At 39.0% G+C, this 144,179-nt stretch overlaps 1 long non-coding RNA gene across 6 annotated transcripts; it reads left to right on the forward strand.

The window, feature by feature from the left end:
- Positions 1–23,652: 23,652 nt before the first annotated feature.
- LOC119241252 (uncharacterized) lies at positions 23,653–120,395 on the forward strand. 6 transcript variants are annotated; one of them, XR_008551158.1, is made up of 6 exons: positions 23,653–23,788; positions 78,683–78,805; positions 86,533–86,703; positions 87,294–87,345; positions 113,833–113,941; positions 120,327–120,395. It is a non-coding gene; the product is annotated as an uncharacterized LOC119241252 (long non-coding RNA). The 6 variants fall into 6 exon arrangements; XR_005124284.2 differs by lacking the exons at positions 113,833–113,941; positions 120,327–120,395 and adding an exon at positions 94,495–95,002; XR_008551157.1 differs by lacking the exons at positions 23,653–23,788; positions 113,833–113,941; positions 120,327–120,395 and adding exons at positions 23,944–23,963; positions 94,495–95,002.
- The last annotated feature ends 23,784 nt before the right edge of the window (positions 120,396–144,179 follow it).

Consider the following 144,179-nt stretch of genomic DNA (forward strand, 5'->3'; position numbering starts at 1 on the left):
AAAAGCGTTTGATGTATGAATCGCTCATCATGAAGCATATCCCACTGGTTTGATAAGGCATGGGGGTTAATTAAAGCTGTGTAAAGAGATGGGCTGTTTGGCTTTTCCTTACAGCTGGACTGAGAAGTCACAGTCTGGCTGGTTGAGCACAAACTTGGAGGGCCTCCCAACTGGAATGGAATCAAAGACTTCTGTGGCCTCAGGTTTGTTTATTTTTGGCGTTATCTAAAGTTTTCTGGCCCTCTGGTTGTTAGAGAGGCAAGAGACTGAGTGGTTCTGACCCAGAGTTTAGTTTAGCACTGAGAGGAATTAAAGTAATGTAACTGAGTTTACCCTGAAATACACAGGGGGTGTGGGCTGGTCCAGCTGTCTGAGTCTTCCCTGAAGCCCCCAGTACAGCTGAATTTTCCCCTCCCTTGTGCCAAGCAGGCCTATCATTATTAGATCACAAGGCTCTGGACCATGTGACAAGCATACTATGGTGCAAATAATACAGTAAAGGAGAATGGAAGAAGACTGCATTTTCTTTTTTAAATTCTCTTTGCAGAAATCCTGCAGTGTTATGCTAAAATCTGTCTATTGATTTGGGTATAAATAGCCCCCATTTTCTAATCCAGATGCAGCCATGTGCCCCTCTGTACAGGGTTGTGATTCTCTGTTGTGTCTTGGAAGTAATAAGAAGATTCCACTGGAAAGAATGCTGGTAAATCAGCCCAGCTGAGATTACATAAAAGAAGAAGTAAATTTGGAGAAAGTATGTAATAAACCTCAATATCTAGTTGAGTGTGATTTTTAACAAAAGGCTCTTGCATTTAGCTCAGTGACTTAAGATTGTTAGATAGTAGCTAAATGCATTTTATTCAGACTTTTCTAGCCCTGGGCAGGAGCCATTTCAGAAGGCAAGGTAATTCTTCTGGAAAGGCATAAGCTGCTAAAATCACAGGTTTAAGGATTGATTTCAGCTCCTTGGTGATATGTATTTAGAACTTCAGAGACTTGGCTCTGCTAATGAAGGACTTCGTCTTCTGGGAAAATTCCACTTCCCAGATCTAGGAGCCCTTTTTCTGGAAGGACCTAATGATACCTTGATTCATCTTTATATTTTTACTATTCCACAACTCCATTAATTTTTGGGTTATAATGCCTGCCAATTTATTTTGTATTTATTTGAGTTCCTGCTTTGCTATAGGTAGTACTGGAGAAAATATCATCATGATGATACTTTGAGAAGCATTTTCCAAGGATGTTCTCCTCACATCTGTGAGATGCTACACAATAAAATGCTTCATGGTCAATTTAGATAGAGAAATAACGCATACTACACACTTCTTTCAAAAATTTGTTAATGCACATTTTAATGGGCACTAAAGGAAAGTTATTTTCATTTACTTATATGAATATACATATGCATATGTATATTTAGATAACATCAAATTGTTTATTAGCATCCTAAGAATCAGTTACTAGTTTTCAGAATTTGCAAATCCCCATAGACTGAAATTCTGTCTAGAGTTCTAGACAGGCAAGTTACCAAGAAATGGTCATGGACCATCAAACCCTCTGAAAAAGCTTAATTTTTAAGGCAAAGGATGAGCACTGGCTAATCTTGTATATAGAAGAAAAGGAATCAAATGTTCAGTAAAGTATGCAGGGGCTAGAATAAACTGCATTGGCTGCTGTCCATATGTAGTGGTGCTGAAACAGAGTGGTCTTGGTCCTGTTAAAAGTGGATCCCTGATAGAATCCTTTCAAAAGAACTGTTTAGAGTGTGCATTCTTGGTAATACATGCAATGCCTAGGTAAAAACCACTTGTATCATAACTACATAAGAAACATTGTGGAGAAAATAAGTACATGTGGATATGGAATGAGCAAACATGGGTTTTTGTCTTACTGCTCTAACTAATTGGATGTGTGAGCCTGGGCAAGCCATTTAATCTCCCTGTGCCTTATTTGTCAAAAAAGATGATAGGAAAGCTTGAAATTTCATTCCAACTCCTAAAATTCATAATAATGGTTTTCCAAGTTAGTCTTTATGTGAGCACAGGAGAAATCGAACCATTGATATTTGCCCCAGGTTCTTGGGATTCTCTGTTCTCTTTTATTCTTGGGAGATGATATGCTTCCAAACCATATGTGTTGCACTAATTGGTAAGAATATTCTATCTTGAGCCAGTAAAAATAACTAGAGAGTGCAGAGACAGGAATATTACAAGCATTTTGGAAATTTTAGACCCCCTATTGAGAAGAAAGTTCTTCAGAGAAAGAATTTAGCATCTAAATTTTTTAATCATGTGTTATCAAACATATAATTAATATATAATTATTATCAGACTCTGTTCTAGTCATTTGGGGTTCTGTATATATGTTTGTGTGCCTGGGGGAGATAGCAAAGACATTATCTTGTACACTCAAGGAATTTGTTTTAGCAGAGGAAGACAGACAAAAAACAATATGCCCAATAAAATATAAATTATATTGCAAAAAGTTAGTTGTATAGTATATTAAAATATGCTAAATTTTATGCACAAGGGTAAAAGGGCATGGAAGATTGTAATTATAAATAAGGTAGTTAGGGGTAAGTCTCATTGAGAGAGGGATCTTTGAGCAAAGACCTGAAGCAGATACAGAAGAAAAATGCATGCTTACTGGAGGGTGAAGGGTGCAAGCAGAAGGAAAAGGTCAGAATAATAGGGTGTTTGGCAATTTCCAGGAAGGCAGCCTTGAAGCTGGCATGGTGTGAGCAGGCAGGTACGAGCAGAGGGTAGTCTGGGTTGCTTTGTCTGCTTGGAATAAAGACCACTGAACCTACTGGAATAACTTATGTCCAACAGCAGTGTAGCCTGGCCTCAGAATCCTTTTCTGGTAAGAAGACTTGTAAGAGTTCCAGAGGAAAAGACCTCTCTGTTTAGTCCAGGATACTCAGCACCTGCAAATCAGAACATCCTCTCCCCCAGCAATAAAGTATCCAGCCTCTGCATCTGTAACAGCCTCCCCTGTAATTTATGCATTTTGTGGTGAGTTTAAATGCTGACTCTATCATTATCTGAGTTTATTACCATTGCCATCTGCATATGTTTGATGGGGGTGGGGTGGGGTGGGCAGGAAACCTCTGGACAGATTCCAAGTTGGAAGTCTGCATGTCTCTCTCTGTCCTTCTCCCCCAGTTCTCTGCTTTCCTCAGAACTTGGGACAAGGCCAGTGGCACATAATGCTTCAAAATAGGTGAATATTCTCAGTAGCCTTATTGCCCTTTTCTGTGACTGCTTCTTTTCTTGTCCCTACAGTGCCTCTCCCTGCTTTCCTGACTCTAAGTACCAGTGTGGTACAGTAAGCTTACCTCCCTCCCTACCCCCTTGAACCAGCATACTCACTGTCAACCAGGAACAGACAAATATGCCAAAATTTAGCAAATGGTTATCTTTTGGAGCGTAGGGTTCTGCTTTTCAAAAATAGAATTTCTCTTTCATTTTGCAGCTTCATGTGTCATCATGTTGGAATGGAGAGGGTGTGGGGCTTTGGGACAGGCTTCTCAATATCCTAGAACCCTGAAACTTATTACCCAATGCTAGGCAGCCATGTACTCAGAGAGCAACCTTGGTCTCAGCTGCCCAATTATCCCTAAGCCTAGTTCTCTCCTGCTTTCCGGAAATCACCCTCTTACAAAGGTGTTAACTGCCTTTCCCCCCTCTTCTCTACACTCTGTTCCCTGTTCCCTCTCACCCCCTCCCCTTCCTCCATTTCTTTCCTTTTTGGCTAACAAACCTTCTTTAGATAATAGGGTATATAGTGAATGGTTTCTATGAGTCCATGAATTGCTCTTGGGAACCTGGAAGTGTCTCTAGCCCAAAGGGAGGGGTGGAGGAAATTGTTGCCCAGTGACTAGCAACTTGGTTTATTTTATAAGATTGTGTTTTCCACATTACTTTGTATTATGAAATTATGCCCCATTTCATCAAATTTCAACCTGCATTATGATTGATAGTCCCGTGTGGTCACAGCCAGCTCACTGTGCTGTTCACCTGTCTGCTAGGCCACCCTCTACGACTGAGAAGCCAGAGCTAGACATTTTAAGGTCTCAGAATGAACAAAAGTGTTTGTTTCTCCCTTATCTCACAGTTTTCACCCTCTTAGACTTTTATGCAATCACAATAAGTCTAATCTACATTTCTTTGAAAAGACACAATGGCAGCCTACAGAGAATGTCAACTGAATGGAGGGATTACAATTATTAGAGGTGCAAAACCCTTGGAAGAACTAACAGATGAAGTAGGCCTTTAATGACACATTTAGGGTGTTGTGTCCCCATGTTCATCCCATCACTGGCATCACTACCTTCATCACCATCATCCTAAGCTAATACAGTAACTGTCAGTTAGTGGGTATTTATTATTTTGGCACTCTGACAAGTATTTTATAAGAAGAGTCTCTTTAAATTATTTCAACCACCTAAAAAAAGGCACTGTTATTATCCCCAGATGAAAAAAAAATGAGGTCTTGAGCAGTTTAGTAACTTGCCCCAGGTCTAAATCACCCAAGTAGGCAAAAATCTCTATAATCAAATAAAGACAAATAGTGAAAATATGTATGTATAAATATAGATTTTTACATAATAATTCACCTTAGGCAAGATTCTCAAGAACTTCTTTACATAGGAAGCTTTCCTGGTTCTTTATGCTTGGATCCTGTCACATGTTGATGGCTCAGGAACACATCTGCTCAGATATGCCACCTCCGCATCACACTTAGCCTGACCTCTCCTCTCTTTGTTGGGTCCCTTGCTCTGTCTTCTGTATACCAGCAGTGATGTTTGGCTGGCTTCTGGGGAGGTGCAATGAACAAAGGATGCAAAGACTTCTTTGTTAGTGAGTCTAAATACCATCCTCTGAAAGGCCTCCTATCTCCAAGTGCAGAGCTCTTTCCTCTGTGCTTGCAAGGCACATTGTTTCTAGTTCAATCTCTCATTCGTATTATTAATAGTATCTTCTATGTGGTGCTTTCACAGCCCTTCCTTACAAGTACTGGGCTTTGTTCTAAGACTTTAATATCTACTAATTCGTCTAATCCTTCCAACAACCTCTCAAGGTGGGTACTATGCTGTCCCCATGATATATGCAAGTAAATGAGACTCAGAGATGGAGGACTGGCTCAAAGTTATCTAGCTGGTGTTTTCCCTGTTCACATGGCTGTTTTTTTAATTAGTCTGCAACATCGAAGGCTAAGTGTGCATCATGTGTGTCTTTGTCCATACTCTGGGCAAATTACCTGGCACCTAGCAGCAACTCAGGACTTATTTGTTAAGTGAGTGAGAGACAGAAGGGGAAGGACTGAGGCATCCAGGGTGGACCACCAGAATTGTCTCTTTACTTTAAAGACATCGAATTGCTGCCTGGGCCTTTTGTTTTGGGACACAGAGGGAAAGAAAGGAGGTATCGAAGAACAAGCCTTGTTCTTGACTTAGATGTTCTCTGACACCATCTCTTTTCACTTCTATTTGCTTCTATATCCTGTCCAGATTTTGCCCTACTTTTCTTGCATTTCTCTCACCCTCTCAGTGAGCTCTCCAATGGGGTCACTGCCCCTCTACAAGTGTCTGTCGCATCTCCCTCCCCCACTGACCTTGACCTCTTTGATGGAGTGAGCTTGTCTTAATCACCTAGTGTCCAGTGTCTGGTGCAGGGCCTGACCCTCCAGGGGCCCTCAAGACCTGACCTGTTAAATGAAAGGATGCTTAGCCATGACTAGACCTGTGGAAGGAAGGAATTGTTCAGTGTTAAAAAATAAAGACTAATCTCTGGCCCAAGGACCTGAAATCATTTAGAACTTGTTTCTCATCTTCTTTACTCTCTTTCCCTCTAGCTCTTGTCATTTGTTAAGTGATGCAGATATATTCTCTCAGGATTGGTTGAGAGAAGCTGAAAAGGTGGTTACGCTGGGGGCTGGAGGAGGGCATGGAGTTAGAGGAAACATAAAACAATAAAGATGATTTAATTTATATCTGATCACAGCAACCAGCTGGCTATGCCATCAATTATTACACCCGCAGAGTTATTAAAGAGCACCTCTGTCATAAGTACCTTATTAGCTAGGGATTTATGGAGCATAGAGTCACAACAGGAAATATTGATATTTCACTCACACCACCACCCATGGATGTCTGGGTTGTCTGTCTCTCAGCCCTTTTGTTTCTCTTACATTCTCATTCTTAAGCCCTGTAGCCCCAGGCTTAACTTGAGAGTGTTTTGCTCCCAAAGTATGTGTGGAGGTATACTATATACTCACTTGTGCTTCCACCCATTTTGTGTCTGTTTCATACCTATGGCTATAATATTCCTACTTTCCAAGCAGAATGTGTTCTGGACTCATCAAATATTTCTAGAGTTTTCTGTGTCTTTAATCGAATCTCTAGTTTTAATCTTTTTAGGAGGAACAGCTAGACATTGGACTTAATTTTATCCAAATCTCTTGTGACATGTGTTCTAGAACCTAAGCCCCTAGTTTCTTTGGCCAGTGCTCTATCCCCCCTCTCAGAAGCCCTCAGGTAAATGGGTCTATACCCTCACCTAAAGAAATTCCCAGGTTCCTTACTTAGGTCTCCGGAATTAATGTAAATAGGTAAGTTGCCTTGACATTAAAGGCACATTTCCTTTTAATACAATTTAATGCTTTACTCATCCCTAGAAGCAATTTATTCCTAATTATAACTAATTATTATGTGTGATATCAGAAAAAAACCCATCAAATTGCATTTTAAAATTTGAAACCTGTGTAGGGAGAGTAATGATATGGAGCCATTCATGTCAACTCTAGTCAGTTGTAGAATTTGCCTTTGAAGGTAACATTTTTTAAGAACTAAAAGAGTTTCCACATTTTGATCTCTTGAAGTACAAAAGTGACAACACAGACTGGAAGAGATGACACAAGAAAAGTGGCAATTTAGTTATTTACTCAGAAATGCAGAGTTAGGTGTTATTAATGAGTGTCTGGGTCACACTTGATATTTTACAAAGTGACTTAAAAATCGCACCGTGTGCGTGGGTACATACACACACACACACACACACACACACACACACACACACACTGTTTATATGTTACATGTGGAGTAAAATGAAAACTGACAACAGAGCTGTATCTCTTCCCCAGAGGCAGACTGTTCGGCCTTTGGTGCCTGTCTTGTTAAGGTGGACTAAGAAAAGTACAAGAATGGAAGAAGAGATCAGGAATTAAATCCATGAATGATGAGCATTAGGGACTAGGGTTATATGCATATGCATATATCGCTCTATTTACAAATGGATATGCCTTTATACCTTCCTAGAACTCCTCAATGGGCTTAAATTGTTATTGCTGCTCTGCTCTTAAGGTTGAGGGAATCAAGTTGTCTAAGGGAATAAAATCCAAAGCATCATTAGACTTCGGAGCTCCAGAGATTTATGTTTTCACTTGACTGCTGAGCTGAAATAACAGCTAGGTGAGGTGGGTGGTGGGTTTGGCCTTTTATTTATTTTTTTTTCCAATTTATTGAGGTATAATTGACACATAAATTTATATCTCTTTGTGGTGTTAACCAGGATGATTTAATATTTGTATACCTTGTGAAATGATAACACAAACTCATCAGTATATCCATCATCTCATAAAGTTACATTTTTTGGTGAGAGAACACTTAAGATTTACTCTTAGCAAATATCAAGTATACAATACAATAGTTTGCTATGCTGTATAGTACATCCCTAGAACTTACTAATTTTGTTCCATTTGACCAATACTTCCTGTTTCCCCCATCCCTGCTAACTGCCATTCTACTCGCGGGTTCTGTGAGTTTGACTTTTTCATATTCCACATCTAAGTGAGATCATATAGAACAGCAAGTCTTCACTTAACATCATTGATAAGTTCTTGGAAACTGTGACTTTAAATGAACTGGTATATAATGAAAATATAACATTTTGTTCACCATCAACTGTGATTGCTTTTTTCTTTGTTCTTATTGAGTTATAGCTAAAGAACACTGAATGAAATGACATTATTCAAGGAACTATACTTGTCTTTCTGTGTTTGGCTTATTCAACTAGTAAAATGTCCATAAGTTCCATCCATTTTGTCTCAAATGGCAGAATTTCCTTCCTTTTTTTAAATTTGTTTTTTATTTTTTATATGTTTCTTACATCATTTTTCATTTTTGCACAATGTATGCATTTTCATCTTGGTTATATTCCCCATACAATTGCACCCCCCTTATTTTGACCCCAATTCCTCCTCTTCCCAGTGCCCCCCCCCCAGTGTGTCTCTGGTTTATAGTTGCTTGGTGATTTTGATATTTTCTTTATTATAGTTATTCTTTTTCCTGAAGAAAAATTTCCTTCCTTTTTATGATTGAATAATATTCTAATGTATAAAAGGACATTACTCATTTTTAAAAAGTTTTATTTTTATTTATTTATGAATGCAAGAACTGGGGTATAGGCCAGAGGTGCAGGGGGTGAAAGGATTCACCAGAGAAATGTATGAAAGCAGGGAGCAGAAATACACCACTGAGGGGAGCAGCAGGTGAGACACAAGAAGTCTGCTACATCATGTAGGTTGGCTCCCTGGCTGGGGATCAAACTCATGTCTCAGTATCTAGCTACAGCTTGATATCATTGATGCTTTAACCACTGCACCACCTGGGAAGCCTTTTCATTCATATGTTAATGGACATGTAGGTTGTCTCCATATCTTGGCTATTGTGAATAATGCTGCAGTGAACATGGAATTAGAGATATCTCTTTCAGATACTAATTTCATTTGTATATATACATAAAAGTGGGATTGCTGGGTCATATAGTCATTTTATTTTTAGTTTTTTGAGAATCTTCCAAACTAATTTCCACAATAACTGTAACTATTTATATTCTCTTCAACAATGCACAAATGTTCCCTTTTTTTTATTGCCAACATTTGTTATTTCTTTGATGATAGACTTCCTAACAGGTATGAAGTGATACCTCATTATGGCTTTGATTTGTATGTCCCTGATTATTATCAGTATTGAATATCTGCTGGCCATTTGTATGTCTAATTTGGAAAAAAAAATGTTTATTTTGTTTCATTGTCCATTTTTAAATAGAGGTCTTTGTTTAGTTTTTGTTTTACTATTGAGATGTATGAGGTCATTAAATATTTTGGCTATTAAATGCTTGCCAGATTGTAAATTGTAAATATTTTCTCCCATTCCTAGGTTGCTTTTTTATTTTGCTGATTTTTTTTTTAAAGATTGATTTATTTATACAAAAACTGGGGTATAGGCCAGAGGTGCGGGAGGGTGAGAGAATTCACCAGAGTCAGAGTAGGGAGTAGAACAGGCAGACAGACTGAAAGCACTGCTGAGGGGAGCAGGGGGTGAGACAGGAGAGGTCTGCCGTGCCATGTGGGTATTTTCCTGGCTGGCCAGGAATTGAACTGGCACTGCAGAAGCTGCGGACTCAACCCGCTGCATTAAAAAGAGGTCCATTTATTTTGTTGATTGTTTGCTGAGTGGAAGCTTTCTAGTTTTATGTAGTTCCACTTGCTTACCTTTGAGTTGGTTACCTGTGCTTCTGGTGTCATATTAACTGGACATCCAGTTTTCCGATCATCACTTACTGAAGAGTCTATACTTTCCTCATTATGTATTCTTAGCTCCTTTGTTGTAAGTTACTTGACCATATATGCATGGGTTATTGTGTTCCATTGATTTATGAATCTGTTATTTTTAAATAAAATTTATTTTCTTACATTGTTGTTCATTTTTGTACCGTATTTGTTTTCTCCCCTCAGGTGTAGTCCCTGTAATTCTTCTACCACTGTAGCACCTGTGTTCCATCACCACCGTACTTTATGCTCTTCCCTCCCACTCCCCTGCCGTGTGACTCAGATCTGTAGTCACCTTGCAAGTTTTGTCTTTTTCCCATGACCATTTGTTCAGTTTCTCTATATTCCACATATAAGTGAAAGCTTATAATATTTATCTTTTTCCTTCTGACTTATGTTGCTGAGCAGAATTCCTTCCCACTCCACTTATGTTGCCACAAACGGCATGAGTTTATCTCTTTTTCATCACTGAGTAGCATTCCATTGTGTATCTATACCACATCTTTTTGATCCATTCATCTGTTTTGGGACTTTTGGTTGTTTCCGTATCTTAGCTCTTATAAATAATGTAGTAAATATAGGAGTACAAATTTCCTTTTGAATTAGTGTTTTGGGGTTTTTGGGGGTATATGCTCAGGAGTGGAATTACTGGATAATATGTCGATCTATTTTTAGTGTTTTGAGGAATCTCCATACAGCTTCCCATAGTGACTGAACAATGTGTGTCTGTTTTTAATATATTGAACTCTTTTGATTAATATAGCTTTGCAATATAGTTTGTATTCAAGAAGTATAGCACCTTCAGCTTTCTTCTTTATCACGATGCTTTGGCTATTGTGGTGCATACAAATTTTAAGGATTGTTTTTTCTATTTCTTCGAAAAATGCCATTAGAAATTTGACAGGTTGCATTGTATCTGTAGATTACTTAGAGTAGTATGAAAATTTTAACGTTATTAATTTTCTAATCTTTGTGAACACAGTATATCTTTTCATTTGTGTCTTCTTTATTTACTTTCAGCAGTTTCTTATAGTTTCAGTGTGTACAACTTTACCTCCTTGGTTAAATTTCTTCATGAGTGTTTTATTCTTTTGGATACTGGTATAAATGGGAATTTTCCTTTATATCTTTTTTTGATGATTTGTTATACTGTGATTCAACTGACTTTTGTATATGATTTATTTTCCAGTGGCAAAAAATCTCAAGTCCATGATGTTCAATCATTAATTCATGTTTTCTTTTTATATTTATTGAAGTAACATTGGTTTACAATACTGTATATGTTTTGGCATAAAGGTTCATTACTTTACTAATGTATGTTACCATACCATGCCCACCTCCAAAATTCCAAGTTTGTTTATTTATCCCATTGGGCCTTCTCCCCTGTTTATGCTCCCTCCCTACGCTTGCATTCTGATAACTTTAGTTATGCAGTCATATTTCCTTTTTAAATTATTTTTTCTAATATTTTCCTATTTATTTATTTTTAATTATTTTATATATTTTTACATCATTTTTGTACCATGCATGCATTTTCATCTTGGTTACAGTCCCCGTAAAATTCCCACCACCCGTTCACCTGTGAATTCTCACCATGGTCCCTTGTGCTCTTCCCACCCTTGTTTTTATCCTGTTCCCTTCTCCCCCCTGGTAGTATGTCTATGCAGTCAGATTTCAAAGATTTGTTCTGGCTTTTTTAGAGATCTGTTCCTTTGCTTCTTTATATTCCACATATAAATGAAATAAGCCAGTATTTGTTTTTCTCATTTTGACTCATTTTGCTTACCATAACCCCCTCTAGTTCCATCCATATTTCCACAAATGACAAGATTTCATCTTTTTTTAATAAATGAACAATATTCCATTTTGAATATAGACCACATTTTCTTGATCTACTCATTAGTTCTTGGTTACCGAGGCGCTGCCCTAACTTCACTGTTGTAAATAGTGCTACAGTGAACATAGGAATATATATATCCTTTTGTATAAGTATTTAGCATCTTTCAGGTAGATACTTAGGAGCTGGACTGTAAGAGAGATCTATTTTTCATCTTTTGAGGAACCTCCATACTATTAGTCTGAACTAATCTACATTCCCATCAAGAGTCTGTACATATTTCCATTTCTCTACACCCTCACCAACACTTGTTTCTGTTCTTTTTGATATGTGCCATTATCAGAGGTATGAGGTTGTATCTCAATGTGGTTTTGATTTGTACTTCACTACTATTCTTCCCATTTGTTCATTAGGTTATTTGTTTTCTTCTTGTTGAGTTGTATGAGATTTTGTAGATCAGTTTTTAATGTTTTCAAAAACCGTACTTTTTCCCATAGAGGCTAGACTAGCCTGTGTTCCCACCAATAATGTAAGAGGGTTCCTTTTTATCCACACCCTTGCTAATGCTTGTTTCTAATGTTTTTGAGATGGGCCATTCTCACAGGTAAGAGTTGATACCTTACTGTGGTTTTGATTTACCTTTCCCTGATAATAAATGAGGTTGACCATTCTTACATATGCCTATTGGACATCTTATGTTTTCTTTGGCGAAGTGTCTATTTCTGTGCCCATTTTTTAATTGGGTTATTTGCTTATTGTTGAATTGAGTTCTTTGAAGATTTTTAAAAAAGATTTATTAATTTATACACACAAGACTTGGGGTACAGGCCAGAGGTGTGGGGGTGAGAGGATTCACCAGAGAAAGAATGGGGAACAGAACAAGCAGATTGACTGAAATACACTGCTGAGGGGAGAAGTGGATGAGATAGGAGAGGTCCGCTCTGCCATATGGCTTAGCTCCCTGACCAGGGATCGAACTCATGTTGTAGTAGCTGCTGCTAGCTTCACGGTGCTGAGATTTTACCCCTTGTGCCACCAGGGAGGACCTCTTTGAAGATTTTTTTATATTAATCCTTTGTTAAATGTATGGTGTGCAAATATTTTCTTCCATTTGATAAAGCATTTATTTATTTATTTATGAATTGTGAACATTTTTAATGCTCAATTAATTAATTATTTTATTTTATTTTTTAAAAATTTTATTTTTATATTTCCCATACAATTGTAACCCCTAAAGCATTTTGTTTTAAAAAGTTTCTTTCATTTGCAGGCAGACTGACTGAAATATACTGCTGAGGGGTGCAGTGGGCATGGCAGGAAAGGTCTGCTATACTATGTGGGTAGCTCCCTGGCTGGCCTGGGATCAAACTCATGCTGCAAAGGCTGTGCATAGCTTAATAGTGCTGTGCTTAACCCCTTGCGCCAGAGGGAGGAACTTTTAAATTCTGTGTAATTTTACATTTCATTTTTACTTTTGTTTCTCTTGACTTTGTTGTCAAGTACTCTCAAACCAGTATTATAGAGTTTTGTCTATGTTTTCTTCTTTGTATCTTGTGGACTTATGTCCAAGTCTTTGATCCATTTTTAATTAATTTTTGTATATGGTATAATATACTTACTGGTCTGAGGGAGGGAGGTGCAGAGGGGACTGTGGTGATGGTGCATGGGTGCGTTGGTGAAGGAAATTCTATGGGGATTACACCTGATGGGGGGGAAATCAAATATTGTTGAAAAATGAACAATTATATAAAAAAATTCTAGTCCAAGACTAGGATGCCCACTTTCACCACTACAGTTCAACATAGTGCTGCAATTTTTTCTAGAACAATTAGTGAAGTGTAATGAGATTCTTTTCCAAATAGAGAGAGAGAGAAAGAAAGAATTTTACTTCCTTTTTTCTGATTTGGATGCCTTGTATTTCTTTTTTTTTTTTTTTTGCCTTATTGTTCTGACTAGGACCTCCAGTATTGTGTTCAATAGAAGTGCTAAGAGTAGACATCTTTGCCTCATTCTTCACCTTAGAGGGAAAGCTTTCAGGTTTTCACAATTAACTGTGACACTAGCTGTGCATTTTTCTCATATGACTTTTATTATATTGAGGTATGTTCCTTCTATAGCTAATTTGTATCATGAAAGGGTGTTGAATTTTTGTCAAATGCTTTTTTTGTATCTACTATGATGATAACATGATTTTCATCCTTTATTCTTACAGTGTGGCATATCACATTTATTGACTTGTATATATGTTGCCATGCTTACATTCTAGAGAAAAATACACCTTTGCCATGGTGTATGATCTGTTTAATATGCTGTTGAATGTAATTGGCTAGTACTTTATTGAGATTTTTGCATCTGTATTAATCAGGGATATTGGCCTCTAATTTTCCTTTCTTGTAGTGTCCTTATCTGACTTTGGTATGAGGGTAATACTGGCTTCATAAAATGAGTTTGGAAGTGTTCCCTCCTCTTCAACTTTTGAAAGAGTTGGAAGAATTGGAATTAATTCTTTAAATGTTTGGTAACATTCTCCAATGAAACTATTTTGTCCAACTTCTTTGTTGGGGAAATTTTGATTACTGCTTCAATCTCCTTCCTTTTTATAAGCCTGTTTAGATTTTCTATTTCTTTATGTATCAGTGCTGGTAGACTGCATGTTTCTTGGTATTTATCTTTCTTCTAGTTATCCAGTATGTTAGCATGTAATAGTTCCTAATAGTCCCTTATTATCCTCTATATTTCTCTGGCATCAGTTGACTATTGATGACTCAATTGAAAGGAACTCTGGTGTGTCCCTTTCATAAAACAAGTGGAAAAGCCTATTAAAATCTAAAAGAACCGAGATAGAGGCCTTTAGTATCATTTCCTCCTTTTGAAAAGAAGGAACAAAGAGGCTCCAGGTCTGCTTAAGGTCCTATAACTTCTCACAACCTGAAGTCATACTGTTCCGCTGAGAACTCTTCCCACTACCACATGATACTTTCTAGGGTTGCCGGGTACCCAGCTGGTAGCACTGATATTGGTAATAAATGTGATGAATCGTGTGCCCTTCTCCATTGCTCTCTGCATCCTGGAAGTGACTCTCAGTTATGACCTGAAGTGCCCTGTGGTTGAAATTAACATGCCTTAATAGTTCCCCTGGCTCCAGAGCAATCAGATGTACTATGTACTGCTACTCTCTAATAGGTTGGCGACTGCATCTGCTTGTGCGCTAGGTACTGAATACACTGTAGAGATCCTCAACTGGAAGTCTCATTCATTCAGAAAATATTTATTTATTTTGCATAGAAGAACTGGGGTGTGGGTCAGAGGTACAGAGGGTGAGAGGATTCACGAGAGACAGAGTGGGGAGCAGGACAGGCAGATCCACTGAAATACACTGCTGAGGGGAGCAGTGGGTGAGACAGGAGAGGTCTGCGCCATGTGAGTTAGCTCCCTGACTGGGGAATGAACTCAGGTCTTAGCTGCGATAGCACTGAGACTTAACCCCTAGACCACCAGGGAGTCCCCCTGGAAACTATTAAGTGCCCACTTTGTGCCAGGCTCCCTTCACACATTGAAAATGTAACAGGGTATGAGACAAAGTTCCTACTCTAAGGCCTCCCTGGTGGCACAGCCATTGAGCACTGGGTTGCAAAGCTGCCCGCAGCCTCCACGGTGCCAGTTTGATCCCTGGCTGCTCTCCGGCCACTGGAGGAGGGTCCCACATGGCGCGCAGACCTCTCCTGCCGCCCGCTGCTCCCCTCAGCAGTGTACTTCGGTCCTTCTGCCTGCTCTGCTCCCTGCTCTGGCTCTGGTGAATTCTCTCACCCTCCCGCGCTTCTGACTGTACACAGTGTTTGTATGAATAAATAAATAAATCTTTAAAAAAAAAATAACAAAGTTCCCACTCTAGTGAACCTATCTTATCATATGGAGGCAGAATTCACAGTAACCACTGACTAGAGATGAGGAGCAGTTGCTCCTTTTAAGGAGGTGTCTGGCCCCCATGCCCCACAGTTCCTGGCGTTCACTTCAAAATTAGTATGTCCTAATACCTACTGAGTTTTCTTGTTTCAGTCCTTTTCCTGGCCTCTGAGGTTTTAAGTTTATACCTCTGAGTCATAGCTTTATCATCACAGAGTAAGAACCTGCTAGTTTCCAGTAGTTAGAAAAAGCATGATTTCAGTCCCCGCCTTCCCACCCCCATGCAGTCAAGACACAGACTGTGGTTATTAGAGGATGAAATATATCCAGTTTTGTGATTAGGACAGATGTGCAAGGAGGCAAATTTAGATTAAGTGGGATACTGCAAGTCACAACTGAGGGACGTCAGAGGTGTGGAAGTTGGGGGAGGAGGGAGGACAACTTTAATCGGAGAGAGTGATTATGGAATCTAATTAGCCTCTCATTTCATTTGCATAAGGAACATTCAATTCACTTAACATCACTCCACATATCCTTCTACTCTTATCTGTACCCGGGGGAAACACTTTATGGTGTAATAGAGCATTTGGACAGCAGTAAAGTGAGGAGAGCATGTAGCAGAAAATAAGGAGGCCAGGGGTCCAGCCTTGGCTCTCCCACTACTCTTCAGTGACCTGGGTATGGCCCTACAGTACAAGGGCCCATTTGCTAAGTATGGAGATTGGATTAAGTCATTCAGAGGTCCAAATTCAACTCCAGAATGCTGTATTGTCAATGCCTATCTCCATATTATGGTAAAGTACAGTTATAATTTTGGAATTGCCATGACTTGATAATACAGTGTAAATATAATATGTATGTAATATAAACTCAACAAGAGATTGAACTTTCAAATTAGACAAACAGACAAATTAGACAAATTAGACCCTACTCACTCAAGCTCTCTAATTCTCAAGATATAAAATGAGGAAAATCATGATAGTATTTCTTATACAGAATTGTTTTATGTATTAAATGGACTAGTGTAGCCACAGAATTTTGTGTTGCATTCAGGATATATCAAGATTTAATAAATGTCTAACTGTTATGATCTAGTTGTCCTATTAACTATAAAGTTTTAGAATAACTTGGATAGTTTATCCAGTATTTTTTAAAACATGGGGTGAGTCTCTCTAAAAAATTGCTTGATGACATGGCTGGGGAGGTTTAGCAGTGGGTAAGCTAAGTAATGGAGTGAGACTGAAATAGCTCCACGGAAATAAAGCATTTAATGTGGGAATAAATGAAGTTGCCACCCAGAACTAACAGCCAAAAGCCTAGTCAGGCTGTAATTAATGAATGCGATGGCCAAGATTTATAAGGATATTTTAAGAAGTAACTGCATTGTTTGAAGTGCTAGGTTTTATGCCTGGGCTGAAGTAAGATCAATGGGAAGTCCATTAGGCCCAAGATTTAATGTTGGGGATGAGGCTCAACCCCAGCTTCAGGGCATTGCACAGTGGCTACCAGGGATGCTTTCTCTAGGAGTGGAGGCCCATGGGGATATGAAAACAGTTACCAAACACTTGGAGCCAGAGGAGAAAATTGGTAGCTTATACCTCTTTCCTGTTAGAAAATGCAGAATTGAGCTTTCCAGCCCAAACTTTCCCAGGAAGGCTTCTCTTTTAACTCCTTAGCATATTCCAGCTAGCAAGTCAGCAGAGGTTTCCTCAGCCTGCCTGCTATAGAAAGACTTTATTTATTTATTTTTTCCCAAAGATTTATTTATTTATTTATACAAGCACTGGGTACAGTCAGAAGCATGGGAGGGTGAGAGAATTCACCAGAGCCAAAACGGGAAGCAGAACAGGCAGATGGAAGAAATACACTACTGAGGGGAGTAGCGGGTGCAGCAGGAGAGGTCTGCATGCCATGTGAGACCCTCGCCGGTGGCCGGGGATCGAACCAGCGCTGCAGAGGCTGTGGGCAGCTTTGCAGCCCAGCGCTCAACTGCTGAGCCACCGGGGAGGCCCATGCTATAGGAAGACTTTAGACAAAACAAACTGATCATATCCTGCTGCCAGGAACTTGGTCACCCTGAGGATGAGGATATATATACGAGCTCCTGAGGGGACTGATCAGCAAAGCACAGCCTCTGCAGATGGCCTTGCTCTTGACAGGGGCAGCCAAAGAGCATTCCAAGTGGTCCATTTGCACCCGGAGGCCCTGAAGTATGCTGCAGTTTGCTTTATGACTTGTCTCATTTTTATTAGTGGTTCATAATACCCTCCTAAGACCTCTGGCTTTGAGGGTACAAAAGCACATACATGTTTTCAGTTCCCTTTTCACTTCCTGCTGGAGGACTGGACAATCAGCACAATTTGCTGAGTCTCCCTGGACTTGATTTCCAAGTAAAAATAGTAGGCCAGGGGAGTGTCTAATTTAGTCTCACCCCCCTGAGGAAGGTGATTTTCTATCTTCCTCTGGGTCCATATTTAACATTTTGATGCTGTACCAACTTTATTTCTATTGTTCCTCCTGCCTGGATGGCCTTTTACCTGCCATTTCAGCCCCTTTAAGGCTCTCCTCTTGGGCTAGTGGCATTGATGCATTCAAACCTGGTGCAGGTTGTTCTCAGCTTTTCTTGATTTAATTCTTGATCTCTCCTTGTCACTTGTTTGTACTTTTTTGTTTACTTGGCCCTTTATTTTTCATAGTTCACGCCTTGTCTAATCTTGCCTCTTAAAACCCCTCTTTTATTAGATGCTTATCAACTACTCCCAAGTTTGGATTTCAGATCTTTCGCTTTTTGTTCTGGAAGTGGCTGTAGAGTCCTCCCTCAGTTGTGGTTTACTCTACAGGTGGCGTGCCTGATGGTGACACCTGTCTCTTCTGCCCCAAGCATATGCTCCATGTATTTGTATGGAATTTCACATTTTTATTAAGAATTATAAAGTAATTATTCATTGTGTGTTTTCTTTGTATCAGGCACCATGCTAATACTTGGTGTACATTATCTCACTTTGGTATACATTTTAACAGAATTCACACTCTTATGACCATTTTACCAATGAAGAAACATAAAGTCTCACAAATGGCATATTCACATCTACCAAACTCCAAAGCTTATCTTAATTTTTTAGTAATTTTTAAAAATTGATGTAGCATTGGCTTACAATGCTGTATGTATCACAGGGGTATAGATTCATACTTCTTCAAATGTGTGTTACCAAGGCCTTTTAATTATAACCCTGTAATTCATTTTTAAAATCTAATTTGATCCCCTCAATAATATTATAAGGTAGCTATTATTGCCCCTATTTTACAGAGGGGAAAACAGAGGCCCTGGGAAGGTAGGTGACTCATCCAATTAGAAAATAGAAAGCTAGGAACTGGATACAGGCCTTTTGATCCTAAGTTCAGTTCCTAATCAGGTGTGTTAGGGAGCAAGCCTGAGGTTGAGGCCCCTGTGTGTTTTATCATTTTCTGTGACTTGTAGTCCTTGACTTTATATCACTTTACTTCCATTTCTTCTATCACTTCCTCCTGCAGAGATACCACAAAGGTTCTGTAGCTTTTGCCTTTCCCATGAAGAGTCCTAAAGAAAGTGTGACTTTGTCCTACGTATAGAGCACCAAATGGATACCATCTCCACCAGCTTTCTGAGCTTGGTACCCAGAAGACAACTGAATAATGTTCTTTTTTCAAAAAATACAAAGAACAGAGGATCTTGGTAGAACCAAGTTATCATTCTGTCTGAGAGGCAAGAAAATTATGCAATGAGCCAGTCATTTACTTTGATGAACAGTGTTTGTTATCTGTCCACTGAACATCAGAGTGATTTTTAGGAATAACTGAATGAGAGCACAAAGAAATAACTAGAATATGATAAATAGTTGCTGAGGATCCTGAAGTATCCAACACACAGACTTGTCTTACTGAGTCGTACTCAGTCATGGGGGAGGTGATTGAAGCACATGCTCTTATTTTATTTTATTTTTTTTTTGGAATATACTTTTTTTTCTTTAAATAATAAATTTTATTTTTATATTCCCCATACAATTGCAACCCCCCATTCTGACCCCAATCCCTCCCCTCCCGCCCCCACCCCCCAAAAAGTGTCTCTGGATCATAGTTTTTTGTTGATTTTGATTTTCACTTTCTTGTAGTTATTCATTTTCCTCGTCCCTTATTTAAGTTTTCTAGATTCCTGCTATGAGTGAGACCATCCGGTATTTTTCTTTTTCTTTCTGGCTTATTTTGCTGAGCATGATCCCTTCCAGCGCCATCCATGTTGCTGCAAATTGCATGTGTTTATCTTTTTGAATGCTGAGTAATATTCCATGGTATATATGTACCATATCTTCTTGATCCAGTCATCTATTTTTGGGCATTTGGGCTGTTTCCAAAGCTTAGCTATTGTAAATAGTGCTGCTATAAACATAGGGGTGCAGGTGTTCTTTGGAATTGATGTTTCTGTGTCCTTTGGGTAAATACCTAGGAGTGGAATTGCTGGATCCTATGGAAGCTCTATGTTTAGTAGGTCCAGAAATCTCCACACAGCTCTCCATAGTGGTTGGACCAGTTTGCACTCCCACCAACAGTGCAGAAGAGTTCCTTTTTCTCCACACCCTTGCCAACATTTGTTGTTGCTAGTTTTTTTAATATGTGCCATTCTCACTGGTGTAAGATGGTATCTCATGGTAGTTTTGATTTGCATTTCCCTGATTACAAGTGATGTTGAACATTTTTTCATATGCCTGTTGGCCATTTGCATTTCCTCTTCAGAGAAGTTTCTTTTTAGCTCTTCTGCCCATTTTTGGACTGGATTATTTTCTTTGTTGTTGTTGAGTCTCATCAGCTCTTTGCAGATTTTTGTGATCAGTCCTTTATCATTAGTGTTGGAGCACATGCTCTTATTAACACATAATGTGTGTGTACATCAGGAGGGTGTATTCAAAGGATGAATATGTCTGCTAGTGCATCCTTCCACCCCACTGCCCATCACAGTGTGTAGCACATAGACACTTTCCCAGGCATTTTGAGAGTAAAAGAATACAATAATAAAAAGAAAAAAAAATGGATAAGACTTCCTTGGGTGGGTGTGGCAGAAAGGGACCAGAAAAAGTCTTTGAAGATGAAGTGATTTTTAAATTAGATCTCTAAAAATGCATTGGAATTTATTCCAAGGAGAAGGGGAGGAGAGGAGTAGTGTGCTAAGTGATAGGACTTGAGGGAGGTATGACCTGATCGGGAGTTGTGGCCACCTTATGAAGGACATTAGGTATTGAGCTAAAGGATTTGATTTTGCTTTGTAAGTGATTAGAACCAGGGAAATGTTAAGACTCAGGAGTGACAGGATTAGTCCAGGATTATAGGGGAGAGAGATGAAGGCAGGTCTCTGTGAGGGCTTGACCAGGTCTGCTTCTCACTGCAGCCTTGCAGGTGTCATTTGGACAGGGCGGCGCAGGAGACACCTAGAGAGATGAAACATGATTGATGAAAGTGCTGTTAGCTGAGATGGGAAATTTGGAATGAAGAGGAATTGTGTAGGTAGGAGCAAGGGTAAAGTGGGGTGGAGATCATGAATTTCAAATGTATCGTGTTGAATTTGTGATGCCTTTGGGAAATCTAAGTGGATGTTTTCGTGAGATAAGTTGTGACATAAGACTGGATTTTTGCAGAAGTGAGATCTATAAATTTATTTAGAACCTGTCAGGATATAGGAATTATGCAATGTTGGTATGAATGGAGTCACTTTTGGAGAGCATTAAGAGGACTTAAAAATGCTAGCTGGAGTTAGCAATCTCTTAGACAGATTGTTTTAAATCTGGAATAGTAAGTCTCTTTTGTCTAGAAACATCTGATAACATTGAAAGGATCCATTTTTTCTGCAACTCAGTGAGATAGAAATTGTTGAGGTAATTTTCATGAACTTTAAAGGGAGTCTCTCCCATTCATTCTTTCATCCTCATGGATACCATTCATGTCGATTCAGTTAAACATCCTGAACCAGCTTCTACTATATCAAAGCCACTACATTAGGGATTGTGGGGCTTACAAAAAGATTGAGCACTTCCTTCAAGGAATTTCCAGCATCTTGGAGGATATAAACAAGAGTTTAAGTGACTCTAATGGAAGGTGGAATAAAGTCAGGACTGTGCCATTTACATTGACAAATGCTGGTGTTCAAAGAGAGGTGTTAATGTTTGCAGAGGTAAGAAAAAGTTCCATAGAGAGAGTAGACTTGAAGAATAAATAGATTTATGGTCAGCAAGGATTGCACAGATTAGTGATAGAAGAAACAAAATCAAAGTGATAGAGAGGATTTAGTTTAGCTGGTTTGTAGAGGAACATTGGGAAGTAAACCTGAGAAGATGGATTAAAGCCTTGAATGCCAAGGTGAAGAGATTGTATTTGGTTTCATAGTCCAAAGAGCTCAGATTTTCTTTCAACAATATTTAGAGGTCAATACTAGGCCTTCCTCAATTTCAGAACAAATGGGTTTTAGAAGAACGGAGCTCCTTTTTCAAGGAGAAAGTTAATTGATTGGTATTACAGAGTCATCATATATGGTCAACCCCAAATTGAAAACCCACTTCTGAAGATAGATACTGTTTGTTTAGAACTAAACCGCAGCCCCAATTCCCATTCCCTTAGATCCAGATCTGTATTTTCTTAGCACATGATTCCCTTGAGGGGACAGCTCTTGTTTTTCTCTTGAGTCATTCGTTATCTTAAATATTGGCATCTGTGAGATAAGAGTTTTCTAAATCACATTTACAGAATGCTTGTAAACACTCTTCATGTTTAGAACAGGTTTCTGTATTGACCTTGTCCCATTGATGTGCTCTGAACTACTTTGGGGCATTAAATTCCCCAAACTTTTACCAGGGAAGCACACTCCCAGCTCATAACTCTTTACTCTGCCTGGACGTGAACCTCGAACATTAATGTAGCTCCCCACATAACCAAGCTGACAGAATTTTCAGTAAAACCTGAGCTGCCACAGGGATACAATATTTCATTTCCTAATTGCTCATAATTTCATCCTATTTCTTCTAACAGCAATTGAAGATGACATTACACTCCCTTTTATGTCAGTTGATGATGCATAATTCTCTCCTGGAACAGCCAACAACTGTATTTACTAACACATTAAAAAACATCGATGTGTATTCAGGCCAGAGCCACTTTTACGCCAGTATTTTATGTGTTTGTCAGATGGTAAAATGTTGAAAAGGAGTTTCATTCTTATAAAAGGCATCTCCCCCCCTTGCAGATAGAGAATGTACAACCCAAGGCCAGTGTATAACCAGAAATACTGGTTATTCTGTTTCCACCACCCTCCATTGACTCCCACCCGAGTCCCAGATTCATTTTCTGTCTTTCCCTCGACTTGCTTTAAACCTGGGTTACTGTCCACCACAGACTGCATCATCTCGGCTTTTTTGCCTACTAGCCCCTGATGGGGTTTGGCCTATGGGAGGTGCCAGTGAGAAATCAGAGGCTGGGAGGAGAGATATTACGATATTTCTTTCTAGCACTCTCTTTGCTTTAGTGTGGCATTTCTGGCAGTGGGTATACTCTGCTGTGACTGTAGCCTTCACTGGGTTCTGGTTACACTAATTCTACCCCTTGCCCATTCTGCCCTGGAGGCATAACAGCTGTTATCAGTGGGCAGTTTGCTAGAGCCTCAATATTCTTGCCTTCTCTCTGGAGGTAACCCCTTCATCTAGATCTTTGTGTGAGCTATTTGGGATATATTGCATTTCCCATTGGGATCCTGATTTAAGCACCAGATATTGTAGCTTCCAAATACATTATTTGGCAAATGAGCTACCTAGTCACCTTGCCCATAATATTCCTGGGTCTTTCTTTCATGGTCATCAAGGGCCTGCTTTGGAAATATCATCACAAGTAATTAATCATAGGAAATTGAGGCTTACATCTGAAAAAAAAAAAGGGGACCAGAATATCTACTTTAAATGAAGACACGATATATGGTAGGTTTTATGTGCATAGCTTATGGGAGCACATAAAATGATAAAGTTTTGATATGAATAATGTGTTCACTGATTAAAAAAAGGTCAGAGGAAGAGACATAGTGGAGCAAGCTCCATGTTATTGGGCAAACTTGCATTAAGTGAAAAAAGAAAAGGTGGGTAGATAGAACATACACTATACATGCTCACTCATCATAGGCCGCTACTGCCTGTCTGCATGATTAGAACAGAATAGAATGTAATGAAATTATAATGGATAGCAGGGGTTCTTTGTAAGGAATCCACAGATTGTCCGGCATGAGAATTCTGGAGATTAAGCTCCATTCTCAGTTCTACTACTGTGGGAACTTCACCAAATCATTGTGCCTCAGTTTTACCACAGGGAAATGGAAATGATTACAACCATTTCAGCTACTTCAGAAGGTGGCTAAGACTATAAAATTTATAGGTATGTAAACATAAGGGTTTATGTATATGTTACCTCTACCAGCATAAAATCTTTATCTTACCTTATTAGAGAAAGGCTACATATTTTTCTTTTAATGTGAAAACTGTATATGATTTAGAAACGAAACTTCTCTTGCCTGAGGCTGAGTCTGATGGGGGAACACGAGGATCCAGAGGTAAGATGTAAAACATGAAGCTGTTTTGGTTGTATGGTGTCATGGACACAGGAGGTTCAATCATACTTGTGAATTGAATTTATTTTATTTATTTTATTAGTTTGGGCATAATTCACATTTCAGTGATTATAATGACCTAGACCAAAACATCTAGGTAACTTTTTTCCATGGTATTTAATTTTGATTGGATCACAGCTAATTATGTGCAGGTTTTCCTGGTCAGAATAAGGACTAAGAGTGATGGATGATTCCTTCTGGGTTTCCATAATGATTAACAATATAGAATGTGCTAGAAACTTTATTGTGTCCAGTGACTCTGTAGAACAAGTAATGAGGCAGTATGCAGAAAATTCTGAATTTGGTAGAAATAGTAGCAGGTTTTTAATAAAGAAAAATGAACATAATTGAGGTCCTCTCTACCTGCCAATAATGGGAAAAAGGAATCTTTAACCATGAGATAGATATTATAAAGTCATTAAAAGAGCTGAACTCTGGCATTGGAAAAATTTTCATCACCAACTATTTGACCTTGGAGCAGTATATTTTTCTTGTTTAACCTCTCTGAATCTCAATTCTCCCTTTTGTAAAATGAATATAAAATACCTTGGCTGTAATAAACTACATATGGTTACTATTATTAACTATGTACATAGCTAATATGTACATAGTTAATAATATGTTACATAATATTAATATATAATTTTTGTGCTCTATATATATGGTGCCTAGCATTGTGTCTGGTATAGGGAAGTTCCTTAATAGTAGTTATTAAAAACAGTAACCTGACTTCCAGATTGCCATCTTTTCCCCTATGAATAGGCTGTACTATATTTAAGTATGGAACTCTGAAACATGTCACTTAACATGAGAAAGGTTTATTCATTTCCCATCTCATTTTCTAAACATGGATTCATTTCCCATCTCATTTTCTAAACACCTCAGGAGGTGACTGAGAGCTGGAATTCTTCCATCTAGTAGTTATGTCAACTAGGACTCATGGTACAAAGGAAAGAGAATCAATGGATGGATGATGTTGGCTTGATGCTTTCTAAGGACCAAGGTTGGAAGTGGCCTTACCTCTCTTGCATCTGTCTTTCATTAGCCAGACCTTAGTCTAGTCACATGGTCTCTGACCTAATTGTAAGAGAGCCTGGAAATTTGCTTTTCTTTGCCCTCAAGAAAATTAAATAATTTGCCTCTGTTTCAGATAACAGGTGTAAGATTCAAGGGTCTTTAACCAATAGATATGATGTTTCTTTTTATGTTTGATAGTTTTCCTAATTTTTATATTACAGTATGCAAGGAGTATGGCCCTTTATAAACCTCTGGTCCTTGGAAGAATCAAGTATGTTTTAGTCTTCCATGAAAGGTACAGCTTAAAGGGGACTGAAGCTTGAGCTTTTCCTGGAAAAGTAGCTGCAGGAGTGAAGGTTATCTGCCCCGAGAACAGGAAACATGTGGTGAACAGCTGTTTGGCTGCAGGGAACTGCCAGAAAGAGTACTTATGTAAAGCTGCTTTGGGCCTTAGCAGATGAAGAAAGAGACCCAGAAGATCTTCCAAGTTTAAGAAGAAAAAAAAGTTGTCCCAATGATCTGGGGTTATTGGGGCAGTTAAAAGAAAGGAAGCTGCCACTTTGTAGGGAATAGTGGGGTGAGAGGTGTTGGTCAGGCAGTATCAGTCATGACTAGGAGCAAACTCTCAGGCAATAGTTACTATAAAACCCAGGAGGAGCCCTTAACTAAAAAAAAAAGAAAAAAAAAAAGAAAAACACCTTTAAATTTCTCTGCACCTTTAAAAAAATAATTATGTTTACTGTATTTTACATTTTTTTATTACCAGTAACATTTACATTTGAGCTATTCCTAGTAGAAGGATGTAGACTTTATAGTTAATGTTTTATTAATGATACAACTTTTTTTTTAGATTTATTTATTTATTTATATAAGCACTGGGTACAGTCAGAAGCGCGGGAGGGTGAGAGAATTCACCAGAGCCAGAGCAGGGAGCAAAACAGGTAGACTGATGAAGTACAAGGTACACTGTTGAGGAGAGCAGCGGGTACGGCAGGAGAGGTCTGCGTGCCATGTGGGACCCTCACCGGTGGCCCGGGATCGAACCGGTGCTGCCGAGGCTGCGGGCATCTTCACAGCCCAGTGCTCAACCGCTGTGCCACCGGGGAGGCCCAATGATACAACTTTTGTGTAAAATGCATAGAAAAGTTGGGCTTCAAACTCATAAACCTGCCTCACACTTATCTATGAGTATATACAATGATTCTCTTTTTTATATGCTTTGTCTATTCAAATTGTTTCTTTCTTAAGCCTCTAGCTCAAATACTGCCTTTCCCATGAGGCCTTCCCTAGGCATATCTACCTACTACATGGTCTATTGCCAATGAACTTTAAAAGCACATATGTCTACAAGCATTTAATCACACATCCCTTTGTAACATTTCTTGGTACATTTCATGTTGTTTAATTCTAGAGTTATTATTGCACTCCTGTTGAGATCATGTCTGTTTTCTGCAAGTTGAGGTCCAGTGCAGAGCACATAGTAGATGCTCCGTAAAGGCATAGAGTGTTGATGAATGCATGCCATGGTCCAGACAAGTTAGAGGCTGAATGATGTAGCAAGAAATGAAAACATGCCCAGAACACAGTTGCCTCTGTAAGAGTTCAGATTTGGAGGTGTGGTCTTGGAGACTTTCTCGTTGATACTTTTCAGTACCAGTTAAGAGGAGAGATGCTGCTCACAGATGCAGTGTCCTTTTTTCATTAGTCAGTGAAGTGTCAGGGTCTTAAAATGGAGTCTCAGTGAACAATTCTAGAAATACCCAGTTTCTAGTCTCCTGTTGGGAGAATGAATCATAGTCATGTACTTTGTGAATTTGAGGAACTTAACTCTCCTGAAATATATAATTATTTTTTGGTGCTTATTATCATTCTTGGGATAACTATAAATTTAAATAGATCTGTACTCACACAGGCATAGAATTTTCTGGGGACAACTGGATATTAGAGAAATAGAGAGCTTGTAAAGAAGATGGGCATCCATCTACCTACCTAACAGCCCAGTGTGTGCAGTACCCATTGGGTTTTAAACCCTGTAGCTGATTCTGTCATGGTCTAGTGCATTCCCATGATTTACTCACTCTTCAGAATAGCAGCTCCCTTTAGACTCTGTTCAGCACCAGAGGTAACAACCTGACCAGCCAGCTGCAACTTGAGACTTGTCTGTATTATTTAAAACTTTAATAATAAAAAGAACATTATTTTTTTTGTATGTGAATCACTATCAAGTAATTTTGTCTTATGCTACCTTATCAAGTAGGGATTACTATTTTTATTTTTTGAATACAATTATTTTGAGCATCTGTCCCAGGCCAGGTACTAGAAAAAAGAGCTGATTTGGTCCCTAATGAAAAGGTACATTGGGGGACATTAGTAAAATCAGTGTGTGGAATTAGAGCTAGAATCCCAGAACTCAGGGTTCTACTTACTGTTTATATAGGACTATCATTTTGTGAGCACTTACTGTGCATCAAATGCAAAACTAAATTTATGCGTATGTTCTCATTTAATCTATAAAGTGTTCCTACTCTCCTCTTTGATTCAATTATTAATTCAGTAAATACATATCGAGTGCCTTTTAGGTGCCTAGAAATGTTGTGGACACAGGGACTCTAACAATGTATATTATGGACAAATACTCCACCTCATATGAACCTTATATTCTGTACCTGAAATATATTGTAAACAAAATAAGAAAAATAATGTTAGGTGTTGATAAGTTTAAGGGAAAAAATAGGGTAGGGAAGGAAGAGAGGATGGCTGAAATGCCCTCAGAGAGATGATGAACTTTGAGTAAAGATCTAGAGTGGGGAAGGGCGGGGGCCATACAATGACTTGGGGAGAAGAACACTGCAGACAGAGAAGCTAAAAGGGCAAAGTCTATGACAATAACAAGGAGTCCCCTGTGGCTGTGCTGGAAAGAGCCAGAGAAGAGTCTTGGGAGGCAAGATCATGAGGCCTTGAAGGCCTCTGGAAGGAATCTGGCATTTACAATGAGTGAGATATGAGAAGGGATCAGACTGAGCAGAATGGACAATCTGACTCACTTTGATTAATGTCTTGACCTAAATTGTGCATGGAAAGAGACATTTAGGAAACTAATGTAATAATCTGCATAAGAGATGATGGTGACTTGTTTTAGCAGTGGACTTTGTGAACAGAGGCTGCATTGAGGATATATTTGAAAGGTAGAGCCAATAGGGATTCCTTGAACATTGGATATGGGGTATAAAAAAAAAAGAGACTGAGTCTCATTGTTTGGAAGAATGAAAATACCAGCTAATGAGATCAGGAAGAGGATGGGAAGAACAGATTTAGGGGAAATAATTAAGAGCTCCATTTTAGATGTGTTCCGTTTCATGCTGTGAGATACAGATATACTGTGAGATCTCCAAGTGTGGATGTGAAGAAGGGGATGTACTAATGGAATTTGGGGAAGAAGTTCATGTTAGACATACACATTTTAGCATCACCAGCATACGGATCATATTTAAAACAAGGAACCTAGAAAAGATAATCAAGGACAAAGAGGAAACTAAGACTTAGGCCAGTTTGATATCTTACCCAAGATCATACAGCAATGGCAGAGCAGTTACTCAAATCCTGTTCTATGTGATCATCAAGAGAAGAGAAGAGAGTGGGCCTCCCCGGTGGTGCAGCGGTTGAGCGCTGGGTTGCAAAGCTGCCTGCGGCCTTTGCGGCACCGGTTCGATCCCCGGCTGCTCCCCGGCCACCAGAGGAGCGTCCCACATGGCGCACAGACCTCTCCTGCCGCCTGCTGCTCCCCTCAGCAGTGTACTTCGGTCCTTCTGCCTGCTCTTCTCCCCGCTCTGGCTCTGGTGAATTCTCTCACCCTCCCGCGCTTCTCACTGTACCCAGTGCATGTACAAACAAATAAACAAACAAACAAATAAATAAATAAAAATACATGCCTCTTTAAAAAAAAAAAAGAGAGAGAAGAGAAGAGAATGCTCTTCACCAGTAGAGATTCCTGCCTTCTTTGATAACTGACAGTGAAAGGTTTTCCTGGACTTGACCAACTGAGTAGTGAGTACTGATGGCAGAAAATAATGACTTATTGGAATCTGGAAGAGTTCAACATTAAGAAGCCAAAAAGACTTCTGCCCCTTCCCCATTTCTCCAGGACACAGTGGCAATAATGTCTTACATTTTAAAAGTATTTATTGAAAATTTAATTAGCAACCCATTTCTCTCTACACCTCCCTGCATCCATGCCCTTCGCCAAACAACATTCCAGTTTCACACACACTCGGGAGGCAAATCATCATCTTCACTTCTTTACTTTGGGTTTACCAATGGACTGGTTTTGGTAAAGGAATGCTAGCACATATGATGTAAGCAAAGACCTGCGAAGCTCTTGTGTGACTGAGCTTGCACTCTTATGCCTGTTCCATTGTCACAAGAACAACATGCCTGGGCTGGCTTGCTGATTTTAGAAAAGAGGATGAGAAACATGTTGACAATAGCTAACTTGCCACACTGGGCCCTGTGTAGAGCAGTTGACTAAAAGCTGACCACTAGACTTGTGAGTGAATGTAGCGAAGATCAGCAAAGCTATCTAGTCAGGCAATGTTGAACCCAGCCTGGATTAGTCAACTCACATGTCAGTGAGAATAATTCTTTAAAACCACTGGGTTTGCAGTGGTTAGGCAGCATAATTTTTGGCAATAGCTAACTGATATAGCACCTCCCAAAGGATTTCCATGGACATTTTCTCCTGTAAGCCTCCTGCAAACAACTCTGTGAGTTATGACTTATTACCACCTTTATAGATGTGAAAGAAACTGATGCTTGATCTCCAGACTTGCTGCAAGGCATGGGCTAGTTAATGGGACTGCAGGAAATCAAGACCAGTTTCTGATGAAGTCTCTTCCACACTTGAGTCTACTATTTTGCTGCCTTCTCCGCCAGTCAGATTTTAAAATCTGACTGTCTTTGAAAAGACAGTTTGCTCTTGTGAGATCCTGGAAGGAGCAACTTCCTTGTCAGTGGAGAGCTCCTGATTTACTTAAATTCTTGATCATTTTTTATTGACTGTTGGTAAAGCCATGCATGTGTACATATTCTCTTTCTCAAATCAAAACCTGCTCTTCTCTTACAGTTTAGATGAAGCAGTAGTAGCTGTCAGCATAAAGACAGGATGGAGAAGACATTTCAGTCCTAACCTCAAGGAAGAGTCCACTCCATTCTTGAAACCCCATAGTTGAGATTTCTCTCAGCTTTTTTGGCCCAGCTCCATCCTGCCCACTTTGTATCAAAGTCCAAAGATATCTTCATTCCTCAAGGCAGCTCTCTTGAGGACCATGCTGAATTTGAGGAAGAAACTTCTCTGAAAGACATAGTGCAGTAGTTTGTCCCACTCACGATCCACCCTTTCTGAAAACTAAAGGCGTTTGCATTTTTTGCCATGGAAGAAGTGGTAAACATGTGTTCCAAGACAGCTTTTATTTTCATTTGTGTTCACAGGATGCTCCAAATCAGAATATGATCTATGCAAGACTTCAGATAAATGAAAAATTGTGCCACCTTATAAAATAGACTGGTGTTTTTAAAAACGTTCAAAGAAGGATGTTAGCTCTTGATGACTATGATAGAGGACGCTGGATGAAAACACATCTCCTTAACCTGGAAGAAATAGTCCCCTCATCCTCACCTTTTCAGCCTCAATTTCCACCTTCCTCCAAGGCAAAATTGTCAATTCTGCTAGGTGAGCTTTCCACAACACCTAGTGATTTACTACCTTTGTAATGTTATCCATGCCATTTTCTGTCTTGACAACGCTCTTTCCCAGCAATCCCAATAAATGAGCACCTACTATGTGTGAGGCACTGATCTAGATGCTATGCAAAAATAAAACAGACAAAACTCCCTTCCTTCATGCAACTTGCATTTAAGTGAATAGATACTAAATATTAACAAGTAATATATCAATGGTATCAGTTGGTGATAAAAGTTACAGATGAAGATAACAGAAACAGGTGTTAGAGCATTTTGGGGAAGAGGCATTGTGATGTCAATTAGGGTGATCAGGGGAGGCTTCCCTGAAATGATGCCATTTGAGAGATGCCCAGGACGACGTGATGATGAGACATTCAGATATAATCATGAGCATGTTAGCTATGTTTGGAGACTGTCAAGAGCCTTAGTGCTACTGAACAGGAGTGACTGGGGGGGTCAGAGGAAAGTGGTAGTAGATGAGGTCAGAGAATTGGTGGAAGGTCAGATTGTCTGACCCTTATGAGGCCCCTAGAAGAGTGAGATAAGAAACCAGAGGGGCAGCATGACCTGACTTCAGTGTTTTTAATTTTTACTGAGTGTATTATATTATTATTTAGGTTTCAGGTGTGCATAATTACAAGTCAAAATCTGTATAATTATAAGTCAAAATACATTCACCACTGAAAGCCCAAATCTGTCCTTCACCATATAATTTTCCCTTTATCCAGTTTACCCACCTACCTTTCCCCTTCCCTTTTGATAACTGTCATTTGATTTTATAGTCTAAAAGTTTATTTTTGTTTTGTTTTAGTTCATTTGTTTCGTTTCTTTATGTACTGAGTGAAATCATACTGTATTTGTCTTTCTCTGTCTGACTTTCTTCACTAAGCATAATACCCTCTAGGTGCATCCAGGTTGTTACATATGACAGGATTTCATTTTTCTAAATAACTGAGTAGTTTTCATTATGTGTACATACCACATCTTCTTTATCCAGTCATCTATTGCTATGCCCATAGGTTATTTCCAACTCTTGGCTATTATAAGTCTGTAATAAACATGGGGTGCATATATCTCTTTGAGTTAGAATTTTCATATTCTTTGGGTAGATATACAGGTGTGGGATAACTGAATCATATGACTTTATATTTTTAATTTTTGAGGAGTCTCTGAACTGCTTTCCATAGTGTCTGCACCAATTTATATCCCACTACAATGGGCAAGTGTTCCCTTCTCTCCAATACTTTCTTATATTTTGGTAATAGCCATTCTCACAGGTGTGAGGTGATAGCTCATTGTGGTTGTAATTCTGACTTAAGTTTTAACTGGATTTTCCTGACTGCTGTGTGGATAATAATATGTAGGGGGCAAACCCCAAAGTGGATAAACTAAATAAAAGACAATTTCAATGACCCAGGTGGGAGATAACAGGATTTGGACAAGACGGTAGTGATAGAAGGAGCGAGAAGTGGTTATATTCTATGTATATTTTGAGATAGAGTCAATAAAATTTGGATTGGAGTACAAAAGAATAAAGAGTCAGGAATGACCCCTAAGTTTGTAGACCTGCAAAAGGATATCTGTCCTCCTAAGAGCCAGACCTAGTACCAGCACACTGAAAGATTACTTGGAGCATTCTAGAAATCTGTCTTCTAAGCAAATATCACTTATAGACTATTTCTCCTATACTGTCCAGAACCAAGAGTGTTTCCTTTTTATGCTTCTTGTCTCATTCCCCAAGGAGTATCTAAATTGTTAAAGAGCTAAAGGTGTGTCTGATACTCAGCATCTCCCAAAGTTAAAGAGCTAAAGGTGTGTCTGATACTCAGCATCTCCCAATAGTGTCTGGCACAAAAACAGTAAAAATGGTACCCTAAATTTGATCTAATATAGGATTGTGGAGACTAATTATTTCCACCCAGTCGGGGGTGGGGTGGGGTGTGTGCATGTGTGTGATCTAGGAAGTGCACAAACATGGGGTAGACTTAGGGCAATGCAGGCACTATAGCCAGACTAGACTCTCATGGGAAAAACTTGGCCTCCAAATGAAGTCTGGTGTGACCCACATGACATTAATTGTTAATGACAGAACTTTCCAGCAGTGGTAAATTAAGAGGGGGAAAAAAAAAAAAACAGAAACCACAGCACGAAAAAAAATGTCTACAAGTGAGGACTGGAGTGATTTTTAGCTTCTCTTAATTTTAAATCTCAGAGTGGTGTTCAAAAGTTAGATTTGCATAAAAAGGGTCCTTTAAAACTTTAGATCCCAAATCACTTTTTAAAAGAAAGTTACTATTATATTGAAACCTGTGGCGTGTGTGTGTGTGTGTGTGTGTGTGCATGCAGACTTCAAGACTGATTGGTCATTCTTGATCTTCTACTGGGTCTAAATAACCAGATAATGGAACAGATGGATGAAGTTCCAGGAAGGGAGGGATTTGTAGGGAGGGACTCCTCAGTAGGTATTTGTGGATTAGTTGGTGAACGGTTCTCAAGACTAGGAAGTCAGATCCTAGTCTCAGGGCCAGTGGGGGAGGCTCAGCAAAAGGGGAGTCTCCTTTGCTATTCAGTTTCTAGAGCAGTGTTTTCAATATCTGGATTGAAATATTTCAGTGGGTTTCAACCAGCACTTAAAAAAGTGTAATAAAATAGAATATAAAATATCAAAATGCCTTCATGAATGATGGTTTTATTTTGTGAAACCTAGTTTCAGTATTTTGTATTTATACATGTAGATGTGTATATCCCAGGTAACAATATAAAAGCTATTGCAAATAAGTTTAAAATATATTTCCTGAAAAGGAAAAAAAGCACTATTCAAGACAATTTTGAAGCAAGTATAATATCTAATTTAGAGGGAGCACTTCAGTCTTTAAGCGCCTGCCCCAAATCCTAAGAATACCAAGTCCTGGGTTTCTGGGAGATAGCCAGCCCCCTGGGCCACACTCTTGCATGGATCTTGTGCAGGGATGACTATGCTGTAGCTTATAATCTTAGATAATATACACGCCTGTGCCAGCACATAAACACACCTTCACTTGGAATATTTTCCCTTTCTCTGGAGACATCTCTATGCAGAACTCAGTGTTCATCCAAGGATGAAATTCAAGAAAAGGGGGCTGTCAGTTTCTTGCCTGAAGCTGCCTATAAAACTTCATTTAAAAGGTCTCTCCTCCTCCCTTCCTGACACATACTACTGTTTGTTGGAGCCACGCATGAGCCCTTATTAAGCATGCACTTCTAAGCAAGGAGCATTGACTTCCTCTTAATTGAGGCATAATAATTAGAGCATTAGCACATTAGGAGGGTGAGACAGCATGTTTAGCTTTTGTGATTAATTATCTGAGGATTGTAATAAGTTGTTAAGACATTAATTACGCTGGCATGTTTACTGCTCTAGGTTGCACAGGCAATGCTTTGCCATGGCAAGTTGTAACATGTCTAAGGATGTAGCCGTGATGGGAGGCATGGATTGAGTAGGGGACATCAGTGTGTCTTTGGACTGCACAGCCTGTCTGAAGAAGCCTGAGTCAAGGCCTACTGCTTTCTTCCTGATGTGTGGACTCAGGATGTAGAAGAATTATTATTTCTTTTAATGTAAATTCAATAAAGCAGAGACACTGAGCTCTCCAGGTTCAAAGCATTTTCGATCATAGAGGTCAGTAAAAATGTAAAACATGTCATGCCCTAGGCAAATAGAGGATTGTGATTCTTTCCCTCAGGCTTCCCCACTGGGGACAGTCTCTCTGTTGTCTGGGCAGGAGGCCAGAATGAGGGGAGAGGAAAGAAGAGTGGGTGAAGCTTAGACCTCTGAACTAGGTAGGAGAGAGGAGGGAGGGCCAAGGATCCTCTGCACAGAAGGCTGAGGGAGGAGTCATAGACCATTCTACTTTGGATATCACTGGATGTGGCCACTATGTTGGAATGGTGTAAACCTGAGTTGGGTGTGGAGAACATGTGATGTCACCTTCAAAAGGTGACAGAAAGTTGTAATTGAGGGAGAAAAGCAGCATCAGGATCCTGAACCTGAAGGAATAATTTCAGTGCTGTTCTTGGGAAGTGGTTACTTATTCTTGCTGTGAGGGCAGGAGGTCAGGGAAGAAAACCCCAGTGCATGAAATATGTATTTTTTGGTCTAAAAAATGTTAAAACCATCATTTGGCTAAAACCAAAAATTACCATTAGAAAATGAACTGTTGGATTACAATTCCAAATTGTAAATTTTATTTAAAAATTTAGTTACTCCAAAAATTTATTATGAAGTACTTTAGGAGTCAGGTTTTCAAATTTTAACATTTTGGGGCAGAAACAACAGATCATCAGCACTGCCAGCTACTGGGTAGGCTGTGAAGTCACACTTATACAAATGCCATCCTGAAGCCTTTCTTACCTGTGTGTGTGTGTGTATGTGTGTGTGTGTGTGTGTGTGTGTGTGTGTGTGCATGAAGGAGTAGGAAGCATGGCCTAAAAGCAAATAAATAGCCAATACATTTCTTCAACATTATTTTGTTCAATATTATACATCTAGATATTTAAAAACCAGCAAATTTTAGAAATGATTTTATTTAATCTCTACTACACTGCCTTGAATGGTTATTTGCATTGTAATACATATTAGTAGTTACAAAGAATGCAGTATTTTTCCTAAATGTAGTCCAGCTAACACATTCATATTAACTTCCCATTCATTTTCCCATTTATTTAACAATTTGAAAGTTCTAAATAATTAGTTTTGTTCTTAAAATTAACAGCTTTCACAATCACCATTAATTTTTGTAGCAGTTTACCCTTGGAATATAAATGTATATTTAAACCATAACTGACTGGTAGAATTTCAACACACAAAGCACATTAAGGAGATTTTCATTCCAAGTTCTATGTGCAATGGCTTCCTATATTTGAAAGTAAATATTTAGATGTTAACAATATAAATTCAAATAACATGTCACATGCCTGTGCTTGCGTATGTCTGTGCTTGATTTCTGATGGAATTACCTTGACTGGAAAAGCTAATTACCTCATTGATGATACAATCATTGATCACACATATGTTCAGGGGACCCAGAAATGATGTTTAAGTGGGACTTTGGTTATGAGCCTCTCGATGGCCAAGCTCAAACAGAATAGCAGATTTGGGGCAAGTACTAAGGCTGAAGGCCAATTTTGGTGCATCCCAGGCTCATCTGTGAGAATACAGCTGTAACTTCTGCATCCTGTGAGTTGTCATCATCATGAGTTTAGGGCCAGATTCCTTTAGGCCAGGCTGAGAAGCGTCAGTTAAATGGAGGAACTGGTATTCCAGACCACAGAGGGAATCAGGGGGTAGAATCTGGTACAAACTATTCATCCCCATAATGTGTTGCTGTCTTCATCCAGCCTAGGCTGGCCTGGAGAAAGAAGCGAGGGACAGGGAAAATTTGTCAGCATGGGACTGCTGGGAATCACAGTCTTCAGAGCCCCAAGGAGGCCTGTGGTTTGCAGATGTAGGGAGGAACAAAAAAGAGGTCATCTCTTTTATCACCTAGCTCTTCCCTTCAGAAAGTTGTCCCTCAGCTTCCTCTGAGAATATTCAGTTCCAAACTTGGATTGAGGCTTCTGAGCCCATTTACCTTGGGAGCTCTGAGGGTCTGCCCTGCCAGACAGGCCCTGCCAGAGAGATCCTTCTAGACGTCAGAGCGAATTACTGACCTGCAGGTGAGAGCTTATAGGGCTTCAGATCCTGCAGAGGATCCATTCTTTCTCAGCTCAAAGCTTCCACCTCCCTTCCCTGTTCTTTCTTGCTGCCTTGTTCTGCTTAGAGCATTAAACAAGGTGCAGTTTGGTTATATTCCACTAGACCATCACTAGAGCTCGGGAAGTGGAAGTTATTGTTAAATACATTTCAAGTCTTCCACACATATCTGAGTACAGCAAACATTAAAAATTAATGTCTCTAATAATAAAACCCAGAATAACGATGCTGTTATTACTAATTGTAATTTATTGCAAACTGGTAGTGTGTTAAGTGTTCTGAGGAACATAAAGGTAAAAAACAACCTCCTCTGAATAGGTGAGTGGGATGAATGATTTCCTTGCTCCTGAGAGTACCTGTTCTTGGATACTTATAGATCTCTGGTCTGGAATGTTTTCTTCATGCCCCCTTAATGGTAGGAGAGGAAGGAGGAAGTCTTTGAAGCAGTTACAGGAGCAACGATAAGCCATTTCCTTCTGTGGTCCACAGGGTTATGACTCACATGACTGGTATCAGCTAGCATTGATGTAATTAGTCATTTTTTTCCATGTATGCTATCTATCTCATCACTAGGAATTAAATTCCTTGAGTTTCAGGCAGTTTTATATCTCCCAGTTACTGTCATTGTGGCAAGAACTCTTAAAATGGAATTGTGTGTGCATGTGTGTGTGTACATGCATGTACATGTCTTCTGGCTCCTACTTAAATTTAATTCTTTGACGTTCAAGAGAGTGAAGTCTTGTCTTGGCACCCATTGTTATTAGCAAGGTACTGTCCTCCCTGTCAATAGATATCACTTTATAGGTTAAATATTTAGTTATGTTAACTTTTCTTGTAGTTTTGATATTCTAACACATTAACTAAATACATGGCTTTTCATTTACACACCCATTCACTCATTCATCAAATACAAGTTTTGGCATAGCACTAGGCACTGTTAAGTGTAAGGCCACAGGTAAACTAGACAGGCAAGTCTTTGTCCTCTTGGAAATTATTTCCCAATGGGACAGAGACTAGTCAAATAGCATATGACAAGTCACCATGCTTTATAGCCTGTAAATGCTGGTAGGTAAATTATGAGTTAAGGGTAAGTGGGAGAAGAGGAGGGCACTTCCAGAAAGAGTTGTCAGGGAAAACCTCTCCAATGTGGGGAAAGCCCAGACTTCTTACACAGGCATTCTGGGAGGAGGATTCTGTTGCCAAAATAATTTAGCCTGCTAAATTTCCTCTGTCTAAGTTATTCATTCATTTAATAATTCTTCTTTTCTTTGTTGAGCCCATGAGTGTGGATTTTTTAACTTGACTCTAAGAATCCAGAGATGATTATGGCATAATCCTGTCCTTAAAGAATTTTTAATCTAGGGGGGCTCCCTGGTGGTGCAAGGGGTTAAGCCCAGCACTATGAAGCAATCCACAACCTCTGCAGCACAAGTTCAATCCCTGGCCAGCCAGGGAGCTACCCATATTGCACAGCAGACCTCTCCTGTCTCGCCCACTGCTTCCTTCAGCAGTGTATTTCAGCAAATCTGCCTGTTCTGTTCCCCACTCTGTCTCTGGTGAATCTTCTTGCCCCAGTTCTTGTATGCATAAAAAAATCTTTTTAAAAAAGAAATTTTAATCTAGTGATGGAAAGTGACACAGAGTATTTAATTACTGTGAATTCCAATGAACGACAGACGGAAGGAACCAGGACGATAGCTCACTTTGTGTTTGTCAAGCTCCTGGCCGAGGGTCGCTCTGTGGTCAGCCTTCAGTGACCATCTGTGGTAATTCATTCAATGGACTGGTTGGAATGGAAACTGCAGATAGGAGAGAGAGCAGGCAGATAGGCAGAAAGGCACAAGTTACTGCAAACTTGAGCAATTGAATGCTTTAAATAGGGCTCTGGTCAGGGGCTGTATAGCAACTCATTCTTCATTTGAATTTACTCCCTGCAGAATTAATTGCTGAAGTCCTTCAGGAAGCAGCAGGGAAGTATTACTTGCTCAGAAAATATTCTGATTTAGTGCGATTTGTGCTCATGACATTTCTGAGAGGAGGAACCAGATTCTATATCCTTGTTATTTCTTGCAGAGGCTATTAGAGTACTTAATTTACGTATATGTGTGTGTATATGTGTGTGTATATGTATATACACATATACACATATATGTATATGTATACACACATACATATAAATATGTGTATGCTTTAGTATATATACTGTATGTACATGTATGTATCTATATGTATATTTTTTTGGACTGTTTGACTCTGGAGGTCTAGAACCGAAGAAGGAAATGGATTTTTTATTTCCAAAGATCGTACTCTCTGTCCCCTAAAAGGAGATGTGCCACAAGAATGTCAAAAGACAGTTTAAAAGGAGAGACAGAGGACTGTGTGTTCCTCCTGGTTATTGCATATAAATCGCTTCTTTGCCTGAAAGAGTGTGTTCCAAGGAGACCAGCGAGTGACTGGCTTAATGTTGTTGGTCCCTGTGCCCTGGAGTGAATTGAGTTCTCCCTCCTCCTCCGTTTGTGGTGTGACTGTGTCTAGAATACCAAGCACAGGAGGTGGGCATTAATTAGGGCTAACGGCCTATAATTGGAGTTGCCTTTCTTCCTCCTTCCATTCTCTGAGCCTGAGACTGTCAGAAGGCTCGTTTTCACTGAAGCGTCATAATTAACGCAGAGCCTAATGTGAAAGGCAGTTGAGGTTGAAGCCCAAAATAGCTCAGAGCTACCCAAGGGTGTCTGTGTGCAGAGCTGTGGGGAGCAGGCATGGGAAAAGATGAGGGGGACATTTAGGTTGACCTCCAAATGTTTTCCTTGCAGAGAGGGAGTTGGGGGGTCAACATTGCACTCTCCCTTTTACTTCCCCTAAGAAATCCTCTAAAATATTGAAATATTCACTAATGGACTGGGATTCCAGAATTCTGGGCTCTAGAAGTTGAAAGACCTACACCTGGCAAGCCTCAAATCCTTCTCTTTCCTTTCAGCTTATTTGTAAGGAAAGATTTCCTCCCTTATGAGGCTAACATCTTTTTGGGTAGAAGCACAGAGGTCTGGGAAGGCTGGTAAATGTAATAATATCTGTGAAGCCCTTGGAGTGCCTTGAAGAAAATTCAGGGTATTTCTCTTATTACCACTGGTCTTCCAATTCCCCTGAACTCTGAGAACCCATTTAAGTGATTACTTCATGAGGAGGCTAGTAGAAAAGCAAGACTAATATATTTCTTCACTTGGCAGCTCCTACACAGCAAAGGACCCTAAGTGCACTTACAATCACTATCATATTCTCACTTCCCCCCCCCCTTGGTTCTGCTTAGAACATAATGAAATAAACACCTGCAATTTATCTTCTAAGACGACCAGATTTCATGAACCTTCCAGCAGGTGGCTTGTACCACCCCCAGCACCCATGTGCAAATATTTACTTGATTCTGTGCTGTTGGAGAACTGGGAGAAAGGCAAGATGGGGGAGTACTTTTTCCACAGCCCAACTTCAACTAGAGTGAGGGACAATAAAAAAAAGAGAGAACTGTTGAATGGTTTATGTTCACTATGTCAGACTTCCTTGGAATATTTAGATGGAATATCATTGGCTTCATTTCTATCCTGAGTCATTTATAGGAAGGAGATCCTGAAATATCTGCAGTTTTCCTCTTTCCACCAAGGGGCGTTGCCCAAGGAGAGTGACATGATATTGCATAGAAAGATAAAAGAAGACAGTAAGGGCTAACATGATTGGGGGGGTGATTGGCATGTTGGGGCTATTGTCTTAATACATTTGCTGCTACAGGGTGCTCTTGTGACCTGGGAACCTCCAGTCACACAGCTTCCTCTAGTGAAGATGGGAAGTGGCACCCAGATTATTGACAGTAGCTGCAGATTCAGGAATGCTGGAGGCATCACAGGCAGAAACCAGCTGCTTTGTTTTTGTACAGTGTTTTTATGCCCCAGTGGGTTTTAAAAATCCTTTCTCTTGGGCAGTAATCTACCAAGTCATTAAGTTGGCTCCTCAGTAGGTTTCTCTGGATCATTCCCTGGATCTAAAAATCATTTGGATTTTTATTCTGATACTTACTATATTGACAAAAATGGGGATAAATCATTTTTCCCATTTCAGAACAATCAGAGCCTGAATTATAATAGAGACATTGTTTTCTGATTTTTCAAACTTTCACTGACATTCAGTAATTTGCCTGAGTGCAAACACTTACAAATACAAGTATTATGAGCCAAAGCCAGTTAATATAAACATATTAAAATTCTTTGGGGGAGAGACACAGGGGCTGACCGGATATATGCAGCCAGGGTTGAAGAATGGTGTTTGGCAGGTACACTGATTGAAGTTGACCTCTTGACCCCCTTCTGATGAGTGGGTACTGGATGTGCTGGTTGTTCACTGCTTGAATATAACATCTGCATGCAGTCCAGTGACAGGGACATCAAGGCGTATTAAAGGAAAGATGATCTTGCTCTCCATATACTGCACCTTAAAAAACTGGAGATCTACACCTTAAATATGTGTGTGTTTTTAAATTTTTATCTAGGAAATAACTGGAGCTAAAGTCCCCCCAGTCTCTACTTTCTCCATAATAAATCGTGAACCATCTAAAATTCCGCACTATCTTTTTTGCCAATTCCTCTAAAATGTTAGGAGTTAGAGAAGAATGAGTAAACAGGCTGCTTTCAGAAACCACAAATGTCAGACATCTAGAAACTAGGAAAGTCGTGAGAAGAAATTAGCAGTTAGGGCTGTAAACAAGCCAATAGTGAGGGGCATTGACTATTGTGCTGTGGTTATCTGAGAAAGAATACCCAGGGCTTGGATTCAAGTGTTGCCTCCTTTGTTTGACTCCAGGTGCCTCTGGAAAAGTCTTAGGAACTCTCTACTCTTTCTTAATCTATCAGGGAGAGACAAGTACTCACTGAAAAGGTTCAAGCTCTTTCCATATTCTCTGCCCTCCTCACATTCAGATTAACTCCTCTCATGGCTGCAAGGGGGCGGCTGCACCTCCTTGCTTCACATAATCACATACCAGGGTCTGAAAGGCAAACAGAGGGCCTACTGTATCTCAGATTCTAAGATGTCTTTGGCCATAAGATGCAACATTATTTTATATACTGCACACAGAAACATTCCTGCCAATTAGATTTTGCCATGCTACTTATTGTCAAATGCATCCTGGTTAGTCAATCAATGAAATACAGTATATTTCCCTAGTGTCTCTTAAGAATGACTCAAAAAAACCATTTCTACTCTGCCACTAGGATTCCCATATGCCAACCCTTAATCTAATCCTTGGAAGTATCTCTGTACCTGTTCTATCTTGTGTACACTCTCCTATTCTCTTGCATTGGACCCTTGGATGCTTGCAAATGCCGCTATGGCTGCCTGGACCAGTTCCATACAAGCCCACATCATTTTCCTAAGTCTCTGCTGCTTCCTCCACTTCTGTACATAAAGGAAGCATATGCCAGTAGTTACCTCTTATGAAGCAAATTTACCAATGGAAGACAGGCAGTGGGAAGGGACTTAGTAGATGAATTTCTTCTTGTAGGTAAATTGTAGGCCTTCATGGTGGCCTGCTCTGAAGAATGGGATTTTGATGTAGCTTATCTGGGGACATCCCTCGTGACTTAGTAATTTTGTGTCTGTGAAATGGAGACCAACCTAGAAAAATCATCAACTTTTATTTACTTCCCATTCTTCCTTTGTTGTAGAAATAAATTCTAGCCTTTACCCAGGCAGAGGAAGAACAAACGGTACTTCAGGAATGGTGAGGTCAGGAGAAACTTTATTACTCATGTGTGAGGTCCCAGACCTGGGTAGCCCCGTAAGGTCTGAGCACCAGTTTAAAGACCAATAGTTCCTTTTATACACAATGATCTCCATATCTGTTACATTGATAACATCGTTTTTCAGCAGACACAACCATCTATGGCAAAGTCCCCAGAAAAGGGGGCAAGGCAAGGAGGGGGGAAGATGCAGGCATTCGGGGATGGCCTTGGAGAGGCAGACCAGCTGGTTGGCTGCCCGACCTTGTAGATAAGAGTGCTGAGGCCCTGGCCATGAATCTTGAAAGGGAAGGAGCTATAAGTAAGCAAACTTGTTGATTATGCCTGCATTGGAATGTTCATTGAACCTGGGCTGGAAGTTCTGCGGAATCTTTATTATATTCATTTGCTCAGTAATATATTTTCACTTCACCTTATCTAACTTACTTCTTCCTTCACTCTTTAAACCCTGGCATCACACTTCCAACTAAACATATTCATGACTGAAACCTTGCCTCAGACCCTATTTTCTAGGAAAATAAGCCAACACAACCTCCACATTTACCTAAACCAATCAGGATTAATTCTAGTTACTTAGAGGAGGAAAGAAGAAAACTGGGGCACAGCCAACATGGGAGAACAGTGACATGGCTGTAGAGTGGACAATCAAGGGTTTGCTTAGTACTTGCCCTACTTTGCAGGGTTGTTAGAAGAGTTAAATGAGATAATAAGATGTAAATGCAATCTATCAAGCATAACAGAACATAAAAACATAAATTTGTCATTAGACTTGTGGCTATCAATACCACATTCCAGAAACTTAATAAATCACTCATTTAGTAAAAATTATTTTGTGAGCACCTACTATTTGCCAGTCATGGTTCCAACATAGATAATATAACAGTTCCAGCCATATAGGAGCTTCTTCTCTACAGCAGAAGTAGAGGAAGAAAATGAGCAAATAAATTACATGTGATTACAATTCTCTAGAGGGAAATAGAAGGGAGTTATAAGAAGCTAACTTTGGGAAGTCAGACAAAGCTTCCTGGAGGATTGTTGGAGGAGTAAATGTAAGTGATCATGAGTTGACCTTATAACTGGATCCTTCGACAATCAAGGTCTCATCCCCTCTTCTGTTCCTGGAATGTTGTTCTGCCCACCATTCACCCAGCAGGAGCCACTACGGTACACACACTTGAGATATTACTATGTGGTGGAGACCATCTGTCCTGTACTTGATTGAAAGCATGACTAAACTCTGTGTAGACCCTTAATATTCTGACAGGTGGGTCTTTCAGCAACCCAAGACAATCCTCATAAGTAAGCATTCTTGTTTATTAAAACTGCCATCTGACAACCTGGAGTGATCTGCCTCTTCCTCTTTTCCTCAGTGTATAGAGGTCAGTTTTGAATTTCAACTAGGTAATCCTCAAGGTTGCAAACAAACAAGGATGACTGGGAGATAGGTATTTGAGGGTGGAGAGATGTGCCAGGTAGAAAGAAAGGCATATACAAAGGTGAAACATTTTGAGAAGGCTTGATGCTACTCATTATGGCTTGGTTGGTAAACACTGGATTATGAAGCATGGATTGCCAGAAGTTTAGCTTCAATTGTGATGGCCATAAAGGGAAGGGTATGTTGACATATTGAGAAGGGTAGTTTTAGAAAGAGCTCTTCAATAATGGTGGAACAAAAGGACTTCTTTGGAAGAGGAAAGGCCGGATGGGAGGCTAGTAAGAGAGTTGAGATACTACTCTGTAGTATGGTATATCCTTTTATATGTTTAATTCACTTTTGAGGAGTTTCTGTTAATAGAAATACTCTCCATTATTTAGGACTTTGTGAATTACAGACCCCAGTGTTTCTCCAATGTCCCCATGCATGTCTCCTAAAGAAGAGGCTAACTATTTCAAATAAAGGCTGGAAGTGATCTTTGTGGTCTTTACTCCCAACAGTCATATTTTTAATGATGCTCCCTTTCCTTTTGTCTTTGCTGTTAGTTGTCACTGGATTGTATGAATGAGTACTGGGTCAATAATGTGACTCCTCAGGGAAGCCAGTTATCCTTGCAGAGAGTAGCGCCATAGACTTGATCTCTGCAGCTCATCATCTGAAGCCATGAGCTGACATTAGAATTTAAACATCCAGAGAGGGAGAGGAGGAAGGGAAGCAGCACAATGGACTATGGTGGTGGACTCGGTGATTTGGTGGTGAGAGCACTACAATGGGCAAGACCTGAGTGGGGGTATCCTATACTTCCCAAATAACAACAATAATGCATGCCAATATTACCTCAATAAAAACAAAATAAAAACAAAACTGAAAAAAAAACAAACAAAATAAACATGGGGAACCCACTAATTTAGTCACTCACCCATTTTTTAACTTTTTCATTTGTTTATTTCCTCCTATCTTAGTCAATTCCTGCTGTCATAACAAAATACCAGAGACCATGTGGCATAAACAACAGATGTTGATTTTCTCAGAGTTCTGGAGGCTCTAAGTCCAAGATCAAGGTGCAGGCTGATTCAGTTCCTGGTGAGGATTCTCTTCCTGATTTCCAGGAAGCTGCCTTCTTGCTGTGTGCTCTTATGACCTTTCTTCAGAGCACTGAGAGAAAGAGAATGATCAAGCTCTCTGGTGTCCCTTCTTATAAAGGCACTAATACTGCCTTGAAGGCCCCATCCTCAGGGGTAATTAAACCTAATTATCTCCCAAAAGCCTCTTCTTCAAATACATTATATTGAGGTAAGGGCTTCAAGAACAAAAAATATTCATAACATTTCCTTCTTTGTTTTCCTGCCTTTCTTCAATATTTTTCCCTTTAACATGCATCTATTTAATATATTTGATGGGTGAGTTAATAAAAAATAAACTACCATAGACCTCGATGGAAAAGGAGTCTAGTGGAGAAAGACAAGTGAGAAGAGAAGAGAGCTGCCAGGGTTGTAAGCTGCCAGTGGTGACAGAATTATGTTATGAAATACAGAGGAGAAACATAAACATTCACAGATATAACCCTCATGATTAGGGCAAACAGACAAAGGACAGAAAGGAGCAGGAGATATGGCATATTATTAAGAGAACTTTAGGAAACTCTTCAGTGGAGAAGAGATGCTTGCATATCTCTTAAAACAACTAGACATCAGGGCCTCCCTGGTGGCACAGGTGGTTGAGCGCCTCACTGTAAAGCTGTCCACAGCCTCTGCAGTGTGGGTTTGATCCCGGCTGGCCAGCAAGAATCCCACATGGTGCAGCAGACCTCTCCTGTCTCTCCTGCTGCTCCCCTCAGCAGTGTATTTCGTCAGTCTGCCTGTTCTGTTCCCTGCTCTGTCTCTGGTGAATCCTCTCATGCTCCCACGCATCTGGCCTATACCCCGGTTCTTGTATAAAAATAAATAAATCTTAAAAAAAACAAACAAGTAGACATCAGCCTGGAGGGGGTGTTGGCGATGGTGCCAGCCTGGGCTTGGTGCACTGGATGGAGAGAACACACACAGGAGTGTTGAAGTATGTGACAGCAAGTGTGTGCACAGAGAAGCAAGCTTACCATGAATGGAGAAACCTAGGTGACTTCAAAACTGTCAACAGCAGAGGCTGGGAAGATGGACAGTAGGCAGGTCATGGGAAGACATTTGATTTATCCTAAAGTTAAGTCCTGTATTAAGAGGTTTTAAGGAAGAGAGTGAAGCACTGTCTGTTTTATAGAAGAAGGTGTAAACTGCCTAAATACTCAAGTCTAAAAATGAAAAATAACAAAAATGTTTTTAAACAATATCATCAAACAGTTAATACATTATAGAACTAGATGTTTTTTCATTGCTGTGTGAGAAAAGTTGTTGAATGATATGTAGTACATAGTACTTATGCAAATGTTGAAAATCAAAGCATGTTATGTATTCTGCATAGATATACATGTATGTATATAAATTACTACAATAAAAAAGAAATGGAAGGAATGAATTCATGGTGTTGGTTGCCCCTGGAGCATGTGTGTATGCATGGAAGGAATGAAATAGAATTTGGTATAGGATCAATGGAAACCTCAATTGAAGTTTCCATTGTTGCTTCAGTTTTACCTGTAATGTTTGATTTATTGTATTTAAGAAATAAAACTATAAGGCAAAATAAACCCAGAAACAGACAAAAGAGTGACATGAACAGATTCACATTTTTGGAATTTGGATGAATTTAGAAAGGTGGAAGGTAGAAAGGCAAGCTTAAAAATATAGAAACACAATGGTGTTTATTTGTGAAATTGCTTTCAGTGTTGTTTGTCCTATTGATGGAAGATAAGTTCCAATATTGACTTTACTGATACAGGATGTTACATAGACATGGTAAAAGAGCAAAACTATTAGAGTTTGTATAAAATAAATATGAATGTAGACAATATTCAAGAGATGTTCACCATATGTAGCAGATCAGTTCTAGAAGACTTGATGACCAAGGAGATTTATGAATTCTATAATGGTAGTGAAATGTTCACTCCTCTTAACCATTTATTTGGCTGGCATATCCTTTTTTTTTTCCTTACTTGTCTAGATCAAGAACCATTCTATAACAATGCAACATACTGCCTTGGGAAAGGACCTCATATCCCTATGTCAGAGAGAGTAGGCCTTATCACCAGAGATAGTGATTGCTATTTTAACGTTAGAACTGTGAGCGATGGTGAGGGCATATTCTTAAAAGTTTCCCTCTGACCTTGAGTTATAGAACTAAGACCTAAATGGGAACATTATTAGATTTTCTAAAATTTCCCAGGGAGTTTCCATTTTGGAATTGTGAAGTTAACTTGATATAACCCAAGGCTTTCTCTTCCTTAAGTAAACACTTACTCAATGGGATTTACTACCCTATAGATAAGTAAAATTTTAATGAATGATATTTCCTTTCATCTTGTTCAGAAAATGAAAAAAACTGCTGTTCACTTATCCCATCCTCCCTGAAAGGAGGAAGGACATTTAATCTGCATGTCACTTTCTTTTGCCAGAAGTCAGTAACCCCCAGTATTTATAGCTCCTTTTGAAAGTCCATTAGTAATGTTGCTTTTTTTTTTTTTAGACCTTTCTTGCCTTATGCACTGACATCAGCATATTTCTGGTTTCTACTTGGACCTAAGGGAGAGTTTCTGGGGCTGTTCCTCTTTCATTCAACTTCTTGTTCATAAATCCTGTCTAGATTTCTTAAGTCTCTTCCTATCTTTCTACTTATTATTCATTAAGTCTTGTTCCTAGAATGTATGTCATCCCAAATAGCCACCCACATACTTCACAGGTTCAAGTTATGACACCTATGATCTTGTGGTGTGTGTGACCACTTCTCAGATGTAGGGCTTGAGTGTTATGTGGGGAAAGTGCTCTGCTGTGCTGCACAGAAATTGTAGGCATACAGGGATGAGAACTATATTCCAAAGAGCTCTAATTTGACAAAAGGTGATTACCTGATATTTAAATGCAGATGGATTATCAGGTGAAAACAACTTATTATGGAAATGTCTTTTCAGGATTTATTTATTTATGCATACAAGAACTGGGGTGCAGGCCAGAGGTGTGAGGGGTGAGAAGATTCACCAGAGACAGAGTGGGGAGAACAGGCAGACTGACTGAAGTACACTGCTAAGGGGAGCAGCAGGCAAGGCAGGAGAGGGCTGATGCGCCATGTGGGTAGCTCCCTGGCCAGGTGGGGATCAAACTCATGCTGCAGAGGCTGTGGATAGCTTCATAGTGCTGTGCTTAACCCCTTGTGCCACGTTGTGCTTAACCCCTTGTGCCACGTGATAGCCACGTTGGGTGTGTCTCATATACAACACACACAACACACACACACACACACTCACACAGAGGCAATGAAGAGTTAAAAAGAGTAAAGTACTTGGTTATACATGCATATAATGAAATAAGACTAAATTATGTCACATATAACAGCTTTTAACTTCAATCTTTAGCTGAGTACATTTACTACATGAGACAGGAATATAGTCACAGATCATTAGACATTATAGTAATGAGAGAAGGTCTTCCAGGCATTCCAAAAAATATTTATTTCTCATCTAGAATCATACATGACTTAAAGCAAAGGAAAACAAAGCAAAACTACTCTCGTGGAGCAGGAGTAGGCATTTGATGAATTATACAGTCAGAGTCACATGACTTGTTAGCCTGCATTGCAAATATCTGTGCAGTAGCAATTAAGAGGTAGAAGTAGAAATAGAAGAGTGATGGAAATAGAAAGACCCCTGTACTTTTGCATAATCTGATGGTGTAGCTGCTTTTAGATGGAGGGAAGTTGTCAATACTGTACAGTGTCAGGGTATTTTTTTTTTTGCAGCCTGACTTCATTATTTTATTCAAAGTATGTGATGAATTTTGAGATGATTCACCAATATACAAATATTAGGATGAAAACTTATGGCACAAATATGTTAATTTTAAAGAATTATTTGTTTTGTAAAATTTTTCTAGTTATAAATTCTCTCTTTGGAAAGCATAATTTGCATAACACAGGATTTAGAAATTTTAAGCATTTCTTTTATTGAATTTTGGCAAATATATCCAATACCACAATAAAGATATTTTAATCACCCAGAAACTTCTTTCATGCCAATCCTAGTCAATTCCCACGTCCAACTGGCAACCAGTGATCTGATTTCTCTTTCCTGTTCTTGAAAATCATATAAATGGAATCATACACTAGGAGTACTCTTATGCCTGGTTCTTTTTGTATAAGGCATACTTAAGAAATATTTATTCAGGTTCTGTGTGTTTCAGTAGATATTTTATTAATAAGTAGTATTCCATTAAAATGTTTATTCTCTTGGACATTTTGATCTCTTCTAATTTTGGTTATGAAAAAAGCTGCTATAAATATTCTCAAACAATGTTTTGTGAGTGTGTTTTCATATATTTTTGGTTACATTTGCATAAAGGGAATTATTAGACATGGGGTAAATTCATATTTAAAATTTTAAGGAGCTACCAAATACTCCCCAAGTGATTGACTAATTTTGCACTTTTACCAACAGTAATGTCTGACAATTCCAGTTGTGATACATTCTCAGCAAATTTGGTGTTGTTTTTTAATGGTAGCTCTTTCAGTTAGTGTATTATAATAAGCAGTATCTAATCCTTTTAGATTGCAATTCCCTGATAAATAATGTTTTGGAACACCTATTTATGTTCAAGTGCTATTTCTGCTCCTATCATGACTTGGTGAAATGTTCGACTGTATAGTTTACTTTGTAATTGTGTTGCTTGTCCTTTTGTTAATAGTTTGTAAATTCCTTTTATATTCTGAATGCAATTTCTTTATTGGATATATATATATATATATATATATATATATGGCAACTACTTTATATGAGATTGTGACAAGCCTTTTTATGTTATAACCTTGTGTGTATGTTTGTGTGTATATTGTCTTTGATGTTTATTATTTGTTGGTTCTTTTTGCTTACCTTCATTCTTTCATACAAAGTAAGGTTTCTTTCAGACAGCGTTTTCCTTTTACCTAAGGAAGGTTTTTAACATTTTTTGAAAAGTGAAGATCTGTTGGAAAACAGTTCTTTCATCGTTTGTGTATCTGAAAATATCTATTTTGCTTTTCCTTTGAAATGTATTTTCACTGAATTAGAATTCTAGGTTGAAATTTTTTTATCAGCACCTTAAGGATATTGTTCCTTGTCTTTTAACTCCAATGTTCATAATGATAAATTAATGAATAATATATATTATTGAAATACCATTGGCTTGCAGCATCGTATATGACTTAGAGGTATGGGGTCACCTGTGTTACCACACTACAGCTACCACTGAGGTGAAAGCCCTTGACCATTGTCCATACTTGACTCCTTCACCCCCCACTTTATTCTCCCCCCACCTCCCTCACCCTTTGGTAGCCTCAATTTCTTTCTTTTTTTTTTTAAAAGATTTATTTATTTATTTATACAAGCACTGGGTACAGTCAGAAGCGCGGGAGGGTGAGAGAATTCACCAGAGCCAGAGCGGGGAGCAGAGCAGGCAGAAGGACCGAAGTACACTGCTGAGGGGAGCAGCGGGCGGCAGGAGAGGTCTGCGCGCCATGTGGGACCCTCCTCTGGTGGCCGGGGAACAGCCGGGGATCGAACCAGCGCTGCAGAGGCTGCGGGCAGCTTCGCAACCCAGCGCTCAACCCCTGCGCCACCAGGGAGGCCCTGGTAGCCTCAATTTCTAAAGTCAGACGTTAGGGTTTGTTGTTTGTTTGCTTTTTATCTGACCTTTTGTCTAATTTCTCTATATTCCACATATAAATGCATCATCCAGTGTTTGTCTTTCTCCTTCTGACTTGTTTTGATTAGCATAATCCCCTCTAGTTATACTGGGGTTGCTTCAAAAGTCAAGCGTTATCATTCACGGATACCACACCCTCCTAACCCACTTATTTGTCTTTGGGCATTTAGATTGTTTCCATAGCTTGCATATTGTAAATAGTGCTGCAGTGAACATAACAGTGCATATATGCCTTTATATTAGTGATTTTGCATTATTTGGGTAGCTACCTAGGAGTGGAATTGCTGAATAATATTGATAAAAGCTTTTATGTAATTTTTTCTGTCTGCTTTCAAGATCTTCCCATTATCTTTGGCTTAAGAAATCTATTATGTGCCTGAGTGTCATTTTCTTATATTTATCTGGTATACATATTGATGAAATTCTCTGATTTATGTGTTGCTAGAAATTCTTGACCATTATGTTAAATTATTTATTCTGCTCATTTCTCTTTTCTGTCTAGTATTCCAATAACATACACTTAGATCATTTGATATCTCTTCCTTCCCTTATCTTAGTTGGTCTGTATCATTTTCACATGCCTTCCCCCACTATTTATGCTTCAATAGAAATAACATATTGAACCATATTAGTATTCGCTGATATTTTCATCTGCTGGATACAGTTTACTTAGTTTACAATGATAATCCAATTGAAAAAAAATTCATCTCAAATATTTTATTTTTTCATATTTAGTATACATATGGTATACACTGTTGTAGAGAGGGAGACAGAGTCTGCCTGGAACTCTTTGTAAGGTTTGGAAATATTAAGGAGCTTCTCTCAGTTTTTCTGTTCCACACTGAGACTTCAGCAGTTTTTCCTCACTTACAACTTGGGGAGCACTGAACCCAGGGCATCTAAAGAATACTCAGAAAAGGCTCGTAGAAAGGAACTGTGGATGGGCATACACTCTCCTCAAGTGTGAGGATTTTAGGAATGCTCAATTGCTACAACAACTCACACTTCGGCTTCAAAAATATGTTCATAAATTCAGCTCTTTTCTTCTTACCCTTTCTGTAAAACTTCCTCCTCTTGATACTGCTCCATCAAGAATTAAGTAGCTTTGTGTTCCTTCTTGTAACACTTTAATTATAGTTCATTATTTTTTGTGACTTCCATTTTGATTTTGTGGATTATGTGGCAGAAGTAACACATCCAGTGAATTATTTTTCTTTATACTTTTATTTTTATGCTGAGATTTTCCCATTGGTTTACACATTAGTCCCATCTTTTCTTAATGTCATTGAGCATAATGTAAACAGCTGTTTTAAAGTCTTTGTAAAAATTCAGCATCTGTTTCTACTGACTACTAGATTAGAGTTTCATGTTCCTACTTACTGACATGTGTAGTGATTTTTAATTTTGATATAATTTTATCTGATTTTTGTTGTTATAGTATAAATTGATCATCTTTTTACATTTAATCAATTTGTATCCCTATATTTAAAGTGAAAATTTTTTAATGCACAGCATATAATTCAATCTTTTTAAAACTAATTTGACAATTTTGTTATTTAGATTATTTAAATTTAATGAAAATTGCTATGATTGGATTTAAATCTACTGTGTTGCAATTTGTTGCATCTGTTCTTTGTGACTTTATTTTTTATTTTATTCCTTTATTTTAGGTAAACTCAGTAATATTTATAATTCCATTTTATCTCCCATTTTGTTTTTTGAACTATGACTTTTATAGTAATTGCTTTAGGGTTTGTAATATGGAGTTTTAAATGATCTTATTCTTTCTCCAGGTAATATTGTTCCACTTCTCATACAGTTCAAGAACCTTACAATATTATATTCCACTTCCCCTCTGCCAGCCTTTGTGCTATTACTGTCATAACTTTTATTACTTTATGTAATGTCCTTAATTTTAAGCTTGGGGGGGTCATTGAATTTCTTGCCTCTGTTATTTTATAGTGCACATCATATATGGAAAAAAATAAATTTTCCCCCCAAATATGTATTTTCCCCCTCTACCCTGTGTCATCTCTTCTTCACAGGTTCAAATTGCATGTAAATTAGATGATTGAAAATCACTGATGCTCTTTCATTTTTTTCCTTTTTTTCTTTTTCTCTGTTAACATTTGATTAGTTCTTTTTGTTATGTCTTCATATTTACTAATCTTTTCTTCTATAGAATCTAATCTGCTTTTAGTTTCACCCACTATACTTTTCTTGTCATACGTTATAGTCTTATCTCCACGAATAGTTTAGTCTTTTTAATGTTTTATTTGTCTCTATCTAACATTCATAATCTTTCTTACACCTTCTTGAACAAATGGAATATGGTTACATTAACTATTACTGTTCTTGTATATTACTTCTGCCATTCATGCTATTTATGTGTTTCTTTATGTGAGGTGATTTTTCTCCTATTATGGACTTAATAAATTTAGCTTCTTTGCATCTTTCATCCTTTTGTGTTAGATAACTGCTATCTAAACATTCTTGTGCTATAAATAACCTTCAGCTGTATTCTAGAACTTAGGTAAGTTATTTCAAAACCATTTGATCTTTTTGAGACATAATTTTGAAGTTCATTAGGTGGCACCAGAGTAGTTTTTATCTAAGGATGAATTACTTCTACTCCTATAATACCTTAGTGAATTATGAGGTTTCCCAACTCTGGTATTAGAACATGACCTACTTCTAGTCATGTTTGAGCTCTGAAAATATACTCCTCTGTTCCTTTTTGGTATTTCTTTCTACAGCCTTAAAATTTGTAAACATGCATACTCAGATTAGTTCTCAGGTAAATGTCTGAAGTTGAGCCATCACAGTTGTTTTTCAGTAATATGTTCTCCTCCATTAAAAGTGCATTAATGACTTGGATTTAAAACCATAAACTATAAAATACATAGAGGAAAAAATGCCCAAAACATTCCACAACATTGGTTTTAGTGATGTCTTTGGAGGCTACAACCCAATAGCAAGAAAAACAAAAGCAAAGATAAACAAATGGGACTGCATAAAACAAGTTTCTGTACAGTGAGAAAGCCCCTATCATTTAAAAATATACACCCTACTGAGTGGGAGAAGATATTTGCACATCATACATACAAAGGACTGATATCCAAGCTCTATACAAAAGTCACACAACTCAACAAAAAGAAAACAAAACACCCAAACAAAAATTGGACAGAAGAGCTAAATAGACTTCCAAAAAAGACATACAGATGGCCAAAAGGCATATGAAACTTATCATCAGGGACAGGAAAATAAAAACTTCAATGAAATACCACCTCAGTCCTGTGAGAATGACCCATATTAAACAAACAAGCAAACAGAAAAGAGCAGCAAGAAATGCTGGTAAAAGTGTGGAGTAAAGGGAACTCTCCTACACTGTTGGTGGGAATATCAACTAGCTCAGCCCCTATAGAAACTATGTGGATGTTCTTCAAAGTACTAAAAATAAGTATACCATGTAGTTCAGATATTCCACTCCCAGGTATTTACCCAAAGAATACAGAAAATAATTTGAAGGGCTAGAAGATGTCCTATGGTCATTGCAGCACTTTTTACAATAACCAAGTAACTGAAACAACTTAAATACCCAATGGCAGAGGAGTAGATTAAGAAGATGTAGTATATGTACATGGTGGAATACTACACAGCTCTAAAAAGATGAACTTTTGCCATTTGTGACAAATGGATGGAATTGGAGCAGATTATGCAGGTGCAATAAATCATAGGGAGAAAGGCCACTACAGGATAATTTTACTCATGTGTGCAATAAAAAGAAATAAGGCAAAGGATCTGACAAAACTAAATCAAAACAAGCTGTAGAAATGTGACTGCAGAATTGAGACTACTAGAGGGAAAAGGAAGATAGAGGTTGGAACAAGGTTGGGAGGGAGTCTAGTGGTCAATGGTAAAGGACAATGGGTGCTTTGGTTGTGGCTTCTGTATGGTGACATGCATCTGAAGAGGTGTTAAACCAATCTTATAAATCATATACAGTGTTGTAAACTAATAGTACCTCAATTAAAAAAGAAAATTCTCCTCTAGTACATTGCCATTTGAACTCTGCTCACATTGGCTATCCCCTTTGTCCAATCTGAATCTCCTCAATTCAGGGACATCACTGGGATGGAACATGAATCCCTCCCCCTTGCCCTGCCTCTTGAAAGTTCTCTCCAGTAAGTAAAGTACCACAATTGTAGCTCTACCATCCATTTGTTTCCATTTTCTTGTTGGTCCCTGTCTCTATTTTCGCATAGTCTATGTCTTAATATTTTTAAATATATTTTATGTATTTTTGCTTTTTGGTCTCATGTGAGAGGGTAAATCCCATTCCCGTGACTCAATGTCAGTTCAAATAGAAGTATATTTTGGTGTAGTTTGCAAATGTACAGGAACGTTTCAAAAATATTCTGAGATATTCTCATTTACTTTTTTTTCACCCACTAATCATACTTTATTCATTTGCATTCATATCCCCTCTTTGATGTCTATCTTTTCCTGTTAAAATTTGTTGAGAGTAAGATTAAGACATCATGTCCCCTTTACCTTTGTCAATGTGCATTTAGTAAGAACCATAGCATTTTCTTACATAAGCAGTTTGGAGTTATGAAAACCAGGAAATTTGATATTAATATAATACTGTCATATTATCCTTTTTAATCAATTGTCCCAATAATGTCTTGTATAGCAATTGATTATTTTCAGTCCAGGATCAAATCCAGGATCCTGCATTACATTTAGTTGTCACATCTCTTTAGTGTCTAAGTTGGAACAGTTCTTCATTCTATCTTTGTGCTTCCTGACCTTGATGTTTTGAAGACTTCAAGCCAGCTGCTGTGTAGACTATTTCTCAATTTTGATTTGTCTGATGTTTTCTCATGATTAGATTCATGATATGCATTTTTGGCAAGAATACTACTAAAGTGATAGTGTATTATCCTTGTGAATCTTATTAGGAAGCACACAATGTCAGTTTGGTCCCAAATTGGCTGTGTTAAGCTTGATGACTTAGATAAAATGATGTTTTCTAAGTTTCTGCACTTAAAAAGTTTTCCCTTTGTAATTAATAAGTGACTTTTGTGGGGTGTTTAAAAGATATATGAGTATATACAACTGTCATCAAATTTTTGCCTACTGATTTCAGTGTACAATGATGACTTTCTAACTCCAACAATCTTTCTATATTTACTAGCTGGATCCATTATGTGGAAAAACTTTCCTTGCTTCCCTATTTATGTGGTTTCTTTTTAAATCATAGTAGATTCATGGATTTAAAGTTTTTTTGGATTATAATCTATTTTAATCATTATTTTTATATTTAAATTGTCCCAAATTTGGCCTGTGAAGAAACCATCTAGCTGCTTCTGTGGTTTTTTTTTTTTTTTTTTGATATGTCTTCATGTTTCTTCAAATACTTTCTTAATTTCTGGCACAATGAAATATCTCAATTACTTTGCTACATTAGATCTGGACTCACCATGTCTCTAAGAGATTCTTGGTTCACAGGGTATCGGGAGGGATATTGGTATTTCGAAATGAATGGGCACACTGTGTGCTTGCTGTGCTGTCACTTCTAGGCCTCTAAGTAGACATAACTTGGAAACAGTTTCTCTTTCTCCCCCTGTCCTCCCTCTCTCTCTCTCTCTCTCTCTCTCTCTCTCTCTCTTTCTCTCTCTTTCTTTCTCTCTTTCCTTCTTTCTTTCTCCACCCACTCTCCTCTCTCTTGACCCTCCATAGCTCTGTATTAAAAACAAAATTAAAATAAAAACATGAGTTCGTTCTTACACTCAATTCTTACACCCTCAAATTCAACATAACAAGATTATCTTATTCTTCTTTTCCCCCATATGCTTTCCCCAAAGTTTTAATTCCCTTCTCCAACAACGGAAAATCTAGCTCCTAGGATTCTCAGTGTATTCCTTTGCTGACACTAGAATTATTGGTATACTGGCAAATGTTTAACAAATTGCTTTTTAATGAAACAAAACTTTAAAAATCCTAGTTTATAAAACTTGCTTATTTTTCATATTTGATTACTCCCACTATGACCAAACTCAGTCGGCTCACATGATTGCATCACTGAACACAGAGTTGGGAAGAGATGTGCACAACTGGGATAAGTTAAGACAGCTGCAAAGTACACACCACAGCATGAAATGCACACGGAGTAGTATTGTAACTGCAAGACTATGTCTTCTGTGAAAAGCAAATTTATTAACAAGAGCTTATTACTGATTTATAGTTTTAAGAGGTAAAATATACTAAAATATTTGTATATTAAATAAATACTTATTTGCACAATGTCAATGAGTTTTGATATGTGACCATCACACATATTAAGATATAAAACATTTGCATCATTCTAAAATGTTCTCTGATGTTTTTTCCTAGTCTAGTAGGCGTTCAGAGGCATGCACTGTTCTGATTTTTTTTTTCATCGCAGATTAGCTTTCACTCTCCCAGCTCTTCACTGTAAATAAAGTGATATGATCTGTTTTTTGTATATGACTGTCTTTTTTCACTTAGCAATATATATGTCAGATTCTTCCTTGTTGATGCACACATTAGTAGTTAATTTATGTTGCTGGGTATGCCGGGTACTATTCAATTTGTGAATGTACAATAATTTGCTTACCCACTCTCTAGTGATGCGCATTTGTATTATACATAATTACTTGGTTATTGTGAAAAAATACCATAAATGGGGCCTCCCCGGTGGTGCAGCAGTTGAGTACTGGGTTGCGAAGCTGCCTGCAGCCTCTGCAGCGCCAGTTCGACCCCCGGCCAACTGGTGAAGGTCCCACATGGCGCGCAGACCTCTCCTGCCTCCCGCTGCTCCCCTCAGCAGTGTACTTCGTCAGTCTGCCTGCTCTGCTCTCCGCTCTGACTCTGGTGAACTCTCTCACCCTCCTGTGCTTCTGACTGTACCCAGTGCTTGTATAAGTAAATAAATAAATCTTTAAAAAAATACCATAATGTTTGTAGAATATTCATTTTTGTAAATATATCTCTTTGGCATATATCTAAAATTGAAATTGCTGACTGACAGGATAGATATGTTTAATTTTACAATAAGTAAATTTTTCTAAAATGTTTGTATCATTTATGCCAAAAGCAATGTATAAAGATTTTGGTGCATAGTTCAGGACACTCTCTCTAGGCAATTTTCTCAAACATTCATAGGGCTTACCTCATTTGTTTCCCCTCTCTTGGGATTAGTATCATTCAGTTTCAAATACAATGTCTTTAAATCTATTGTTTCATGTATGTTAGATATTAGCATTGATCTGGCCATTTATTCTATCTTGGTTGAAAAGAGGGATCCATATGTATTTTTAAAAAATGAATGAGGAGGGCCTCCCCGGTGGCACAGTGGTTGAGCACTGGGTTGCGAAGCTGTCTGCAGCCTCTGCAGCACCAGTTCGATCCCAGGCTGCTCCCTGGACACTCGAGGAGGGTCCCACATGGCCCACAGACCTCTCCTGCCGCCCGATGCTCCCCTCAGCAGTGTACTTCAGTCCTTCTGCCTGCTCTGCTCCCCACTCTGGCTCTGGTGAATTCTCTCACCCTCCCGTGCTTCTGACTGTACCCAGTGCTTGTATAAATAAATAAATAAATCTAAAAAAAAAATGAATGAGGAGGAAAATTGTGGAGTAAGGAAGTGTAAAAGTTCATCCTTGCCCCCTCCCCCAAAATGAAAATATGTCAAAATGTCTGAATAAACACTTTAGTATATCTGGATACTAACCAAAAATTTGTAGCAACCAGGAAATAATGAAGAAAACTTTAGATTAAGCTCAGTCAGCAGTTTCTGTGGCATTTTGTCCAACCACTCTTATCTTTACTCTTCAACTCTGTGGTAGTTCTGAAAATAACAGTTTGTATTCTGGTACTGGTACCAGAGAGAGGATAATGTAAACTCCATTAGCAAAAAATTTGTAATGATTTTGAAATAACTCTTGCCATCCTGATTGACTAGTTCAAAATGTTTATCTCTGGTTGGATTATTTTCTTGTTGCTGTTCTTGTCGAGTTTATGGGTTATTTATCTATTTTGAAAGTTGACCCCTTGTTGGATGTATAAGGTGCAATGTGTGGTTTACATATTGTTTTTTGTGGTTGTTTCTTTCATGGTCCAAAAACTTTAGTTTGATATAGTCCTATATGTTTACTTTTGCTTTTGTTTCTATTGAAAAGGCTTTTCTGTATCTTGTCTGACACACAACTACCCCAAATCTATAGCAGCTTCCCAAGGACATTTGCCAAAAACTTTTATAGGCAGTGGTGTTAGTTATTTCTGTCTAATGCATAACAGCGAAGGCAAACTATAGATAATAAAAACTTCTGGGAGCAAAGACTGGGGAATGAGATGTTTGGGACAATAAAGATCTGAAACATTCTGTCATATTTTTGGAGCTGTGTATATACTCACAGAAGACTTGAGAATGTCTTAGCTGCTCAATTCTTTTAGAACTTTTGGCTCCATATGAGCAGGAAGCAAAATTTAAAGCAGAGATGTAAACTATGTGACTGAGCGTAGAAGGCTTGCAGTAAAATACCCATAAGATTCCTTTTCCAAAGCTAGGAGGTTCTTTTTAAGGTCCACACGTTTGAAGAAATCTCTGCTGATCACTATCTGGCTACTCAGTTTAATGCAATTGAAACTTCAGTAGCTATACATGGTAAAGAATATAGACTTTACAAAATTAGTTCAGAAGAGTGACTAAAAAAGCATCTAACGACAGCTTAAGGAACAGCAATATTAATCCTATCGAGTGGGGAGAATCATATTTCCGGATTTGTTAAATCATATTAAAAATGTCAATATTTAATAATTAAGACACAAAGAAGCTAGAAAGTCTAAACCACACAAAGAAAATGAAAATCAATCATTATAAACTATATTTGAGAAAGCACAGACATTGAAATTACTAGACAAAGACTTTTAAACCACCTGTTTTATTTATTTTTAAAGATTTATTTATTTATACATACAATAACTGGGGTACAAGCCAGATGTGTGGGAGGGTGAGAGGATTCACCAGAGACAGAGTGGGGAACCGAACAGGCAGACTGACTGAAATACGCTGCTAAGGGGAGCAGCGCTGAGCTCAACTGCCTGTGCCACCAGAAAGGCCCTAAACCAGCTGTTTTAAATATATTCAAAAAACTAAGCAATATGAAAAGAATTAAAGAAATGCAAGTGAATAATATCTCAAATAAAGTATATCAGTAAGAGATAAGCATTTCAAAAAGGAACCAAATAGAAAGTCTGGCATTAAAAAAATACAATAGCTGCAATGAAAACTTCACAAGAAGGGACTCAATAGTAGATTTTATCAACTAAGGGTTTTTCTGGTAAAATTACCCATGAAAAATTGAGAAATTAAGATATAGTAGATAAACAAAAACTGAGTGAGTTTATTATTAGCATGCAGCAATTCAATGCACACAAAGACAAAGACTAGTAGTAATGATAACTACATATGGAATTATAAAAGTTGTATTAATGTGCTTTTGTTTGTACCTCCTTTTTTATTTAAAAGATAGCTATATAAAACAATAGCTATAAATCTATATTGATAGGTTCACAGTGTTATGAAGATAATGTGTGACAGTAGCATAAGGGGGATCAGAACTATATAGAAGGAAAGATTTGTATACTATTATAAGTATTACATTATGAGTTAGTATTATGATAAATAAATTATTGTAATTTAAGATTGTTGTAAATTAGGTGCTGACTATAATATAATCCGTATGGTATCCATTAAAAAAAAAACCCTCAAAAATAAGAGAGAATTAGAAAATTTAAGGAACAATACTGAAAGTGATTCAAGCCCTTCCTAATCAATAATTTTGTTAAATGTAAATGAATAGTTAAGTCGAATGAATTAAAAAATCATGATTAACTATATATTATTTGCAAGAAATTCCCTTTAGATTCAACATATAAATGATTGAAAATAAAAATATGGAAGGAAAAATACTGGATGGTCTCACTCATAGCAGGAATCTAGAAAACTTGAATAAGGGACCAGGAAAATGAATAACTGTAAGAAAGTGAAAATCAAAATCAACAAAAACTATGAACCAGAGACACTTTTTGGGGGGTGGGGGGCAGGAGGGGAGAGACTGGGGTCAGAATGGGGGGGTTGAAATTGTATGGGGAATATAAAAATAAAATTTATTATTAATTAAAAAAAATAAAAAATTAAAAAAATATGGAAGGAGATATTCATACAAATAGTATACAAAAGGGAGCAAGTGTGATTATATAAACATACAAAGTAGAGTTTCAGGCAAAAAATTTTGAATGGCAAAGAATGACATCATATAAAGATAAAGGATTAATTAATCAAAAAAGTAACAATTATAAACATATATGCACCTAAAAACAGTACTACAAAATACATGAAACCTTAACTAGCTGAACTGAGTAGAGAAGTAGTTCAACAGTAATAGTTGGAGGCTTTAATATCCTATGTTTCAATATGGATAAAATAATTTCAAAATTATCAGCAAGACGATAGTGAGAAAATTGAATTACACTGTCTTTTTTATTTTATTTATTTTTTAAACAATATTTGCTTCCCCCCACCTAAGGTTGAGTCCCCATAGAATTTCCTTCCCCATGCGCCATCACCACAGTCCCCTGTGCTCCTCCCTCCCTTTCTCTCCGTCTTCCTCCCCTGCATTATATCTCTGATTTATAATTGTCTGTTTTTGCTTTGTTGTGTTTTGTACTGTTATTTTTTTACACTGATGTCTTATTTGGTTCCCCTATATTCCTGTTATAAGTGAAACCATCTGATACTTTTCTTTTTCCTTCTGGCTTATTTCACTGAGCATAATTCCTTCTAGCTCCATCCACATTGCTGTGAATGGCATGAGTTTATCTTTTTGGATTGCTGAGTAATATTCCATTGTGTATATATACCACATCTTCTTGATCCAGTCATCTGTTTTTGGGCATTTGGGTTGTTTCCAGGTTTTACCTATTGTAAACAGTGCTGCAGTAAACATAGGTGTGCGGGTGTTCTTTTGAATCAATGTTTTTGTGTCCTTTTGGTAGATCCCTAGGAGTGGAATTGCTGGGTCATATGGTAGCTCCATTTTTAGTGGACTGAGGAACCTCCAGACAGCTTTCCATAGTGGCTGGACCAGTTTTCACTCCCACCAGCAATGTAGGAGAGTTCCTTTTTCACCACATCCTCGCCAACATTTGTTGTTGCTTGTTTTTTTTTGATACGTGCCATTCTTACTGGTGTAAGGTGGTATCTCAGTGTGGTTTTGATTTGCATTTCCCATTGTTAGCAGACATGTATAGGACATTTCATTCATAAAAATCAAAATTCTCATCTTCTCACTTGAGAATTGGTACTTTTTATATACCCAAGAGAAGTGAAATATATTCACAAAAAAACTTGCATATGAGTGCTCATAACAGTATTATTCACAATGGGATCACCCAAACATACATCAGTAAATTAATGGCTAAACAAATAGTAATAATTGTATAATGGAATGTTACTTGTCCATAAAAAGGAATGAAATACTAATATATGGTACAACATGAACAAATCTTGAGAAAATTATACTAGGCTAAAGGATCCAGACAGAAAAGTCTACATATTATATGATTCCAGTTATATAAAATGTCCTTAGTTGGGGGCCTCCCTGGTGGTGCAGGGGTGAAGACTCAACCTATGAGGCTATCTGCAGCCACTGCAGCACGAGTTCAATCCCCGGCAAGCCAGGGAGCTACCCACATGACATAGCATATCTCTCCTGACTCGCCCGCTGCTCCCCTCAGCAGTGTATTTCAGTCACTCTGCCTGTTCTGTTCCCCACTCTGTCTCTGGTGAATCCTCTCACCCCCCACACCTCTGGCCTGTACCCCAGTTCTTGTATGCATAAATAAATGAATCTTAAAAAAAATATATATGTATCAAAAAAAAATAAAATGTCCTTAGTTGGAAAATCCAGAGACAGAAAGTAGATTAGGGGTTGCCACAGTCTAGGGTAAGGGTGAAATAAGGATAGCTACTCCTAGATTAAAGGTTTTTTGGGGAGATGATTAAAATATTCTGTAAATATTCAGCAAACTCACTGAAGTTTGCCCTCTGAAATGGCTAAATGGTGAATATTATGTTTAATGAATTTTTGCCTCAATATAAAATTAAATTAAGCAAAGAAAAAATTTAATATTTACGTTTTTCATAGTTGTCATTTCTTGTGTAGCTCTGTTTCCTCTACTGTTATTCCTCTTTATTCTGAGGGATTTCCTTTATAATTTTCTTTATTCCAGTTCTATTGGGGTTGAATTATCTTAGAATTTTTTTCTGTTCCCTCTGATGATTTTAAGATTTAGTCTTCATCTTTGATCTTCATTGATATATTTATGATATACCTAGATGATATTTTCTTTGTGTTTAACTTTAGTAGGATTTGTGGAGATTCTTGATTTTGTCACTTAATATTTTCCTTTAAGCTTGGGAAATTTTCAGTGACTGTTTTTCAAGTATATTTTCTTCCCATTTTTTATTTCTTACCCTTCTGAGACTACAGTGACAGGATGTCATGCAGATTGATATTTTCCAAAATTTTATTTAGTTTCTGCTTATTGATACCAAATTTTCTTTCTGTTCTTCCTCCTAGATTAATCATATTGATATATGTTCAAATAAACTGTTTTCCTTGTTTCTCAATATACTGGTAAGAATTTTCATTAAAAAAATTCAGTGTTGTACATTTTAATTCTGGTAGTTTTTATTTTTCAGTTTATTTGGTTCCGAAGAGAAATATTTTAATTATATTTATTTTTTGTTACTTTTATTTTAATCTTTTTATGATTTTTATTTTTTGTTCATATAATAATTGATAATAATCACAGTTTATTTTAAGTTCTGAACATATTTAAAAGATTTAATGAAAGTCCTTATTGACTATTTCTACCATTTATTTCTTTGGATATTAGTTTCATTTGAATGTCTCCTTTTTTCTCTGCTTTTAAAAGTCAGACTTCCTGATTAGAGATTAATTGATTTTAAGGTTAAAATCAGTTAATACTCATCTGTTCCAAAGCAACAACTACAACAAAAAGCACATTAGGAGCATAATTTACTACAAGAAGCATAAAAATTTGTTCATTTGTTGAGAAGAACGATTAATTTTTAATGGGCATCTATCGGAAATGTCTATTATTGTACTGTTTTAATTGAGGAAAGTTTGATTTACTATTTTCATTTTTATTAAGGTAAAAGAGGTGTACAACACTGTATATGATTCAGAAGTATAGACTCATACATGCTTTCTGTACTTCTGAATCATACACAGTGTTATACACCAATTTTACCTTAATAAAAATGAAAATAGTAAATCAAACTTTCCTCAGTTTACACCAAATCCAAGGCTCCAGTAATCCTCTACCATAGTCCACTGGGCCTTCTCCACACCCTATTCTCTCCCCGTTCCCCTGCCCTTCCTCTCTCTCATTCTTTGATAAGACTGCTACGATTTGTTACTGGTTTAGTTCTGTCTGATCCTTTCTTTTGTTTCTCTATATTCCACATATAAATAAAACATTGCGGTATTTTGACTTATTTCACTTAAGATTATCCCCTCCAGTTCTATTCATGTTGTCACAAGTGGCAAAGTTTTGTTTTTTTGTTTTTTTTGTTTTTTTAACTAGCTGAGCAGTAGTCCATTGTGTGTACATACTATCTCTTCCTAATCCATTCATCTGTCCTCAGGCATGTAGGTTGTTTCCATAACTTGGCTGATTGATTTTGAGCATAATTTTTCAGTTTCTTTGTAGTTCTAATTTTTTTTCTTCAAAACTGGACACTGAGTGTGTGACATATTTTAGAGACTTTGAATTCTGCTGTTTATTTTTTGTTGAGCATGATATTTGTTTTAGCCAGAATTTAATTGGACTCAATTTACACTCCAGACAGAGTCTTCCCTGTGGTAATTAGCAGCTGAAATATCCTCTCAGACATTTCAAGTTCTGTTTTCATCAAGCCCCTGACTATGCATTTCAGTGATCAGCTAAAATATTGGGCAGAATTTATATTCAGATAGAGAGGCTTACTACCTTCTGTAGTCCCCCTGCCAACAACCCTCTAGCTGTTTTGCTAGCCAGTTTCTTCCTCATGTCCATAAGAGTAGAATTTGCACTATCCATATATAAACCTAACCTAGTGAACTTTGCTCTGATATGCATTAAAAAAAAAAAGGCACTCTCTGGTACCTTCAAATAGATTTTTTTTAATATTTTGGTCTAGATTTTATAATTGTTATTTGTGGATAATCTGACAGTAGTAGTGTTAGGGGGAAAAGGATGTCCATAACAGTAGAAGTGGAATGGCCTGAAAATTGTTGACAGTAGGTAGATAACCATATAAAGAAGGAACACTTAAAATGCTATAAACTGTGAAAATGTGTATTATAAAAACCATCTCCAGAGGATCACACATTGATGAAAGGACATCTGTATGTCTCAGCCTTGCTTCTAGATGGGAAAAAATGTCTTTCCTGACTTATTTTAGGTCTAGGTTTGTGAATCAGAGGATAGGGTAGTATTTTGAATTAACATTAGGTTCTCGATCTAAGAGATGCAAAATTAAGAAATTAACATTAAGTTCAATTGAACTTAATATCACCATGATGGTGATAGTCTGGATATGATGACAGAATCAAATATAAAACTATTCTTGAGGTATCAGCCCTCAAACTTGGTTGTAATGTATTTCCACAAATAAAAGCCTACTAAAGATTGAATAACAATTTAAATTATGTAACACAGGGAATTCAGCCACCAGCAGATCTGACAAATATCAGGGAATTGTTAAGAATCTCAGATTATTTAACAGCCTGAGAGGTATATCCAAAATGATTAAATTAAAGAAAAAAGAAACAAAAACATAAGAGCACGATGATGTAAAAAAAAAATAAAAACTAAGGACTTCTGAGAAGCAATTAGTTAAAACTTACAAATAGAAATAGTTACATAAGGTAAAACTTAACAATTCAGTTAAATAAGCATATCCTGCCCAGATGAAGAGATAATTAGTGAAATGCAAAAAAAGCTTCTCAGTGGGATAAAAAAATTTAAATATGAAAGAGGTCAAGATATTTAGAGAAGAGAATATTCTGTTAAAAAAGTGTACACGCAACACTCCTGAAAGGTGGTAAAATTACAGTAAGTAAATTTTAAAAGTGATAATCCTAAAATAACAAATTTGGGGAGGAGATGATTGGTGAAGTAAGGTAGCAACAAAAATTGGAAGAACAAAAAAAATGAGTGAGTATTAACTAATTTGGCATACAGGAGAAAGACAATGTATAAATAATGCAATTGGAGTAAGTCATAAATAAGAAAAACTGTTGACACCACAGAATCTCAGGAAGCATTTGGAACTAGAGAGAACTCTTACTGAAGGTTGAGTGTGATGCAGGATTGAAACCAGGAAGAGATTGTAAGATAGCTATCTGGACTCAGTACAAGCTGAGGCTGGGTGTGAATGCTCTAAAAAAACACCTGGCTATTAAGTGCAAGTTTCATTATGATGAGGTTCCCACATCAACCGCCAAAGCACTCAATATTGATGATAAGTGTTTTCGCCTTTTCTTTTTCCTTGATGAGCATATCTTTCCTTGATGAGCATATCTTTCCTTGATGAGCATATCTTCCTTACCCCCTGATGTTTATTTTCTTATCTCATTTTTATTGTCTCCTCCCATGGTAACTTTACAATTAAGTTTCCATAACTTTATTGTTATAAATATAGGAATAGATGACCTGAAAAATTTTAAATAAGTTTTAAATGAGAAAATGTGTTTGGCATGTAATGCTGAATAAGTGATGTTCATTATAATTATTATAGAGACTCGCTGGCACTTCCTGAGAGGTTTCTCTGAATTTCTAATTGAGGAACATTATTTATATGGGAGTAACTTGAACCAGGTGAAATTGACAATGTAATATTTGAGGTCTTTATTGGATAAACTCACTAAATTCTATGAGGCTGTATTCCATTCAAAATGAAAACAAACTAGGGATTTTTCCTACATGAGTAAGACAGTCTACTGAACTGTAGCTTCAATTGTTCCTGTCTGAATAGGACAGTTTCCTAGAACCCTGTTGAGTCAGCATCCTGGCTCCATTCATGTACCTAGAATGAGATCAGCTTGAGTTCCAAGTAGGTAGGGATTTATAGAACCTGTTACCTGTGGCAGCCTTGAGTAAGAGAATAAAAAGCCACAGAAGATGGGAAGGTCAGGAAGAGGGGGGGTGGTGTAACTGAATGACTTCTCATTGACATCCAACAGTGACAGGCCCATGCCAGGCACTTTGTGAACTTTATCGTTGATATTCCTAGTATTATGTGACACAGATTAGTTTATATTTCCTTGTTGAAATAAGTATATCTAAGGTTGGCATGGGCTTTAATTTGGAATTTAAATTTAGGACTGTAAGACTCCCCCCCACCCAAAAAAAAAAAAAAAAAAACAAAGAAAGAAAGAAAAGCTATTTTAACATTCCAGAGAACTTAAACATAGCCTTCCAGAGTAGAGAACCATGCACTGTTTTAAGCATAGGTGAAATTAAGTAGTGGTGTCAGCCAGAGGACTGATTAAGCACATTTGAAAAGCTCATCTGAAATTGTAGGCTTTGAAATCTGGCATGATGTAAAGTAGGAAAAAAGCTCTATAGAACCTCAAAGTTGTTTTTTTGGTTTGTTTTTTTTTTTTTTTTTTTTTGAGGAGGCAGAGGAAGGACTGTTTACAGTCAAATAACTGTAGACCTTTCAATATATATTTTGTTGGAAGGTAATGAGAGTTAAGAGAGTTTAAAGGTCCCCAGGAAAGTAAAACTTGACCTTGCTTTGTGCACTGGATGCATTAATTTGAATATAAAGCTAATATTTGTTTATCAAATCTCTTTTGACACAATTTTGAAATTTTGCTTCCATTAGAAACATACACATAACTCTGAAATTCAAGGTCTCGAACACAAGGCCTAATAAAAACAACTTTTAAGCATCCAAAACATTCGCTTCAAAGAAGCATTTTGTCTCTGTCAATATGCAGTCTACAGTGCATTTAATTCTCAGAGGAAACTCCTGTGAGCAGTTGGCTAAATGGGTAATCAATCCCCTGATCTTGCCCAGTTCAATTAAAGCAAAGCTACAAGAACACAGACACTGTCACCCAAGTGGAGCTGGCGGGTGGAAACTCCCGGCCCAGCTGGGGCAGGCCCTCTTACTCTATTTCCCCTGGTGGTATGAAGGGCAGGAAAATGGCAGAGGACAGTCCACCTGCCAGTTCCACTTTCCATCTGAGTCTTGTTTTTAATCATGTGCTGTCTTTCTCTTTGCACACTGATTCCCAGGTAGGTTGTAGGGGGTAAGTGCCTATGGAAAGGTGGTTGGGAGAGCTAGGGGTTGCAATTATGCAATTATCCAAAAAGGTTTCAAAATTGGCCTTGTTGAGATGGTGATATTTGAGCAAAACTTTTTTTTTTAAAGGATTTATTTATTGGGCCTCCCCGGTGGCGCAGCGGTTGAGTGATGGGTTGCGAAGCTGCCCGCAGCCTCTGCAGCGCCGGTTCGATCCCCGCCTGCTCCCCGGCCACCAGAGGAGGGTCCCACATGGCACGCAGACCTCTCCTGCCGCCCGCTGCTCCCCTCAGCAGTGTACTTCAGTCCTTCTGCCTGCTCTGCTCCCCGCTCTGGCTCTGGTGAATTCTCTCACCCTGCTGTGCATCTGACTGTACCTAGTGTTTGTATGTACAAATAAATAAATAAATCTTAAAAAAAAAAAAAGATTTATTTATTTATTTATTTTTACTCAGAGGCATGGGAGGGTGAGAGTTTTCACCACAGATAGAACGGGGAGCAGAACAGGCAGATGGACCGAAGGCACTGCTGAGGGGAGCAGTGGGCGAGGCAGGAGCAGTCTGCTGTGCCATGTGGGACTCTCCCTGGCCGGCTGGGAATCAAACCCACGCTGCAGAGGCTGTGGACAGTTTCACAGCACTGTGCTCAACACACTGCACCACTGGGGAGGCCCCATTTGAGCAAAACTTAATGTAAAAGGAAATGAAGGAGTAAGTTGCATGTCTCTTTGGAGAGATTTACAGAGGAAACAAGTTCAAGCTCCCTAGGTGGAAGGCAAGGAAATCCCTAGAGCTGGAATAGAGTGAGTAGGTCTGAATTTCCTAGTAAAGTTCCTATTGAGCTTTTATGTATAGTTTTGATACTAAACTCAAGTCATCACAAGTGAAACACAAGAGTCAAGAGCTTCTGTTATGGAAGTAAAGATTTAGTTAGAGACTAGTACTCCAAGAAAATAGTAGGACCATATCCTCAATTAAGGAAGGGGATGAGGTTAAATAGGTTTGGGGGATCAGTGTTGAGAGCAAAGAAGTTAAATTTTATTGACTGAAAAAAAAATTAAGGGCATCCCTCATGGCCTAGGGGTTAAGGCTAAGTGCCACCATCTCGAAGGCCTGAGTTTGATCCCCGGTCACGAAGCTACCCACATGGCACAGCAGACCTCTCCTGTCTTGCTCGCTGCTCCCCTCAGCAGTGTATTTCAGTCAGTCTGCCTGTTCTGCTCCCTACTCTGTCTCTGGAGAATTCTCTCACCACCCCTCCACCCCTGCACCTATGACCTATACTCCAGTTCTTCTACACAAAAACAAGTAAATAAAATCTTTAAAAGAAAAAAAAAAAAGAAAAACAGGTTAAGGGCAAAGAAATATGGACATGGCTTAAGTACATTAGCTAGTAACCGGACACTTCATGCATCAAGAAGAGGCTTTTCTTCAGGTAACTGGAGTTTGAATGTCCAACCCTCTTCCTCTGGGTTCTCAGTTCCCAGCAGGTCTTGGAATTCAGCTCAAAGATGATGCTGTGTCTGAAAAAGCATGTCTCAGTAAAATATATTTTTTTTTTCTTTTGCACTCTTAGGAGCTGAAAACAATTTAACCTCTTAAGTGCAGTCTGTTTCTCAGATTTTCAATAATCATTTGTTGGTATAAAAAGCTGATTAATTCCAAAAAAAGTCCTAAATGAACTCTTAAAAGATCAGAAAGTACACAGTTTATTAGAACCAAAAGGAGCATTTAGCAGGTTATTCGACTCATAGAAAGTTTAGTCAGGTAGAAATACCAGACTCATGACCAGAATTTTATTAAATGTTTGCACTCAAATCAGGCTGCATGCAATAATATATATTGCTCGTTGGTGAAAAGCAGGTGCTCTGATAGACATATCAAGTTCAAGAACGTATTGTCTATGTTTTTTATCTTCTCAGAATTCACTCTCAGTGAGTACCTGCAACCTAAGAAGATCAAGGACATCTGTATAGCTTCTCACTTTTATCTTCACCCGGGCCTGTTTCCACGGGCCTGTCTTCTCACAGGCCCACTCTCTGTGACTCGCGCCCCACGCCCTAGTCTTCTGTGGTATTGCACCCAAACTTCTTTTACTCTCCACCAGTCTGAAGATTTTCCCATTTGATAAAATCCCATCTTTTACCTTCATATTATAGCAGGAAGTTTTTGTCTCCTCACTGGTGTATTCTCAGAACCTGGCACTTGCTGGTACTGAGTAAATGATCCATAAACATTTGTAAGTGGAATGAATGATAATTCTTCCTTGCCATAAAGCTGAAATCATTCCCTTTGATCTGTTTCCAGAGGCAAGGAGAGGCATGTGGGGATGTGGATGGGGAGCTGTCTGCCCTTTCTCCATTCTCTCTCAGTTCTCATTTTCTTCTCTTCCCAAAGAGCAAATCTTCCAAATGCCCTACCCCTCAAAGCTGCATAGGTATCAAAGTTACCCATCTCCTCCTCAACCCAAACCCTATTTCCTCAATGGAGGGCATTTCTTTTGGAAAGATGGAGGAAATTCATCTATCAAAGTCATTTACTTTGATGTTCCAGTAATTGCATTCTGTTCCTTTTGGAAGTGTCTGAATTTTTGAGAGAAGGCTCATTCATCTACATGATATTTTGATCTCAGGATTATCATAAAAAAAACTACCAGTGAATTTTAAAAGAAGTCAGGTCATTTGGGAAAATTATGATCTGTTTTCTTTTATGAGAAATATTCTTAGAATTGCTTCTTTGTAAACCCGTCTTTTTGTCCTTTCAAAACCTTTTAAGTGCACTGTCTCCAGGTCTCATCATGGTTATTTTCAAACATCCATTTTGAGATGTCTCTCTTGCAGCTGAGGTGTTTCTGAGTGACATTCCCATCAGTTCTGCAGGTGCATCTGGCCGACCTCTGTGATTGTCCCCATCAGTGCCAGGAGGGGGCCAGCCTGGATTCTGTGATTGCAGGGTAGCAGGCCACCCAGCCAATGGGTTACCTCTATTTCACTCACCATGTCCTTCAGCTAAAAAATCTTATTTTAAGGGCCATTCAAGGAGCAAAGGATATGGGGACAGAAGTATAGCTTGGCAAATCAGTAATTCTATTATTTGATAGAAAACATTTCCAATGGTTTTGGAATCAGGGCAAGATATATGTCTTGAAGTAACTGCAGTGGCTTTCTAAATAGTGGAAACATTCACAATATAAGGCTGGATGAACCGGAAATGTAGATATTTTCAAATTTAACTTCTCTGATTTCTTGCCAGATTGATTTCTTTCATTATGGGAACTTACTTCCACCTACATACCATTCTAGCCTCAGGAGGTAAGAGACTGATTTAGAGGTCTTAATTTAGGAGCGTCCTGAATTTTCAAGAATTTATTTGTTTAATATTTGAATGCCCATATGTGACATTTGGATTAATTGACTTATTTGGGTATAAGTCTTTTATGTCTCAGGTTAAGATTGAATTAGCATTAGCATTGCCACCATTGTGGACATCAAACCTAGAGGTACAGATTTGAACACTAGTTTCAGTCCAATCCCCATTTAAGGCCCAAGGTAGCTTGCTATTTCCTGTTTTCTCTGCCTTCACCGCCAAAGCCTCATCTCAGGAACTTAGATCAAAGGTTTCCTGACACTTTTCTGACCTCATCTCTCTTTGTTCTTCTTTCTTTATTCTCTGGCTAGTGCTCTTAACAGAGGCATTACTGCTCCACCCCTCCCTGGCTAGAGGGAGATTTGGAATATGGAGAGGAGGGATTTTAACAGTCACTATTACTTGGGGAAAAGTACTGGCATTTGATGAGTGGGATTTAAGGATGCCAAAAGTCCTGCCATGTGTGGCAGTCCTATAAATGAAGAATTGTTCCCTTGTAAAGGGTCCTCGTGGAAGAATATCATTTGTCTGATTACCGTCTCCCTCCAACATCTTTGTAATGATCTCTGCCCTTGCTCATGTTCTTTTTCATCAATGTTTACCCTCTCTTCTTTATGCACAATATACCTATTCCCCCTGAGATACCCACTCATGTACCTTTCTGAATCTGTCATTAGAGACTCAATTTTATTTTCACAAATCCATTCCCAATCAAGCCACTCCAGGCAGCATCTCACCATAATAAATATGCTTCCTGGCTATCTTGTGCATTGCAGAAGAATCAAGCACATTTTTTGTTTGTGCTTAAACCTTTTTCATGTGCCTGTCTTTCCTTCCTGAGCTTTAGAGAGCAGTGTCTCCTGTCTTATATTTTTCCATCTTATATTTAGTCTATTTCTGTAGTCTTGTAATTCAGCCAGATAGGTTTACTTTCTTTCTCCAAAACATGCTGTGGCTATTGTCCTGGACATTCATTGAGGCCTCCCTTGTAGGTAAGTGTGATGTTGGGACTGAATGATAGTCTAAAGAATGAGGCAGTGGTCGGACACATCACTTGAAGGGACACATCACCCCCTAGTTCTGACCCACGAACATTATGCAGTTGCAGCGATTGTTGCCTTTTGTTACAGTAGCAAACATTACTAACACACATACCATGTACTTACATCTGTGTGAATTATTCACATTGCCTAGAATGAGTTGCCTCTTTACATGTTTAAATTTTCTGCTCCATCTGATACCTAGATTAACTCCTTCCTACTCTATGAAGCTTTCTATAGTTTGAGCAGTCCAGAGTGAATTCTTCTTTCCCAAATTCTTGAAAATTACACAGATAACTTGACTACTCGATGAGCAAATAATACTAGATCTCACATAGTTTGCTTAGCTTTCTTTTTTTTTTTTTTAGGAATCACATGGTTTTTTATTTAATTTTTTAAATAATAAATTTTATTTTTATATTCCCCATACATTTGCAACCCCCCCATTCTGACCCCAATCCCTCCCCTCCCGCCCCCCACCCCCCCTGAAAGTGTCTCTGGTTCATAGTTTTTTGTTGATTTTGATTTTCACTTTCTTATAGTTATTCATTTTCCTAGTCCCTTATTTAAGTTCTCTAGATTCCTGATGTGAATGAGACCATCCGGTATTTTTCTTTTTCTTTCTGGCTTATTTCGCTGATCATGATCCCTTCCAGTACCATCCGTGTTGCTGCAAATTGCATGTGTTTATCTTTTTTGAATGCTGAGTAATATTCCATGGTATATATGTACCACATCTTCTTGATCCAGTCATCTATTTTTGGGCATTTGTGTTGTTTCCATAGCTTAGCTATTGCAAATAATGCTGCTATAAGCATAGGGGTGCAGGTGCTCTTTGGAATTGATGTTTCTGTGTCCTTTGGGTAAATACCTAGGAGTGGAATTGCTGGATCCTATGGAAGCTCTATGTTTAGTAGGTCCAGAAATCTCCACACAGTTCTCCATAGTGGTTGGACCAGTTTGCACTCCCACCAACAGTGCAGGAGAGTTCCTTTTTCTCCACACCCTCGCCAACATTTGTTGTTGCTAGTTTTTTTATTAAAAAAACTAGTTTGCTTAGCTTTCATGTGTGTTTTCTACGTTCTCTGATAAGTGCTAAGGTCTTTCAAGGTAGTACTTTTATCTTATGTTTTATAGTATTAGGGAAAGAAATCATTGTAGGTGCTCAAGAAATCATTATAAAATGAATGAATTGACTTATTTTACTCAGTTGCTTTTTCTTTTTACATCTCATAGTTTCTTATTGACACAGCTGGCACTGTAATATTGTATTGCTTCCATAGTTTGAGGTTTGACATTATTTCTTGTTTTCTTGTTTCTCTGTCTGCTTCTCAGTGAGAAATGCTTTTGAAAGAAATTATACCTTCCTACTACTTATCTATCATCCTCTCTAGTGCTATTATTTGTTTATGTTTAATACATGGTAGTTGAATAAGTGAATATATAATTCCTTTCACTGAATTCAGGAAATAATATATGTAAACTATTCTAACCCTCCTGTTTATAGAGATATCAAAACACAGTATCATATTTCTTTATTTTCTTTGTTATCAGGGGAGTGATCACACAGGGCTGTCTGACTGCTGTGAATGAGGTCAATCATTATGTATCGACTTTTTGTCTAACAAAAGAAAAGAGTTTTCAGTCTGTAGGATAGTGTGATCATCACTTTTGCTGGTTTCATCTTTGAGTTAACGTATCCTCGTGCATATAATATTTCTCAAATTGGTGGGGTATTCTGGTTAGACTTTGCTTACAGGGATTTGTTTGAGGAAAAACCTATTGAGGCAAAGGCTTTACCAAGAAATCAAAGTTATTGACTCTGCTCTTCTTTCTCCTCCACTGAACCCTGTGACCCATTTAGCAATCAATAGTGACCATAAAGAGGAGAAGCTCAGGTCAGGTTTCAGGAGACCTGACCTCTCATTCCAACAGCTTGATCCTTAGCAACCCATTTCTTTCTGGACAACTCTATCCACAGGAAATTGGATCAATATATTTCTCACTTCCTTTTGTATATCTTGTTAGGGTCAATGAAGCAATATTAATACCCATCTAGGTAATTTATAACTAAGGGCCAGCTAATAGGTAAAGATTCCCAAAATATATTGGTCTTAAAATCTTTTTGAATCAATATCAAGCAGATAATTTAAGTCTCTAACTATTCTAGGTTACTCGGGTATGTCAGGAAGTGGTCCTGATTATTGGCCTGGGTCCTTTGCTCAGAGCCCTGAGTTTTTTTAGCCCTTTAGGGAGCAGATGTCAGGACTCAAGTTCCTAAGTAGCAAAATGAGAAGGCTTCTTCAATGAGAAAGCCAATAAGGATCTAGGCCAGAGTTCCAGAGGTTGGTTCTGTCAGGTAGAACATGGAAGAATTGTTAATGGGCAAAATGTCTGAACTCTGTCACTGGGTCTGAACTCTTTTATTGCTCTGGGTCCAGTCACCCATGACTCCAAATGCAAACAAAAGGGTGTAGAAAAAAAGATTATTCTAAACAACAGGTTAGCAGAGAGGAAAAACTAGCAGGGCAGAGGGAGAGGGATGGTGTGAACTAGAGCTGCCATAATAGGAGCTGGCCTGCCGTGTCTGAAACTGGGGTGGGTGGCAGCCTGAGACAAAGTCTTACCAAGCCTTGCCATCTCTGGGGTGGCAGAGTGAGGTAGAGGTCTACTGCTACTGAGATTGGGGCTATACCCTCCTGGCGTGACCCCAGGGAGCAAAAGGCCCCACACCCCTCTGTTCCGCAAGATAGCTGCTGTCTATAGCAGCTCTGATAAAGAAAAGGTCATGATTATCACTCCCTATTAAAGACTCACAGAAGAACTGCTCAGCTCCACCCTCTCATGAACAGCCCCCTGGTTCAGGACCTCAGAGAGTCCAATCATTGTGCAGGCATTGTTTCTCAGAGATAGGGCCTGGTCTATGTCCAGTAATTAGGGGGCAGAGTTCTCTCATCCTGGAGGGAAAATTGAGGTGGCTTGCACTTAGCCTGGGGAGCTACACTGAACCCATGGAGGACCTGGGGGAAGTAGGCCTCAGCATCACTGGCTGCTCCAATGGGAGGCATTTATAGCAGAGGATAGGGACAGTAGTGAGGGTAGGAAACATCCAGTGGTTCAGGGCTGGGAGATACAATATTTGAAAAAAGAGTTTTAATTTAAAGGCTGCCAATTCTTTCTATAAACTGTCTCACTCATTGTGTTTAGTATGTCTATTCAGCTTAAGTACCTGCTTATTATGCACAAGGACCAGACTCATTTCATGTTGGCGTTGTGTCTATCAGAACATTGTCACAGGGGAAATGTTTAGTACACACCAGCTAGAAGATTGATATCTGTGCTTAGATTCGGTAAGTTTCATTCCAGTTTGTTTCAGATTCTGGGACATACTTTCCATACCTGCTTTTGGGTTTTCATTCCCTTCATCATTCCATAATTATTTTATTGTATGCACAGCACTGTTCTAAAAGCTAGAGATACAGACAAATTCACACCATTATTGAGCTTACATTCTTATGATTCTTATGGGAGGAAAACGCATATGTCCATACTATTCCCTGAGACATTTTGTGTTAAAGCAGCAGCAAAGGGACCAAACAGTAGCAGCAAGGGGGGGAATTACAGGAAATGAGGTCAGAGTTAGCAGTGATAAGGACTAGGATATATTCCAGGTATAATGGGGTAGACCTTGGATGAACTTGAGCAAGATCTATTGTCTTCTCAAAAACATTGTTCTGGTTGAAGCCTGGACTATAGATACAAGGGGGCAAGTGTGCCATGAGTCTGTTGCTTTGGTCCAGAGAGGAATGGTAGTAATTTGAAATGGTGGGGGTGAGGGTGACCTTCCCCCCAAATCATTTCAATCATTGTCAGAGTAGAAAGATGATAATTTATTTTATGAATCTGATGGCCTTCCTCAGTGTCTCTGATGTCCTCAGAGCATCCTTTACTTGCCATTATAGAATTATCCTATGTCCATATGTCTGTTTCCCCCTTGTGAGCCTTCATTTCCTTATCTGTAAAATGGGGGTGAAAACAGTACCATTTCAGATGGTTGTTTGGAGGATTAAATAAGAGATGAATTGAGAACAGTGATTGGTACATAGAAAATATTAATATCTAAAAATAATTGTAAAAATACCAACAATATCATTATAGGATGATGATTATGCTTACACAATAATTAACAATACTAATAATTTATGATAAAAATGTTGACAAAATGTCAATAATTATTACTAGCATCACATCTTATTTTTAATAGGTTGTGAGCTCTTCGAGGGCTGAGACTAGTCATAATAACCCAACTATGATAATAATAATGGCTATTAATAGCTAACATCTATTGAATAACTAATATACGCCAGACACTGAACAAAGAAATAACATAAATGATCTCCCAAATCCCTATAACTTTTACAGATGGATGCATTCATGTTTAGATAAATAAAACAATTTGACAAAATCACTGAGACTATATAAGTGGCAAACCTACAATTTGACCCTGATTCTAGTTTGACCTCACATCAGGCCTCAGTTGTTAACCAGCAGAGGAAAGTGGACCAACACTGAGCACTCATGTTTAAGAACTGCTACACACCTCCTCCAAATGTACGTGGTATAGTCAGCTGGTCACCCACAGGCTGCTGGGTCCCTTTTCAGCTTCATTAGCACATTATTGAACCTCACTAAGCAGTACCTCCCTAACTAGCTGAGCACTGAGTTGACATGCCTGAAGTAATGTAATAGAGTTTCTCTACTTTTTAAAGTCAACCACGAATAGTTTCTGATGCCCTACCTCAGGGAAAACAGGGACAAAAGTTTGAACTAATAAACAACCCATCCAGGGGCCTCTCTGGTGGCACAAGGGGTTAAGTCTCAGCACTATCAAGCTGTTGGAAGCCATTGCAGCACAAGTTTGATCCCTGGCCAGGGAGCTGACCCACATGGCAAAGCAGACCTCTCCTGCCTCATCTGCTGCTCCCTCTCAGCAGTGCATTTCAGTAGATCTGCCTGTTCTGCTGCTCCCCACTCTATCTCTGGTGAATCCTCTCACCTTAGCATCTCTGTCCTGCACCCCAGTTCTTATATGGATAAATAAAGTCAATCTTACGGAAAAACAAAACAAAACAAAAACAAAAAAAAAAAACAACCCATCCAGCCTTGGTTGTAATGTTAAGTTCTTGGTCAAGAGATGAAAAAGCCCACGATTTTTAAATCATGTTGACTAGCTCCTGGGAACAATATTGCAACAAGTAAAGCAGCTATCAAAACAGACTAAAATTACTGACCCTGAAGGGCTCAGTGTCCTAATAGTAAAGGCGAAAGATATCTCCACCAGAAAAACAGGAAAAGGGAGCAAACACTAATTAAGCAGCTGTTACATACTAAGTATTTTACATATACCTGCCCCTCTAATGTAATTCAATCAATTAAAGAATATACTGTTTACTAAAAAGGCACAGAAAGGTCTATAAGTTGCCCAGCATCATAGAACTATGTGGCCCTGAGCTACCAGTATGCTTTTAGTGTCCCGCAACTCTGCCTTGTTTGTTCAAATCCATTAAGTCTCAGTTTACATCATTTTATTAGGAAATTTCCACACCTTGCCATATCCTCTGTTATAATTTCATCCTGACTGTTTCGCTGTCATCATTTTATAATTAGCTTCATTTGTTGTTCCCCTGCCCACCTTGTAAACCTTGAAAGGGGGTGTCCAAGAACTCATATAGTTCTGGCTTAAAGTAGCTGCTCAGTAAACAGTTGTTTAATTAGCTGTCTCATCTTTATTTTTTATTTTTTATTTTTTTTAAAGATTTATTTATTTATTTGTTTATACAAGCATTGGGTACAGTCAGAAGTGCAGAAGGGTGAGAGAATTCACCAGAGCCAAAGGGGAGAGCAGAGCAGGCAGATTTACTGAAACACACTGCTGAGGGGAGCAGCGGGCGGCAGGAGAGGTCTGAGCGCCATGTGGGACCCTCGCCGGTGGCTGGGGATTGAACCGGTGCTGCAGGGCTATGGGCAGCTTCGCAGCCCAGCGCTCAACCGCTGCGCCACCAGGGGAGGCCCAGCTGTCTCATCTTTAAACAAGATGTTTGTAGTGTGCAGTTTCTGCCACTGCTGTGTTTCTGGAGATAATATCCAAATGTAGTTGAGGCAGAGACCTGAGTAGGACTTCATGTCACCAAACAGCTGATGGTGTGGGGAGAGCATGACTACAGCCTAATGCATTTCAGTTCTTGTCAGAATTCAGCCCAGGTCTTTTTGTGTGTTCTGTGCACACAGTGCCAGAGATCCTTATTCTCTCTTTTTTCCTTCCCGCAGGGCCTGGGAAGAGCCTGTGTTCCTTTTCTTTGTTGGCAAAGCTGCCACCCGCTCCACACTTGGAACTGCCCCCACCCCCCAGATCAGAACAGGAAATAAGTAGCTGTCTTCCTGCAGAGACAGGTACTGAAGCTCTTTTCACTGTAGAATTTTACCATGAATTGGCACAAAGACACAGTTGGGAACTGAAATAGACAAATATAGTTTGGCTGTAGGGAAATTATCGAGATTAAATAATTTTTGTGCATTGCCAGAGACATGATTCTTGGTTTTGATTCCTGCCCATGCTGACCCCTTGGGGGAGCTAGGTAGGGCTATTCACCTGCCTGGGTTTCCATTCCAGCTCATAGAACTTCAATTCTTTATTGTGAAAATGGGGGTAATGTTGATTTTGATTTTTACTTTGTATTGATTAGTCTTTTTCCTGGTCTCTTATTTAGGTTTTCTAAATTCCTGCTATGAGTTAGACTATCCGGTATTTTTCTTTTTCTTTCTGACTTATTTCGCTGAGCATGATCCCTTCCAGCTCCATCCATGTTGCTGCAAACTGCATGTGGAAGGACTAGAGTCAAAATAAGGGGGGTGGTGCAATTGTATGGGGAATATAACCAAAATGAAAATGCATACATTGTGCAAAGATGAAAAAAGATGTAAGAATTATATAAAATAAAATATTTTAAAAAAATAAAAAAAATAAAAGTTGCTAATCTACTCAAAAAAAAAAAAAAAGAAAGAAAATGGGGGTAATGGTATCTATTAGGTTGAACATATAAAATTGTCATTTTGGTAGGTCAGGAGGATCAAATATTGACAATTTTATATAGCTCAACTTAATACATCATATGATTGTTCTAGGATCAAATGAATAATGCATGTGGAGCACTTATCATAATGCCTGTCACAAAAGTACTCAATACATGTTAGCGATGAGGATCTTAATGATTTTTATCTCAGGCAATGACTAAGGTCTAATTGGACTTCTGCCCTCAATACAATTTTTCTAAGTGGCACCAACCAAATGCCTAACATTATCTGACCATTGCTGACAGGTAAAGAGTAAGCAGACAACCCCTGAAGAACCCTCTTCCCAGTATATTGCCTTGAATGTAATATTGGAGAAGATTGGCAGGAATCTTGTGTCCCAAGTGGACATGTTAACTGTCCAAAGCCCTCTTTTGAACTAAGAGAAACCTATTTCTTCCACATCTCCATCTACCAAGTATTCACCACACACGCATTTCCTCACAATGCTCACTTAATATTGCTGTGACATTGGTTGAGTCACTTAATATCTGAGTATCCTTTTCATTCTCAAACAAATATGCACTGAGTACTTGCTAAATTTTAGGCAAATCCTGATAGATTATGGAAATGCTGCTTTCACAAAGATTTTATCCACACAGTTATGAGTCGTTCATTTTTCACTCATTCTACAAATATGTATTGAGCATCTACTAGATGCCAAGGATTATGTTAGACAATGGATAAAATGGTGGCCAAATCATATATAGTCCCCGGCTACTTACAGTTTACTATGAGAGTTGGACATTGAATATGCAGTCTTATATAAATAAATGTATAAATTGTGGGAAGTATTATGAATGAGAATATGGTATTATGGTAGCAAGAGATACAAAGCTTTAATGTAATCTGGCAAGGTAGGGCAGAGCTGCCAGCCAATCTTGCCATACCTTTGAGAGAATTAGATAAAGATATGCTAGCAGATGCGGGTCCACTCCAGAACTGGCTAGTGGAGTATAGGGATTGGCTAGTGGAATATGACTGAAATCCACTCATCACATGACATTTCATTTGCCCCTCAGCCGAATGCTCTTGTGTGGTGCATCCTGCACAAATGTGCAGGCAGCTTTGGGTCAGGGCAGGCTACCATAAGGAAACAATGCTGGAACACGTGTCGTCTGAAAGAAAATGAAAATAACCATAAATATGGGAAGTTGTATACTTGCATTTGGTACAGTTAAGAATTGGAGTAGAACTCCAGACAAAGAACTATGTGTGAGGGCTTTGTGGCAGCAAGAAACAGGGTTCACTTGAATAGTTAAAAATGTCCAATAAAACTAGAGGTCAGAGAATAGTGAAGAAAAGTCAAAATAAAATTGGAGAGAAAAGCAGAGATCAGAACTTGTGGGCAGAGATCATAACTTATCTCCACCGTGTGAGCAATGAAGAGTCACTTAACTGTTTTGTATAGATGGTAGTAGCAGAATTAAATGTTTGTCATGATTACTTACGACTCTAGGAACAAAATGGATTGGAGAGAGTTGCCAATAGTGAATGAGTTAGGAGGATGTTGAAGGTGAAAAGTAATAGTAGTTTGTAACCATGTGGCATCCACGTTGATGGACAAGCTGGCATATAATCAATAAGTATTAGGAGATAAACTTGATAGATTAAATATTGGGAAGGACAAAACAGGAATGTCATAGATTTTGGTTTGTGGAGTGGCAGGGATGGTGAAGCCATTCCCTGATAGAGAGGATGCTGGAAGAGGGCCCTGTTGAGGAGCGGGAGGCTGAGTTGAGATTTCTTTTTTTTTTAAAGATTTATTTATTTATGCATACAAGAACTGGGGTATAGGCCAGAGGTGTAGGGGGGATGGTGGTGAGAGGATTCACCAGAGACAGAGTGTGGAGCAGAACAAGCAGACTGACTGAAATACACTGCTGAGGGGAGCAGTGGGTGAGAGATGAGAGATCTACTGCACCATGTGGGTAGCTCCCTGGCAGACTGGGGATCGAACTCATGCTGCAGGGGCTGCGGACAGCTTCACAGTGCCATGCTTCACCCCTTGTGCCAGCAGGGAGACCCCGAGTTGAGATTTCATTTGTGGTATCCTAGTGGCATTATCAGTGAGGCAGTAGCAGCAAATCAGAGGAGAGACATGTGTCAACCACAAAAATGGATGAGCCTCCTGTACTAAGATGGCAGTTAAAGCCAGAGGCGTGATTGAGGTCACCAAGGAAGAAAATGTAAACAAGATAAGGAAGCTTACAAGTGAACCTTTAGGAATTCCAAATTTACTGGCCAGATGGAGGAAGATAAACCTTCAAAGCTGTTTTTATATCCATTTTCCAGAAAGCAAGACTCAGAGGAGTAGAGTAATTTGCCCAAGACAAATGGCTAGCAAATGGTAAATGTGGAATTTGAACCTAAATCTTTAATATTCCAGAGCTCACATTCTCCCAGCATGTCACATTCTTTTGTTTTTAGACAATTAGTTCTTGAAAACTTTGAAAGAGGTTTCTGTTTTTTTCATTTAGCATTGAATAACTCTTTTTCAGTACAATTGTTTTCTTTTACTTAAAACAAACAAACAAACAAAAAAACAAAATCAGCCTAAAACACCCTCACTGGTGAGGGTGAGTATCAAAAGGCAACATCGGTGCTACCATAAGAGGGATAGTAAAACAGAAACTCCACCAGGCCCTGGAGCCTTGAGTTCACCAACTTGACATAATTAGGTGTTCACTTAGCACTCAGTAATTAAATGACTTTACATCAACTTCTTTACCAGTAAAAAAAAAAAAAAAAAGTTTTGTGTGAGGTGCAACACACACCTCCAGGCTTTTTTTTTTTAATTTTATTTTTATATTCCCCATACAATTGCAACCCCCTTATTTTGACCCCAATCCCTCCTTTCCCTGCCCCCCAGAACCCCCCAAAAAGTGTCTCTGGTTCATAGTTGTTTGTTGATTTTGTTTTTTACTTTCTTATAGTTATTCTTTTTCCTGGTCTCTTATTTAAGTTTTCTAGATTCCTGCTATGAGTGAGACCATCCCATATTTTTCTTTTTCTTTCTGGCTTATTTCGCTGAGCATGAACCCTTCCAGCACCATCCATGTTGCTGCAAATTGCATGTGTTTATCTTTTTTGAATGCTGAGTAATATTCCATGGTGTATATGCACCACATCTTCTTGATCCAGTCATCTATTTTTGGGCATTTGAATGAGATACCATCTGACACCAATGAGAATGGCACATATTAAAAAAAAACTAGCAACAACAAATGTTGGTGAGGTTGTTGAGAAAAAGGAACTCTCCTGCACTGTTGGTGGGAGTGCAAACTGGTCCAACCACTATGGAGAGCTGTGTGGAGATTTCTGGACCTACTAAACATAGAGCTTCCATATGATCCAGCAATTCCACTCCTAGGTATTTACCCAAAGGACACAGAAACATCAATTCCAAAGAGCACCTGCACCCCTATGTTTATAGCAGCACTGTTTACAATAGCTAAGCTTTGGAAACAACCTCCAGGCTTTTTCACAAAACCTGCCTTCATGGCTGGGTCCTGCTGCTGGCGCCTGTCGAGTCACTAACTGCACTGTCACACCTCCAGGGAACATAAGGGCACTTCTCTCTCCCTGTTTCAGGTCAAAGAGCTGTGAAACGGATCCCAGCAAGTCCTAGGAATGAGGTCTCAGCCCCCGAAGTGTCTGCTGCGCACAGTAGCTTCTCCTTTTACTGCAGGCAGCCCAAGGGGTCTGTGAGATAAACTGGAAGTTAGAAAAATTTGGGAAAGAGTTTTGTTTTTTTAAGATTTATTTTTTTATATTCCCCATACAATTGTACCCCCTTTATTTTGACTCTAATCCCTCCTCTCTTGGCCCCCCATAGTGTGTCTCTGGTTTATAGTTGCTTGTTGATTTTGATTTTTTCTTCATTATAGTTATTCTTTTTCCTGGTCCCTTATTTAGGTTTTCTAGATTCCTGCTATGGGAAAGAGGTTTTTTTAGGTCAATCCTGCCCAGAGATGACTGGACGACTAGTTGTATCTTGTATATTTTGTTTCCAGCTTCTCTACCTTCATCATAATGAAAGGTCAGGAGAGGATTCTGACTTGGAAACAGCACTAAAAGGAAAACCAAATTTAGGGTTTAATGCCATGACCTGGCAGACCTGAGGTGGTATATCAAGAGGTGGGCTAACACCCAAGACGTTGGAGAGTAAGCATCTCAGGTATGAATAAATGAGAGGGATGGACATTATGAAAGTTGAGATTTTAAAAGATAGCTTTTAAAATGTGGTATGGAGAGGAACAGAGCTATGTTAAGGCAGGGTCGTAGAAATGAGTTGTGAAACAGAGTGAAAGAATCGTGGTGCTAAAGGGATCAAGGACAACTAGAATTAGGTTATTAAATTGTCTTCAAATGAAGGAATGCAGGATCACAGAGGGATATAAGGTGAGGAGAAAGATTGCTGAGATGCTTTGAGGTGATGTTGTTTCCTTCAAATAACTGAATTATAGTATTGGCATTTTATAGGACTCCATGCATAGCATCCTCTAAATTTGAAACCAATTAAGAAAACTACAAGAATTAAAACAGATGGGATCAAAAAGGTGATCTTTTTTTTCTGGTAAAATTAATTTTGGATATGCAGATAATATCTGCAGACAAATGTACTGTCTACCATTGACTCCTAGACTTAGTTATTCAGGCTTTGGAAGCTCTGGAACCCATTCAGGCTTCTCGTGGAAAGTGAGAGACTTACCTTTTTCATATTATCAGACAACAGAGAAGAAGGCATGCTCGTTGATGGGAGTCCAGCTTCTGAAAGAAGGAAGACAGGAAAAGTCAGATCTATGTATGTCCAGGTCTTTAATCATAACCTTAATCATTTTGGTCACTCCACCTCAGGAAGGGGAAGAATAGAGGAATATAAAGGCAGTGACACCTTCCTCTGATGAAAGGAAGTGTAAGGATTAGAAACAGATTTTTTTTTCCTCTGAGGCTTGGGTCCGGTAGGAAAAATAAAAATTGTTTTCTACATGTTTCAAATAGAAAGATGCTTTCTTCAAATTGAGGTATATTTGCATGCAATAACATGAAGAATAGAGTTCTTAGAAATATGTAAATGGAGATAACAATGTGTTTAACGTCTACCACAAGATAGGAGTGTCAACACTGGTCTACCTTGACCCTAATTAACAAGTGGATGAGGTGGGACATGAATTTGATGCCACTGAGAGGGAAATCTAAATCATCTCTCTTAAAAATACTTTGGTTGTAAGATACAGACACCCTCTCAAACTAGTTTAAAGAAAGGGACCAGAGAATACTTATACAACTCATGGGTAAAAGGAAAACTAGATCTCAGGAACTAGAAGAATTAAATTCCAGGCTGTTCTTTTCATCTCTTTGCAACAAATATTCCCATTCCCACATTCTTTTCTCTTTGAAGACATGTTTTCTTTTCCCTGGTATGTATGAATAGGAAGTAGTTTCCATGATTATAATTCATACTTGACTTCACAGATCTCATGTCCAATATGCTTTATCTAGATTTGCTATGTCTCAACTTCAAATTCATGGAAGAGATGATCTGATAGGCTCACTTTGGGTCAAGAATCTATTTAAGATTAAGTCAGCTGTGTCCTAGGAAAGAGGCAGGCACACATGGCTCCAATATGAAAGATTGGTTTTGACAGGGTCTTTTAAATTCTAGATTTTTGAGCTCTAGTTTTACGTCTTTCCAGGATCAAATCAAATTCTCAATTAGGGCCATTAATAAGGACCTCTGTACTCTGGTTATCCACCCCTCTTCTTTGTACTAACAGGCAGAAGTGAGCCTAAGTGCCCCATTGGCCTCCTGGTCGACCTTATTCTTTGAGTGTCTTCTGCAAGTAGGTTTACAATCCTCACTATATTGGTTCACAGTTGAGGTTCTGATGATACCCATATTCCCTCATCAACACCATGCCTTCCAGAGCCCCCAAGTTGATCAGAACTTTTGCCATGTTTCTGTACATTGCCATTCCTGCCTTTTCTATACTGCATTTATTAGAATTCTGGGGGAAGTTTTGGCAATTTTTTTCAAGAATGGGGCAACATCCTGAGATAGTGCACAGTAAGTAGACCAAGAATTAAGACCTTACCTCACTAATTCTTATATAAAATAAGTGGTTTGGATGTCTCTGGTTCATAGTTCAGACCTTTGGAGGGAAAGCCACAAGAATACACTCTTTCTTTTGATAGCTCTTCATTTATTAATTCTATTTATCTTTTTTGTGTGTCACTCTTCAAGGTTTTCTTCTCTCACATAGAATGCTCAACTGTGTTATCAGAAAACCCATGAGGACAGACTCTTATGTCTGTGAGTTGACTTGACTTCATGTCTACTTGAGTTTTGGAAACTTTGGCATTCTAAATTTAAGCTGGATAAAAAAAAAATAGGTTCTTTCCTTTGCCCTGGTATTTGCTGACTCTAAGTAAGGCTGTCTCTTTAAACAGAGTGATGGTGAGGAAGATGATTTGATTCCAGTTCCATCTCTCCACTACTGAAGCTGGGATCAGTTTAGTCCCTGAAAGAGGAAAGCATATTCTTCGAATTGACATCACTTTAAATCTATATGCTGAGAACTAAAAATCCTGGTAGTATTGTATAAGGAACAGTTGACTCCTTTTTGAGCCTATTTTTATTACAAAAAGTTATCATGTTGCTGGAAAATGCACTTGAATCATAAATGATGAATTTTCTACTCCCAAGTAGATTCTTTTTGATCCTTAAATTTCTTCTCTGATAGAAGAAAGCCTTTTTTATGACATTAAGATTCATTCTTTTCTAATATCATGTATCTTCAGTATAAGTCTGATTATCATAGAATAACATCAACCACCACCCAACAGGGCATTCTTCCTATGTGGGTACCCACTATGTGGCTTTGTAGTATAAAACATAGAGTGTCTTCTGCCTTTGTGAATGAAGCCTTGGCTAGTCTTGGATAAGATCTTGAATGCTGATCTTCTAGCATTACTCTAATATACTTTGTCTCACATTTTGTCTCTATTCCTCTTGTGGCTAGTTTATATATGCTCTATCTCAACAGTATATGGAATAGTCTCCTTCAACCTGCTGAAATGAACTAATGTATAGTTGGAAGAAATAAGAAGAGGATAAAGGAAAAAGGAAAGAAAATTAAAATTGCAGATCCCAGGATTTGAACTAATTTGTCAGTAAGAATTGCATTTGAATGGAAGGAAATCTAACTCAATTTAAGGTAATGAACCAAAGGAAGATTTCAAAATGCATGATGAATTGCCTCATTACAAAGAAAACAAAGCATGTTTATTATGACCTCAACATTTTAGGGAAAGGAAAGTTATTTGAGAAGGGTCAAGTCTCTGCCCACAGTTGCATTAAATAATATCAGGGCTGAAAAATAAAATGAGTAATTTACTGTGGTCCTAAAGAAATGTACAAGTGGGTCTTATGAGGCTCTATATAGACAGAGTGGGAAAGATGATATATAAACTATGGAATGACAGGGGAGGGCAACCCTGATAGAGGTAGCCCATTGGTTTCTCTTTGTTAAGATTCAGGATCACTCATCAGTGGAAGTACATCTCTTGGTTCAGCTGTGGGTTCATTGATTCCTTGTCCTGTGGGCCAGCAGTTTTGTTTTTGATGTGTCAACTGCTGCTGCTGTTACAGAGACTGTAGCCAAGACCCATGGGTAATTCCTTGTCTGTAAACTCTTGGCAAGAATAGTAGGTTTCTGACCCTTTTCTTTTTTCCTAACTTGTGTCCTATATACCTTCAACTGTTTCAACTTCTTGTTCTTTTTTGTTCTTGAACTGTTCACTCCAGGGTTTACGATCATCAAGATCATACTGGAAGAATGAGAGAGGGAAAAAGAGAGGTAAATTTCAGTGTCTTTGTTTCTAATCTCCTAAATACAGTTTCAGGGCATTTGGAATATTCTGAACAATGTTTAATAGTAATTGATGATGGTGAAACATACAGTATTTGTAAGTCGATGTCAGTAGAATGTGAAGATGATATCTGCTCCCTATCAATTTCTAATTCTCTATCAAATCCCAAACTGCTGTCTCCTCCAGGTGATGTTTAAACTTGTCCCTTTCCTCCTCTCACACACCTTATGAAAAATGGCTTTGCCATCTGCAGCTGTCAGGAATCTGTGGAGTAGAGAGTACGCCTCGATGAATATACAAATGTGCAGCTGGACCAAAGCCCCTTCCAGAAGGCGGCTGGAATATAAATCATAGTGAGCTTGTACTTCTCAAGTAATGGGCTGCCATTGGGGGACTGCCATGCATAGGGGACTGGAGGGAAATAGAAAGATCTTAGTGGAAATATACCCTGAAATATGTGATGAGGTTGGCTGGAAAAAGCATATCCATGAGTAACATGTTCCAGAAAATCCAGTTACTTGGGCTCTTGGAAATGTTGAAACAAAGCTAAGAACAGCATAGAGTTGATTGAGCTTTAGTAATTTGTTTCCCTTTGAGCTGTTGGAAGTCTATTAGGATCTCTCTCTGTCTTTCTGTCTCTCTTTGTCTCTCTCTCTCTCTCTCTCTCTCTCTCTCTCCCCACCCCTCCCTCTTCCCCCTTTCCCTCTCTCTCTCCCCCTTCTTTCCTCCCCTTTTCATTCCCTCTCCAACGTGCACACGATCATGCACGTGCACACACACAGAAACACATGCCAAGAAATACGGGCAATCTAGAGACATGCAAAAACATGAGATTGTCCATAGACTTTTCAGAAAGGAACGTAACCCTGCTGACACCAAAATCTTGACTTTAAACCCAGTGAGACCCTGGAACTGCTGACCACTGGAACTGTAAGATAGTAATTTCTGTTTTTTTAAACCATGAAATTTGTGGTAATCTGTTAAAGTGGCAATAGGAAATGAATACAGATTTCAGTACCTGGAAATGATGTGCTGTGTTAACAGATACTTAAAAATGGGCTACTGGCTTTTGTATTGGGCAGAGGATAGAGGCTGGAAGACTACAGAAAATGATGGGAAAAGGCTTAGTTTGTTTTAAACAGACTGTTAATAAAAATGCATATGTTAATGATGCTGCTAGTGACAACTTAGAAAGAAGTGAGTAGTGTGGTGAAATATGCATGTGTTCTTAGAGAATATATAAATAATTATGAAAAGACTCATGGTAGAAATGTGGATGTCAGAGTCATACTGTCAGTGAGGACTCAGCTAGGAATAATTTGTTGTAACCTGGAGGAAAGGAAATCCTTGTTATATAGTAACAGAAAGCTACACTGAATCATGTCCTGCAGTCATGTGGAAAGTAAAGCTTATGAACAGTGAACTTTATTTAGCTAAAGAGATATCTATGCAAAGTGTTGAAGGTGTGGTCTAGTTTTCTTGCTGCTGATAGCAAAAATGTGAGGGGAATAACAAGGACTGAGAGAAAAATTGCTAAATAAGAAGGAGCCCGAAATGATGATTAGGGAATTTTCAGCATCTCCAGATTGCAAAAGACACAAAAAACATTGGTGTTTCATCATCACCAAAGCATCCTCTAGAGAGAATACCAAAGATGTGACTGGATAACTTTTTGCTTCTGAAAATCATAGTATCTAGTTACTCAGAGAACTGTTTAAAGAGATTAGGCCTATGGATCTCTAAGTCATCTCAGGAGAATCAGAAAAGTAATTGAGATTATCCAGGAAGTATATGTTAAGGAGTCTGATGTTTAATGGAGTGAATTCTCATGACATGCATAGGAGACACACAAGGCTCTTGAAAATTTATACCCATAGAAATATTGCTACCTTGAACTGACAAGGACAGAGAGAGTACAGAATGAAAGAGGATTCTTGGACCTTCAAAATTCTATAGGAAGATGCTGACTGATAAATTGGTCAGGTGTTTATATGTGCTACCTTTGATGAACATGAAAGTATAACTCAAAGCGTAGAAACTGAAACTCTAGGAAGTGGAATCAAGATCCCAGAGGACATAGAAGAAATTCACAGTGGATTCTTCCAAGGCTTTGGAACCAAATGGAGTTTTCTTACTGGATTCCAATTTGTTTGGTAATTTTTTCCCTTCATTTTCTTCCTTTTATACAAATATTGGGTTGTTGGAAAAGTCATGACACACATGAAAAAATACAGAAAAAATACATCATGACTTTTCTGACAACCCAGTAAACATGTAAAACTACTATTTTATGCCTTTCCCAGAGCAAAAGACAGCTTTGCTTCTTGTGTTTAACAGGTTCATAGATGGATAGGTTTTCAGACTATCACCCATACTTGATGTAAATAAATTCAGATCAGATTTTGGCTTCATTGATTTTTTTTTTTACGATTCTTATTTTACTGATTTCTATTATTATTATTATTTATTTTTGTTATTTATTTTTGTTATTCCTTCTGCTTGATTTAGGCTTGTTTTGCTACTTTCACTTGATGGTACACATTTAATGGTACACATTTCCCCTATGCACTGTTTTGTTCACATCTCACAAATATTGATGTTATATTTTCATTTAATTAATTGAGTTTAAAATGTCTAAAATTAACTGTGATATTTATTCTTTGACCTTAGTGCACAGTTAGATTTCCAATATTTGGAGATTTTCAGGCAATCTTTCAGTTATACATTTCTGGTTAAAAGTCATTATAAATTTATAATGTACTTTGTATGATTTCTAGTCTTTTAAATTTGTTAAGGTCTATATTATGGCACAGAATATGGGTTATGTTGGTGAATATTCCTTGTGATGTTGTTATGTGTATGGGGAGTACACATTCAACTACTGAATGCCATATTTTATGAATGCAAATTATCAAGTTGATTTATCGTGTTGTTTAGATCATCTATATTTTATAGATTACCTTTTTGATTGTCTCAGTCAATGAAAAGGGAGTGTTAAAATACAATATAACAGTGAATCTGCCTACTCCTTTCAGCTATATAAGCTTTTACACTCCATTTTTTTTTTAAGAATTGATACTTTTTTTTTTTTTTTTTACTATGAGATTTCCCTCTTTATTCTTAACAATTTTCCTTGTTCTGAAGCCAGGTCTTACTAATATTAAATAACACCTCTGCTTTCTTGACTGTTCACATGGTATATCTTGTTTCTATTTCTTTTCATCTATTTAGTGTTCATATTTAAAATGGGTGCCTTTGCATTATATCTGACAAGGGGCTAATATCCGAGATCTACATAGAGCTCATACAACAAAAAGAAAATAAAGAACCCAATCAAAAAATGGGCAGAAGAGCTAATAGACACTTCTCTAATAAAGACACCAGATGGCCAATAGGTGTATGAAAAAATGTCCAACAAAATATATCATCAGGGAAATGCAAATCAAAACCACAATGAGAATCAACCTCACTCCTGTGAGAATGGCCAGGTCAAGAAAATCAGAAACAGCAATTGCTGGTGAGGGTGTAGAGAAAATGGAGCCCTCACACACTGTTGGTGGAGATGTGGACTGGTCGAGCTCCTGTGGAAAATAGTATAGAGATTCTTCAAAATATTAAAAATATGATGCAGAAATTTCACTCCTAGATATCAACCCAAAGAATTCAAAAATACCAATTCCAAGGGATTTATGCACTCCCAAGTTCACTGCATCACTATTTGCAAAAGTCAAATTATGGAAACAACCTAAGTGTCCATCAACGGAGCAGTGGATTAAGTTGTGGTCTGTATACACAATGGAATACTACTTAGCTGTAAAGAAAGATAAACTCTTGCCATTTGCAATAACATGGAGGATATTAAGCTTAGTGAAGTAAATCAAAAGGACAAAGACTGCATAATTTCGCTCATGTGGAATATAGGGAAACTGAACAAAGGAACTGAAAAAAGACAAACAAAAACAGAATTATGACTGCAGAATTGAAGCTATTAAAAGGACTGGGAGGGTAGAAATGGGAGCAAAATAGCAAGGGAGCCCAGTGGTCTGTGTTGAAGAGTTACAGGTGCTTTGGTGATAGGTTGGTGTCATGGCATGCATCTGAGGAGGTATGAACTTATTCTCCTAAGTCATATACAGTTGCATATCAGTGTTACCTTAATTTTAAAAAAGAAAATGGATTATCAAATTATGGTATATGTAAAATACAGTATTTTGTAAAAGTAAAAATGGATGAACTCCAAATACATCAACAATGTGAAGGAATATATAAATATTTTCTTTAACAAATCATAAGGACAGATACTGTTCTTGGTGTTAGTCAACCATAAGGTATTTGATTTTTATGACAATAACAATGAGATTAGCACTAATATTACCTCCATTTTGCAGAGGATGACATGGGCATAGAGGTAGTATCTAATTAATTAAGTGGGAGAAAAAAAAGCATATTAGAGATTACATACAGCATAATATTTTTAATAAAGTTAAAAACCTGGATACTCAAGATTATGTTATTTAAGTATATGTATGTGTAAGAAAATATTTTTCAAGGAACATATCAATTATATGCCCTCATGTGAGAGACAGTAGTTATCTTCAGGAATTTAGCATGCCTGCAGATGGCAGGTAGCTTGAAAAGTATTGGTCAGGGCCTCCCTGGTGGCCCAGGCGGTTGAGCACAGCACTGTGAAGCTGTCCGCAGCCTCTGCAGTGCCAGTTCAATCCCCGCTGGCCTCGGAGGAACCCACATGGCGAGCAGACATCGCCTATCTCGCCCACTGCTCCCCTCAGCATTGTATTTTGTCAGTCTGCCTGTTCTGTGTCCCGCTTTGTCTCTGATGAGTCTGCTCACCCTCCCGTGAATCTGGCCTGTACCCCAGTTCTTGTATAAATAAATCTTTAAAAAAAAAGTATTGGTCATTATGCTTCATAATATATGTGCATTGCATATAGTTTGCTGTGTCAAAGTATATTTTAAGAAAGTTAGCACCTGTGTTTTGACATTTAGAGTAACTGTTCAGAGAACTATTTTGTTTATTTTCTGGTTTTCAGATTCACTCAAAAGATAAGGGATTGCTAGATAGTTGATTTCCAGAGAGGTAAAGCAGAATCATATTTTTTAGAAGTGTACATATAGTCATTCTGAAGACAAATCAGATTCAAATCAGTGCTTATAAGAGAAATAAATGGTAGAAGTCTGAGCTTTTCTTTTTAGCACACTAAGTGTAAAAAGCAACTTGACCACTGACAAATATAAATCCGCATCATGCCCCTTAAATCAATATGCCTACTTTATTGTGAGAGTGGGAATAATTGTAACAAAAATAACAATTACACCTTCCAATCAGCTCAAACATGTAAAAATCCAGACATTGTTATCCTTACCCTTATGACATGGAAAAGCCAGACAAAAGGAAAATCAGTGACTTTTTTCTGAAACCATCAGAGAACTGAGAGTTATCAGTCTAGTTGCCACCCCATAATCTGAAAACACAGGCCCATTTAGCGAGGCACATCCAAGATCTGCTTTCCTGGAGCAAAAGCTGCCAGAGAAACTCATGAGAAGACTTAAACGACAATTTTAATGAATTGTTGATAGTTGAGTGTGGACTGGCATGAGAGTGAGAAAATCCTTGACATCACAGTCAAAGAGGTTCCCCATATGTTCATAGGCTTTACTTGCAAACAACCCATGAGTTTTTCATAGAGTAGAACCAGGAAAAAATACCCCTGTGGCTCTGTCAGGGTGTGAAGGGGAGAAGAATTACTGTGAAGTGTACCCAAAACATTCTCCATAATGAATACCCACCCTCCAGGGAAAAAGTTTATCAAAGCATTATCCCAGCTGGGAAAGAGCATTCCTCCCACCCTAGCCATTCCTATACTTGCTGTCACACTTTAGGGTAAAATAATGAAAAACTATAGGGCTAGAAAACACTTGTGTAAGTCACAACCCAGAGCCACAGCCTGGTAAAAGGCTAAGATGTAATTATAGATTATAGAATACTACCTCTCTCTCCACATTTGACCACCACATTTGACCAACAGGGATCCAGAAAATAGTGGATTATAGCTGAAAGAATTGCAAGATGCAGACTTGATATGAAGAGTTCTTAGGGCCTCCCCAAATCAAGAAGAAAGAAAATAACATGGATACTAGAGGAATACGAACTCTAGGCACCTATAGTTACAGCAAACATTGAACACAAATTTTTAACCACATTAATGTAGTCTGTATCCCTAAGATATATACTTGCTACTTAATACTTCATATTTAGTTTCAGTAAATACAATGCATGAAAATAAGGGCAAAGGAAAGAGAAAACTTTGAAAAGATAAAACAAGCTTCAGAAGCAGACTTGGATATACTACAGATGTCAGAATTATCAGAAAGGGAATTTTGTTAAAACTATGATCATTATTCTAAAGGCAAAAACATAAAAGTACATGCTATGTAAGAACAAATGTTTAATATAAGTAAAGTGTTGGAAATACTAAGATAGACAAAAAAAAAATATAAGAAATCAAAACCACTGTAGTGTAAATGAAAATGCCTCTGATGGGTTTATCAGTGGACTGTACATGATCAAAAAAGGAATCATGGAGGCCAAAGATAATTCAGTAAAACTTCCCTAACAAATACAAAGAGAAAAAAAAAAACAATGAACAAAAATGATCTCAAAATGGCACAACCAAAAAATGTTGGACAACTTCAAAAGATGTAGCTTATATATAATGAGAATACAAGAATGAGAAGAGAGCAGAAATATTTGAAGAAATAATGAACTTTCCAAAATAACGGTACCAAACAACAGATCCAGTGATCTCAGAAGATAGCAGACAGAACAAGTAACAACAAAACACTACATTTAATATATCATATTCAAACTTCTATAACCCGAAGACAAAATCTTGAAAGAAATCAAAAGAAATAGCACCTTACCTAAAAATTACAATGGACTACTCTTCAAAAACCACACAAACAAGAAGAGACTGAATTGAAATTTTAGAGTGTTAAAAAAAACACACTAACCTAAAATTAAATAGCCAGTGAAATTATACTTCAAAACTGGAGGGAAAATAATATCTTAAACAAAAACCAAGGAAATCTAGCCTCAACCCATTTCTGTCTTGCAGGTAATTTTAACAGTTACTTGGTGAGAGGAAAAACGATGTACATCAAAGACACAAATCTGCATAAAGCAATGTGAACATCAGAAAGTGGAAATGTAAACATTTGAATATAAAATAAATCTTCCATTCTGGAACCATGACTCAATCTCTCCATAACCGCGCAGAGAAGAATCCAGCACTGGTAAATGCTGCTGTGATTTACCACAAGCCTCAATTTGCCATACTTTAGCACTATGCCAAAGGTTGACCTGTTTCCTCAAACCCCTGCTGAGATCCATACAGATGTTCAAGCTTTAAGAAAATAGTCGATCAGCTAAAATTGGTAAATTCACACAGCTCATAGTTAAGAAAACTCTGATAAATGGTTTGGTGCGGTGTGGAGTGATTTTATGTTAAGTGAGAACATAAGCAACTGTGGCATTATGGCTGTAATGTTTGAAAACCAATATCTATTATCTGATAATATTTAGTGTTTATTATTGAGTGATGTTTGATCAGAATGGTATCGGAATAAAATAATGTGTCAAAACAAGATATTATTTTTCTTTGTGATTAATCTAAAAGTTTATTGTTCAGGGCCTCCCTTGGTGGCACAGGCGGTTGAGCACGGCACTGTGAAGCTGTCCGCAGCCTCAGCAGCACAAGTTCGATCCCGGCCAGATGGCTAGAAGCCCCACATGGCACAGCAGACCTCTCCTGTGGCACCTGCTGCTCCCCTTAGCAATGTATTTCGGTCAATCTGCCTGTTTTGCTCCCAACTCTGTCTCTGGTGAATCCTCTCACCCTCCTGCGCATCTGGCCTGTACCCCAGTTCTTGTATGCATGAATAAATAAATCTAAAAAAAAATCTTAAAAAAAATAAAAGTTAATTGTTCAAAGTAAATACTAACAATATATTTGGTGATTATAGCATATGTGTAAATGAAATGCACAATGTCAAAAAGGATGAAAAGGAGGGATTACAATAGCAATACTCTGTTATAAGGTATCTGTATTACAAATGAAATAGCAAAATTCTCTTTAAAAGGGGAATTAGAGTTCACTCCCTGGCCAGAGAGCTAACCCACAAGGCAAAGCAGACCTCTCCTGTTTTGCCTGCTGCTCTCCTCAGCAGTGTATTTCAGCAGATCCACCTGTTCTGCTCTCCGCTTTTTCTCTGGTGAATCCTCTCACCCCTCATACCTCTGACTTACACTCCAGTTCTTGTGTGCATAAATAAATAAAAATAAGGGGTTAAGACAGAACCTGTGAAGCTGTCCTGAGCCTCTGCAGCACAAATTTGGTCACCGGCCGGCCAGGGAGCAACCCACATGGTGCAGCAAACCTCTCCTGGCTCATCTGCTGCTCCCCTCTGCAGTGTATTTCAGTCAATCTGCCTGTTCTGTTCCCCACTCTGTCTCTGGTGAATCCTCTCACCCCACACACCTCTGACCTGTACCCCAGCTCTTGTATGTATAAATAAATTTTTAAAAAATAAATTAAAAAAATAAAAAGAGACTTAGTAAGAAAAAAATGTATAGTCTAAAGTCTCTTCTCAACAATTTTTGCAGGGAATGTGTAGTGTTTGTAAATCTCAATAGCTTTTGTTTGTCTGGGAAATCCTATATTCCTCCCTCATCTGAAAGAGATGTTTGCTTGATATAGTATTCTTGACTAACAGTTTTTATCTTTGAGTATTTTATTATTTTTAATCATAAATTAATATTTAATTTATTTAATTTTACTTTTTTCTTTTATATATTTTTTACATCATTTTTCATTTTTGCACAATGTATGCATTTTCATCTTGGTTATAGTCCCCATAGCAGTAGTATATCTGAGTATTTTAAATACATCATTGCACTCTTTCCTTGCCTGCACAGTTTCTGCTGAGAAATTTGTGTTGTAAGTAGTACCTTTGTAAGTTACTTGCTCTCCCTCCCCTACTAGTTGCCTTCAAAAATTTTTCTTTCTCTTGAACTCAGCTTATTATAGCAGTTCTGAACTCTCTGATGCAGGCATATAATCTTCCACCTTTTTGTGTTTGGATTTTGGAGACTTGTTTTTGCCTTGTGATGTCAAACTCTCTTGAGGACTCATTTCCATATGTTTTTTTTTTTTTTTTTGTCTGCCCATTTTTCTACTTGAGGTATCCCTGTTTAATTATTGTTTTTAAAATATTTTTAGCAGCAACTTAGGAAGGTTGAACTATTTTATTTTACCCAGATGTGGTGCTGTGTTTTTCTTTGATTTTTAAAATTCCTTCTTTAATTCATTCCTTTGCTGACTTCTGTATATTCTCAAATCTGTTTTGTAGTTGCTGAATTAAGAGGTTTAGGCAGGAACTAGGAGGGATCCAGGTGTTGGTATGAGACTGGCTTGATTTTGTGGAATCCTTGCTGTCCTTTCTGAGGTTTGGTATGAGAGAATCAGCAGTCCCCATGCTCACAGTTTGCCTCATAAGGTAAACACTAATCCTAGAGTTTGGGAAGGGGAAGTACAGATCCAAATGCACGCTCTTTTATTTTTACTTTGTGCCCAGCCTGCGTAGAGCACCCCGGCTCCTCCACAGGGTTTTCTCATCTTTCCAGGGAGTGTGCCTCCACACAACCTCCCTCCCCACAACAGGACCCCTCCTTGAGCTGACTGCCCTACCACAGTTGTCCCTTATTCCAGACTACCACTCCAAAGACTGATTCCTCTCTCCAACTACCCAATTTGATGTAATGTAAATCTCCTTGGTGTCAACTTTTCTGATGTCTGCACTCATCTCTACTGTTTAAGGGGTGGTGATCAGTCACACTCCTTTCCCTGGAACTATCTTTCTGAACGTTGTCCCTTTGGCTCACTGCTGCCGGAGCCTTACCAAGTTGGCTCCAGGGTCTGTCATTATCTCTGCAGGGACCTGTTTCATCTGTGCACCTTAGCAGGGTCTGCTCTACTGCTTCACAGGGCCTACAAGATGTGGGGTTCTTCTAGGATCTGCCTCGGGGATCACTGGAGTCTGAGGGGCCTATAGTGACAGGGAACCACTGGGGTTTGCAAAGGCTTATGGAATTGGGGCCACTTGCCAGTTCTGACTGCTTCAGGGGCTCATATCACCCACCTGGGCTACCCACTTGATCCATTCAGCTGCTCACTGAGGCACACCTCCTCTGGATATTTTTCCTAGGTGTGCTATAATTATGTGTTTTTTCCTTTATGAGTTATTGGTTTTGTTATGTTGCAATTTAGTTGTGAGTTGCAATTTAGAGAAGGTTATATATAACCTCTGTCACCATATTGCTGTTCCTTCTATATAAACTTCTCCCATTTTCTTGTTTCTTGTTAATTGGTATTTCGATAATAAACAGCTTTCTGCTACTATACACAATAGTTATTTGAAGATTTTAATTCATGTATTATTATGTATCTATAAGAGAGTTCTTCCAGCAAAATACCAAATTGTCCTATCATAGAATTTGAGTATACTCATCTCTACAATAGCATCAAAGTGGCTGCACACATGAACTCTTCTATTAGAAAGACATAAGCAATCTTGCTGATCCACATTCTTGCTATCACTTGGTATTGTTAAATTTAATAGTTTGTACAATCTTGATGAGGTAAAATTTCTCTTTCAGTATATTTCCAGAATTTCTAATGACCTTGAGCATTCTTTAAGTGTTTGTCATTTGTGTGCTATTTTGTTTGGAGAATACACACACACACACACACATACTTTTGCACTTTTGTATCTGCACTGTACTCTTTTGTCAGTTAAATGTGTTGCAACAGCCTCAGACTCTGTTTTGTCTTTTTGCTTACTTTGTGATTTACTTGAAATAGGTGTTAATTGTAAAATGATGAAATTAATATTTTTCATGTGCTTACTGCTCCTTAAGAACTTACTTACGAAACTAATTTTAGACCAAGTTACAAATATTTTTTCTATATTCTAAAATGGTTACAGTTCTGAAGTTTTACATTGAATTCTTTGTAATTCATCTTGTAATGGTAGGAGGTATAGCTCAAATTTTATTTTTTTGTCGGTGAATATATATATGTATCCTAATTAGCATGTATAGGAAATATGGGTATGTTTTCAAATTCTGTATTTTTTGTCCTTTGATCAGACTATTAATTTCAACACCAATACCACATAGACTTACTCACATAGATTTTACCACATTTTGGTATTCAAATCTTTTTGGTCTTTGGGGTGTCCTGGCTATTCTTCCATCTTTATTCATATAGATTTTAAATGGATTTGTTAAGAACATCAAAATGCCTTATCAATATTTGATTTGAATTATATCAGACATAGGCCTACTAGGTTAGATGTTAATGAGTTATATTTTTCTGTGATTTTTCCCTAATTCACCTAAGTTTTCAATGTTGCCAACAATTTACTAATACTATTTTCTTAAAAACTTTTAATGTTTGCTTTTTCTGTAGTTACCTTCAATCATCCATTTTAATATTACTTTTCTCTATCAATTTCATCATAAGTTTATTTCCATCATTATTCTCATCAAAATCATCATCTGATTTTAACTCATTCGATTTATTCTTGTTTTCTGTACTGTCATTTGTCTTTATTGCCTTCCTTGCGCTTCTAAGTATATATTCTGAAGTGGTTTTTCCTATTATTGTTACTATGATTTTTGACAAAGTTTATTTTGATTTAACTAAATATGTAGCAGTATCAGTTTCTTTTCATATCGCTCCATCTTGTGTCTCAGACATTCCCACCTATGCTGTTTTCCTTATTCTTAATGAATGTCCTTTGGAAGTCTCTTTAAATGAAAGCCTGCTGGTAGTAAACTTTCTTAGATTTTATTAAACTGAAAATCTATTTGTTTTTTCTCAGATGGTCAAATAATACTTCATGTCTTCTGGCTTCCATTGTAGGTCTCAAGAAGTCTGTATTCAGATTAGCTTTCATTCCTTTGTAGTGACAGGTTTTTCCCTGATTTCTTTTTACAATCTTCTTTTGTTTATAGTGTTCATCTGTTTTACAACAGTATGTATGCATGCATGAGGATATCTTTGTATTTTTCTTGCTTTATATATGTTTTTTCCTTTATGAATTCTTGATATTTATAATTCTAGAAAAATAGTGGTCACTGTTGTTTCATACATTTTTCCCTTTATTTTTCTTCATTGAGATTCTGATGAGAATTTGGGCCTTCTCAGTCTATCCTCCTCACTTCTAATTTTCTTCTTCACAGGTTTTCTTGTTCTTGTTTTTCTGTTGGTTTCTCTTTTTTAAAAAAAAATATGCATACAAGAATTGGGGTACAGGCCAGAGGTTCAGTGTGTGGGATGAGAGGATTCACCAGAGACAGAGTAGGGAGCAGAACAGGCATTTTGACTGAAATACACTGCTGAGGGGAGCAGCGGGCGAGTCAGGAGAGGTCTCCAGTGCCATGTGGGTCACCTCCCTGGCCAGGAATCAAACTCGAGCTGCGGTATCTGCAGATTGCTTTGTAGTGCTGATGCTTAACCTCTTGTGCCACCAGGGAGTCTCCTCTGTTGCTTTCTTGATAAGTCTCTTCATCTGTAATCTGCCTGTCCAGTATGCTTATAGCTTCAATGTTTGTATTTTTCACTCCCCAAAAAACTGTTTTATAATATAGACTTTTCTAGCAATTCCTGATTGAGTTTTGTTCCATGTTTATTTTCATTCTATCTTAAACAAAAAACTCATTTGTACTTATTTTATATTGTTAATCTGGTAATTATAGTACCTAAAATCCTTAAGATTCTAAATTCCTCGATATCCCCAGTTCCCCCCGCCTAGTTTTTTATTTCTTCTATAAAACACTGGTCAAGGTATTTCTTTTTGAAATTATTAAAATTCACAACTTTTCTAATGGGATCAAATGTAACTCACAGAAAAACCTAGATGCCATCACAGCTTCCATGAGTATTTGATGACTTTATAAAAATTATAAGTTCATACTTGACTTGCTTTAATCTCTTTTAATGCAGAATGAGGTCCTAATTTTGATTTGCCAGATAGGATTTTCATTTACTTGTTAAGAAGGTAGTGGACTGCACTGGGTGGAACTTATATATCTCTCTTTCAGATCTGGTATCTCAAGTTGAGCTTTTTGTATGGCAATACACCCAAGCTGCAGTGTCAGAGTTCCAGTGCTATTATTGGCATTTGGCCCCATGGTGAATCTGAATTTTCCACTGGCTTTTGTTTACCATTTGGGTTTCACACCCTCTGTCTGATATCTATGATATTCTAACAATGCTTTTAAAATGTTTGTTACAGTTGTTTGTGTAGGGCACAGTTCTCTTACAGCAAAAAGGCCTTCTGTATGTCTAGTGCACTGTTACATTGGTAGAGTCATGAAATTTTATTCACTTTACCCCTACAGAATCCTTAGGACTCATTCCCTTTTATTTTTGGCTTAATTATATGATTTCCTAAACAGCAGCAGATTTAGTGCATTAATAACAAGAGGCAGAAAAGAGTCTAGAAGCAGACTGAGAGAAAAGAGATATAGCAGCTAAATTAGGCAATAGCAGGAAACAAAAAACAGGGGGGAAAGATCAGAAAAGAACTCAAAATGACAAGGATCTGAGACCATTTGGCAAAGGAATAAAAAACCCACAACCATAAGTGCAGAGAAAAAATGACATGGGTTGAGTCACATGTGTGCATGGCCCTGTATCCTATCAAAAGGTGCCCCTCATCCAACACCTTCCCTGAAATTTCCTAAAACACAAAAGGAGAAAAATTGCACCTGTTGGACATATGATAGAACTTCAAATCAGTGATATAAATTGTGAAACACGGGTCATGATTCTTTTGAAATTGTTAAAAATCACAACATAAAAGGCAAAACATAAAATCACAGAAAAGCCTAGATGCCATCTTTTGGAAAGAACAACAGCTAATGCCCTCTGGCTTCTCCCCATGGACCTCACTAGTGCCTTCAAGTCTTCCCTTGACTATTATTTTGTGACCAACCCTGAAGAAAGATTAAATCACATTCTCTTTATTTTGTTTAAAGAATAGCAACATACATAATGACTTTTAGAAAAATTTCTACCAAGGTAACTTGGTAAAAAGGAAGGTCTTATTAATTTTGATTTTGGAAAATTCAGAAAAAAATAATTGTTTATGTGTGATTCTCTTCTGATGTAATTTTAAATAGTGAGTTTGTTGTGCATTTTAAACCACCTTTCTATATGTTAGTTTTTGCTGGAGAACCACATAAAATTTAGTGACTTTAAATAACTGGTATTTTAGTTTGCCATTTGGGCTGAGATCAAATGGGGATTTTTTTGTTGGTCTCCACTGGCCTCACTCCTGCATCTAGCTGGCAGTTTGCCTCGTTCACATGTCTGATGGTTGGTCTGCTGACTGTTGGCTGGGGGATTAGGCTGTATTTCTTGTCCTCCAGGAGATGAGCAGGATGGTTCAGATGGTGGTAGTTTCAGGGCTCCTAAGGATTCAGGATTTCCTCATAGTAAGTCACAAGGCCAGACAGATTCAAAGGTTCAGGCAATAGACCTTTGTTTGTGGCAGGAGCTTCAAACTACTATGGCCAATGTTGATGTGGCGGCGGCTTCTTGGTCTATCAGCGTGGTCAGCCTCTTACCTAATCGTAGTCTCTGCTGTCTATCAGGGGTTCTTTTTTTAAAAAAGATTTATTTTATTTATACAAGAACTGGGGTACAGGCCAGAGGTGCGGGAGAGTGAGAGAATTCACCAGAGACAGAGTGGGGAGCAGAGCAGGCAGATGGACTGAAAACACTGCTGAGGGGGGTAGCAGGTGAGACAGGAGAGGTCTGCCCCACCTGTGGGCAGGTCTGCCGCATATGTGGGTATCTCCCTGGCCAGCCGGGAATTGAACCTGCACTGCAGAGGCTGCAGACAGCTTCACAGCACTGCGCTCAACCTGCTGCGCCACCAGGGAGGCCTAATCAGGGGTTCTTCATCAGGAATCTATCCAACTGCCTCTGCCACAACACTCCTGCCCTGTAAATACAGGGTCACAGTGCCACTTTGATATTAATTTTGATCTGGGTGAATAGGGGGAGGAGTTCAGACTGGCAGGATTGTAGCCTGGTTAAAATTTTTTCTTGATCTGGAAAAACACTTTGATTTGGGACCACTTACTTCCTCTGTAAGTTGTGGGGTTTGTTGTTCCGAAGGAGAGCCAAGGGGGGGATGCTCTGTGAGTAAGTGCATTTCCCTGAACAGGTGCGGCACGCCTTATGGCATGGGTGAGGGGTGTAGCGGGTAGTGTGAGAACAGAACCTCAACAGTCCCAGGCTTGCTTGCTTTCTGCCTCTTCAGATTGCGCTCCCTTCTCCCCCCTCTGGGTAGCACCACATGGTGGGAAATTGCAACTTGTCACTTCTTTGAGTGTGATAGCAAAATCTTGAATAGAACAGTTTAATGTTAATTTTCAACTAGAGAGGAACTCTGTATGTGTGTATGGGTGTGCGTGTGTGCAAATGCTTGGGGGTGGCGGGAGGGTTGCTGCTATTACTGAGCCTGGATTCAAACTAAATCCTGCTGCATCTAGGGTAGAGATATTTATCCCATATCTCCCCAAGTCTTCCTTCCACTCCATAAACTCCATTGGTGTGTCATCCATCTTTGCTTATCAGTGGCCTTGAATTACTTTCCTCTCTTTCCAACTGAAATCTAGAGAGAACTTCTTTGAATTTCCTCAGGCAAATCCACCCCCACAATGTAACTCTAGTTACATTAGCAAACTCTGCCCTCAGATTCTTTATTTCTGCCTTCTTCCTACCAACTTGAATTTCGCTTTACCATCTCTTTCTTATTCTGTGTGCGTCGTGCTATTTTTCTTTCTTCTATAACACACTTCTAAATAAACAAACAACAAAGAGGAGACAGGAGAAATAGCAAAATACTAAGCAATATTCTGACACTTTTTTTTTCTTATCATAGTGTTAAGAATCTAGCTAAAGGCAATTCTGTTGTAGGTAATGTACAAATAAAGTTACACAGATATGATCCCCAGTACTAGAAATTTAATTCTTCTAAGATATGTGTTCCTTGTATCTCTCCTCAATTCAGAGTCTCTTATTCCTCATACTCTCCTAAATTCAGAGTGGCTTATTGGTAGTCATTTTTTATTAGAGTGAACTGCATGAAATCCTGATGCACAACCATTGTTGTGCATTTCATAATGTTCAACTACATATTATGTTAATCCACTAATAAATGTTTTAATCCATTATTTGATGATGCGTTCTTCTGAGTCTTGATTAAGCACCCTACCATGCACCATTTCTGATCTTGCGTTTATAAATGCAGTAGCTTCCTAGGTGGTTTCTTTGCCCCATTTGAACCCAATCTTCACTCTAATAATGCCACTTCCCTCAATAAAAGCATGAACAACGAGAAGGAACACACCAATACTGCCCCATAGCTTTGTTTTTGTTTGACATTTCTTCTGCCAAGGGTACTTATTCTCCACTTGTCTGCTGGAGAAACCCCTACATACTAGAGAGGTCTCATTTCTAATGTGAGCTATTTTTCTCTGTCTTTTCTGGACCCACCCTTAGGTAAATGGATCATTCCTTGTCTTAGATTTCCACTCTAGGGTGCTCTTATAGTGGCTGCACTGTTTCTCCATTTTGTTGTACATGTTTGTGGGTATCTTTGATAGTTTTAAGTCCTCTAAGATTGAGCCTGTGTTTTACTCTGTATCCCTAGTATTGTTTGATGTGTTGGTGAAATGGATTCCCTGCCCACAAAATTCATCAACATTTTCTTTTCCAATTCAAGATGGAATAAGAAAATCTGGAGGCAAGCAAGTTGCTAATATTAAAGTTAATGAGCTTGCAAACATTCCATTTAAATTTAGATAGATATAAAATATTCAAGGCAGTCTTTGTTTTCCCTAAACTCTTTACCTGTCCCAGCTGTGATTAGTTATTTTAGAAAAGATGAATATATCTTTAATCCAACGACATCACATATTTCTCATTTATTTTAAGCAGCAGAGGACACCTTTCATATTTAATGTTGAAGCACACAATAACTTCTATTTAAACATCACTTTATAACCAACAACTTTTTTGTTTTCTCCATAAATCAAATTGACCTTAATCCTCACAGTTCCTTAAGGGAATGCAGCTGGCTGAGACTACCGATTTTTTTTTTTTTTTTCTTTTTAGGTGAAGAAACTCCTGTTTAGTTCTGAGAGGCCAAGAATTTAAAATTCAAGTTAAATTTAGTTCAGGGCTGGCCCAAAATACTAGGCCTACAATCGTAGGACACTTTTGCTTTCCTTGACTCCTCTGTCTAAAGTTCCTGGAGAAAACTGTCTGCTTTAAGGTTGAAAGAGTTCAGCCTCAGGAGAGTCCTAATCCACTGAATTGCTGGCTGAACTTCCTATGGTCCTGCAGAGAGCAGTTGGAAGCCCTGGGATGTTGGCTCCAAAAGAGCAGGGGTCCTAGCTAGTTGGGAGGCTACAACCTGACTCTGCAGCTTTTTTCTGAAGAGACTGGAGGATGTGCTAGGGATGTGGGCACACAGTGAGAGAAGAGATTACTTGCCACCGGCTGAGCCACAAACAACAGCAGCCATAGCAGCAGGACTGGCTGGGGGGAGCGCCACTACCAGCAGCTCTGAGCTAACGATCCCCATCCCTCTTCTCCCCACTCAGCATTAGCTCTGAGGCATAAAGCAGCAAAACAACTGTCCCTTTAAGGGATCTGTGTGATTGCTCATTTATGTACAATGTTTTTGCATTCCAGCAAAAAGATATTTATTAAAGGAGTATAGAAATCACAACATTCACACAATGGCTCTGGGGGCCATTTGGAGTGGGGTGGAGAACATCTTTCCCAGTGTTCATTCCCCATAAATTGTCTTATAGAGAAGGAGGACAGGGTTGTCGAGCAGTTGTTCCAAGTTATGCTGGTGGTAGGACTTCCAAAGCTTAGAGATTTAGACCAATTGCTGATTAGGGCTTGCCTGAGAGACATGGACATCAAATAAGATCACTCACAAGTTTTGGGCTCATGTTGTATTTTTTAAAAAATTGACTTAAGGAAAAAGCATATAGGTGTTACAATTCAAATGTGTCAAAATATAAATTAATTAATTTTCATAATTTATTTTTATCATATTTCTACTGAAGGAAAATTTAATATTGGGCAAATCAGGAAAAAGTCCATTAGGATTTCTCCTACCTCTCTCCTTGGGGGGTTTCTAATTTGGACCTTCAGTTGCAATAGGACCTTGGGGCTGAGGTGATATCTGGTCTTTGCTCTTTGTCACATTTTCCCTTGTATCTACTAAGAGGAGTTTGAGTTTCTCTTGATCAGTCTGCCTTTGTCTTCATGGAATCTGGGAGTTTCAGACCCACTAGTCTTCCACAGACGACTTTCTCAGGTCGCCTTGGTATGTGAAAATGTCCAGATGCTTTCCCAGAGGTACTGCAAGTTTGGAGATACTCAGGATTGTATGTCAGGACTTTTCTTTCTGTGCATGTCTCAGCCATTTCAACAGCCGCCTCATTTGGATGGATGAAAGGATTTCTGGACCTTTGTGCTTTCCTGAGCCCTATCTGGCTTATAAGACACAGGCCCTCATTGATCTCAGATTCTCAAACTTTTCTGGACTTTCTAACCTCCTCTTCCCTCAAACTGGGCATAGTGTATAGAGCAGGGCTTCTGTCAGGGAACTCTGGCACCTAATCTTGTTTCTTCCGCTTATAATTATCTTCTCTCACCCAAGCTGATGGACTCTTACTTAATTGGTATAGGGTGTGTGATCCTTCATCTGTTCTCCTCAAACCTATGATTGTATGGAGCAAACTTTAGTCTCACAGTCTTTCAAAACTTTGGCTTGTGAAAAGCTGAGATTTTGAAACATAAAAGCCTTTTTCTCAAGCAATTGTCTCTGGCAATCATTTCAAAACACTATTTTGAAACTCAAAAGCTCTGCTGTCCTTTAGTATTTCAGTTGTAACAATCTTCCCTTGAGGTAAATGGTACTTTTACTAAATTGGGGAGGGAAGGGCAATAAGGTCATTGGAAGGGGTAGGGCACGGCAGTTACTATCTCAAAATGTTATTTTTACCACACTTGCATGTGATGGATAACATGAAAATCACTCCTAGATTCCAATTCTGAGGTAATCTAGCAAGCATTAGACATTTTGCAGCACATTGTAACATTGTACACTTATAAACATCACACACTTTACACACAGTTTCTGCAGTTATCAAGGGGGTGGGTGATGTCAGGAGGATCATGTCCTTCACAGATTGAGCCCTTGTTTCAAGCTATGAGATATAAGTACTCTTTTGTTTAGATGAGTTTCACATTGCATTAGACCTCCTAACTTGTTGTCAAAGAAGGTCCCAGAAGATGTCAAAATTTGGCTTTGAGAAGAACCACTACCATCCCACCCATCACAAGAGCTTCACCAAACTGTGATCTGGAACCTACCATTGGAGATAGGTGTTTAGACCACTACTTCTATTTTCATTTCATCTTAAGAATGGGAAAGGCCATTTTCTATATGTATTTATTTCTCATCCTGTGCCTAAAAGTAATAGTGGCAAGGTGATTAGAACAAAAGATCAGGGAAGAGTTGGCACAATGAGTTGAGAGCAGGTCCAAGGATGGAATGCCAATGGCAACAGTCTTTAAAAGAAAGGATGATCCAGTAGGCTCCATGAGGGAAATGCAGAAATGGAGGAGAGTCAAAACAGAATATCTACCCTAGAAGTTGAAGAAAAACTCAAGGAGGACATGTCCAACAATATCAGCTCCTTCTGACAAGTCAAGTAAGAGGGACAACAGGTATAATCATTGACCGTAGACAAGGCAGTGTCAATAGAATGGTGATGTTGGGGATAAAGTGTAGGGAAGGGGATGATGAGGGTAAATCATTCCTTCCCAAAGCAAATTCTGAGATGTGATTGTCCACATAGTATATCTTGAAAAAAGAAATTTGTGACTATATATAAAAATGATAAACCCAAGAGGTTTTCTGTGATTTTGAATATTTTTGGTTATAGCAGATATTTAAATGTTAGCTTTCTCATGTGGCCATTTTGTTGCTGTTTTGCTCTAAAAGCCACACATCTCCAAGTCATTGTGATGTGAAGTTTCTATGTGGAATTACACTTGGAAGAATACAAGTATTATAAGTAGTATGTACTATTAGAAATTTTTTTTCAGTACTAATGTTCCAGAATATGCGGCTTTGGCCACAAAGCATTTGCAATGTGTTACATTTTATCACCACACTAACCCCATTTTCGTTATACTTCTTAACAGTCTGACATTTTCTTACCCCTACTGTTACATCAAATTTATGTATGTGTATTCACCCCCTGTACTTTCATTCTCTGTTTTGAGTTTGCAGCGAGTTCAGGAGTTTAAAAGTTGTGGGAGAGTATCATGCACCTGTGCCTGAAGTATGCAGTGTCACCTCCTGCAGAGTTTCTCTGTGCTCTGTCCCTCCTTGCCTCCTCTGCCTCCTTGACAGCCAATATTCACCACCATGGGAGCACGTCTTACCCTGAATCCCTCTAGCTGCTGCCATGCTCACCCTCCCCTTGCCCTGACTATTGGTTTTATGAAGACAGTGAATTCATTTTATTAACTTGTGTATTATCCTTGCAATCAGGCATCATGCTTTAACACACAGTAGGTATTCATGGTATGTTTCCCAAATGGCTGGATTTCGCTTTGTTGACCCTGTATCAGGGCTGACATTTGGAATATTCCTAAACTTCAAATTTCCTGGGATTTTCACCCACATATAATTGCAAAGATGGAGTGCGTTGTTGGTGTCTGTCTGGTATACTGTAGTAGGGAAGTATTTAAGAAGGGAATAAAGAGAGCATTCAAGGGCAAAGAGAATAAAATTCCATGGCCTTCTTTAGAAATTGAACTGAGAGGGACATGAACTTTCTCCCTACTCTGAACTCCCTTTGCACTTGCTGACTGTACCACTCATTTTAGTACTTAATTAGCATGTTGCCTTAATTAAAGTCGCCCAGGATCATAGAGGGGTCTAATCTGCATAGTTACCTTAGGAATTCTGTGATGTTACATGAAGTACATGGGGTTCTGTTTTCACTGAGTCTCCTAAGTCACTCTGGAGGGGCTGTGATAAGAACTTTGGAGAAGCCTGGGTAAATGATGAGGACAGTCTACCCTCTACTTCTTGGCAAGGTGTCCCAGGAAGCCAGAACATTTGCCCCACTGTAGGAAAAGTCAGAGGACTATGGTGTAGACCTCAGATTCCAGGAAAAGGAACAGGTGAGCAAGATTTCTGGACTCTTCCCCTCAGATTTCACCAGCCCATCTCAGAAATCAGTGGGCTTGCAGAATGTAGTCATTAGACCAGACTGTGGTTACTACACTAACTATATGCTGGTTGTCTTGGGGTTTTTCTACCTGGGTGGGAAGACATCCTTTTCACTTGGGGCAGGAGGAACAGACACCGTCAGCAGAAATAGATGGCATAAAACCCTGAAGGGGAGGTAGAGAAGTGGTGGTGTGGGCAGGGACCGGGACCTTGATTACAGGAGCTTGAGGCATGGAGCCCACCTTTCTTCTTTGACTGTTTGCGATAAGTTGCTCTGACATGCAGAGGAAGGTGCACACAGTAGGGCCTTTGCTAGCCCGACAGCCACTAGTACATTTTGAAGTCAACTCTCTCAGTCTGAAACAGAGTAAGAAATTAAGGTGACACAGAAAAAATAACTCTGTGGAAAATAGAGTGATTAACAGAGGGAATGGGGGAAAGGAAGAAGGAGGTAAGGGGGAGAATGTGCTGGAGTGAGTAGTGCTGGAGCTTGGGTAGAGGGTGAGTAAAGTTCATGCACATGTGGAGGTGTGAGGTTGGGCCCTTATGTTGTTATGCAAATGATCAGCAAATCAATAAAATATGAGATGGAAAAGAAAGGAAAAAAGTCAGGTGACAGTTCTTATTTAACCAATTTCTTTCCTAAGTCCATAAGGTATCGAGTGAAAAGAATATTCTAGTGAAGACATCTTGGCCCAAATTCAAGTCTCAGCTTTATTTGCTGTTTCGTTGTTGAAATTACTATCATCATTATCTCCCTCAGGCTTGCTCTGAACAAGTGACTTCACCACCTGAATTTTTAAAAACCCCAACCCAACGGATAGATATTAAACAGTTACATCTTTTAACCAACACGGATAATTAAACATACAAAACATTCCCTCACTCCAGTGTGCTGTGATGTTAGTCATTGCCCAACACATCCAACACATCCCCTGCTTCCCTCGGGAAGCTTATTCTGCTAGTGTTGCTAGGACTCCTTTCTCCTGATTCCCACAGCCTTGGCAGAGAGCAGTTCATGTATAATTTTCAGATGATCTGCTGCTTTGGATCATCTGCCCTGTTGTTACCCAACATTAGCCTGTGTCATCAGGTGTTGATATTGTGCTAGTCCGCTGTGTCTCCCAGAGTGCACTGGCACCGTCTGGTCTGCAGAGTGCCTAGAACAGGCCTGAGCAATGGCATGAGAATATGCTGTGTGCACTGCACCCTCATCCGGTGCCATACTGCAAGCCAGAGGACTACTTTTTGATTTGGCTTCTCTCTGGTCTCTTTAAACACAATTTATACCCACAGAGTTTTAGATGCTATTTTATAATCCACCTAAGATATTCTGATGTTGGTGTGAAGAATGTGCTGGAATACCTCTAAATGTCATCCACATTTATATAACAATTCTCTAGCAGTGGACAAAGACAGAGCAGAGCTGAGATTCTCCATCCTGGTCATATGCATTGGGGTAACACACTGTATTCGTCACACCTGTGAGTGCAGTGCTTGTTGGCCCTCCATCCCCATTAGGGTGACATACCTTTTGTTTCTCTTTTTCTCTAGAATATTATATATTTGAAATGTAAATACCCCTGAGTAAGTAGCATAGTAAGTAGTTATTAGCTCCTTCATGTAAATAGGACCAAGTTAAATAGGAATTTTAAAGACAGGAACTTAGGTGGAGATTAGATGTTTGTTTAAATATCTGTGGCCAGAGCCTCCCTGGTAGCACAGGGGTTAAAGTCTCAGTGCTATCAAGCTGTTGTCAGTCACTGTGGTATGAGTTCAATCCCCAGCCAGGGAGCTAAAGCACATGGCAAAGCAGACCTCTCCTGCCTCGCCCTCTGCTCCCCTCAGCAGAGTATTTCAGCAGTGCCAGCTGTTCTGCTCCCCACTCTGTCTCTGGTGAATCCTCTCCCTCCCCCCCACAGCTCTGCCCTGCTCCCTAACTCTTATATGCATAAATAAAATTTTAAAAGTCTTTAAAATAAATAATACATATCTATGGCCAAAGGACCCGTTCTGCATGAGGTGGAGACCAAAAGAAATGAGGGTCACTCGGTGGGTGTAGAAGGTCCTTAGGCACAGACATGGCCTGTTTTTTACAAGTTGTAGCTAAAGGGTTGTCAGTGTTTGAGTCCGAATGAGGCGGTGGAGGTTAGTTTGTTCCAATTAAAAAAAATTAAACAAGTCAAATGTATTTTTCAGTTAACTATCTTAAGGGAAACCTTAACTGTCTAGAGACCAATGTATGGAAACTTTCAAAGCTTTCTTAAGATTTGTAATTTCACTGTGTTTATTGTCACTGTTACTTCTTTGGCTGTTTTTCTCTCCATAGTTACCAAAAGTAAACCCTTGAAACCAAAAGGGCCTGTGCAGTTATCTTGGGGAAAACAAAGAAGAGGGAAGAACTGGGCAGACACACTCCTGTGCACTGCCAGATCTTTGGGAGAAAAATCACCTGGATGATCCAGAAAATGAAAAAGAGCAGAAAGCAGAGCACAGGAAACGGGCACATACCAAGGAAAGGAGTCTGGGCTTAACAATGGAAGAGCCCATGGTTCCAAAGCTTGCAACATTCCCCAGATGCCAGAACGTAGCCATGTTGGGGAACCAGTAGTGAGGGGAAGTAAAAGGGGAGGTCTAGTTTGGGAGAAAGAGCAGGAAGGAGCAGAGCCCTAACCAGGAACTAGGGAGGCATCATGTTCCAAGCTCCTCTGTCTGAGGCTGGCCTCCAGCCAACCTAAAAGGCACCAGCTTCCACGAAGGCAAAGACCATGAAAATGGAGAGAAAACTCTTGGTTTCAATTCCAGGCATGTGAGCTCAGATCACACTTCAGCAAGTGTCCTCCAGCAGAAAAACATCTTCGTATTAAAAATAAAGTTCAGCAAAGGCACACTTGATATTTCCAGTGGCATTTCTACCTGTCCAGCCTGGGGAGGTCTTTTCCTCATTGTCCATTACAGCCTCCCACACTCCGTTATGCAATTCCACTTGCTGGGTTTAATCCATAAAATTTTAACTTTGTGGAGCCTAATTGCTTCCCAGGTCACCCTGATGCTATGCATCCCCAGCCCTGATGAAGCTACATTCCCAGTGCTGATTTGAACTTGAGAAGAACAGAGTGCTTTTTTATTTTATTTTATATATTTTTACATCATTTTTCATTTTTGTACAATGTATGCAATTTCATTTTGGTTATAGTCCTCATACAATTCCCACAGCCCTTGTTTTGATCCTACTCCCTTCTATCCCTCCCCCCGCCCCGTAGTGTGACTCTGGTTTATAATTGCTTGTTGATTTTGATTTTTACTTTTATAATTGTCATTTTCTTGATCCCTTATTTAGGTTTTCTAAATTCCTTCTATGAGTGGTATTCCTGCTATCTGGTATTTTTCTTTTTCTTTCTGGCTTATTTCGCTGAGCATGATCCCTTCCAGCACCATCCATGTTGCTGCAAATTGCATGAGTTTATCTTTTTTGAATGCTGAGTAATATTCCATGGTGTAGATGTACCACATCTTCTTGATCCAGTCATGTATTTTTGGGCATTTGGGTCGTTTCCAAAGCTTAGCTATTGTAAATAGTGCTGCAATAAACAGAGGGATTAATGGATTTTGGATTAATGTTTTTGTGTCCCATAGTGAAGGCAAAGATAAACGGCTGGGACTACATCAAATTACACAGCTTCTGTACAGCAAAAGAGACAGTAAGCAAAACAAAGGACACCCCACTGATTGGGAGAAAATTTTTGCACATAACACTAATAATAAAGGACTGATCACAAAAATCTACAAAGAGCTGAAGGGGCTCAACAAAAACAGTAAATAACCCAGTGGGGAAAAAAAATGAGCAGAAGAGCTAAAAAGAAACTTCTCCAAAGAAAAAATAAAAATGGCCAACAGGCATACGAAAAATGTTCAACATCACTTGTAATCAGGGAAATGCAAATCAAAACTACAATGGGATACCATGTTACACCAGTGAGAATGGCACATATTAAAAAAAAAAAAAAAAAAAAACAACGAAACTAGCAACAACAAATGTTGCCAAGGATGTGGAGAAAAAGGAACTCTCCTGCACTGCTGGTGGGAGTGCTAACTCTTCGAACACTATGAACAGATGTGTGGAGGTTCTCAATCTGCTAAAAACAGAGTGTTTTGATATGGGGGTAAAAGGATGGTGTGGAGGGGGACAGTGAAGAGAGATCTTTCAGCCTTCCTTCACCCCCTTATGCTCAAATCCCTGCATGCACGTGGCTATTCTTAGGCAGTGAGGCTAGAAGACTGGCATTGCAACTTAACTGCTTTGCTATAAAACTCATGACCAGGTTCCTTTAAAAGGTTTACTTGTGAAAACGTAGTTTGCTAGTCTTAAAAGAGACTCGTCTGTAGTTGACTGGATACGTATTTTTCATTTTCTGTTGGTTGGCCCAAGTGTTCTGAGGCATTGTTTGAGAAATATAGCCTTTTAACCTGGACTGTACCGGTGTCTCAGGCTTCCATGTTGAAACAAAACGGTAGCCAATGACAGTTTTAAATATTCTTTCCCAAATTTGCAGTGGGCTTTGGCTTTTTATAAAAATGTCACATATTAGCAGAGATTATAATAATAGATGTGAGCGCAGTGAATGTCATTCATAGAATACATTCTTTCAAAATTGAATGGCACTACTGCATTCCACCTTGCCTCCTTGCACAGGTGTCTTAGAAGCCAGCTTGTAGCTGCCGACCTCTGGCTGAATTGGGAGCAGATCTGGACACTGGATGCAGGGGCTTACCGCCCCCCCCCCACACACACACTTGGAATGAGAATGGAAACCTCATAAGATCTGCCTAAACAATAGCAAATAATTGAATGAAGAGACAAAGTCATGCAGTAAATCCTGCCTGGTGCCAAGCAGGTTCTCTGCAGGAGGGAGTAGGGGCATCCTACAGGGGTGAGGGGGTAGGAGGAAGTTGGGCCAATTTAGTGAAGATGGCACCATGGCAAATTCGATAAAGATACTCTCAAAAGTAATGGTTGCTCTTTCTTTTAAACCCCCTAGAAAAATAATCTGAAGCACCAAGAGAAATGAATCTTAAGTCACAAAATGAAGAACCCTCCAAATGTTGATTTTATTGCTCATAGTGGAAGAGAAAGAGAACAATAAAGAGGTGGTTTTGCTTTCTTCTGCTTGGAATTTTGAATAATGAGACCCATGGGTGGGAAGGGAGGGCTCCCTGGGGAGTAACTAGGTACAGGGGGTGGACTCAAGAAGGAACTCAGATGGGCTGATATCTGGAGTGATCTTGCTCTAATTTTCTACATGAGTGAGAATACAGCACAGGCCATCAATCACAGTCAAAACCGCCTCAGAATGCTACTCTCGCTGTTGCTCCCCTCACCTTTCTCCTGGCCGCCTCCCTCTTTGAAAAACAGGTGTATTTATATGTGACTAGAAATCTGACCTGTTCCTTTGATGCTGTGTAATTTATTTTTTGTTGCAGTGCTATTTTCTTTAAACTATGTTGTAACTCACCTGGTTATTCTTTCTCTTGAATTTTAACATATAGAATTCGTACAGAGTCACTCAGCAAACATGAACTCTCCTGTGAATCCTGTTCACTGAGGTCTACATGGCCAGTAGAAGACCACCTCTTCTTGGACATAGCTATATTTTCAAATATGAAGGGGACTTAAGTGGATGGGAGGTTTTGAATGATTTCCAGGGGTATTATTTTTCTGGACGCTGGGGTGGGTAGGGTATATTTGATAACAGGATTTTGCTCTCACTTCTGATAGTGACAGGAGGGGAGAGATTATGGTCCCCTCCCATCAGAAGGGTGATGATCTCTAGCTACTCCCTAGAGGAGGAGTAAGGGAGTGGGGAAGGATATAAGACTACATTGATGGCAGGAAGAGCAAATCACTTGTCTAAGGTGGACTATTTGGGGTTTTTCTTTTTAAATCAATGCTTCCTTAGTCCATCTCTGTCTATCTCCCTGATCTTATATTTCAATTTTTGGCAGGTTAATCAGAAAGAAGCCTGTAGTTCAATCATCTGTTGTCTGTGGGACACTCGCCTCCCTCAGATGTACAGTTAAGCATGAGGGCTCTTTGGCAACACTGGTTACATTCCCACTAGGTTGCCATATCCCAGGGTTCTGCAGCTGCTGGTTACCATGAACACCTCCTTTTGGTTTTGTTCTCAGAATGTCACGGTGACCAGCTTCCAGGTATCATCCTACTATAGCCACTGGCACCATTTCAATCATTATGCTGCCTGTACTGATTTTTCCCCATCATTTGTTGCCAATGTTAGTTGCTTTGATCTTTCATTCCCTCCTCCTTCATTCACCCATGCATTGGGCTCTTTCCCACTCACTGAGGCTCAGAATCAGAGAAAGAAACACCTCCTTGAAGGTTACTACTAAGATTGCTAGGTTTCCTTGGACTCGGCTACTCTTAGGAGTGACTTGGGCACTGCGGATCTTGTCTACTCTTATTCCATCCCCACGCTCAGGGACCTCACTGCTCTTTGCTGCTTCATGCCAAATACAAACATGGTTTCCTTCTCCTCTGTTGAATCTGCGAAATATGACAACTAGATGGATACCATCAGTGTATGTCAGACCTGGGGTTGTAACACTCCAGGAACCACCAACCTCTGAACAGTCCCCATGGCTTACCTTTCTGGCTGCAATTCATCAGTTACAAGCTGATTTCATGTTAAAATAAATGAGTTTTGCAGGTGCCACCAATTGCACTTGTCTGTCAGTGGAAATATGAGTGTGGGATGAAACTGAGAAGGACTTGTTTAGATTTTGGCAGTGGGGGGGGGGTCTTGATGCACTGTGAGGAATGGATATGATTTCCTAGGAGAAATAGACCAACAGAATGAGATTTTCAAAAGTCCAGAGAAAACCTTCTGGAGGCTGGTAGAAAGGATGTATTTCTGTTGCAAGGCAGAGGGATATTGATGGAACAGAGAGGTGGCAGTAGGCAAGCAGAAAAAGAGATGCCCTCTCCTACTTAACAGTTATGTTGAGAGCTACTTTGTACCATACTCATTCTAGCACCTGAGATGAATGTAGCCAAGATTGCCTAACACTCATGTTGTACCAGGCAATGTTCTAAGTGTTCCATATACTTTATTTCACTTAATCCTTGTAGCTATGCCACAGTGCAATATCAATATTATCTCTATTTGAAGAAATGATGTCCTTCATTTGAAGTGACACAGCTAGTGAGTGTGGAAACCCAAATTTGAACCCAGACAGCCTGGTTCCAGACTTTCACATTTAACCTTTACTAATGTCATTTAGTGGCAAGATTTCTCTCTGTGTGGTTCATCATACCTGCATGCAAAGGGCTCGACACATATTTGCTCATAGAAAAATATTTGCTCAAAAAAAAGGCAATTAAATCTCATCACAGGAGGGAATGAAGGATACAGGATGCTGTCACAGTGACAGTCACATAAGGAGACAGTACTCACCCTATGATTGTAGTCTTGTTGGGTGGGGTACTAGCAGTGGGGATTTTACAGGGCTCCATGTAAGGGACCAAGATCCTGCCTCCATACCCCAGTGGGTCAGAAATCTCAGAATTAGGACACAGCTTCTCCAGTCTAGCCTTCCCAAATTCTTTATCCCTTAGCCACTCCATGGATATTCACCCCTCCATACACTGGTTCTCATCTCCATTGCACAGAATGGAGATGTCTTTTTTGTCTACAGGATAAACTCTTAACCATTGTTAAAAGATCACCACTTTACTATCATTTTCTCTGATCCCCACTTTACCCTCTTGATTCAGAAATAGCTATTATTTCACATTTCAGTTTCTGTAATTGTTAATGTTTAGCTTTGCCATATTGTAATATAACTATTTGCTTATCACCTGTTTTCCCCACTCTTCAGTGAGTTCTTTGTAGGCAGTCATGTTTCTTTCACCGGTGTATCCACAATATCAAGAATATCCACAATGCCAAGCAAAGTGCCTGCTAGGTGCTCATTAATACATGTTGCACCAAACTGGGTTTTTTGTTTGCTCTACTTTGCTCTTGTGTTCCCAAAGACATTCACATAAATGGGTTTCCTATATCTGTTAGGTTTACTGACCATCAGCCACCTGCTCCATGGGAGTTCAACCTGATTTTAAGGTACAGGATTGAGGAAGAGTATGTCATGAACTTGACTAAATGATTCTCTTAACCAGTGTCAACCATTGAACTGTCCCTTCAATTTTAACTGTTCTATCGGCCAAACAGCTTGGTCAGCTTTTCAGAGACCTACTACTTGATCTGAAAACACTGGCAACATTTTGGCCTCCAATCTGACTTTAAGCCTGTTATAGATAATGTGTTTTCTCTGGATAAGGTGATGCATCTTGGTTGTATTGGAGAAACATCAGTTATGTCTGTATCTTGGCTAGTCTCAGCCAGAATTGGTAGCATGCCAGCTTTTATTTCATTGCTAACAGACTCTTTAATTAACCTGCTAAATCTAGTGCACGATTCACTGTTGTTTTAAAAATGAGATCATAATGTGCATCGTCTTCCTTCCACTACACACTTTTTCCTATCTGTTCAGGTTATTAGATAGACATATTCTCTTGGGTTGTGCATTAAACAATCTCAAGAGAAGCAAAGATTTGAGAAACACCCAATGGGGCTTGGTTTCTTTGACAAGACTTGACTGTTGCTGTGCTTACCCCTTGATAATAGAGTTCTTCTTCCCTCTAATATTTAAATGCATCAACTCACATAATCTAAAGTGTCTCCTTTCCTTGTAATGTCTCCATTCTCATAAACTACTATTTGGTAAATGAAATACTGGAGAAGCCCCTTTGGGGACTTTTCCTTTTACGGAGCTCTGTCCAGTGAGAATAGAGACTCTGTCTTTTCATGCTGCTTGGGCTGCACATATGCATGCCTCCCATTTGTCATGCCTGAGAGAAGTTTGCTACCTGTATTTTTACTTCATGCTTCGCACATAGTGCCTCAAATTGCTACTCCTGGGAGACTAAGCCAAGGACGCTGTGTTCCATTTTCATGATGAAATGCAGATTTCCCATTGACCCTAATCAACCTTCATTTTGAAAAGGTTGACAAGGTGGATACTTAAAGAATTCAGTTGGTTAAATTTATGTTATGGCAAAAAGTCCATTTCAAGAATATTCTCTGATTCTAAAGCTATAGAATTTTTATTTGATTGTGAATTAAATTACATTTTCATTCACTTCAATCCCTTACTTCTCAATGTTGTGTCCCTCAAAGAGAGACAGACTTGTTGACAGTCATGTTGGTGTCTGTAACATTCTGTCCCAGATTGACAAGATTTACGGTCTTTCAGTCATGTTTCCATCAGATATTTTTACCAGTTGATAGATCTGAGATTTTTGAGTGAGAGAGTATGGTATCGTTCTAGTCAGGAAGAAGAGCTGAAATACTTTGAGTTACTAACCATGTACTAGGGACTGCACTGAATGTCAACATGTGCTAAATCATTTTCTTACAACTCTGTGGAGGGGTGCTGTTGCCCCTGTTTCACAAACAAAATCATCTGAACTCAGAGAGACTTTTAAACTCTTTGCCTAATACACACAGATAGTAGACAAAGAGTCAGCATTCAAACCTAGGCTTGTCTTTCTCCGAAACAGTTGCCTTTTCTTTTTTCTGCCAGCCACTTCCTGCTAAATCCTTGTTAGTGTGGGCAGGCCAACAGCACTTAGTGTATCAAAGTTTTGATATTTGCCTGCTTACCACAGATGTGACCTTAGTATCCCTCTCAAGATAGCATTTAAGGGGCCTCCCTGGTGGCCCAGGGGTTAAAGACAGCACTATCAAGCTATTGTAGCACTATCAGCCACTGCAGCACAAGTTCGATCCCCAGCTGGCCAAGGAGCAACACACACGGTGCAGCAGACCTCTCCTGCCTTGCCTGCTGCTCCCCTCAGCAGTGTATTTCGTAGATCTGCCTGTTCTGTTCTCCACTCTTTGGTGAATCCTCTCACCTGGTACACCTCTGGCTTACCTCCAGTTCTTGAATGCATAAATAAATAAATCCTTAAAAAAAAAAAAAAGATAGTATTTAAGTAGCTACTACCAGCCAGTGACTCTTAGCAAGTTGAAAGTTGTCTGCCATCCCTCTCTCTAATGTCTCTGAAACCTGGACTTGATTGCTAGATCACAGGGAGGGATAAAAAAGCCTAACCTACTATACCAGAGAAGTGGCTCTAGAGAAGAGAGGATACTAATGCCGAGACCCTCATACCTTGGTGTGAAACCCCACTGGCCTGGAGAAATAGTGTGGATAGCAATAAGAGGCATTATGACACAAATAAGTGCCACAAACAAAAATTATCTTACTTTTCATTTAGTCAGTTATGAGTTTCTTCTGTATGTGCTAAGAGATTCATTAATGTTGGAACACACCCAGAAGAGAATACAACCAGATTTTCCTTCCAATCTAATTCACTATTTCCGATTGCTTTAAATATGAGAGCTTATAGATAGCATGAAGAGGTGCCTTTTTTCCTTCACCCACAATTTTAGTACACTTGACAAACTATGTTTGTATAAGAAGAAGGCTCATTTTCCATCTATAGCTCAGCTCACTTCTCAGCTCACAGAACTAATATTGTCAACAGCAAAGCCTTGTTTTTTCCTGCAGTGTAGGGTGGATTTGGTTATGTGAAGATGCGGGGATAGCCCTGGAGCCAGGCAGAAGTGCTTTGCATAATGGAGGGGAAAGAGAGCTGGTGTCTGGGGCAAGGAAAAGACCTGGGAATAAGTAACAACCAACAGGCATTTGTAGAGTTTCATGCAGAGAAATCCCAAGTATTGTCATGGCTGAGAAAGGAATTTGAGGTATAGACATGTTCTATTTCTTGATAGTTCAAAAATCTGTATTAGTTTTATTTCGTTCATTTTTTCACTTTCTTGGTGCATCACAAATGAGTGTCTTTCTCTGTCTAACTTATTTCACTAGACATAATACCTTCTAGGCCCATATATGTTTTTGCAGGTGGCAGGATTTCATCTTTTTTTTTTAAACTGTAACATTCCATTGTGTGTGTGTGTGTGTGTGTGTGTGTGTTTACCACATCTTCCTTTTCCATTTCTCTATTATGGGCCCTTGGGTGTTTCCAGGTCTTGGTTAATATAAATAATGTTTCAGGGCCTCCCTGCTGGTGCAAGGGGTTAAGCACAGCACTGTGAAGCTACCCACTGCCTCTGTAGAACAAGTTGATCTCCTGCCAGCTAGGGAGCTACCCACATGGCGCAACGGACCTCTCCTGTCTCATCTGCTGCTCCCCTCGGCAGTGTGATCTGCTTGTTCTGCTCCCCACTCTGTCTCTGATGAATCCTCTCACTCCCCACATCTCTGACCTGTACCCCAGTTCTTATATGCATAAATAAATCTTTAAAAATTAATGTTTCAATAAAATAAGGGTGCATTCATCTCTTTGAATTAGCATTTTTGTATTTTGGGGGCAAATACCCAGAAATGGGATAACTAGAGTGTATGGAATTTCTATTTGTATTTTTTTCAGGACTCTCCATACTGCCTTCCAGAATGGCTACAACGATTTTCATTCCCATCACAGTATACAAAGTTTTCCTTCTGTTATCCACATCCTCTCCAACACTTGCTGTTTCTTGTCTTTTAGAGAACAGCCATTCTCACAGGTATGTGATGATAGCTCGTTGTTTTGATGTACATTTCTGTAATAAAAAGAGATGATGAACATCTTTTCATGTGCTTATTGGCCATCTGTCTGACTTCTTTGGAGGTGTGTCTATTCAGATCCTCTGTCCATTTTTTAATCAGGTTGTCTGTTTTATTGTTGAGTGTCATGCATTCTTTGTATCTTTCAGGATATTAACCCCTTATCAGTGATATGATGTGGATATGTCATCTCTCTGGCAGTAGACCGTCACAGATATGGTCTAATAGGAACATTTATGAAGTTTGTGGTGAGATATATATAAAGCTCCTGCTCCATCACTATTGGTACTGGTCCCTATTTTAAGGTGATTGGATTCTCTTGGCAGCATTTGAAGAGGTGCTAAGTTCTACATACATGATAAGGCAAAAAGAGAGGGAGCAGATTTGTATGAAGGACCTGAGGAGTTAGGAGGGAGGGGTTGGACCAAAATGCTCCAAGAGACACATTGTGGAGTCTGCATGGGATTAATTCAAGGTATTTACTGGGTTCTTTGTGTAAAGGCTTAGAATATAGAAAGTGATTCGAAGAACTCTTTTTTTCTTGTTTTTCTTAAGGTTAATATTACTAGAATCATCTACATGCAATGAAGAAGAGCTCAGTTATTATACACATACTTGCATGTTTCCATGCAAGAGTTGACAAACTACCGCTGTGGGTGAAATCCAGCCTGCTGCCTATTTCTGTAAATAAAGTTTTATTGCAGCGCAGCCACCCGCATTTGTCTATGTATTGAAATGGCAATGTTAGTGCTGTGACAGTAGAGTTGAGTAGTTGGAGCAGAGAATATATGGCCCACTGTTTTGCACTCCTTTATGAGGTGGTCAGTCAGGCATGGCCACAGAAGAGACAGAGGAAATGTTCAGGAAAACAAAATTTATTATACTCACAGGTTTTAGATACAGAGGCACAGCCTGCCTGCAGGGCCACGTGCAAAGACAACAGGGTAGTCAGCAGACAAATGACAGTAGTGAGAGGAATGCTTATGTCATGACCTTATTGGGTTTCTGCTGGGGAGGCAAAGCAGGGCAGAATGAACGGTTTAGATTGGCTAGTTTGAATAATTTCAGCAGACTTTGTGCTATTAAGGTAGCCTCTAGTTGTCTGTTATCTGGCCCTGGGGTGATTAAGGCAGAAGCATATTGCTTTCTGTGGTGACAGGCAGATAAAGGAGGTATAATTCGAGAGTTCTTCATTTATATACAAAAGCCATGCTTCAGGCTGGACCCTTGGCTATTTCTAAGAATTGACAAAGCCTGCGAGAGGAAGTCTCTCCCCGGCCCAAAAGGATTTTTTAAGATGTCAAAACATAGTAATACACAGGAACTTAAAAATATATATACATTGCACACACATAACCTAAAATATATTCTGACTAACCCTTTAATAAAGCAGGCTGGCACCAGCTTTAGCGCATTAGGTCTTTCATCTTTAGTGACCCCTGTTGAATGAGGCCAAGTAGTACATCTATTAGGTCTTAGATTAAGGAATCAACTTTGAATTGAGCCAAAATGTGTGCCCATTAAGAGCGTCAAACTCTTAGACCAGGGGGTAGTGATGAGATGGACAGTGTTGCCCTCACCAAGGACTGTAATGGAGACTTAACCATATCCAAAAGAATCTAGACTAGGAGCCTCGCTGGTGGTGTAGGGGATTAAGTCTCAGCACTATGAATCTATCAGCAGCCACTGCAGCACAATTTCAGTTCCCGACCAGGGAGCTAACCCACATGAGCTAACCCGCAGCAGACCTCTCCTATCTCTCCCACTGCTCCCCTTAGCAGTGTATTTCAGTGTATCCTCCTGTTCTGCTCCCCACTCTGTCTCTGGTGAATCCTCTCACCTCCCACACCTCTGGCCGACACCCCAGCTCTTGCATGCATAAATAAATAAAATATTTAAAAAAAAATCTAGATTAAGATTCATGGGTGCAGCTTTGCCAGGATGCCAGTCAATTTATACCAGGGCCTGAGAATTGAAACCCAACTGGAGAAAAAGCAACCCTCTCATGGGGGGCTCTGACACGGCCATGGTTTCATCAAAGCAACCTCCTTTCTCAGAATGGCAGTGTCTTCCTTGGAATCTGGACATGAAGTGGTTGCAGCTCTACACAGCAAGTTTTAAGATCTGCTTTTTACCCATCCTACATAGTCACATCCTCTTACTTTGCCTTTTTCCTGTTAAAGACCTGGAACCTGATAATTGGGCCTCCCCGGTGGCACAGCGGTTGAGCGCTGGGTTGCGAAGCTGCCCACAGCCTCTGCAGCTGCAGTTCGATCCCCGGCTGCTCCCCGACCACTGGAGGAGGGTCCCACATGGCGCGCAGACCTCTCCTGCCACCCGCTGCTCCCCTCAGCAGTGTACTTCGGTCCTTCTGCCTGCTCTGCTCCCCGCTCTGGCTCTGGTGAATTCTCTCACCCTCCTGCGCTTCTGACTGTACCCAGTGCTTGTATGAATAAATAAATAAATAATAAATAAATAAAATAAAATAAATCTTTAAAAAAAAAAAAAAAGACCTGGAACCTGATAATTGAATTGTGTAGAGAGATAAACTGTTGGAGGTTTTCTTGTGCAGATGTTTTGTGGTCCTGTGTCTCAGTGTCCCTGCCATTGCCTTTTCCTGTGGCATCATTTCAACCTAAGAACTCTGTCTTGCAGAAGGTTTTTACCCTGGCCCCAACATCCTTTTAGCTAGAGCATTACCCTTGGAAAACTCATAAAAAGAAGTTGCAGTTGATATTACTGAAATTCACACCCCTAAGCACATCTGTCATGTGAAACTTACTTTTCCCTCTGCATTTGGATGTTACAGGTCTTAAGCAACATTTCTCTCTCTCATGATTTTTATGCAATAATGGGATAGGGCTCCACTGCTTCATTTCCCTATTCCTTTCAGGAAGGCTTAGCTGAGGTTTTGACGGTTCGACCTCCTTTATTTAGTTGCTTTCCTTCTCTAGCACAGGGAAGGCAGGCAATATTTATTGGTCTACATACTCAATATTCCATCTCCTTTTTCATCTCTGCCTTGACCAGAATGATATTCAAATATTTATCCTTATGTATGACACAACTACCAACCAATCCAAAGAGATGCTGGGTGTAAATAAAGCATATGGTTGCGTTGGATTCTGACAGAATATCAGACCAGTCACAGACACTGGCTGTTAAAAATTTTATGCATGTACCTTTTTTTCTTGTGGGAGCCTTTACAATAAGACAGGAATGTCAGAACATTCTGGTTGATAAGATCATCTATTGTTCTAGTTAGTTCTCTTTGACTTCCCAACCCTAAGTTGGTTAACTTCACCCAGAAATCTCCAAGCAGACCAACATCTAATGCAATCCAGGACTTGGTCTTCTGTTGTCTTCCCCAGGTTCTTGTTAGTATGTTTTGTATATTTCTCACATCCCCTTAATGGCCAAATTGCGCACAATCTGAGCCTACTCCAATAGTTACAAACCCCCAGTGGTGTACTAGAGCTGACTTACATAGGCTCACAGAGCTGATCATGCACATCTCTTCTCAAATTAATGCTCAGCGATATAATACTGAAAGTTTAAAATCAGCGGTGAAGGGAATAGTTGTATCACAGAAATTGACAGCAATACAACTGACCATTGCATCAGGCAACACCACACTGTCAAAAAAATGGAAGTCGTGGAGCAAGCTATTAGGTGTGGCAGGATGCTGCCGAAAAGGCAACACCTGGCCTTTTTTTTTTTTTAAATAAATTTTATTTTTATATTCCCCATACAATTGCAATCCCCTTATTTTGACCCCAATCCCTCCCCTCCCCACCCCCACCCCCCACCCCCATAGAGTGTCTCTTGTTCGTAGTTGTTTGTTGATTTTGATATTTTCTTTCTTATAGTTATTCTTTTTCCTGGTCTCTTATTTACGTTTTCTAGATCCCTGCTATGAGTTCCATCTGGTATTTTTCTTTTTTCTTTCTGTCTTATTTTGCTGAGTGTGATCCCTTCCAGCGCCATCCATGTTGCTGCAAATTGCATGTGTTTATTTTTTGTGAATGCTGAGTAATATTCCATGGTGTATATGTACCACATCTTCTTGATCCAGTCATCTATTTTTGGGCATTTGGGCTGTTTCCAAAGCTTAGCTATTGTAAACAGTGCTGCTATAAACATAGGGGTGCAGGTGCTCTTTGGAATTAATGTTTCTGTGTCCTTTGTTAAATACCTAGGAGTGGAATTGCTGGATCATATGGAAGCTCTATAAAACCTGGCCTTTTTATTGATTGAATGATTTCACATTCAATTACTCAGGGCAGGAGATCAAAAAGAAGAAAGTTAGAAGGAAGTGAATGTATGCTTAGGTTATCTAGGCTTTTGGGGGAGATGAGTCTGAGGATCCGGATTAGTTTCATGGCCCATGTTTGAAATCAAGATTCTGACCCCCACTCATGGTTCTGCTCTTATTGGCAAAACATTCCACTGATCAGTCTCTGCGACGCGAAGTTACATATCAGTCTATGGCTCCCCGGGCGTTCCCGGTCATGTCTCATGACAGATACTCATTATCCCAGGGAATTAAGCATCCTGCTCTTGTTTAACTTGCAAGTAACATTTGCAGGGTTGGTAGTTTTCATTCTTTAAGTTTAGTTAATTGATTGACTGGCGCAAATGGAGATTGTACTGAAAAGGCCGAACTGCATAGCCAGAATGGCGATTAAGCAGCCCTTTAAGCCTAGCAGACCCACTCTAACTCTTTTTTTTTTCAAGAGTGGATTGTTAAACATTACCAAACACCACCCACCTATACTATTATAACTGAGTTGCCTTGAAACTCATCCCAATAATCCTGTACTTATCCTGGTCTTTATTAAAGTTGTCTTAATTTTTTAAAGTCCTTATGTAGCTATTCCAACTTTGAAGAAGTGTTTCCCCAGTTGTTCTTACAAGTATAGACTATGTTCAGCTTTACAAGGAGCAGTTTTTGGGTGCAAGTTCCCTCTAGGGAAAACTGCAGCTAACATTGGACTCCTGGTCTTTTGTTCTTCATGATCCCTTTGCACAACAGCAACCCTCTTCCATCTTGAGCAAGTAAAACATACCTCCCCCTTTTAAACCATCTCTTTTAACATCTTTTAATCCAGAAACAATGTTTTTCCTCTTCCATCTTGAGCAAGTAAAACATACCTCCCCCTTTTAAACCATCTCTTTTAACATCTTTTAATCCAGAAACAATGTTTTTCCTTTTCATGTCTGTCTGTTGGCCCCAAGATTTTATTTTCATATTTAGATGAGTCAAAGCAGTCCTTTAAGATCTTCTAAGGTAAACTTTCCTATCTTGCTTCCAGAGCTCCTAATATAGTAAGATGATGCATATTTTTAAAACTAATTCCATTTCTTTGCTAAGCAATCTTGAATTCTGGGGACTATTTCAGACACAGACTGTTTTAGCGTTTGAATTTGTAATCAACAATCACTGAGATTTTTTTCAATTCCTTGATCTAAGAAGATACTATATCCTTTATAGAATAAGGGTCCTCTTTCTTTAAAAAAAAAAAGTCCATTAATAAAATACACCATTGGGGATCTAATATATAGCTTGAGGATTATAGTAAATAATACTATATCATACACTTGGAAGTTGCTATAACAGTAGATCATAAATTTTCTCCCTATAGTAAAATAAATAACTGTGTGATTTAATGGAGGTGTTAGCTAATGCTATAATGTGATCAGTTTATAATTAAAAAAGTGTGTCAATTCAACATTTTGTACACTTTAAACTTGCACATGCTATATGTCAATCATATCCCAATCCAGCTGAAAAAATAAATAAAATCCACTATCGTTTCCTGGGTGAAGACAAAGTCTGGCTTTTTTAAAATCTGAAGCCATAGTGAAAACTTATATCATTAATAAATATGACAGAGAGAATATCTACTGGAAATTCATGAACACACTGCATCATCTAAGAAGTTAGCCCTGCCCACTTATAGACCCTCAATGCAATTCAAAATAACATAGAAGAGCTAATTTCTGGAATGCCCCTCCTCTTCTTTCCTCCTAGTCATCTTTCAAGTTTCAGCTCAAATATAACCTCTCAGAAGACTTCTCTGACTCCCAGAATATTCACTCTTTCCTCTGTACTTTGCTCATTCTGTTTTATTACATGGGTGTTGTATCATGATTCTTTAATTCTACAGTACTAGGAGTAATCTTAGACCAGAATACATTTTATTCTTTATATTTCCAGGACTTAGGACAATGCCTAGTGCATAGCCAGAAATTCATAACATGTGATAAATGGTAGAATATAACCTTTTTTGTAGGATTTGCAGAGTTTGGATAAAAAATTGCGAAGTGTCATAGAAAACTAAAGTCACTGGATACAGTGTTCTATTTGAAAGCTATTTTTCTTTTAGTATGCTCTGGAGGAGAGCAAACTAAAGGTGGTTATGCAACCATTAAAATGGATCCTTCAGTTATCTCTACTAGGTCAAAAACCTACTTTGAGTTTTGAGCTCAGGTTATGATATTAAGATGCAGAGTAGCATCTGGCCTTGGTGATCCAGTGACTTAGCCTGATTCACTAGCCTACATATTCTTTTATGACTTAATGAAATGAGTTCAGGATTTGAAGGCAGAAAATCTGGATTCCCACCTTTGGCCCTTTAGCACCTGTATGTCCTTAGCAAGTCATGTAATCTTGGTGAGGTACTGCTTCCTTAGTTGTGAAATGGGCTTTAATCATGTCCATATCCAAGAGTAGATTTGGAGATCATAGTGAAGATCTGGTAGATATTTATCTGTGTTTTTATGTCAGTGATTATTGCTAATGTCAGGTAGAGTTACCTGTGGACTTAGGCCTTAAGTAATAGAGAAATGCAGTATAATTATGAGCCATGTGCCATTTCTCCCCTGATGTATCAGGATATTCATCTTTCTCATCTTAAAAAGAGTTAGTCTGGAGATGCCATGCTTCATGGCTCATCCTGAAGTGAGAATTTTTTTTTTTAAGTTTGCACTGATACAGTTCCACTGACTTTGTGCCTCTAAGTCAGACCACACAGGCTTTTTTTTTTTCCCTTCAAGTCCCCTCTCAAAGAATGTACTTCAATCTCTTTCTTGTGATTGTGTAACTCAGAAATGTCTAAAGTTATAAGCATCAAACCCTGCAGGGTTGCCATCTTCTCTTAAGAATGAAAAATCAAGGAAAATTTGAAGGAGAAACTAGTCACTTTTTTTTTTCTCTTTTCAGTTAGTTGAAATTTAAAAACATGTGGAGATATTTACATGTTTTCCTTCTCTTTGCTAATAAGATCTTTGTATTGCCTGAGGAGATTTTATTGACATGTAGAATAGAGACATATTCCTATTCAAATTAGGTATGGTGTATAAAGCTGATTCTAGTTCTGTGAGAAATAAATGCTTTTCATCTTTAATTAGAAGATGAAATTTATACAGAGGCCTAATATTGAAATCAATTATGGTAAAAAGGGGATTGTCTTGAAGATATCTGCCACTACAAATAAAATTCCAGCTACATATCTTCCTTTATCTTAATAGCTATACCTTTTGTGAAAAGACAAATGATAGTTATTAACTATGGATCACCTTGAATGGATAAGGGACCTGAAAGGGTTTTTTAAGAGTATTGGAGGTGTGGGATATATAGCCATGGTGTGTAAGATTAGCAAAAAGAGGCTCCGAAAATAGGACAAAGAGCAAGAAGTAGTGACCACTTAGTTAACCTTATATGTGAAGGAAACTACATTCTTTAATTGCAGTTCATTATAAGGAACAAGAACTCCAGTGGACACCCTTAAAAATACAGTGTAGAAAGAAAGAAAGAATCTGGCTCTATAGTTGGGATAGACAAAGTAGCATGGGGATGTGAGATGAAGAACAGGGAGACACCTGAAGTCTGTGTCCCAGAATGACAACGAGAAAGGGCAACTTGACTGGCCAAGGCTTCCTATGCAACGATGCCCTGATTCAGATATATAGTCTCTGAGTCCCTAGTCAGATATATAGTCAATGACCAGGTCTCCATGTGCTGAACGCTCAAAAGATAGACATCCATGTAGTCGGCAAAACCTCAGGTGGCTCTTTTCCTAGGTCTCACCTTGGGGTGAAACACAGTTTGTATTATCTTGAAAGAAAAAAAAGATTAAAAAAAATAAAACAGATCTAGAGTTGTAAAAGTTGTGACATTAATTCTGAAATTCTAGAATTGTGTATATGGGAAACTCAATTGAAAAAAAAAATGCAAGAAACTTGCTCAGATTATCTTAGTAGTGAAGTTTCTTGAAAAGGATGTGTGTGGCAATGGAGAAGAGACAATACTCTTGAATGAGTCTAGAAATATCTACTACCCATTCCCCAGCCTATGGACATATCTGTTGTCTCCTTAGGACACACCATTAAAAAATCTGTGATATTTTCTATTTCTGCTTTTCTGTGTTTTTTCTGATTTCTCCTCCCATTATTTGCAGATCCAGCAAGGCTAGGAACATAAATTTTGGAGTAAAAATACCTAGTTTCAAACACTGTTCCTTACTAGCTGTGCAAGCTCCTTAACTTCAGTCTCTTCATCCATCAATATATTTTACCTCATTGGTTGTTTTGATAAATGATTTTATATGTTTAAAGTACTTATCACTAATACAATAACTGTGGCTTGGGTAACTGTGAAATTGTGGAGAGTTTCTTGTTTTTTGTTTTCTTTTTTTCAATCAGATGACTGGTGACCAGCATAGAGATCAACCCTTCTTGGGCCAGATTTCTTTCCTTTTCTTTTTTTTTTTTAATATTTTATTTTTATTTATAAATGAACCGGGATACAGGCCAGATGCGCGGGAGGGTGAGAGGATTCACCAGAGACAGAGTGGGGAACAGAACAGGCAGAATAACGAAATACACTGATGAGGGGAGCAGCAGGTGCGATAGGAGAGGTGTGCTCGCCATATGGGTTGCTCCGAGGCCGGTGGGGATCGAACCGGCACTGCAGAGGCTGAGGACAGCTTCACAGTGCTGCGCTCAACCACCTGCGCCACCAGGGAGGCCGTCTTGGGTCAGATTTCTGCATTGTCTAATCAGTGACCAACTCTTGTTATGAACCACCCCAGAGCCATTTCCCCCAGAAAAAGCTGTGGGTAGGCAATTTTATTTGGTGAATGGTGAGTGTTACAAGCTTCATGACTGACTAGCCCATTTTCAGAGGGATTAGTGTTAAGAGGATGCCTTATCCAATTAATTAAATCCATCCATCACACTGCTATTAAAATCTCTGACCCTTCTTTCTTTCTCATTTAATTCATGTAATTACTTCAATTATGCATTTCTTCAATTATTATAATTATGTATTTTTTTATTGAAGACTTTCTTAGTTGGTATGATAGTGGTGAGAGGATCTCTTAGGTTCCTTCTTATCTTGGTATTCAAATAGGATGTCTTTATGGTGATTCCTGTTAGCTTTCAGGGCGCGGAAATTCTCTTTCTTGTTTACTGTTCTATTTCTAGCATTAGAATAGTACGTGACGTGTGGTAAGTGCTTAATAAATTTTATTTATTTTTAAAACTATTTATCAATATAACATGGGTTACATTTTAGTTTTTTTAAGATTTATTTATTTATGCATACAAGAACTCAGGTACAGGCCAGAGGTGTAGGGGGGTGAGAAGATTCACCAGAGACAGAGCAGGGAACAGAACAGGCAGACTGACCAAAACACACTGCTGAGGGGAGCAGCTGGCAAGACAGGAGAGGTCTGCTTGCCATGTGGGTTGCTCTGTAGCAGGAGGGGATCGAACCGGTGCTGCAGACTGCAGACAGCTTCACAGCACTGCGCTCAACCACCTGTACCACCAAGGAGGCCCTCTCAATAAATTTTATATGAATAAGTGAATTAAAAGAAGACTCAAAAGAGAGAAATGGTCAGATATAGATGATAACTGGGCTTCTGTTTCATGTTTTCCTCTATTATTTAATGTCTAATATTCTTCTATTATAATTATACATAATTCATTTTTTTTCACTGGTGTGTTTTTCTTACTGTACCAAAATAAATCCTCTGGAGATCAGTGTAATGAGCTAAGTCAAGTCCAAAAGATGTTTGTATCCAGAAGTTGAACTTTTACATTGCTGATATCTAGAAAAAACATCAATAAAATCACTCTGAAGTTGCCATGGATACTCTCTGGGAGCTCTGAGGTGTCAAATTATGTAGTGGAAAGAGTCACGCAGAGTTGGGTTCATAGGACAGATCTGCTCTTCATTGGTGCTGTGTCCTTAGAGTTTAAATGCTTAGGGTCTCAGTTTCCCTATTTTTTAAATGCGTAGATAGTGAGTTGGATTGAGGGTGATAGCCATAATGGTTACTGTAGAGTAAACATTTGCCATCAACCAGCACTTGATTATTCTGTGAAGTAGGTAGTTGTAATTCTGTAAACGGAAGTGATATCTAAAGTGCAAAGAGGCAAACAAATTAAATGGAATATTACTCAGCAACCAAAAAAGATAAATTCATGCAATTTGCAGCAACATGAATGGGGCTGGAAGGGATCATGCTCAACGAAATAAGCCAGAAAGAAAAAGAAAAATGCCAGATGGTCTCAAACAGCAGGAATTTAGAAAACCTAAATAAGGAACCAGGAAAAAGACTAATTGTAGTAAAATAAAATCAAAATCAGCAAGCAACTATAAACCAGAGACACACTACGGGGGGCAGGAGGAAAGAGTAGGATCAAAACAAGGGGTGAGGGAATTGTATGGGGACTATAACCAAGATGAAAATGCATACATTGTGCAAAACTGAAAAATGATGTAAAAATATATAAAAAAAAAAAAAAAAAAAAAAGGACAGAGCCTCCCCTAGTGGCACAGTGGTTGAGCACTGGGCTGCAAAGCTGACCGCAGCCTCTGCAGAGCCGGTTCTATCCCCAGCCACCGGCGAGGGTCCCACATGGCGCGCCGAACTCTCCTGCCACCCGCTGCTCCCCACAGCAGTGTATTTCTTCATCAGTCTGCCTGTTCTGTTCCCCTCTCTGGCTGTGGTTAATCCTCTCACCCTCCCACACTTCTGACTGTACCCAGTGCTTGTATAAATAAATAAATAAATAAATAAATAAATAAATAAATAAATAAATAAATAAATAAATTTTTAATAATTCCCTTCACCAAGGCACCTGTGCACCATCACCTCAGTCCTCTGTGCTCCTCCCTCCCTCTGAACCCTCTTCTCCTCCCCTGCAGTATGTCTCTGATTTATAATTGTTCGTTTGTTTTTGTTTTGTTCTGTTTTCTTGTGTTTTGTATTGTTATCATTTTTTCCCTGATGTCTTATTTGGTTCCCCTGTATTCCTCCTACAAGTGAAAACATCTGATATTTTTCTTTTTCCCTCTGACTCATTTCACTGAGCATAATTCCTTCTAGCTCCATCCATGTTGCTGCGAATTGCATGTGTTTATATTTTTGATTGCTGAATGGTATTCCCTGTGTATATAGACCGCATGTTCTTTATCCAGTCATCTATTTTTGGGCATTTAGGTTGTTTCCAGATTTTATCTATTATAAATAGTGCTGCAAAAAACATAGGGGAATAGCTATTTTGTTTGTGTGTGTGTTAAGGTTACTTCTTCCTCCTTTGTTTGTCTCCCCATTTCAGAGAGCTTTTATATCCCCCTTTGCAGCCCACCAACTTTCTTCCATAAACTTATGGATTTCCTAAACCTTGTAAATGAAGTGAGACAATGACAGACACAACTTTATAGGAGGTAAGAGAGCAGAGTTTATTTTCTTGGTTTGAGGTTCATTCAGAGGCTGATATGTATTTTATAGTTGTTAGCTCAGATACCCAAAATCTGTGTACAAATTGGTCAAGCAGGTTTCTTTACTAGAGCAGGCACATAGATGTTGGGCTGTTGGAATCTCTCTCCCACTCACCATTATGCTTCAGCATTGCCTTTTAAGTGTTCTGAGCTACAGCCATGAGAGATTCTTTATAAAACCAAATTTGATTCTGTCCTCTGGATCAAAGAAATGATTACACTCTGGAGGCCTAAAACTATTATATAAGAAGAAAGGAAAAAAGAGAGTAAACGCTGAGATGGGGAATAATTACTGTCAAAGGTGAAGGAGATTGAGTGGGGGCATGATACCAGTATAATTGAGGCAAAGAGAATATAAAAATCTGTGCTTGTTTCTGGCGTACACATTCAGAGGTCCTTGGCGACTGGTATATACAGCAGGTGGGGTGCTTAAATGTCTGCTACTCTTGGATCTTTGCTTTTATAATCTGCTTTTACAAGGCCTATTTAAGGAGTCTACTTTACTGCTGGCAGGGGAGTCGAACACAATAAAGCTATATTTAAAAAATTATTCCAGTTATATTAAATTTCTTATGGCATTTTTTGAGCATTAAATCTGCAACAAAGGTAACTTAAAACTCTCTGTCTAATCTTATTAAGAATTTCTGATAATTACTGAGTTTCCCAACATAATAAGCTTGGATGATGGAGTGAGTGGAGGGGGAAACCATAAGAAGCTGAACCAGATCTACTTAATTTCTTGCCTCCCTGGGTTTCTTGACTTTGTTAGGAACTGAATTTCCCCCCCTCATTTTTCTAGGAATACTATTTAGGTTATCCTTTCGTATTCTGGGGAGAATAGACTATCAGCCAACAAACTGTATTGGACAAATAAACAAGGGACAAAGCAGGGTTGTAGTTGAGAAAGTTCTAAATTCTTGGCTTCCTCGTCTACCTCCAGCTTCTAGATTGCCAATTTCATTTTTGCAATGAAGTTCAGACTCAGTCTGGATGTGATGTGTTTTTTATAAGTGAGAGTGCTGCTCTGCTTGAAGTTTAGAGCTCGCAATGGTTTTCCCTGACCCCTTTTCCTTCTCCCGAACTCCATCCTCTCCTTTATTCTCATTCCTGCTTCTCTGTTCTCCTCTTATGCCTCCTTCCTTTTCTTTCCCTTTCACCTTCCCTTCTTTTTTACCCTCCTCTTCCCTCTTATTGTCTTCTCCTTCCACTTTCTATAGTCCTGTTTCTTCTCCTGTACATCTTCTCTCCTGTTGTCTTCCTCCTCCTCTCCTGCATTCTTGCCCAAACTTTATTTTTCATCTATTATATGGTCTCCAATTCATTTTACGCTGTGTTCCTTTTACATCGCTCAAGCCTAACTCATCTTCTATGACTGTCTGAATATCTCTTTCTCCTTCATCTCCAGTGTTTTCAGTTTTTTCAACTTATTATTGTTGATCACCTTTTAAAAGAATGTGCACCTCCAGTAGTGATGAAACCCTCCATGGGACAGAAGGGAAAGAGAGAAGCTCAGTTCCACACTGTACATTTAGCTGGCAAGAAGAAAGGGGAAAAGAGGGTAGGGAGCTTGAAATGCTTTCCCCAGGGCACCAGATAAGTTAGCCTGGGCCTCATGCTTATTCTGGATGGCTCTGTTGGTCCCATTCAATAGGAAACCATTTTGTTAAATGTCTAACCATTTATGCAGTGTGGACTTCTAGTGAGTCCGAGACCTGGGACACGACGGTGAGGGAAATCAAACATGGCGGACTGTCATGTCCAGCATGCAGTAAATCTTTATTGTCTTAGTGCTCATTATATACTATTTTAATTGCAGCAGGTGTAACATCAAAGCATACCATATAATGATAACATGTATGAATGATTAGTCTATTTTCTTACTATTATCTATTTACTTCAGACAGTAGGGTACCAGGTGGTTAGTTCTCACGCGCATGTTATCACCCCCTAGCCAGAGCCTGGGAAGTTCGCTCATTATTTTTGTTATTCTCAAACTGTGGAGATGTACGCAGGTCACTTCCAGGCTGTCAACACCAAGTCCTGTCACCCAGAGGTTTTCCTCCGAGACGCATGTGTTTTCACATGCCTTAGGGACTCGGGTCAAGGCCCTTCTGCTCACTACGCGGGGTATCCTCCAACAATGCAGAAACTTTGAATTGATGTTTCTGTTGGTTTTTCCTCCCACCTCCAATAAGTCTATAATTATTTATCTTTTGAAAAGCAACATAAATATTGTTAAAAACCTCCAATCAGTGCTTACCCATTCACCATGCTCAGAAACGCAATGGGCAGCAGCAGCAGCAGAAATAGCATTGCAAATCTTTATTAAGAAAGGCTTTGATGTGGCCTTCCTGGTGGCGCAAATGTTGAGATGCAACCTATGAAGCTATCCGCAGCCACTGCAGCATGAGTTGAATCCCTGACGAGGGAGCAACCCACTTGGCGCCGCAGACCTTTCCTGACTCATCCGCTGCTCCCCTCAGCAGTGTACTTCGGTCAGTCTGCCTGTTCTGTTCCGTGCTCTGTCTCTGGTGAGTCCTCTTGCCCCCCACATCTCTGGCCTGTACCCCAGCTCTTGTGTGCATAAATGAACAGATATTTAAAAAAAGAAAGGCTTTGATGCGAGAGAAGCAGAGACATCAGTGGTGAGTTAGGTGACATAGCCAAGTACCAGGCAGCAAAAGAAGAAAGGAGCATGGGGCATGGCCCTTGTGGAAGGTACCAGGAAATGTTCTGTGGCCAGAATCAGCAAAGGCAGAAGCAAAATCAGTGTGACTGGTGAAGGACCCGCACAGGTGGGTGGAGCAGGAAGGAAGAGCTTGGTAGGTAAGAAGACTAAGCTGAGTGGACTGTGATGTACTTAGAAGTGCATTACCCATTCTCCTTCAAAGAAATCATTGTCACGCTGGCTGCAGGGAGTGTTATCTTAAGATAGCTTTTAGCTCTTAGTCCATTTAGGGGTTGGCTCAGCTACATCAAGCACCTCGTACAAGGTCACACCTTCCTGAAGGGATCTACATCTAATGACTAATAGAAGTGAGAGCAAAATGTCTCAGCCACTTTGAGCCAATGTAGGACAACTCTGTTGGGACATTTTAGCTCCAGATGTCCCCAGGGGATTGACTAATGTTGTCATCTGGGTTTTGTATTGCCACTCAGCTTCTCTATCTGCAGTGTGGGCATCCTCCACACCAACCTCTGTTTCATTCTGCTGCCTGGTGAGCTCAACCGGCAAAAGTTGGTATTAGGGTGGTCCAAGAAAAATAGATGTTAAGATGGAATTCTAGAGCCGAATGGCTGGCAACAAGGATTCCATCATCAGCAGAGCACAGATATCCCTGATGTAAGGAGGAAGTACAGTTATTAAGACTTTTCTCCAGGGTTGAATGGTGTACTAGTGGAACAGAATGCTGTGATGTTATGTGTTAAGTGTTAGAGAAGTATGGGACAAATTGTAACTAGAATTAGCATTGAGTGGTACTGTTCTACTAAACTAAACAAACAAGTCTTGGCCCATGGGCCAAATTCTGTCCACTGCCCATTTTTATAAGTAAAGTTAGAATGGAATACAGCCATACCCATCCTTTATATATTGTGTTGCTAGAAAGGCAAATTGAATAGTTGCAGTGCCCTTTATAACATCAAAACCTAAAGTGTTGACTATGTCACCCTATAAAGACAAAGGTTACTCATGTCTACACAAGAAATAAGACAGAAAGGGCCTCCCTGGTGGCGCAATGTGTTAAGCACAGCACTATGAAGCAATCCACAGCCTCTGCAGCAGAAGTTCAATCCCCAGCTGGCCAGGGAGAAACCCACATTGCAAGGCAAACCTCTCCTGTCTTGCCTGCTCATCCCCTCAGCAGTGTATTTCAGTCAGTCTGCCTGTTCTGTTCCCCACTCTGTCTCTGGTGGATCCTCTCACTCCCCGCATCTCTGGCCTGTACCTCAGCTCTTGTATGCGTAAATAAACAAATCTTTAAAAAAAAAAAATAAGACAGAAAAAAGAGTCAGAATGATTAACAACTAATTGCGAAATGAAATGTCAACCCCTGAAGACATTTCTGGCAGACTACAAAGCAACTACTCTATCTCTTATAGTGGGAAATATCTAGGAGTTAAATGAGGACTTAATGAGTGGAGCTAATAGAGCTGCAAAGAATGTTACATTCCCAGCTATGGAAGGTCTATTATGCTATGATCGGTGCTCTGGTTAGGAAAGAAGGGACGCTGACACTTAGGATAGGGACATGTGGAATGATGCCTCCCACATTGTGAATTTCTAGCTTCTTCTGAAAGCTTTGAACCTGTAAAAGTGGGCCACCCATCCTTATTAGGAACTAGCATACTCCTTTCCTTCGTTGAAGAAAAGTCAGAGACCTCTTTCCTGAGAAATAGCTTATCCTCACTTGAAGATATGCCCCATCTCCTCTCCTAGTCACTAGACCTATAACTAGCAGTCAGAAATATATGCAGAGCCAGGAAAGGAAGAAAAGAGATAATATCTTTAAGAAACTACGGTACTTAACCAGCATGGATTGGCAGGAGTAGGGGAAATGTGTGTGAGACTGGATCCTAAGGGTGTTTGATCATGGGAACTAAACTATATGGATGGATATTGGAGATTTTATTGAACTAGTCATTTCTTCAGAGATGAAGGATTTAACACTGTGTCAAGGAATTATGAAAAAAAAAGTAGCCTACAACTGGGTGGGGTTGAAATACTAGAATTTGCATGGGAGATGGAGGGGATAGCCTTAGGGGAAGTAGATATGTTGAAATGGATGTACTGTGTAAATTGTAAAGATAGCCCAAAACCCCACCAGTTGATTTTGTGTCATCTGAGAAGACCCAGAGTGTTACAGGGCAGCCCCGATACAGAACAGGTTGCCTGACTCTGGGTCCTCACCCGCGTGCTTAAAAGGAACTTAATACTTCACTGCAGGCACACACAAAAGGTTAATAAAAGGTTTATTCACAAGGGAAGGGGAAATGAGGAAACATACAACTCAGGGAGAAAGTGGGAGACAAAGTTTTAAATGCGTCCTACCTGATCCGCTGATCTGGAAACCCAAATGGCACTCTGAGAGCTGGCCACAAGCCAGAATCCGTGAAGCCAGGAGGTGAGCGACAGAGCGAGAGCGAGAGCCTAAGGCCCACGTATCTGGTTTTTATACCAAACCTGGCTGCTTAACTCCACCCTCAGGTCCCAGCCACCTTCCCTTTGGTGGTGATGGGATTTGTCTTTCCCAATGTCTTGATGGCTTTGGTCTGGAGTGGGGGTGGAGTCCACAAAGCCTGCATGGAATTAGCTCAAGACATCATTTCCCCCTAATAAGAGGACATGCAGTTTACCAAGACCACAAGGGAAACTCTGGTGAGAGGGTCACCAGCATAAAGAAGTTCAGTGATGGCTTTTGTTTGTAGGTCATGGATAATGATAGCAGAAACCATCACAGAACAAAGCTCACTGATGGCAGCAGGATGATTGGATCCCTAAAACAATTGAGGCCAGGTGGTAGTACTTAACAGTCAGAAGCCAGGTGAATGTAATTTTCACAAAGAACAGCCAGGTTGGAATGACAGCCAAGAAGTTGTGATCTGCAGAGAGCTATGAATTGTTAACAGCCTGTGGCATCCTTAGGGGCAGAGTAGATGTGCATTCTACAGAGGTATTACTCACCTTGTACCATCAGAGGAAATCAAGGAGGAATTATCAAGTCACCCCAATAAAAAGTCATGGTTCTTTGCCTATTTTCTGGGCCCAAGCCTACTTTTGGATCCTGGACTCATTGATTGAAGAGGAAACAGCCTCTGGAATGAAAGACTACAACCCCATGGCAAAGTATACAGTAATTATTCCTTCCATTCCTCCCCAAAGGGATGTCTAGAAATTTACTCAGGGACATTGTGAAAGGGAATTACCTGGCTGATTCAAGGACTATTGGACATAATGTTGAGGTTAACACTGAAATCTGGAAAAAGGGATAATTTTTGTGGTTCCACTGTGAAGATAGAGACTTACAGCGCCCAAGTAAAACATGGACTTTTACAAATGCTAGCTTTTTAATTCCTTGGGTTTCAGAATTAACCTGTGGTTAATTCTGCTGGTCACCAGAAGTGTAATTGGTCTAGAATTACTTAGTAGTCGGTGCAACCACTGCCACACTGGGTCCTCAAACAGTGGGATAAGATTTATCTATAATAAGGGTCTCCCTGGTGGCGCAAGGGGTTAAGACGCAACCTATGAAGCTATCAGCAGCCACTGCAGCATGAGTTTGATTCCCGGCCAGGGAGCTCCCCACATGGCACAGCAGACCTCTCCTGTCTTGCCCACTGCTCCCCCCAGCAGTGTATTTCAGTCAATCTGCCTGTTCTGTTCCCCACTCTGTCTCTGGTGAATCTTCTCACCCCCCTATACCACAACTCTGGCCTGTACCCCAGTTCTTATATGCATAAATAAATAAATCTTTAAAAATAAAAGATTTATCTATAATAATAGGAAAGGTAAAGTGAAAGTGTTTAAACCAGACAAGATATTAAGTTAAAAGAATATTGAATCTCAGGGGTGGGGAGAACAGAAGTTAGTGCTTTCATTAAGGATCTAAAGAAATCAAGAGTGGAGGTTCCTGTCTTATATCCATTCAAATTACCAGTCTGGTACCTATAGAAAAACCAGACTGACCCTACCACACATTTAACCATGTCATAATCCTTTATGTAATTGCCATGTCAAATGAGGTAGCTCTTGCTAAAGTGTTAACATGGCCTCAGGTACATGGAGTGTGAGCATGGATTTCGTGAATGTTTGGTTTCCTATCCCTGCTGGAAAAGAAGATTAGTAACAGTTTGCATTTCTATGTATTAGACAGCAATATTTGCATTTTACCCCCAGGGCTATGTTAATTCTTCTGTCTTCTGTCATAGTACAGTCCAAAGAGATTTGGGTCATCTGGACTTCCAAAAGAACATCACATTGATATACACTATCAAAGACTATGCTAATCGGGTTGAATAAGCAAGAAGTGACTTGTGTGTTGGAGGCTTTGGTGAGACAAATGCTCTTGAGAGGTTGGAAGATAAGCTCCATGAATATTCAAGGGCCTACAATATCAGTGAAATTTGTAAAAGTCCAGTGATCAGAGATATTGTAGGACATTGTCTCCAAAATAAATGCAAATCATTTCATCGAATCCTCCCATCACAAAGAACAAAGCAAGCTCTAGAAGAAGCCTATTTCACACATGCTTCGTTCATATATCAGGTGGTACAAAAGGCTGTGGCTTTGAATAGGGAAGGGGATTTCTGTGGTCCTGACCATAGACCAAGCAGTCTGACACATGGCTTAAGCAATATAATGTATTTCTAATATCAGATTAAGAGATATAAGTGATGGGATGCCCTGTGGAGCTTATGGCAAGTTTTAATAGGATCACTGGGTATGCTGGGGTTATAGCGTAGGGCCATGCTATCTGCAGTGAAGAATTATATTCCTTTGGGGGAAAAAAAATATCTGATGTGCTGCTGGACCCTGGTAGAGACAAACAGAAAGAGAGATCAGGGAATATCAAGTGATCATGCATCTAGAACTTTACACCAGGACCTGAGTTTGGTCATGCCTGATAAACTGTAAGATTTCATAGGTCTGCAACAAATTCATTGTATAGTATAGCTGTACATGTGTATCTGGGATCGAGTACAAGAAGAAAATTCCACTCTTGGTCCAAGAAAAATTAAAACACATGTCCATACAAAACTTGAAGCATAAATTCTCTAAGATGTAATTTTAAAGGTTGTGCTTTGTGGAGTGTAGATTATAAATTAATAAAACTGTCCAAAATGAAAGATTGAAACACCTAGGGGGCAGAATTTAAGGAGCCACTTTAAAAGATGTGCCCTAGTTTTCTTGCAGGCCTTACTCTTTCACTGGATCTGCAAGTAAACTTTCCTTCTAAGTTCCCTGCAGGAAGAAAGGCCTAGAGAATTGCTGGAAAGGCTATTGCATAGAAGCATATGCAAAGTTGACCCAAGGGCTGCACTGTACAGAACATGGACATAGGCCCTCCAGATTTTCTTTAAGGGGTCACTGGTTACACAAGTAGCCGAAAGTGCTGTGAACACTTTTCAGCTCTCAGTATCTTCAGAGATTGCCTGAGCTGCAGAAAACCTGTTTCCACAAGGTAGCATTTTTCTGAGATATTCCATGTCCAGGATTAAAGAAACCATCTAAAGGCAGAGCTATCTCAGCACTATGTGGGGTAACTGATGGGTCATCTTTGTTGCAGAGCTCTACTGTAGAGCTGTCTGAGGCTGCTGTTCAGTCCACTATGAAGCTCAGTTTCTCCTTCTCCCAGTGTAGCTTGCATCCCTCCTTTGCACTGTTGTTATTCCAAGGACTTTTTAAAAAAAGATTTATTTATTTATACATACAAGAATTGGGGTACAGGCCAGAGGTGTTGGGGGTGAGAGGATTCCCCAGAGACAGACTGGGGAACAGAACAGGTAGATTGATTGAAATACACTGCTGAGGGGAGCAGCCAGGAAGACAGGATAGGTCTACTGTGCCATGTGGGTCACCTCCCTGGCCAGGGATCAAACTCCTGCTACCGTGGCTGTGGATAGCTTCATAGTGTTGTGTCTTCACCCCTTGCACCACCAGGGAGGCCCCTTCAAGGGCTTTCTTAATAAACATTCTGCACAATGTAGTCCATCTCAAGTTTGAGTACCTATTTTGCATTGGGATCTCGAGAAATTATAAACAAGCAAACACAAATACATGAGCAACAATGACACAGAAGCCATTAGCTGCAGCCATTATCTTTTTGCTCAGAGAAGTGGAACCCACAAAGGTACCAGACCCCAGAATTAGAGGATCATCCCACCTCAGTCTTTCAACAATCATTTGTAGAAATGTCATAAATTTCTTTTCAAAATGAATGGTGGTGGTGGTGAGTCAGTAAGTAAAGGATTTAGATACTGAGTGTAACCAGATCTGCCAGTGATATTGGAGCATGGTGGTAGGGGTGTGATGTAGGCAGGTGACTAAGAAATGATACACCGTCTTTCCTGCCCTGAAAGAGCTTACCGTCTTTTGATGGGTACTGGTGGTTGTCTATGAAGTCATACATGGTTGGTGTAGGGCAAATGATTATAGTCTAGGGCCTCCCCTGGTGGTGCAGCGGTTGAGCGCTGGGCTGTGAACCTGCCCGCGCAGCCTCTGCACTGCTGGTTCAATCCCCGGCTGCCAGCAAGGGTCCCACATGGCACGACAGACTACTCCTGCCACGCCCGCTGCTCCCCTCAGCAGTGTACTTCATCAGTCTACCTGTTCTGCTCCCTGCTCTGGCTCTGGTGAATTCTCTGGCCCTTCCACGCTTCTGACTATACCCAATGCTTATGTAAATAAATAAATAAATCTAAAAAAAATTTTGTTGCTAAATGATTATAGTCCAGAACTCCTTTTACTGGCACCTTTTAGCTACTCCTTCCTACTTCCCTTTTTCTTCCCTTTTTCACCCACCAGCTCCCTTAATCTATACCCCCCCTTGTTCCTGCTGCTGCAAATATGTTTGCCCTGAGGGTTAGGGTGGTCTTCTAGCAGACCTGTGGAGCAGGCCTTTGTGTCATGGACTTGGATGCAGGCTCTGGAGAAATCTATCTGTGATACAAAGCTGTAGGTTTTTGATGGGCAGGCCATGGACCTCAGGGCACCAGCCAAGACCATTATCAGCATTTTAATATGTGTTTGCAAAGGATTTCCAACATCTGTTATTCCATGAGCATTGCATATATACTGATTCTCACTAGGTATGGCATCATAGACTCTGAATCTATTATATTACCTCCAAAGCACCCTGATCTAATAGGTAAGGGGGGGGGGAGTTAACACCCTAAATACATTATTTGGTAGATTTAGAAAGGTCTTCTTTGCCTGTGCTCTTTGTCCATAATTAGTAAGGCTTTCCTTTTAGGTTTAAGGCTTGACTTATTTATCCAAGCATAATCTTTTGAAAAATGAAATGCAAAAAAAATATAAGGAATCTGAGTTGAAGTTCTGCTTATTACATGTATGATTCTGGCAAAGTTACAAGCTTCTGCAAGCTGAAGTTTCCCCAGATACAAAATGAAATGAGAGTACCTGTGTGGTCCACTCCACAGGGATTACTAAAAAGGAAAAGGTAATAAAGAAGAAAGTTTCATAAGCTGTAAAGTACTATACAATTGGAAGGGGGTGTTCTTTTTAGCTATTGCCACTTTCTTGTAAATGATATTACCTGCCTATTTTCTTTCTCTCTTTTTTAATATCATGACAATGAAGGAATGGATGTTTTCAAGGTAAGGGATGAATGATTTGGGAAGTCATGTATATACCTAAGAGGCAGAATGGACTGGAGAAATGCAAGAGGTAGGAAATGATGGGCAATTGTTGGCAACATATAAATCAATCACCATATAGTTCTCCAAGTGAGAACCCTTGACTACTCAGTGTCCAAATGGAGAGACGTACAGATAACTTCACTCATTCATCTGTTCATTCATTCACAAAGACAAAGCATTCAGCTAGCTTTCCCTTTGTGCAAGACACCGGGAAAGTTGAATAAAACCCAATCTCACAGAGCAGCGGCAGACAGAATAATACATCACTCATATCAGCATAATGTGGCAAAAGCTGTGACAAAGGTAGCAAACCTATGCAAGAAGCGTCTATATCAGATTAGGAAGTTGGAGAAAGGTTTCTTGGAAGAGGTAATGCTTGAGCTGAATTTAGAAGAATGAGTAAGTCTTAGATGACGTGGGGGCGGAGAGAGAGTGTTTTCCTGGAAGAGGGAACAATATGTGCAAAGCCTTGGAAGCCTAAAGCAATCTGTTATATTTTAAGGAACCACAGTAGTTTCGAATGACTGTTTTGAAGGTGTTTGGTGAAGGGTGGGTGGGAGGAAGAGAGGTGTGTGTGTGGAGGTGGCAGAACTGAGAAAGAGGGGAGGACATAGCCAAAATATCTGAACATGATCACAAGAGCGATGTAGAACCTGAAAATAGTAACAGTGACATGGTCAGACTATATTTTATAAAGAAAGCAGAATTGATAGGAAACAGTTAGGCCTGGAGGTTGGAAGCTCAGTTAGGAGTCTTAGCAGCTGCTCTGAGGGCTTGAAATAAGGCAGGAGCATGACCATAGGGTGGACAGAAGGGAATGAGGCTAATACACTCTAGGAAGTTGATAGTACAGAACTCTGTGACTGACTATGGAAAATTAAAATTGGACAAGTCAGAATTTCTTTCAGAAACTGAGAAGTACAGATAATTTGGATTTGGTCACTTGACACTTCTACTACAACTTTCCTTCACCTTGTTGGAAGTATAGGTATCAACTGATAGTCTAGTTATTTTTAGATTCTAAGGGGGGCACTGATTATTATCTGCAACTCCATTTATCTAAAGAGGGTACTAATCCTATCACCGACAATGTCTAGTCCATTGTTTAAGAAAACTCATTTAAAGCCAACTTTAACAGAATGAGGTCTCCAATTTCTCACATTCTTTGCAAGATTCTAGACTCCCTGCCCAGCTTCCCCTACAGAGCAAGGATGGAGACCCCAAGAAGCTATCTCCCTAGGTCACCATCTCCAGCTTATGCCTACCCCCTCTTCCAGCACATATGCCATCCTCTGTCAGAAGTGACAGATGACTGTTTTAGTCTTGAGATTTCCCCTTTGGATTATGTCTGTCACACACTTCAGTCAGTGATGGACAGATTCTGAAGCACATAAAGGCTGTTGGACTGGCGCTGAGGCATCTATTTCAGGTTGGGATTTGCTGACACCCAGGAGCATTTTTTTAATAGAAGAGTATTCAAAAATAGGTGTCCTGCCCTTTCTT

Source organism: Talpa occidentalis, unplaced genomic scaffold (assembly GCF_014898055.3).
Source record: "Talpa occidentalis isolate TD23 unplaced genomic scaffold, MPIMG_talOcc4v2.1 talOcc4.12, whole genome shotgun sequence".
Classification (NCBI taxonomy): Eukaryota; Metazoa; Chordata; class Mammalia; order Eulipotyphla; family Talpidae; genus Talpa; species Talpa occidentalis.